Consider the following 144179-nt stretch of genomic DNA (forward strand, 5'->3'; position numbering starts at 1 on the left):
TTGTTTAAAACCATGATGATAAACTATTTCAATTACAATTATTATTTCAATTATTAAATTTAAATAAACTATTTAAATTAATTAAAATTAAAGCATGTGAGGGTGTGATTGAGTATTTTCAAGAGAGATTGTAAGTCCCCAGGACCAAAAGTGCCCATAGTTTAAGAAACACCTATGCAATCATTTGTATACTTCTCTGAATGGAGTTGATTCATTTTTTTCAATCTTAGAAGAAAAGATTTATGGAAACATTTTATGAATGTAGTTTTAATTAAATAATTTTTAAATTAATGTAAATTTAAATTAATGTAAAATGTAAATTTGATTACATTTTATGAATTAAACAGCTTGCAATACTTCATCACTCGAAATAATTTAAACAACCTATTGAAAGGTATATTGAAAAGTATTGAAAGTATGCAATCATTCAAGACATCTCTCCTTAGAACCTTTTTTTTCATAAAGGTTTCTTTAAAATTGAGTCATGAACCCCACAGGGCCCATTGAACCATTTGTTTCCTTCTAAGAGTGGTATGGCATTTGATTGAAGATATTTATCTCTTCATTCAAGCATCTGAAAAGGGGAAAGTCTTGATATGACATGCAACCATGATGAGATAAAGTGAAACTTCACCATGGTAATAATATTTTAGTATTGTTTACATGTTTTGAAGTTGAGAAAATTCGGCTGGTGGTGTATTGGGCTTTAGAGAGCTTTAAAATGTGAGTTCAAACTCCCCAAAGTTTGAGATATGGATGTTTGGTTGACCAATGGCGAAAAAAAAGTTACCATATAACTACAGTAATTCAATATCAGTGCACTGACTCTGCTGAATTTATTGTCCCCTTAAGAAGAAAATTGTAAAAGTGCTGGTAAACATTTTGGTTGAAAAAATGAAACCATTTCAGTGAGCAGAGGTAGTCACGCTGGTGTCACAGAGACAGCCACACCGTCACAGCCCCTCATCTCCCTCATCAACACAGTCTATATACTCACAGTTCACCATCCACTCATTGTCCAGTCTCGTCGCAGTATACACTGCTTTCTGTCAGACTCCTCACCAGATCGTGTATCAAGACCTGTATCAAGTCTTCTGTCTGTCATCCTGATCCAGATCACTTGTCTTCGTGTTCACTCTTCGCCAGCTAAGTCACCACCATCCTCTCACCATTGTCTGGTTCACCACAACTCTGCTTCAATAAACACTGTTTGCATTAACACCTGTCTGTCTCCTTCTGTGTTGCGACTGCTGGGTTATTGCAAGTAATCGAACAACGACATAGTAGAAGGAAAAACAGGCAAACGGGAACAGAGCAAACAGAGAAAATAAAAATAAAGCAGAATAGGCCTACGTTACAGGTAGGTCAGTTGTTTTGAAAAAAATAAAATAAAAATAACTATGATGTTGTTGTAAAAGTAATGCGTTACTTTTAGTTACTGGAAAAAGTATTCTGATAATGTAATTCACGTCACTTGTAATTTTGTCATTCCCCACCATCGCTTTTATTTCATTTTCTCTTTTTATCTTTGGAGCTGAGTAAGCTGTACAATAAAGAGCCTATTAACACAGTCATTTTGTTTTTTAGTGCTCAGTTAAATAGGGAAAACACCCAGTTTAGTCATCTTTTCAGTTATGTTTTTTTCCCCCCTTTCCTCTTTATGGTGTCTGTCATAACTCTTAACATATAATGACTTTTTAATCCTCTTTCTCATAGAGGATCACACAGACTTCTCTGTTTGACGACCGGAACAAGCTGAAGATAAAATCTACACTATGTCATGGTAAAGGGAAGCTCTGCACTCTATTCTGCAAAACGAAAGATGCTGTTTGTTGCCGTTTTTTTTCTCTTTACTTTGACTCATTTTCCAGTGTTTTTGATGTTGGTGTCGCCTTGTCAACTCCATTGTTTGTTAATGTTATAATTATTTTGTACTAAATGACACAGTTCATACATTTTTTCTAAACTGATGGTAAAAAGTAGAAAAGAACTCACTTATTCTCCACACATGTGTAACATAACCTTTCGTTTTTCCTATACAGCAGACCAGTAAACCAAGGAACCTCAATTACTCTGTGCTAAATGTGTCAGACCTTACCTGTTTTCAGTCATTCTAAAGAATATTTTTTTCCCATGCAAAACATCTCTGATTCATTAGAATAGAGAGTACCTTCACATATTGAGTGTTTCATTTCATTTGATTGCCTCATCAAGATCAATAAATAAATGTATACTAGACCTGATGTTTTCAAGAATCAAATGAAAACTAGAGATGCTAACATTTAGGAAATAACATTTAGAAAAAAACAACAACAGATAGTTATCCTGAAAACATAGAAATTACGTTTTGAAAACTTAAAAACTGAATTAATGCCATTAGATAAGTCTAGGTTATTACTCTGAATTTGGCATGTTAGAAATATTAAATGGCTGTCCAGAGAGATGATTCAAATTGACGAATTGTAATTTTCATTTTACACTATGTTTCCTATCTATTCTATCATGAGAACATTTATGTTACAACATTGAATATTTTATTAATGTGGCACACAGGACAGAGATTAGCAACCTGAATGATGAGAAAAATAGAGAAAAAACAAATTCCAGCTGAGAAAAATCCAGTTCCAGAGAATGTTCCTGTCACAGTTATGTATGTTCATCTGTCCTGTGGTTTTTTCTTGTTTTCATTAGTCACATGTCTTCCTTGTTCAGTTTTCCCGCTCCTCGTTAGTCTTCAGTTGTAGCACCTATGTCTAATCATCATCATTTGATTTGTTTTTGATTTGAAAACTTCCTGATTTTCTGGTCATTAAATCCTGTCTTTTGTTCCTTCTCGTAATTCCTTGCCACCATGTTACATAACAGTTGCAGAGATTTCAACTGCTTTTAAATTTTAGTTTTATTTAAAGCATTTTTATGTGTCAGATTTTACTTTATTTATTTTAATTCAACTGATGAATAATGGCTATTTTTAAATATATATTTTCATACAAAGGGTTGAAAATAACTTAAGGATTTTGACATTATTAACACAAGATACACGAAACATACTGTACTATAACAATCCTACATGTTTTTCCACCGTTAGAGAGTGGGGGAGTTGCCTGTTGAGAAATGTTAAATGTCACCTTGTCAGAGGTTTCAGTCTATATCTTGTTTGAGGGCTACACACAGTTCTGTGTTACTGCTGTTATGTTCTTCTACATGAAAGTCCTCTCAACTCTCCTGTGTTTGCTTTTACTTCACCAAAATGCAAGCGCTGAAGATTGCCCTGCAGGTATGTATGGTTATGGTTAAGTACTGTTGTGTCTAAATTTATATTTGTCACATGAAACGCCTCATAAATTATGTCTGTTAATTGTAGGTAAGAGGCGTGTTTACAAAAAAGAGTATTGTGTGGACTGTCAAGAAAATGAGTACAACCCCACAAGTGGATCTAATGTTCACTGTAAACACTGCAGTGAATGTGGAAAAGGTAAGTGCCAGGCACCTAGATTCAGTAACTGAGAATGTATATAATATAATGTATGTAATGCAATAAGATTCTGTGGCGTTTAATACTACTGAATGTATGCAAAGGAAGGCAAAGTCAGAGAAAAAGCCATCCTAATCCAATATTTCGATTTTCAAAATGTACTGTTTTTTCCCCTCAGGTAGTAAGGTAGTCGATAAATGCACACCTACAACAGACATTCGCTGCGAATGTAAGAAAGGTTTTACATCCAATGATCATCATAAACAGATTTGCGTATGTAAAAAAGGTTCTGGAGTGGATAAAGGAGGTAAACAAAAAATCCTACTTTTCTGAATCACATCAACTGACTAAAGTGAATCTTATGAAACTTGGACTTTATGTCTCTCTTCTAGGAGACACTTGCAGTGAATGTCACAATGGCTACTTTTCAGACAAAGATGACTCAACTTGTCAAAAATGGAGAGAGTAAGTTTTTATGATAAAAAAGGAAATTAATGTCAGAAGATATACGGTTTGATAACCTCATGCAAAAAACCCAGTGCTGTTGTCAAGGGGAGACAACCGAGAACGAGGTTCCCGAGCTTAGAGATGTGTAGAAGACCCTACTCCTTTGTGTGAGGGGGAGCTAACGCTTAAAAATTCCACAGTAAAAAAAAGTTGAATGAATTTCATTGATGACCCTAAAGCATACTAATCATCTCAGCAGCTTAATTTCAATGTATGATCAGCGCCCTCTTGTGCATTTTTGATGATTCAGCAGTAAAACTTCAAAAGGGAAATCTCAGCCATCATTTACTCACCCTCCATCATTCCAAACCTGTATGACTCTTTCTTTCTATGAAACATAAAAGAAGATATTCTGAAGAATGTTTATTCTTGTCCATAAAATTAAACTTTCATTGTATGGACAAGAAAAATACTATTCATCAAAATGACACCTTGTGTTTTGAAGAAGAAAGGAAGTCATAGCTACAGGTTTGTTATGATTTCAGCATGAGTATAAATGATGACACGATTTCATCAGAATGTTTTATTTTTTTCTGCCATATGAAGAGATTTGCAAACGTTTTTTCATCTGTAGATGCAAAAGTGGGATTGAGATCCCAGGCACCAAGACTTCTGATGCCGTCTGCAAAAATGCATCAGAAGAGGTGACAGAAACTCCCAAAGTGTCTACAACCTCACTGAAGATAACCTCACTGAAGACAAACTCACTGAAGACAACCACCATCTCTTATGCATTTCCTTCAAGAACTACAGCCTCTTCTCCCACCAAAGACCGCTTCTACAGCTTATGTACTCTTTCTTCATTACTTCCAGCCTAGATTTATTAATCAATTACAATTTGAACCTTTCTTGCTAAGCATGAATTCATATTTTATTCCAGGGCTGGTCATGCTATGCGCTGGCATTTTTCTTGTGTCTGGATTCCTGTACCACAACCGTAAAGTCACCAACTGCATTCATAACCACAAGAAAGTGGATTCTCGAAAAGGTGGAGTACCCCTAGATGACGATATGACTGTGTGTGTGTGTGTGTGTGTGTGTGTGTGTGTGTGTGTGTGTGTGTGTGTGTGTGTGTGTGTGTGTGTGTGTGTGTGTGTGGCTACTCTCTATTCATCCTTCTTCCATTTATTCTCTTTAGACAGTGTATGCAGAAAGCCTGTTGAAGAATCTGGGGACAAGTGCCTGTCCTTACTTGTCTAATGCATTTTTCAGTGGCCTGAATGTTTCTTTTTGTGGAATATTTTGAATGCAAGTAATAGTTGTTATATAACTAGTTTATTGCTAATTGTTGTTAATTACTGTTAACTGCAATTAAATACATTAAATTTCTACTTTAAGGTAGTACTTTATTTGGTTACACTTTATTTTAAGGTGACATGTAGCCTACTTTAGTCATAACAGTAAATTATGCATGATTACAAGTAACTAACCTAAACCTAACCGTAACTTTATTGTAAGTACATGTAGTTCATGACTATTACTCAGTACGTATTTGAGTGAGTATAATGTGTCACCTTAAAATTAAGTGTAACCCTTTATTTTAAGCCTCGTTTCCACCGAGGGATACATTACAGTAAGATTCGGGATGGTATAACCCTGATCCGGCTTGCATTTCCACCGCCAACAAACGCAAGCCGGATAAGGGTATACTGTCTTGAAAACTGTTCTGTACCGCTCGATGGAAACAAGCCTCTAAAGTACCGGACTACTGTGCTAGGTACCCTACGGAAGGCTCCCAAAAATGTGGTACGGTATTGTGGATTCACAACGTCTGACAATCGAAAGGGAGATAATTGCGTTGCGTATTGTACTGTGCTGTTCTGTACCACTCAGTGGAAACGAACCATTACAGTGTTACACATTTGTGTGTACAGTGTTACACACACCAGTACACTGTTACACATCTTAAATGTTCTTACTATAGTAATAACAGTAAATTATGCATAATTACAAATTCAATCATCTAACCCAAACCAAACCCGAACTCTAATTACATGTACATAGTAAGTACATGTTGTTGATTGGTATTACCCATTATAATTACAGGGTACCTTAGAACAAAGTGTACATTATAACACCACTTACAAACATAAAAATAATCAGTGCTTGGTTGTAATTGTCTTACATTTTAGAATTTTTTTTAAAATATTGTTAATGGCTTCAGTAGGTGTTGTGTGAATGATGTAAATACAGTCATTTAGAAAACTATCTTATGTTAGAGGTTGTTTTGGACCTTTTACACCTGTTTCAGGCAACATGTTTGAAATGGGACAATGTTAAATACGGATGTATTTGGGGTCCAAAATAAACGTGAGATTTACTTTCGTTCTCATTGCACTTGTAGTGTAAACGCTCATCCATTTGAATTTAGATGGCTAATTTAATTTAAGATGTGAATTGATTTAAATGTATTATCCATTAGTAGGTATCGTTGGATGCCGTTACCGTGGAGTCATTTCCATGTCGCTAAAGTTGTTTACCACAGACATGTCCTGTAGTGACTCATGCATTCCTGAGAGAAATATGATGAATTAGCTGAATTTACTATTATTTAAGTGGGCTAAGGATAACTTCTGAGAATATTTTCTTTGTTTATTTAATTTTGTGTGTGTAGCCTTATTATAAAGGTTTAATTTTGTTTCAGTGAAATGGAAATAAATGGGCTGCATAAACAAGTGTCAGTAATATTTTTATTGTATTGCAATTGTTTTGTTTTTATCTATTTCTTGTAGTTGTCATTCAGTGCAATGTGTCTGATTATGTATAGTGTATAATGTACAATTTTAAATAAAGGACTTAATCAAACTTGACAAGACTGTTTATATTCTATAATTTCTTTTTTAAATTCCTCTGGTCTCAAAACTCTTCCCAAAGTTGATATTTGATTGATTTAATAAGAACTAGGACTAACATTTAAAATAGATCATGTATTTTCATCATATGGATTTTTGTATTTCAAGTGCACTTAGCAACGTCAGAGATGGTATTGTCCCCTCCTACATGTATGCTTTTTTCCGATAGAAACACTCTAAGGTTCTGGGGAGGCAAAAGCTTTCGCTTGAAAATTTCCAACCACGCACAAACACTCACGTTCCTGCTATTGAAGCTAAATGGCGTTCTGCACCTTCCACTTATGAAACCACAAGCAGGTGCTTTACACTGAGGGCTGTTAACAGTTTAATTCTAAACCTTGCATCTGCTTATGTGGTTAAGAGTCTTTAACAACTTCTACAATAATATTCCTTGTACAAATAACAGTTAGGGTTGTGAAATAAGGGACTCCTATTCGTGGCACCCTTTTCAATAATGTTACATTATGATTAGAATCAACATTGTACAAGATGTTACAAAGAGAAAAGTTTATCATTTATTTCAAACATCTGTTTTTCATTTCATTCTTCAAATTTCTGTCTATGTGTGTTCTGTGTTGTTTCTGAATGAATTAATTTCGTCCATTTCCTAAGCGGTGTCTGACAAAAATGGACAACATTTATTTAATTCTAATCATAATGTAACATTTAAAAATATATATTTTTTCAGTACAAAAATGCTTAACTGTGACAAAAAGTATGTTTTATATTTATAATTGTGATTTCATAACATGTAGGTATGAATCCAACTAGAAAAACTTGTGTAAAGATGTCTTTTAGTTAGTCAAATAGAAAATAGTGGAGCTCTGAAGCCATCAACTGGTTAAAGCTGCAGTCCGTAGTTTTTCCTCTTTGTCGCCATCTCTGTTCGAAATCTGCAATTGCAGTTATTACCGGAATTATCAACTTTAAGTGGGTTGTGCCTCGGCACGGCACAGCGCGGATGAATCCAATGTTTTGAGGAGAATGTGCGGCTGTCAGACACCGCGCCGGTGTAGATACTGTCATTTGGAATCACAGATTCTACTTTTTGGAAGTATCACCAACAAAATAATTTTCACCGGAAAATGTCTTCTGAACAGGTAAACATCCACTTTTGTTCTGACAGGGGAAAAAAGCATTACTGTAAATCGCGCTGCTTAAATCAAACAATCGATTATCATATCACGTCAAACCGTGTAAATTTTACTTGTTCTTAAATTGTTAATGTTAACAACATCAGCATTGCGTGACTACATTTAATGCCCTTCAGATATTTATCCTTGTTTTCGCATGTGCCCGGTTGCACTCTTTTTTCTGTAGCCACTCCGAAGTCCGAATGAAGTCTTTTGCATTTTACTACGGGTGAATCTCCAGTTTTCACTGGTGATTGTCGTTTGAACCTTTCTGTATCCGCCATCAAATTAATAAGTTTAATTATATCAAGTGCTGTGAGAAAAGGCTATAAATCTCCACCTCCAACATCCTAACACGCAATATAGCCTACTAGCCGAGACACCATCTTTATGTGTACAGATGTGACGTAATGACGCAAAGACATGCTCGAATCTCCCGCAGACATCCACCAATACTACTGGAATTAAAAACATTATTACAAGCTTACCGTTTTGAATCGAGCTAAGGCAAGCAGATCGTTTTGAACACTGGCTGTTATGTACTTCCTCAAAAAATTATTTTGGATCATTTGTAAACCAAAAAAGTTACAGACTGGAGCTCTAAATTCAAATTTTTTACTTATAAAACTGCATTTTTATGGGAAATATGGGACAAAATATTGATTTGATACGGGACGCATCATTTTACAAATACGAGACGATTCCGTATTTTAAGGGACGGTTGGCAACCCTAGCTTGGTATTACCAAAGTCCTTATAGGCAAGTCATGCCACTCGGCCGCCATCTTGGCAACGCCTCCAGGCAGCTATTTCGGACTAACAAGACCAGACTATCTAAATGAAATGGGCAGAGAGTCAGAACTGCACTTTCACTGGTCCACGGGACATAAAAACTGCATGTAAAGAAACAGCAGTAAAATATGATAAAAATAGCTGAAACAGTTTGATGACTTTGCCCCAAAATAAGGTTTAAAACGCCTTTTCCCCCACAGGTTATACTTTTACTACGCATGCGCAAGGGTTCTCTCCCTCTCTGCGGTGCGTGCGCTACACGGTTTGAAGCACAGTATGTGCGAGTCGCTCTAGATTCCGGGAGATTTTAACTAATTTGTGGGCATCAGGGAGCTGCTATCAATATGGGGGAGACTCCCGGAAACTCCCGGGAGACTTGGGATGTCTGATATTTACACAATGCACACATACACACTGCAAATCAAATCATCAAATCTGCCGCCTTTTCAAACATGAATGTATTTTCCGCTGTCGCAAACCTCAACTGTGCGCATGCGTCAGTGCACCAGACAATAGGCTTAAATGTATCCTGGCTTGACTGTTAAAAGCAGACGATTGGCTTTCCAGCGGGAGGGGTGGGACATGTGCATACAACCGCCATCTTTGGCGTTACGGGTTTTCCCTATATAGTTGGATTGAGGAAGTGGCATGTCTCTATGTAAATAGTCTCTGGTATTACTCATATAGTTAAATGTGATGATGTCTCTTTTTGCATCAGAGTGCGACGTTTGTAAAACGTTTTGTAAAAGGATCTGAAACGAGAAGTCAGCTTTGTTAACCAACCATAAAATTCCAAGACAGGCCGTGCAGCTCAATCCAATATGAATCTCAGAAAGAATGGAGCCTTTTTGTGAGAGTAGAAAGCATGTGAAATACTAGAAAATATGTTGTCTTATATTGTTCATAGAAGAATGTTCATATGGTAGCTAAATTAGTCTGATATTAATCTTCTCTCTATCTGAAGTAGCAGCACCATCTGCAGGGCTGCACGTTTGTCGACCAAAAGCTCTGCAGACCAAAATATCACTACTTCCGGATACGCATGAGCTGTTTGTTTTAATTTTTATTTGATGTAATTTGCCCAGATAACTGCTGTGCCATGCTTTCGTGAAGAACAGTACATTTTTGATGTAATCTTGAAGCATAGTGGTCTGAGAGCTTGGTAATCTTGGAACTTGTTCATTTCCTTCACATCTGTTGTTCAAGAGAATGAACCACATCCCTTGCCTTCTTGTTAAAGAGCCTCATCGTCACGAGATCAGCATTTCCCCTTACGTTCTTGAGTTGAATTCTTGTAACAGTGAGTAGGACGTTGCAAACGTAATAACACACTAATCATTTGACTGCAGAGACTGCTGTCGAAAATGAGCTGAATGATGCGTTTAGAGAATCATTTTGAATTTGCACGGCCCCTTTAAATCTAAAGCTTAAAGCTGCAAACAATAACTAACACTCATTCTAAAAAATGGCCTTTGTCATTTCAGGAAAATCTGATTGTTAAAGGACATTTTTGCAGGATTTTAAACTTTTTTATCAGAATGCTTTTAAATGTTGACGTGGAAGGACATGGCAGGAACATTTCAAACAAAATACAGCAATATCAGCAGTATGACCTATTGCAAACATTTAAACAATATTTGAAATAGGTCATATTGCTGATATTGCTGTATTTTGTTTGAAATGTTCCTGCCATGTCCTTCCATGTCAACATTTAAAAGCATTCTGATAAAAAACGTTTATGATTTTTTATGATTGTTTATGAAAGTTTAAAATATACAAAATGATTATAGGCTACTAAAAATATTATTTATAAAAATGTATTTGTAATACATATTTTATATAAGTACAAATAAATTTTTATAAATAATATTTTTAGTAGGCTATAATCATTTTGTATATTTTAAACAAACAGCTCAACACACAAAAAAAACTAAATTATCACTCAGTACATTTTTCACGCTTTAATGAACTGCTTGCATTAGTTTTTTGTGTGTTGAGCAGCTTGTATAATTCATTAGTATTGCAATTTATGGTAACATGAACTCTGGGATGTACAGTGTGGTCACAATTATTTCGACGCACTTGTCATTCATCAATTTTAATAGCACACTCTAAAAAAAAAACCTATGAAAAAGCAGTTAATGTGTCATTGCTAGATGTATGCTTTCGTGACCTCATGCTGTGACATTTCACTTAGACCACTACAGTCAGCTGCACTGAAAAGCTGTACCCTTTGAGCAAGACAGGGGGAAGCTCGAAGTGAAACCACAAGACATGTGCAAATGACGCTGCAAGACGTCTGTAATACACGCAGTCAGACCACCTCTTCATTATGACATCATCACTTGTTTTTTTCTGCAATGACTTTTATAATAGTTGACGTTCAATACAGAAGGAAATATCACTTAAATATCAGTTTAATATATTTTCATTTCAACCCTCGTCCTCATTTGCTATCAGCTAGTAAATGCATGGGGGACACTTTATTTTGATGGTCCCCTTTAGACATCCTGTTGGATTAAATTAAAAAAACTTACTGCATAAAATGAGTGTCATTTTTTTTTACATCCCTTATGCACAACAGTGCACTCGTAAGGTCTCTCCACTTTTAAGGTCTTCAAATCTCAGGCTTTTCCCCTTGAAATCTTATTAAAACAATTACAATCACATAAGCTCAGATGCAGATGCAAAGCTTAGCTAAAGATGTTTGGATTTAGCGCTGTCAGTACAGGGGTGTCAGGTGTGAATACTTGATGTTTGTGCGGGTTCATGTGCGTCTTTTATTAAAGGTCATAGCTGACATGCAAATCTGCACGATTCATCCAATGCTCTCTCATACACACATACACAGAGGGATATTTAAGCATCCATTAGCTTTCAGTTAGCAAAGATTTTTGCTTCAATAGCCTTTTTTAAAAATACATTTACTTATTAATTTACTTTTAATTACAGGTCAAGCAAAGAATATAAAAGTAAAAAAGTAAAGAATATTCCACTGATGTGACAAAGAAAATGAAAATGGAAGAACAGTGGAAAAGGAAAGTTATTTCAGAGGAAATACAAGTCATTTTTATTGCGAAAGATAAACAATGTCCAACAATGGTCGACGCAGTGCAATGGCGTTGCAAGGTGCGCCCCAGCGTATAAGAAGGCCGTCTGAGAACACATCATCAGATTCGTATTGTCTGAAGGAAGATGTGCAGGCATGCCCGAATCATGGCAGCGTGACACTTCTCAGGGAGCTGGGAGTACATTTGTAACCCCAAAAACTTCTACGCCGCGTCAGCTGCTAACACTCTGGGGACACCATACCAACTACGCCATGCTGACTAAAATCCAATTTACGTCGTAGGTAACGTGTGTGTAGCACGCGTACCCTTCGGCGTACTCTGACGTGCACCTCTCCAAAAATGTAACAATGCGTCTATTCTACGCGGACACAAGCACTGTGATTGGTCTGCTAGAACCGCTCCCTACGGTTTCACATGCTCCCTCTACATGTGTAATTGCACGTCAACGCAGACAACGACGCAGAAGTATAAATGAAAACCAACGCGTTGCCTACAGCATAGAGGCTCCGGTGTAGGTCCGACGCAGAAGTATAAATCAGCCTTAATACCTTGTTGACCAATACCTGCATGCTGACCAATGCCTCAAACTAACAACCTAAGCACTACGCTCAGAGGGCTCAGCCCCGAGCCATTAAAGTGTCAGCTGGCGAGCACTACAGGGTATCCAAACAGACAAACAGCAGGCTTCTCGGGCTGTAGTAAAGCAAGCTCACCTGACTTTTCAGGGTAAGGAGTGGCCCCAACCTCAGTTTAGATAGCCCAAGTCCTAAAAAATAGTCACAAATGCCAGTCTCTACCTGATGCCAGTCATCCCCTACTTTTATTCTCATCTAAAAACAACCTCTTGTACCCCAACACCTTCCTCAGAGGGGGAGGGATGGAGGGGGAGACTGGAAGAAACGAAGAAGAAGAAAAAGGTGGCGAGGGCTCAGTGCATGTGTTTTTTTTAGCAAACAGATCTGTATCAGGTTTCTGTATTACGGTTTTGCTTAGCTCCCAGAAAGGGAACAGACGATTTAGGAGGAGCTAAAAGGAATGAAAAAAGGGGGTGAGAGCTTGGGCCGCAGCCTAGCTCAATCAATTTCCTCTTTCTTCGTTGGACCCACAGCTTCCCAATCTGTGTGCGGGTTTTTCCTATTACGATTGCTTTGTCCCCCATTCCCCGAAGGGGGAACTTGAGCAGCCACACTCGCCTTCTGCTTTTCTCTCCAGGAACTCGTTCCTGGAAAGGGCGTAGACAATTTAGGAGGGTCCTGAACCCACCAAGGGATATACTTCCCAAAGGCGTCCGACTGCGTTCTTGCCTATCTAAACCTGTCCACCACCATCTCAATGGCAGTGCCAAACAGCCCAGAGGGCAAGTCAGGGGCCACGGATACTTCTCCGTTGCTACCATAGCATTCATGGACCAGCCTTAAAGAGCTGGTTGCCTGCTTTGTGGCACAGATCTTTGATCCAGGTCTTTGAGCAGATCTGCCTGGTTAACTTGCAGTACAGCTATATCACCCTGTAGCCCAAGACTGGTTGCCCACTGAAGCTAAGCAGAGTTGAGCCTGGTTAGTACCTGGATGGGAGACCTCCTGGGAAAACTAGGTTGCTGCTGGAAGAGGTGTTAGAGAGGCCAGTACGGGGCGCTCACCCTGCGGTCTGTGTGGGTCCGAACACCCCAGTATAGTGACGGGGATACTATACTGTCAAAAAGCACCGTCCTTCGGATGAGATGTTAAACCAAGGTCCTGACTCTCTGTGGTCACAAAAAATCCCAGGGGTGTAACCCCGGCATCCTGGCCAAATTTGCCCAGTGGCCTCTGTCCATCATGGCCTCCTAATCATCCCTATATACTCATTGGCTTCATAAATCTGTCTCCTCTCCATCAATAAGCTGGTGTGTGGTGGGAGTTCTGGCGCAATATGGCTGCTGTTGCATCATCCAGGTGGATGCTGCACATTGGTGGTTGAGGAAATCAATTTCCTCAATGGAAAAGCATGGAGGAACACAATGTTTGAATTATCTGCTTGCCACATTCTGCTTACCTTCATATTCTTCACACAGCACACAAACAAGCAGCTTCCTGAAGACAAAAAAATTGATGATGTGTTCTTAGGCACCCTTCTTATATGCTGGGGTGCACCTCATGACACCATTGCACTGCGTCAGCCGTTGAATGGCTTGTTTGTACAAGTTGTTTCTGCAAGGGCATGTCCCCATTATGTCAGCAGCTTACGCAACGTGGTAGTTCCTTAAAAGGGAACACATTTTTCATGATCACATTGAATCCATGTGTGCATCTTTATGCATTAATATCTTTTTTCACATGGAAATACATCACATTACCATATTAAAATGGGCTGTGAATGGTATTTCACATCAAGTAATCTTACAAATGACAGTAAAAGAACTGTTTACGACTCTCAGGGTGGTACAGCGGTTGTCATGTCAACGAAGGGTTAAGAGATTCTTTCTGAAGAAGTGGTCCTTCCTGTTACACTAAGCAAGCTAGATCACCTCGATAAGATGTTTTTATTACCCATAGCACAGCATTTCTGTAGCCGGTGGAGAAGCGTATATCAGACAGTGATCAAATAGTTTCTGTGACATGCCTATCAAAAATGGCGATAGTGGTTTGCTTAGGTTTCCTAAATTCTTTGAAATATACACCAACCAATGGAGAACACTAACCACAAGGCCACTGCTTCAACAGCAATAAGGATGTGATGCTCAGCTGTATCGATCCCACTCTTCTTCTCTTTCTCCATCACTTATTCTCATCTCTGTTGAGGTCTCTGAATTAAAAAGTGCCAAAGTCCTCAAAAAATGTTTATTTCTTTGTATACTTATGAATTTTTGGTGGGGCACAATTAATCAGTTGCCAAACCCATCAGAGAGGCAATGTCCTTATCGTGACATTCTCCACTTGCTTTACAGTGCATTTTGCACAACAGAACCATCTGGTGGGTCCTGACCCAACTGAACCTCATCAGCCACTTACTGCTATACGTTAGTATTGTAGTGTGTACTTGTGACTTTTGCTGATATTAAAAGTAAAGTTATCCTTTCACCAGAACGATAGGTAACTCTTCCCTATTGGCTGCCTCGTGATAAGACCCGCATGATTTCATTTTTTTTTAAGAACACAAGAGAAGATATTCTGAATTTACTTTTATTTATTATAGTTAATAGTTTTTTTTTTTTTTTGCATAGAATAACCATTTCAGTGAACAGATCTTTAAAGAACTTTTTTTCAGTATGAAGAACTTTAATATAAATGATCTAACAAACCTTTTTCATTATAAAGAACCTTTTGTCCAATCGAAAGGTTTCATGGATGTTAAAGAATCTTAATTGAACCACAGATGCCAATAAATAACCTTTATGTGTACGTGTGTAATGAAAGTTGAATAAAAATATCTTACTTTAACATACATTATTCTATTGTATTCCTCAGAAGAAAGAAAACTCCAATGTTTGGAAACAACATGAGGATGAATAAATGTTGACAGAATTTTTATTTTTGAATTGACTATGACCCACAACCTCATGCTCTATGAAACTGTGAATTATAGTAAATATGTCTTTGAAATCCACATCCAGCCGTACTTTCCATCAACCAACAGCATCAAATACATTGGCCTTAAAAGGAAGGAATGAAAGACTTTCATGGGTATTTATTTCTTCCACCCCTATAAAGTGAATCTTTCCCAAAAAATTTCACAGATCCCATGCTTTCCAAAGAAATTATTTGGAAAGATTCCCAGTGAGTTGATTACAAGAATTTAAATTCACATCTTGTTGCATGTCTTTGCATGTTCTCACTCTCAGTTCTATAGGCTCTTTGGTTTTGACCTCTCTCTTCCTCATCATGCTCACGCCTCTGCTTTGTGGGTGTAACGTCAGACTATAAAATGTGAGAAATGAAAATAGAGAGCAATCCTCAATCTACTGCTGTGATACAATGGACACCGCTAAGCTCTGGTTTACACTGCTCTGTGTTTGTGGCAGCTGGATTTCGACTCTGGCTATAAACTGTGACTGGACCACTGAGTATGAAATTGAAAATAAATGTTGTAAAGCCTGCCCTTCAGGTAAGATTATCATGATATTCTCAAGACTATGATAAACGCTGTAATTTATTCTCTGTTCATGATTATTTGTTTTGACCTGAACTTATGTATCTATAATTTGAGTTACAGCTTTATTAGCATTATATTTAATAGCATTATTATTAAATAATAATAATAATAATAATTATTATTATATTTATTAACACTATTACAGTAGATAATTGATACCGGAGACATCATATGGAGTTCCCTGGTAGAACCCTATGGAGAAACTCATAATATCCTGATAATATTCATATTCATATACATCATAATACAATCATAATCAATACAATCAAGTAAGATGTCAAATGCTCAAACTCTTTTTAAACTTTTTTTGACAGGTGAGTATCCCAAAGGCTCATGTCAAGCGGAATGTGAGAAATGTCCAAAAAACCCTGCTTTGGAGGTCAAATGTTTCTGTAATAATCATTTATGCTTAAATGAAAAATGCAGCAGTTGTGAGAAAAGAACAAGCTGTAAACCTGGACAGCAACTGAATAGAACGGGTAAGGCATTTGTTTTTATTTAATCAAACAAAATGACACATGCCTCCACAATGATTGATATTTAGAGCTCCTCCTGTCTTTGTGTCTTTCCTGGGGGCTTTATTTCTAATGGTCATATTGTGTAGAGGGCATGAGGACAGAGAGACATTAAAGTGATTCATGATACTATTTCAAATCCTTCAATTGCCTTTTTTCCCCTGGTGTTTTGACAGGTGACTTTGATTACAATTACACTTGTGTGCCATGTCCAGACAACACTTACAATGATGCTGAGGACAGCAGGTGTAAATCCATTACAAAGTAAATTTTTGTATTTGCTGCATTTCATTAGAGTTCTTAAATGAATAGTAATGCCTTGAGATTGTTTAACAGATGATAACTGAGTTTCACAATCAGGTGTGTTGGTGGTGTGATCTTCCCTGGAAACAAGACCCACAATGCAAGATGTGTCTCTTCTGGTTTGTACATTTTACTACTGAAACACATACTGTCATTATGGGGTTCCATTTCCATTCATACAACACATTTGTAATTAAAATATATGATACACTACTGTTTAAAAGTTTGGGGTCAGTAGGATTTGTAATGTTTTTTGAAAGAAATCTCTTATCCTCATCAAGGCTGCATTTATTTGATCAAAAATACAGTAAAGACAGGAATATCGTGAAATTTTACTATAAGAATTTTAAATAACTGTTTTCTATTTTAATATTGTTTAAAATGTAATTTATTAATGTGATGGCAATGGTAATTTTCAGCATCATCATTACTCCAGTCTTCAGTGTAACATGATCCTTCTGAAATCATTCTAAAATGCTGATCTAATGTGCTCAAGAAATGTTCTTTATTATCAATGTTGAAAACAGTTGTGTTGAAATATCAGGATCCGTTGATGATAAGTTAATTAACAGCATTTATTTGAAATTCAAATCTTTTAACAGTACTGTCACTTTTGATTAATTTGATGCATTCTTCCCAAATAAAAGTGTTAAAAAGCTTTTTAACCCAAACTTTTGAAATGTAGTGTGCATATGTTGAAATCTGAAAGTATATATATATATATATATAGTATATACTACATATTTCAATATTACCATTGCATTTATTGACGAATCGTTGATGATCTATCTATATATATATATATATATATATATATATATATATATATATATATATATAGATCATCAACGATTTGTCAATAAATGCAATGGTAATATTTTGAAATATGTAGTATATACTATATATTTCAATGTATTACCATTGCATTTATTGAAAAATCGTTGATGATTTTGAGGAGGAATCTTAAATGACTATGCTCTATGCAAAATAGTTATTTTACAAGGCATTTCTCACACAACCCTGGTACTTCTTTTAAATTTTCCATAGGTGTAAGAAATGATACAGTTACACGCCACCCAACAGACAAACAAGAAAACGGGATCCAGTCTCATCCGTTCATGGTGGCCTGTTTAATAGTCACTGTGTTGACTTGCTTCGTTTTTATCATGTATACTGCTTTCCAAATTTTCAAATACAAGATGCTCCTAAAATGTAAGTAACATTTTCAAGTTTGTCAAATTTCTAGTTGTCTATATATGTGTTTCTACTGCTACTTAGTAAACCCTTTAGAAAAATAAATAAAAATATTCTATAAAGGCTACATTGTCCAATTCTCACTATTTACTATTAACTATTAACTATGACTTTTGCCTTAATGAACTCCTAATTACCGCTTATTAATAATAAAATAGTTATTAAGTTTCGGTATTGGGTAGGTATGGGTAATAATGGATGTAGAATATGGTCATGCAGAATAAGGCATTAATATCTACTTTATAAGTACTAATAAACAATCAATATCATAGTAATATGCATGTTAATAAGCAACTAATGAGAATTGGACCATAAGCTAAAGTGTTACCACATCCAAAATGTATTATTGTATGTAATATGAAATTATTTTGTAAATGAAATTCCTATTTCCTATAAAGTCTGATATAATCGCATCTTTCCGCAGTAAGAAAACCGTGCACAAGAGTATTGCCCTCAGATACATGCAGTTGCAAACTTTCCAAGGAGGAAATGGGTGATGCCAAAACAGAGGTATCAGAAGAATATAGCAAAAGTGTGATGTCAACAGCTTTCCTTGAAAGTCTTTGAAGAACACCCAATGAATTGGGAAGGATGTTAAGAACACCCAGTGAATTGGGTGCTTGAATGAATTGACATGCAATTAATTGCATTTGCAGTATAACATCTATAAACTATAGTTTGTTACTCTGTATTGATCCACACAAAGGTCTTATCAATTCAGTTTCAAAACAGATGCACGTGAGCTGAGATAATAGGAAAAGACGACATGTTTGTTTTTGCCTTGATGGAACATTTGCTCTCTGAAGCTGAGTCATGCAAGAGGATATTTACTGTTAACTTTATCTAGTAAGTATTAAACCCTTAAATGACAGCCTTTCAGATTTTCAGAAAGAGCAGAGGACAGTTAGTAAATGATATAAGCATATGTAGTCAAACATTACAAATGTATTTTTTCACAATAGATAAAACCTTTGGGATGTGAACAGAAATATGTCTTAAGTACAGTAGCACCAAAGATTAAAAGGCACAACGACCAGCATCTAAAGCTTCATGTTTGTCTTATTGTATTGATGTTCTTCTGATCACGTGTGATGTGTGTGAATATGACGGGTAGTTTACTCTCTGTCTGCTTGTACAGCTTTTTCTGCTTTAAGGACAGTTGTTTCACTTTCACATCTGTTTTGATTTGACTGTCATCACATCTATACATTATATTTATTGTATCAATATGCACCATTTTCTACAGATATAAAATCCATCACTTGGATACTTTTGCTAAACGAGTCATCTTGTTGCAGACATGTATTTTTGTGAAATAATTTCACTGCATTTTTTTATAGTTTTATTTGCAGTTATAAAATTGTATGGTCATTAGCCATTAGAGTTACAATGGGCAAATACTTTTTTTTAGAATGGAAATGTAACTGTAGGATTTTTTATTGTAAATGAAATGTTCTACTTAAGTGTTATGAGCTGTATAATGGGAACAATACATTGAATTGACATTAAAATAAAGTGGTAACACTTTACAATAAGGTTCCATTTACTAACATTTATTAATTATGTTAGTTAACATGAACTAACAATTAAGAATGCTTCTAATTTATTAATCTTAGTTAATGTTAACATTTTTTTAATTAAAAGTTAATATTATTTAACGGACCTGTCCTGAACTAACAAGCAATAGGCCTAGTTGTTTTTTCATTAACTAATGTTTGTGAATAAATATTGTAACAAATATATTGATCATTTTTAGTTTCATTAACGTTACCTAATTGGCAACTTGTAGTGTTATCATAAAACTGTTATCATAAACTTAACATAAAACCAATAAAATACTGCACCATGTGCCTAGTAGTGGTTTTGTTTTAACGTTGTTGATTTCGTAAAATGCCACACGGTGCTTCATGACACAACTTTTTGAAGGAACCGATTCGCTGAAAATTTCAGCGAATCGGTTCATGAGTCGGACTGCAGGCCTGCGCATAAGTGGCGCAGCTTCAACGCGAATGAACACACATTCAGTTCTCAAACGTATCACAGTCAGTCATATGACAGCGGTCAGTTCCTCCCAACCACTACATTACGTTTCTAGTGGTGAAAAACATTGCAAACAACCCAAACCAACACAGACCTGTAAAATCTTACATCGAAATGTTGGCACTCATTAACCGCCTCTTGGACTGGTTTAAGGCTCTGTTTTGGAAGGAAGAAATGGAATTAACCCTCGTCGGGCTGCAATATTCGGGCAAAACGACGTTTGTTAACGTAATCGCGGTGAGTATTTGCGGTTAGCATGAGCTAGTTTAACACATCTAAGAGACTGAATGTCAGTCTAGTGCACCAAACAATTAACATAATTGCTTTACTAATTTCTGCTAATTTCACTTAAATTCACAGTAGACGACTGGAAAAGACCAATTTAGATAACGTAGTCAACGTTTTTTTGGGAAAGCTAACCGGCTAACGTTAGCTCCCAGATGACCATCAATAATTTGATTGCGTAGGTAACGTTATGCGATGGTTTGTGTTGACAACAGTTTGACATTTTACCGTATAGATCCTGTGAAATGTGCTTCACGTCCACATATTTTCGACCTTATAAACTTGTTATAATGTCAGCTTAGTTTAACCCTGGAACATTTTTGTTTTCTAGAGAGAAAACAAGAGCTCTATAGAGAAATCAAAATCCAACTATTGGTGGCAGGCAGCTTTAACTAACTGGTTTTATTAGTAGTTGTTACGCATTCCTATCCCAAGCATGTGAATGTACAACCCAATGTGTTATTCTCAGCTTTAAGGGTGCACTCAGTCATTTTTATAATAAAATATGGTATACATAAAGAAATCAACAACACTTTTTAGAAATATGATGACGTAAAGATGTATTGATGTATCACCCCATCATGGGCGCCGCCATGTTGACGTGAAATGATCATCAATGCAATCTACTCACTTCTGCTACTATTAATAATAACAATTAAATATAACACAATCATCATAAACACACCAAGTATACTGCCGACCTGCAAACAGCCAGTGACAGTACATGGTAGCACTTGGCTGTGTAATAGCACGAAGAATGTCTGTTATATGGAAGTTCCTCATATGAGACTTGATGCACAAAAAATGGACAAATGTCAAGCAGTAGCCATAACTAGTAAACAAACTTTATGCATCCACACAGAAAGGCGTCAGTATAAAGTTTAAAACTTTATACAGGATATTATATTTGAGCAGGATTTCATGCACCCTTGGTGAGCTTGTTTTTGCTGATGGGAAACTGGATGTTTGGTTTAGGAAGCACACGTGACACGAGTAATCACACTTGTTTATTTTCTCCATAACATCAGTTTTTATCAATCCAGGTATCATCAATCAAAAGGGTCACTTATTAAAGTCTTTGCTCATATACAGGCAAGGCAGTGTAACTCGATACTTGAAGTATTAAAGGGATATTTCACCCAAAAATGAAAATTCTGTTATCATTTACTCACTCATGTTGTTCCAAACCTGTATGAGTTTCTTTCTTCTGTTGAACACAAAAGAAGATATTTTGAAAAATATTGGTAACCAGACAGTTGAAAGTAGCCTTTGACATCCATAGTATTTTTTTCCTACTATGGAAGTCAGTGGCTACTGTCTAGTTACCAACGTTCTTCAAAATATCTTCTTTTGTGTTAAACAGAACAAAGAAACTCATACAAGTTTGGAACGATCTGGGGTTGATTAAATTATGACAATTTTCATTTTTGGGTGAACTATCCCATTAATTGCGTATGCCTGTATGTGACTAATAATTAATTCCTAATACTGTTTTATCTGCACTGCATTGTGTTATGTTGTTGATTAGACACACGCCTCTGTCTTGAGGCAAAAAAAATAATATATAACCTCATACTCTGAATCAAGCATGTACTGTAGTACTTGTTCTGCAAGATCATTCCTAATCTAATAAGTAGTTCCACTATCTGTTCTTGAAAGCACTGTATGTATGTTTCTAGTTGCTGGCATTAGTCACAAGACTCACAAACGTTTTAATGCGGTTCTTCCTGGTCAAGTGACATCCTCCATCATGTGATTTGGTGCAAGAGTAAGCAAAATGTGCTGGCACAGTAGTTCATTGTTTTTTTATTTACCATGGTAGAAGACTAAACACTCTAAGGTTAAAATGTATGAATTTAATGTGGTATACCAGCTTTCAAATTCCATTTGTGTTGCTCAAAATGCTTAGGGCGCATTAGTTGTTGGCTGAAGTGTTTAGTGTAAGCATTGGCCTCATGTGTTGCCTATATTTGTAGTTCTCTTCTGTCTCTTCTGTAACCACTTCCCTCAAATTGTCAAAAGTGGATTTTTTTGAAAATGTTTTCTCAATGATCTTCTTTCTAAAAGGTCTAATTGACCTTTTGAGGGAGACTTCTTATGAATCACAAGCATGCCAGCCATGCAGAAGATCTTGAGCTTCAGAGTATGCTGAAGGAAGGGAATTTGTTAAACTTGGAGTCCCTCATAAGCTGTGGCGTAATACAAATCCTGTGACTGCATAAGTCAGATTCATCACCTAAACTTCACATGAATTGGTCATGTTAGCCCATTTTTGTGTTTTGCATCGTGTAATATAAATATTCATTGGTTGGAAATAGTTCTGTTGTATATTTGTTTTCATTCATTTCAACCGAAGAGGACTTTGATATATATATATATAGAGAGAGATACCTTTTATAGATTTGACATTAGTGTGAGTTGGGTCAATGCAGCATAATAGAGTTCAAGGAGTTCCTTTCGGAATATAGGATGGAAATTCAAAAACAAGCTGATAAGAACTGCTAGAAATGTTGTTACTAGACATAAGCAGACATATAGGACTTTCCCTCATCAAGGCAGACCAGCTTAACTTTAAATCATTGCATGAGGTGGTTATGTGGTTTAAACAAGCATCTTGCTCACGTGGTAACACTTTAGAATAATTGCACACTATTAATCATTAGGTAAGCATTAGTAAACAGGTAATTAATAATTTATAAAGCATCAATATATATTAATAAGCAGTTTATAAATACAGCTATAAATGCTTTATTATTGATTTAAAAGCATATCTATAATGTGTTTAATAATTGTATTTTCATACTTTATTAATGATCAATTTATCATTTCTAAATGAAGTATTGCATTATTTATAATCCAGTTATTTAAGAGTTATCAGTGGTTCATAAGATTACTTGGAAAGTATAAGTAAATGATTAATAAACTATTTAAATGTACATTCATACACTTATTATTCAGACATATAGTAATAGTTACTTAGTGTGTTAAAAAAAGCTTTATTAACATGTATTTTTAAAGGGTTATTTTGTGTAGTTATAAAGCATTTAATAGTGGTCAGTTAACTATTTTGTGAGCTCATCTAAAGTGAGGACTATTCATGCCTTGTAAAGCATTTATAAAGGAGATTTAAAGGCTGTTAAATATCTCTATGTTCTGTATCACTGTGTTGTGTTTGTTTCATTTTTATTTAGAAGATAACTGAGTCTTTAAATCTCCTTTATAAATGCTTTACAAGGCATGAATAGTCCTCACTTTAGATGAGCTCACAAAAATAGTAAACTGACCAATACTAAATGCTTTATAACTACCTGAATGTACTCCATTTACTTACACTTTCTAAGTGATATTATGAACCACTGACAACTCTTAAATAACTGGTTTGTAAATAATGCTATACTTCATTTAGAAATTATTAATTAATCATTAACAAAGTATGAAAATACAATTATTAAACACATTATAGATATGCTTATAAATCAATAAAAAAGCATTTATAGCTGCATTTATAAACTATATACGGGTACTGTGTAATCATTTCAGCGCTTCAGGTGGGAATCACATCTTCTGAGGTGACCATGTGTGTATCTCATTAATTATTTAAATGGAGTAACAAGTGCAATTAAGTTTTCATCAAGGCACAGAGATGCGAGGGATTGTGCACTCAGTGTCTCATTTGCACCTGCCTGCTTGTTTCCCAACCTCTGTGCACTGCGATTGGTTGACATGTGCACCGTGGAAAAATATCAAATGCCAAATAAATAAATGCTACGATATAAGAAAATATTGTTGCTGTCATCTTGTATCTATATTTGATAATTTTTTATTTATTTTTAGAAATCAATGCTATTGATCATATTTTGGTTTTACAAATATTTAACCAATGAAAGCATTAAAAAGAGCTCGTTACTAAACCTCGTAAGTAGGACTACACGATTAATCAATATTAAATCAAATGCGATTTGGCAAATCCTGCGATTTCCCCCCCCCCCCCATTTTTTATGTGCAGCTTGTCTGTGAAACACAGCTCTGTGATCAGTAGTAAATGCGGCTCCATCTGAAAGCCAGAGAGCGCTCATGCGCAAAAATTCCAAATATGCCCTGCCGCAGAAGCACAATAACGCACGTCATTCCAGGAAATCCCTATGGGCATCATACTATCGCTGTAGCTGAAAAAACAGACGATTGAATCGCTTAATTGATTAAACATGACTAATAAACATACGACTTGTGGTGTATCATTCTGAGTTCTTGAAGCCTTCTCGGGTATTTCCATGATGATAAAGTATATTTACAATGCAGTGCTGATCGACATAGCCTTTATCACTGTATAGAATACTGTGAAATAATAAACTGTCTGCCTGATTCTATGATTCAGTTATTTCAAGCGCTCGATTGATGTTATAAAGTGAGTTTGGAGTAAAAACATGTTATTAAATGTTCTCTTTTGTTGGACAACAGGTTTTTAAATGCTTCTCATTTTTGGAAAGATGTTTGACGCTTGTTGCTTTTTTAAAGGCACATTATAAGCGACTCAAACACGCAGTGCTTTTAGATGGAGCAGCATTTACTAATCATCACAGAGCCGTGCTTCACTGACAAGCTACGCATACTAAAATATTTGCACTAAGACTGATCGGTTTAAGCGCGATTTAGTGTTAATTCCAATTAATCGTGCAGCCCTACTCGAAACTCCACTGAATCTGTCGGTCAAACCCATAGGGTCAAATTTTCTAACTCCACCTAGCTCTATTGTGAATGAAGTGCCACACATGGTTTGGAGAGTCTCTGCTTGTTTGCAGTGCAAGGGTAAATAAAGAACTGATGTTTGATTAACTACAGCATTTTCTCTACTCAAGAAACATTGTCTATAAAGGCTAATGTTTTAAATATTCGAAGAGCAGAGAAGAGTCTTGTATTTGCCGTCTAGTAGGCTACTGTTTTAAATAGCCTTTGCAAATGTAATGAACAACACTAAAAACTAAGCGCCCACTAGAGCTGCACGATTCTGGCTAATTTTTGTTTGTTTGATACTGCAACTCATCTGAGCTTGATTTTCATAAAATGTTAATATTATATTGACTCGTGCACATGTCGGACCATTTATAAGCCACAATACCAACTTTGATGACGCAGTATTTAATTTAATTTAAAAAATAATTAAACAGCGACGATATGTAAATTTGTTCTAAAATCACAAACAACATCTTGTAACTACTTGAATGACTGTATTGTGTTCTCCTACCTGACTTAAGTTTAACATTAAATGTGAGTGCTACTTTAAATACATTATCCAGATTAATATGCCATTTAAAGCAATGCATGTTTGTGCATTAGTGTGCCGTGAGATTTGTTTTTTACTTTCCAAAATCTGCCTGGTTCTCTCTCTGAGTAATGATGGCTGATAGTGTGAAGGGGCTGGTTATCTTTCACCCTGTTGTCAGATATTCTGAGATAGTGTGCTGACTCAGTAACCCTTTGTTCACTATGAGCTGCAAGAGCCGTGCAGCCAGAGCTGTTGACACCGCAATCTTGAGCAGGACTACATGTATATATTCTTTTCCATTCTTTTCCTTAGTTAGCCTACTTAGCAAACATGCTGTCAAAGACTTAATTTAGTTTTTTAGTTTCCTTGATTGGGTTACAGAATTCCTGGTCCTAAAAATGAAGAACATTTGTCAAGGGCAGTTCGTTCTATTGCATGTGATTGCTTTGGTATGATACTTACTGTACACTTTGGGATGGTGCAACTTCAAACGACTCTTTTTAAATTAGCAGACTTTCTTTCATTTTTTGCCATTACTGCCTTAGCCTAACAGGCATTATCCTTTTGTCATGGTTGTCAGTTTGCCTCAGCACAAGATGAGCATCATTTGCTTTGTCAGGTGAAGGACAAAAACAACAACAACAAAAACAAACACAATAGGCTGTTTTGTGTACCTGTCCTAGAAAATGAGTTTACTGTTTGTTAGGTTGTGGGAGTTAACAAAATCCTATATCTCACTACGAGTAGTTTTATAGCACGATATCATTAAGCATTGTGACATTATCTTTGCTATTATCTTTGCCAATATTCAATATTGGAATAATTTTCATTATCAAGTTGACGTATATCATTGCTAATATTAGCCAATGGAAGAAATTACATCTGCAGATTTGACTATGCAGTCAAGAACTGAATGAGTGTGTTTGAATACTTTGTGGTGGTCCTAATGTTTAGAAGGAAAGTTTTACTGGCGACAGCGTGAAAAATCAGGGAAAGTGTTTTTTGCCTTATTAGGGCAGACCACATCAAAACTGAATCGTAACTGGAGAGGTGGTCTTGTGGTTTAGACCTGCCTTATAATTCAAGCAGGTCTAAACCAGGTCAGTAATATATTGTTTATTAATGATGTGACTAAATACTGTGATTGCTGACAACTAAATATGAATTCCTAAATGCTTGGTCAAATTTCTTATTGAGATTGAGTATATTGTTTGAATAAACATTAGTAATGCAAGAAGTTTTACTAAATCGCAAAATATTGTAATTGTATAATAATCATCATATTGGCACAAATGTTTTAGAGTTGTCTGTGGCAATGGCCTGAATTTGAGAATCTCTGTAGATTAGTACAGTAGATTTACCATGGAAATTTCCTAGAGCGGTCTTGTGGTGTTTTTTTGTTCGAACTTTCATTATGAATCATAGATCAAATAAATGTTTCTGATGGGAAGGCCTTAACTACCAATCACTGCAGGCCTACGCTTACAGCAATAGGAAAATAAACTGGGCGTCAAAAAAAAAAAAAGGAAACTAAGTAAAGAAATTGTTTTAGGTAGAATAATGGAAACATTTCACCACAAACAAGTCTAAGTCCATGAGTTGTTAATATTTGCTATATTATCCCCCCAGTCAGGCCAGTTCAGCGAAGACATGATTCCAACTGTTGGGTTCAACATGAGGAAGGTCACAAAAGGCAACGTCACCATCAAGGTTTGTTCCTTTTTAATGAATAATCTTGGTTTATTTGGATTCAGGAGAAAAAAAGGTGCAAGTTTAATTGTAAATAATAAACACTGAAACTAACGTGGGTCTGATACCTGTGCAGATCTGGGATATCGGAGGTCAGCCGAGGTTCAGGAGCATGTGGGAGCGATACTGTCGTGGGGTGAATGCAATAGTGTAAGTATCTACATCCATATTGTATAACGGGAAAGAGGAAAGTATTCACACTACCAAAATAATAAAAAAATGTGCATCATTTCAACCTTTGTCCATTTTCTGTCAAAGGTACATGGTGGATGCAGCGGACCGGGAGAAGGTTGAAGCTTCCAGAAATGAGCTGCACAATCTTTTAGACAAGCCACAGTTACAAGGAATCCCTGTAAGACATTTCCTTTTTTTTTTCACACATCATTGCTCAAACATATATTTATCTTCACTGCATAAGTTTCTATGGATGTCTTTTAGGTGTTGGTGCTCGGCAATAAGAGAGATCTACCCAATGTGCTGGATGAGAAACAGCTAATTGAAAAAATGTAAGGAGCTGTACACCACACATGTAGATGTTTTATCAATGCCAATTATTTAAAAAAAAAAAGTTGATTGAAAATGTATTTACTCCACCTCAAATTTATTTTATTTTCGCCTGATGTCACCTTGGTCAGATTGTGGGGAAAGTGAATTGTTAACCAGTATAGCTTTTTATATACTGTCTCTCTAGGTCAGTATTTCTCAACTGGTTTGGCCATGGGTCCCACATTCTCCCATGTGACCTAAATTTTTAGGAATATGAACCAAGCAAATTTAATTCTCAGAAATGTTGACACACACCAAAGTACCGTTCCATGTTACTTAAAATGCACGTATATTGTTAGAATATCACTAACACTGATGAATAAACAAGGTAAGGCTGTTAAATAGAAGTCCTAGTTTTTTGTAATACACTAAAGTTAGTAAATTGGTATGAGCACAGTCATCAAAAATACAGAATATAATACAGAGAGAAAATTAAATGGTATTTTGGGGTTATGATAATAGTTGCCTTGGTAAATACACAATACTAACATGAACTGTTAATATAACATATAGACACTGATCCTGATGAATAGAATGAACATCATACCTGTGTGAAAATCTTTACTTAACACACAATTTATTGGTAGTTTTTTGTAATTTCATGACCTTATTGACAGCATAAATACGACGTTGTATGCCCATAATTTCATTATATGAAGTAATATACAGCATGCGCCTCTGCATTTGCACTCGCACAGTGTGATAGGATACTGTCTGACAGGGCAGGAAAGTACATTTTTCTGAGGTGAGAGATTTTTTCATAACAGTTTACTTAAATATTAGAATAATCACATTGACATATAGCCTGGCAACACATCATCTGAAAGCAGATACTGAATCAGGACAAAGCATTTTTCTTAGGCACGCTTTACTTATACTGTGTCTGACAGAAGTGTCATCAGTATTAACACATGTCTTTCAAAATAAATGCTTGCATCAGAAAACATTTACAATTCAGTTGTTGTTGTTGTTTCTTTGACCACACTCTCCGCAACCCACTAAAACAACCTACTTTTTCTTGTGTGACCCACTTTTGGGTTGTGACCCACCAGTTGAGAAATACTGATACATAAATGTTTGTGAAAATTGTTTAAATAACTGATCCAGCTAATTCGCATGGACGTTCTTGGTGGGACATACATTCCTAAAGCTGCCATAATGAACGTTATGATTTCTCCCATTCATGTACGAGTGGACTATCTCGGCTTCATACAGCCTCTGATTATATTCGGACAAATCATATGATGCTAATAAGATTGCCTTGCCATAATAGAAAACTTAATATAATTATAATAATTAGGAAATTGCATTACTGGCTATGCTCATCCCAGTTTATTTTTTTTTATCTTCATTATAAAGGAATGCTCTATTTAAAAAAAACATCAACAACACACAATTTAAAATCTATCTCTAAAATTTTATCTTTAATTTTTTTTTTCAAGAAAATAAAAAACATTGGATCAGATTGAGAATTTCTGTGTATTCTAAGAATTGTGTGAGAATGAGATGAGTCACTATGTCTAGACCAGAGTTATACCATCTGTCTGCATGAAATGGAAAGGTCATGTGGTTTGGGGGTCTAGTGTTGTTGTAAGAATTACTGCCATCTATTGGCTAAGAGTTGTATCTGCTTCTATATTTTCCTGTTGCTGGACTACACTCTGTTTACAGCTTTTCCTGAAATAACTAGTAGGCCTGAAATGAAATACCATACCAGATAAATTATTTTACTGATCCTTTCTCTTGTTCTATTTCTTTAGGAACTTGGCTGCTATTCAAGACCGGGAAATCTGCTGCTACTCGATTTCCTGCAAAGAGAAAGATAACATTGGTAAGTAATGTTCCATGAGGATGAGTTGAGATTGCTGCATGATGTTTCTAGTCAGCTATACTTACATGGCACTATTATGTCCCCTGATTCTCACAGACATTACGCTTCAATGGCTAATCCAGCACTCAAAGTCAAGAAGAAGCTGAAAGTGTCTTCTGAGGGCCCGCTGTCAATCTGCTGCCATGTTCCTCTCACACCACACCCTGCTCGCTTTGTGAAACTGTACAGTTCTCCGTACCGCTCCCCTTACACTATCCTGCTCGTCTGATCCCATAATTCTTCACCAGCTCCTCTTCCCAACTGCATCAGTCATGTCAATGATACATCAGTCGCTAAAAGACGTTAGCCTGCAGAATGAGTTCCTCCACCTCTTACAGCCTGCTGTCGGATGAACATTATGGATTCATGTTTTTGCAAATCCCTGCAGCTCCAGTGGTCTCCACTTGGGGTTTCCTGGACAAATCTATTGAAAAACTGAGAAGAATCTAAACTTTAATATAGTGTTAAGCCTTTTGTTCTCTCCAGTCTGTCAGGTTATGCTCACGAGAGAGTATAATATAATTTGGACTGTTGCTTTTGTTTCTTTGCATCCACCCCAATCGTCTCTTGAGAAATCTGTAAAATCTAAATGGGGAGCAATCTAGTATATAAACAGCTCAGCAGAAATGTACAAATGATGATCCAGAAAGATTTGTACAAAAGTGAGTGTATGTATATTAGAGTGGATGAATGTTTTGCTGGTAAAGGTTTTCTTTTAGCTCAACGATGACTTGAATCCTGTTCATGAGCTGAGAGAAAGAGTAGGTGAAGTTAAAGTGCCTTGTGCAGTGTCTCTGTCCCTCAAGCTAAACAGTATACCAGGTGTGCCTGCCTGGAACTAGATTGGATCAAGATAGCTTACTTTGAACTGCAAGAACCGAAGAAGGCATGCTTTTTAAGGTAGATTATTGTACTGTTGTCATTATCAACTAAATATTTGTGAAAAGAGGCAAATGTTGGTAACCCCACTATTATAAATGCACTTTTGTAAATACGATGAACCAATAAATAGATTGTCAACATGTAGGAGGAATCTTGCATTGTTGTGATTGATTTCTTTTTCTTTTCTTTTTTTTTTAATGCTGTGGTCAGTCAAGTATTCATATCTAAAGTTGAGCATTAATGTTATAAATCCTAAATATGTGATCTCAAGTTTTCAAATTTCAAGTTATAAAGGTGCAGCAATTATGCTTGCTATTGCTATTTCCAAATTAAAGCAACATACAACCTATTCTCAAGATTTTGATTTAAAATGTATTTCAGTTATAATTATATTCATAATATAAATTTGATTACAATTATATTCATAATGTTATAAATTAATGTATTAATTTATATAATAATTATATAATATTTAATAATTATATTGAATAGTTATAATTATATAGTTATATTTGTCACAACATTTGGGGCCTGTACCATGATGGTAGTTGAACAAACTCAGGGTTACAGGATTAGTTTAGAGTTGACAAAACCAAACCAATCCAACCAGGCTTTGTTGGTACCATGATGCTGATCATCAACTTTCTCTGTCAACTCTGGCTTTGATCCTGAGTTTAGGTGTGACATCAGAAATGAAAAACCAATCACATGCTGAGAAAGAGTGAAACAGATTCATTTCTCGTGAGAGAAGCAATGCGATTTAATACAGAATATTACGAGACTGAAAAATAACAAGAATTTAAACAAATTTACACAGCAAGAAGAAAATAGCTGTCTATGAAAGAGGACAGCTAAAATAAAAAAGTCTTGCTATATCAGTGCAAGTAGAAGTTGTGAAGTTAGTTTATACATTTGATAAAGGTGGAGAAATTGTAACATTTAAGCTCACATGTAGTAATTTTATAGCTTTATCTATTGATTCTAAAGCGTATATTTATATTACCTTTATATATCTATTCAATTAAACTGAGCGTAATAATAATTGATGAACTAAAATTGTACATGTGTGATCGATTAAGGGTACCATAATTATATAAATAATATCTAAATCATACAAAATTTTATTCTATTGAAAATAAGAAAATTATTATTCTAAAAGCCGGACGATTTTGTCTTTAAAAATCAGTTGCTGTGTAGTGATCTTTAATTTGGAGTGAAAACAGGTGGAGTGACTTTATCGCATCAGACATGTGTCACTTTCCTCACAGCTGATTGGTCCCAGTTCGGTTTGCAACCTCTTTACAGGAACATAACCTGCCCCGGACTGGGGTAGCCGTGGAGCATAAGTTACTATGGCGATGAACACTGCTAAAAGCCAAACAACTTTCATGGTGCCTAAAACCCAGGGTTGGCACAAACTAAACTTAAACATATTGGGCTAGCCACCTAAACCGGCCTCATGGTATAGGCCCCTGATGTTAATGTTAACCAATGTTCTAACTGCTACTACTACTACTACTATATATATATATATATATATATATACTATATAGTATATATATATATATATATATATATATATATATATATTTTTTTTTTTTTTTTTTTTTTTAATGTATTTGAACATTTAAATGTAGAATCTTAAAAATGATTTAATTTTTCTAAATCTGTAATGTATTTTGTATAAAGTATTTAACTATTTATTGTAATACAATTTTTTATAAAACTTTAATTTAATTAAAACAATTTTTTTACTTGTAACATTTAGTATTATTATTAGGTTATAGAGTGGAGGGGGTAATGGTTAACTGTAGCTGTAGGTACAACTAAACATACAGATAAGACTTGTACTCCGTCACTTCACACATGTGATTTTCTGATTGGCTTAGAAATGCAGTTTAGTTAGTTTAGCTGCCACGACATCTCCGCTGTTCACAGCGTGTATGAGTAACGCCTACATTAACTATTCGCCCTCTCCGTCATGACGTTATCAGTGGCTGACCAATCAGCGTTGGGGACCAGGGAGGGGCTGGTTTGTTGACAGGAAGTGTGTGAGAACTGAAAGCGGGAGGAAAACTGTTGATTTTTGCGCTTCGGTAAGTCGCAACGTCGAAGTAAATTATGACTTTTAAGGACGACAGCAGGCAAAGATGCAATGGAGGTCAATAGTCGTGGGTCTTCTTGTTTTGAGAGTGCTGCTAAATTGCGCGGTGTGGCTAGTGTTTGGACTGGGACCCAGCTGGGGCTTTGACTTCCCCATTAAATTCTCGTTCAACTTGCATAAAATTGAACTTCTCAATGATGGCGAGAGAGCCACCGTCAAAACTAAAGAGTGGCCACAGCAAGTGTACGATCACAGAAACCTTCAAGCAAAAACCTGCTCCAAGATTAATGGGAATTCACCAAAGAAATCCTACCTCAGCTTCTTTCAGGAGGGCAGAGATGACTATGACAGAAAGTACAGCTCCTTCCCTGACGCGCTGAAAGTGAAAATGAGGGGAATGGCGCGAGACATGTTTTATTTCGGATATGATAACTACATGAAGTTTGCCTTTCCAGAGGATGAACTTAACCCTATAGCTTGTGAAGGTCGAGGGCCTGACGTGCTCAACCCGTAAGTTAGGCTACTGACGATGGCAAGCCGTTTTAACTTTTAATCCTTAAAACCTACTAGTCTCAATTGTTCATGCTACAAGTACTTATTTTTTAGATACTAGTATCTATTCCATTAACTACTAGTACTTATTTATTAGCTACTAGTGCTTATTCTTTAGGTACTAGTGCCTATTCTTTAGATACTAGTAAGTTACTTTTTAAAAAGATACTAGTAGTTATTCATTAGATTCTAGTGCCTATTAAATTGGTACTAGTACTTATAGATACTAGTGCTTATTCATTAGTTACTAGTGACTATAGTAACTATTCTTTTGTTACTAGAAACAAATTCATTTTTTTGCCATTGACTTCTATGGGGATCTGTCATTCAGGTATCAACTATTCAGTTCTGACTAGTATGTATTCCAATTGTGACTAGTACATATACGTATTAGATGCTAGTAGTTATTCATAAGGTACTAGTACTTATTTTTTTTAGAAACTAGTACCTATTACTATATACTTAAATACTAGTACTAAGTCATTAGATACTAGTACCAGTACCTATTAAATAGATACTATTCATTAGCTACTTGTACTTATTCATTGGATACTAGTAGCTATTAATTAGATACTAGTTTTTATTAATTAGCTACTAGTACTTATACAGATACTAGTACCTTTTTATTAGATACTAGTATTTATTAGATTTTTTATTTTACTAGTAAGTTTTTTTTATTGAACTCTACAGTGACATTTTGACTAGTCATTACATAAGACGAGTAAAAAAGCAGTTGTGACTAGTAAAATAAGAATAGTTAATAGTAACAATTACAAAAGATACTAGTGTCTAATAAATAGGTACCGGTATCTATTGAATAAATACTAGTAACTAATGAATAAGCACTAGTATCTAATAAATAAGTACTGGTACCAATTTAATAGGCACTAATATCTAATGAATAACTACTTGTATCTTTTAAAAAGGTACTAGTATCTAAAGAATAGGCACTAGTACCTAAAGAATAAGCTCTAGTACCTCATGAATAAGTACTAGTACTTATTGGAATAAGTATGTAATAATAAGAGACACTAGTATGTAAAAAAATAAGTACTAGTAGCATGAAAATAGAGACTTGTAGGTTTTAAGGATTAAATGTTATAACGGCTTGCCATATACTGACTAATCCATATCAACCTTCAAAACGACCATCTGTAATGTTTAATTTCATGTTAACTATATGCTTTAGTGAATTCTCAAGAAGATCTTGGCATGACCCGTGTATATGAATATATATTCATCTACACTTTACAGTCTTTCTTCTCTTTTCTTCCTTACATTGTTCTGGAAAAGAAGTGTCCTGTGAATCAAATGCCTGTTACAAAAATGTTGCTTATCAATCTTTTTCCTTTAGTCAGTTGATAACAGATGAGTAACAAGTAGAAACTTTTCAAGTCAGCCCCAAGGTCTGTGCATAGGAGACCTTTAAGGCATGGAAAAGGAGAAATATCTCTTTCATATCCAGCACCACAGATTTTTTTGGCTTTAATTTATACCAGTGTATTTGAATAATAGCAGCATATCTAAAACGAATAGACCTAAGGATACATTTGCTTGTGTATTTCTACTAGGTCAAATATCAACATCAACGATGTCCTTGGAAATTACTCCTTGACCCTCATCGATGCTCTCGATACGCTGTTGGTAAGTCGGCCTCTTAAACAGATAACTTAAGGTTAAAGGAACTGTATGTAAGACATTTATTTAAATGAATCATAAAATGGCCCTGATATGTCACTAGACATTAAGAAATCATGTTCATTTCAAATACTTATATCACTGACAACAGTAGTCCGGCCAGGATATTGTCATTTAAAAAGTGAAGTTGCAGCCCTCAACTGATGTTGATGTTGTCATGTTGTGTTTTGGTCTGATGCGTCACCCTCCAGCTATCTACCAATCACAAAGTCAGTAGTGTTGCGGCATCCGAGTTGCCAGCTCTGCTAGTTACCACAGCTGCAGCTACAAACGTGTCGGAATCGGATAAAAAAAAGTCTAACGTTGCGAATCAGATAAACTGATAAACTCATAAACTTGTTATGAATCCGAAATACTTCTTCACAAAGTCCGAAATAAAACAAGGATCTTGAATTTGGAATTTGTCGTGGGAATTTGAAGGTGATTGCAGTACCACTTTTGGCCACAATCCAACATACTGCTCCTTTAACTTAAAGGTAGGGTAGGCACATTTTTTATAAACACTTTTTGTAATACTTGCTAAAACTCTCTTCACGTCCTGAAAGCAATTAATAGAAGTAGGGGTGTGCGATATTACTATATTTGATCGTGGACGATTAAAATGTCTCCACGATCTGCTTTTGAAGAAATATCATAGTATCGTGCTACAATGCATTCTATCATTTGCTGTTCTGGTGCCTCAGTCTCAACATACTGTGTACACGCAACATACGTTCACATCACATATTAACGCAGAGGTAGACTTACACTCACGGGATACTGAAATTCACAAAAGTTCATTATTTGCATGTGCTTTAAAGCCTTGCCAGTTTCATTTCATTCGCGTGCTGTTCCACTGTTTTAACATGCTTTTCGAGGCACATACACGAAGCTTACGGGCACTAAAAGCCTGTTAAACACCGCCTGGATACTGGACTAAGTTAGTCTGTGCCGGTCCTAAAGTGACAGTAGCCTGATAGTAAACTTGCTTCCGCTTGTCCTTAAAGGGATAGTTCACCCAAAAATGAAAAAATTCTGTCATTATTTACTCACTCTAATGTTGTTCCAAACCTGTATTCATTTATTTCTTGTGCTGAACACAAAAGAAGATATTTGAAAGGAAAGTGGTTTTCCAAACAGTTGCTGGTCCCCATTAGTCTCAGCCTCAGACGTCTCACCCACGGACCGTTGGCTGAACGCATATGGCACACTTTTCTGGAAAGACTTCAGGAGTTTCTAAGTCGCAATCTGATTTGTTGAATTCTACAGGATGTCCGGGACACGTGTGTGTCACGTTCTTTATCAGTCCGCCTGAAAACAAATGCTACGACGCCAAAACCCCTCGTGAGAGAAGAAAGCTATTGTGTTTACAACTGTGACAATGAACGCTTAACAGGATCAACTAAACACTGTATTTTCAAAAGTATGTGAAGTTCGCGGCTTCATTGTTGCAGTAAACTTGCTTAACGTTGAGAATGAATAATTTATTAGATGCACACCGGTGTGTTATCGTAGGGACATTGACATTGTTGTCACGCCCCTAAACATGAAGCGAAACTTCCTCTTGGGCGGTCCCATGTGTTTCGCCACATGTCTGCCATTCTTTTTTATTTTATATTTTGTTTCCTTGTAAGGCTTGAAATGGGGACATTAGTTTGGCTGTAATGCTCGTCACTTGCAAAATAGTAAAACCAACATGAACATAATCGTGATAAAATTGTGAATCGTGATTTTCCCGACAAGAATTGTGATATGATATTTTTGCCATATCGCCCACCCCTAAATAGAAGTTGTCTAAATATATTTTTTTTTACATATATCTTCTATGGAAGTCTCAGAAAAAAAAAATGTTCGTCCATCCGCCATGCTGCCATTATCATGTGACCTACCAGCGTCAGTTATGTAGCTTCACTGCCATTCATAAATCCTCTCCCGTGGCCTCATGGGATAGTAAAGTGTCCATCATATGCACACTCCAAAATCTCGCTGGAAGAAGTTGGTCATCCTGGTGCCTTTTGCCTACTCTTTTATGAGTACTGTAAATTTAGAGATACTACTTTTGTCACTTACTGTTTTTCACCTAGTGTAGAGGGAAGTATGCGATTTCAGATTAACCATGCTGCATTCACGTCATGTAATAACCGTAATTTCGAGATGGCAACCTGAGACTTTCTATCCAGAGCTGATCACAGACTCAGATTTTTTGCTTTTCTGTGTCAAAACTATCAATGGCGAAATTAATCTGGAGCAGTCAGGTGGTACAACTCAGTGCTCTAAGTTGTTTATGTTCATTATTATTGTAATGTTATGTGCTTTGAGACATGAGGTTATTTAATGGCGACTCTCGTGACGCTTTGCAGACTCTGCTCTGTGCGTTCATGTGTTTGGAAGGAGGTGTGGCTTTGGAGATGCTCTGAATGGAGGGTGGGATCTCATGCTTTCAATTTCAAAGCTTGCTTGCTATTGCTAGCCTCTCCGAAATTGCCTACCCTACCTTTAAGGTTAAATCAGTTCTATTTAATTCTCAAGAGTTAATTGTACAAGCCTTCTAGTTTAAATATTTTTTTGTCTTTCATACTATTAGTAAATTATGTTTTGTGATTTTTACTAATTTTGCAACAAAAATAGAATGATCTTCTAAAAAATAAAATAATGTGAGCCGTTCTGTTTATAGCCCTAAAATCCAGCACAGATTTTGCATTTCTGGATTAAGATTTATAAGTAAAATAAGGTCTGCGGTTTTTATTACTTAAAAAGGCATTCACATTTTATTCTACAACATAAATTACACAATCGTATTTTTAAACTGTTGCTAAAATTTGTTCTGCCCATGTTTCATGAAAAGGCCCATTATTTATCTTTCACTACATGAGAAGTAAAAGAGGGAGTAGCTGTTTTATGTTTGTCCCAGGAAACAACCTTGAACTTATCTGCACTTACGATTAACTTTCAGTTATAAACAAGTAGTAAATAAAAAAAAATCCACATCAACAGATTTATGGCCTCATCTGAACAAACTGTGTGTCTTGTTCCAGGGCTCTTAATTACAGATAATCTCAGTAATTCCTCACTTACGTGTCACCTCAGCTTAATTCAGTAGTCATCATAAGTATGCACATGGATGCATAATGTACTCCAATGTTTGTTTTCCATTTCTGCAGGTGCTTGGAAATGTGAGCGAGTTCCATCGAGCTGTCAAGCTGGTGATTGAGACTGTGTCTTTTGACAAGGACTCCACTGTTCAAGTCTTTGAGGCCAACATTAGGTCCAGTACTTCACTCTTTTATTCAGTCTGTCACCACCCTCACAAGTCGATTAGTTAATAAAGGAATCCTATCCATTCCCATTCAATCATTGTATGGAAATAAGTGTGAACGTTCTCCTTTTGTTTTCTATGAATGGGAATTTTTTATAGAGCTTTGTCATTTGACAAAACAAAGCATTTGTAATAGAATAATTAGGCTGATCTGCTATAGTTCCATTCACACGTTAAAATAAAGTGAAAAGTGTGTTCAAAACCGCATCTTTGTTGTTAACCAGGAAGTAACTGAAATTAATTTTCCCTTTTCAGAATCCTTGGAAGTTTGATCTCATCCCATATTCTGCTGACTGACCCACTGCATCCTTTTGGGGACATAGGGTTAAAGGACTATGACAATGAGCTGCTGCACCTGGCACATGACCTGGCTGTTCGACTGCTACCTGCCTTTGAGAACACTAGCACAGGCATCCCCTATCCCAGGGTCAGGCCCACGTACATAGACATGGCCTAGTTTTTGCTGCATTTGACTTTTTTATCTTACCATGGTTTTGTGCAGGTGAATTTAAAGAAAGGTGTTCCTACTGACAGCATTAATGAGACGTGTACGGCAGGGGCGGGTTCTCTACTCGTGGAGTTTGGCATTCTTAGCCGTCTGATTGGCGACTCCACATTTGAGTGGGTCGCCCGGCGGGCTGTTAAATCTCTGTGGAACTTGAGAAGCAATGAAACTGGGCTGTTGGGTAAGTGGTTGCATTTTTTATCTGTTTTAGAGTACATTCAGACTGCCGGCAAAAGTGGCCCAAATTCGATTTTTGTTTTGTTTTTTGCTTATATGTGACACAGATCTTTTTTTTGTCACAGCAGTGTGAACAGCACAAACCAAATGGAATCTAACCTTTTTTGATTCTGATTTGGGCCACTACCATATGAGGTCCTAAATCAGATTCGGGTCTTATGTTTTGCAATGCGACCTCAATCTGAATAGTCATGCAACATTTATGTCACTAGATCAACATTCGTCACTCCTATGATTCTACATACCGGTATTTGCTTGGTCACTCAGTGAATACGGAGGACTCCAGCGAAGTCTATAACTATATGAGAAAAAATTTGCTCCAGTCTTTGTCCTCCTTTTCGCCTGCGTACAAATTCACTGGCTTCCTTAGCACAAAACGCCTTATAAAGAATGTGTAAATTATGACTTCAGTAACCTCTGTTTACTTCCGTATGACAGCGTGCCGTGTGCCATCTTTGTTATTTTTATTGGGTCAGTTCAAGACTGTGATATGTTCCCAGTCAAATCTGATATTGGCCACATTTTAAAAATAATGTGAACAGCCAAACGAAAAAAAAATCTGAATTGAACACTTGCAGTGTGAACAACCTTAGTCCATCCTTAAACAATAACTATAGATTTTTCTTTTGTTTTGTATCTTTAATTTGTGATCTCATGTCTTTGTCTGACCGGTGTGATCCTTTTGTCCCTTTTTTTCAGGGAATGTGGTGAACATTCAAACTGGTCAGTGGGTGGGCAAGCAGAGCGGTCTTGGTGCCGGCATGGACTCATTCTACGAGTACCTCCTCAAGTCTTACATTTTATTTGGAGAGAAGGAAGATTACATGATGTTCTCTGCAGCTTACGAGAGCATTCAGAGCCACCTGAGAAGAGGGTGATTATAAACATGTGCACGTGTGAGTGTGACCACAGCTGCTTTTAGCTGCAGTTTGAGCTTCCAAAGACCAAATGAGTGTGCGTGTGGGTGTCTAACCACCTGCAGATAAAGTGTATCACTAGGAATCTTTTGTTGTTTGGCATGGTTTGCAGCCAATGAGTGTATTGCTTGCAAGTTAATTTATTAGAACCATTTTTGGATGTGAAAGTGTCATTCAGATTCGTTTAGGTCTATACTGACATTTCAAGGTTTTTATTCATTTTTTAATAACTACACAGATATGCAGAAGTTTTAGCGTGACACCTCAGGGTGTGCATTAATGATTTCTTATTAAACTATTGTAATGCTTCTGTTGACACATCCTGGTTCTAATTGTACATTTTTCTTTTTTACTTTTACAGAAGAGAGGCATGTAATGAAGGAGAGGGTGACCCACCACTCTATGTGAATGTGAACATGTTTAATGGGCAGATCATGAACACATGGATTGACTCTCTGCAGGCATTCTTCCCTGGACTACAGGTCTAAAACGTGTTAATTGTCTCCTGCTTCTCTCATTCAATCTCTCTATTGTCTTTATATAATCTAATTACAGTACATTCTAAATACAGTCTAGCCTTAATTAAGTACTCAGAAAAAAAATGTGGTAACACTTTGAGAAGGTCTCATTTGTTAGCATTAGTTAATGTATTAACTAACATCAACTAACAATTAGCAATACATTTTGTTTATATATTATAAACATTGTTAATCTTTGTTAATAAAAATCTAGCTGTTCGTTATTTGTTCATGTTAGTTCACAGTGCATCTACTAACGTAAACAAATACAACATTTGATTTTAATAATGTATTAGCAAATGTTGAAATTAACATTAAATAAGATTAATTAATGCTGTAGAAGTATTGTTAATTCTTTGTTCGTTAACTAATGCAGTTAACTAATGAAACCTTATCGTAAAGTGTTACCAAAAATGTTCTAAAATCTAGTATTATGTCATTATTATAAGCAATAACTTACATTACAGTTCAAAAGTTCGGGGTCAGTATGATTTTTTTATTTATAATTTTTATCACCAAGGATGTATTAAATTGATCTAAAGGGACAGTAAACACTTTTACATTAATACAAAAGATTTTTATTCCAAATAAATGCAGTTGTTTTAAACTTTGTATTTATTAAAGTACCCTAAATTTTTTTTTATCAGTTTCAATAAAAATATTAAGCAGCACAGATGTTTTTTTACGGAGCTCCCCATGTCCCACTTTGTCAAAAAAATAATTATAACTATCTCGTGGCCTCAAGATAGTAACTTTCTTGAGGGGGGCTCCGTAGTTTTTAACATTGATAATAAAATATATAAATAGAAAACAGTTATTTTAAGTCGTAATAATATTTCACAATATTATTGTTTTCACTGTATTTTGATCAAATACATGCAGCCTTGGTGAGACTTCTTTCATAAACATAAAAACAAATCGTATTGACATCAAAATTTTTACAGGTAATAGTATATATATTTTATGTTTATTAAAATATTTTGTCGTTAGCTTAGCAACCTCTTTAGAGTGCTATAAAGGGGCACCGTGTGAGGTTTTGTTTCTATTTCATCTGAAGCAGTTGCCTATGATTAAGAGAGCAATTGTCTTTGTGATAAACATTTACTTTCTGATCTAATGTGAAATTCCAGTTGTTCAACTAGTTGAACAGTGTTTCAGTTATATCTGTGGAATCTACTTGACTCTTGTGCATACAGAAATGGACCAAACTAGACTTGCCTTTTTTCATTGTTCATTAACCAGGGTTTCTAACCAGGTGCACACATTTCTGTTGCTCAGGTTTTGAATGGAGATGTTGAAAATGCCATTTGCCTTCATGCCTTCTACTATGCAATCTGGAAGCGTTTCGGGGCTCTTCCTGAGAGATACAATTGGCAGCTTCAGGCCCCAGATGTCCTCTTCTACCCTTTAAGACCTGAACTAGTGGAATCCACATACCTGCTCTATCGGGTACAAACCTTTTCTAACTGCTCTTTTTGGATTATAACCAGATTTTTAGACTGCAGCATTACAGTATAATTAACGATGAACTTGACTTTCTACAGGCTACCAAGAATCCTTTTTATCTTCATGTTGGGATGGACATCCTTGAAAGCCTCGAAAAAAATACCAAAGTCAGGTATGTTAGTTAAACTACTTACTACTTATGGACAGCACGTTGGTCCATTTTAATGGTTTTGAAAGTGCTTTATAAATAAACTTTGAGTATAGTATGTGGATTAAAATGTCAGGAAGTGATTTGATTGGGATGCTGGTATGTTCTCAAGACAGATGTTATGTTTGACTGCTTCTCAGGTGTGGTTATGCCACTCTCCATCATGTGGTGGATAAGTCCAAAGAAGATCGCATGGAGAGTTTCTTCCTCAGTGAAACCTGCAAATACCTTTTTTTGGTTAGTTTTCTGTTTCTTTATGCTCTCTCTTTTAAAAATGTTCTATTCTTATATCTAGGAATTTTCTAAACTATAAACGGTCAGTCAAGTTTTACGCTGCTGCCTTGTCAATCACTAAATTATATTTTACAATCCTTTACAGCTCTTCGATGAAGACAACCCGCTGCACAAGTCTGAGAATAAGTACATCTTCACTACAGAAGGCCATGTAGTGCCGATAGATCAACGCTTCAGGGAGAAAAGTTGGGAAGAGCAATTCCCATGTGAAGAGCCCAACAAAAAGCCCCCAACCAACATAAGCAACGTAAGATATTGGTTTAAAAAACACTAGCAGTCATCCCATTTATGAATATGAATTATAGTGGCAATCTCAGTGATTCTTTGATCTCAATGAATCTTTTGAGTCATTCATGAATGCAACGTCTTTAATCAGGAAGACTTTTTTCCTTTTATTAAATTTGTTTAGGTGCAAGTTAATTCAGTCAGCTTGTCCAGTCAATTATATGCTCCTTCACAACTTGCCCTTTAAAGATATTCACTTAAATGCTGATTTTCTCTTGCTGCAGGCAAAAAACACCAAAAACAACAAATCAGTCACCTTATTTATAAAAGAGGGATTCAGTGTTTGGAAGTGAATGATGATTTATTTATAATGTCAATAACGTTTTTTTTACACGCACACAAAACAATACAAAAAAATATATATATGCATATGCAGAAAAATAAATATTTTCATCCTCATTCTGACCTTTTTAAGGGGCTGCTCCTTTAAGGCTTGCCAGTTAAGGGCAACCGTTATGATTGGCTTACATCAATGCATAGAAAACAATATCAACGCCCACTTACTATTGCACATTAAAATGTTTTAAAAATCATTTATATGAGGTTTGTGTGATGCAGCTGCTGTCAGATCCAATACAGTTGTTGGGTGCTTCATCTTTCAACAAAAAGTTTCTTTTTAAAATCTCCATTACACTGTGCCTCATTAACAAAACAAAATGCTCCGAACTAATATATACAGGTGCTGGTCATATAATTAGAATATCATCAAAAAGGTGATTTATTTCAGTAATTTCATTCAAAAAGTGAAATTTGGATATTATATTCATTCATTACACACAGACTGATATATTTCAAGTGTTCATTCCTTTTAATTTTGATGATTATAACTGACAACTAATGAAAACCCCAAAATCAGTATCTCAGAAAATTAGAATATTGTGAAAAGGTTCAATATTGAAGACAGCTGGTGCCACACTCTAATCAGCTAATTAACGCAAAACACCTGCAAAGGCCTTTTAAATGGTCTCTCAGTCTAGTTCTGTAGGCTACACAATCATGGGGAAGACTGCTGACTTGACAGCTGTCCAAAAGACGACCATTGACATCTTGCACAAGGAGGGCAATACACAAAAGGTAATTGCTAAAGAGGCTGGCTGTTCACAGAGCTCTGTGTCCAAGCACATTAATAGAGAGCCGAAGGGAAGGAAAAGATGTGGTTGAAAAAAGTGTACAAGCAATGAGGATAACCGCATCCTAAAGAGGATTGTGAAACAAAACCCATTCAAAAATGTGGGGGAGATTCAGAAAGAGTGGACTGCAACTGGAGTCAGTACTTCAAGAACCACCATGCACAGACGTATGCAAGACATGGGTTTCAGCTGTCGCATTCCTTGTGTCAAGCCACTCTTGAACAAGACACAGCGTCAGAAGCGTCTCGCCTGGGCTAAAGACAAAAAGGACTGGACCGCTGCTGTGTGGTCCAAAGTTATGTTCTCTGATGAAAGTAAATTTTGCATTTCCTTTGGAAATCAAGGTCCCAGAGTCTGGAGGAAGAGAGGAGAATCCACGTTGCTTGAAGTCCAGTGTAAAGTTTACACAGTCAGTGATGGTTTGGGGTGCCATGTCATCTGCTGGTGTTGGTCCACTGTGTTTTCTGAGGTCCAAGGTCAATGCAGCCATCTACCAGGAAGTTTTAGAGCACTTCATGCTTCCTGCTGCTGACCAACTTTATGGAAATGCAGATTTCATTTTCCAACAGGACTTTGCACCTGCACACAGTGCCAAAGCTACCAGTACCTGGTTTAAGGACCATGGTATCCCTGTTCTTAATTGGCCAGCAAACTCGCCTGACCTTAACCCTATAGAAAATCTATGGGGTATTGTGAAGAGGAAGATGCGATACGCCAGACCCAACAATGCAGAAGAGCTGAAGGCCATAACCTGAGCAGTGCCACAGACTGATCGACTCCATGCCACGCCGCATTGGCTGCAGTAATTCAGGCAAAAGTAGCCCCAACTAAGTATTGAGTGCGGTACATGCTCATACTTTTCAGTTGGCCAACATTTCTAAAAATCCTTTTTTTCGTATTGGTCTTAAGTAATATCCTACTTTTCGGAGGTACTGAATTTGGGATTTTCACTAGTTGTCCGTTTTAATCATCACAATTAAATGAAATAAACATTTGAAATATATCAGTCTGTGTGTAGTAAATTAATATAATATCCAAATTTCACTTTTTGAATGGAATTACTGAAATAAATCAACTTTTTGATATTTAATTATATGACCAGCATCTGTATATAATCCTCAGATGCTATACGGGACGCCATTTAAAAAACCATCCACTTGTTTCCGATGCTGTGATCCTTCTGAAAACTGTAGAGAGATGCAAACAAGCTGTTTAAACTAGACGTGTCAACGCAAACGGCAAATGTCAGCCGTTAAGACACTGAATGTCAGTGGGCGGGGCCTATCATGCGATGATGTATATCTATTTGTTGATGTATGTGTGATGTCACAAATCTTGCAATATCAACACGAGCTGTTTTTGGAGCTTGATAAATGCTTTGTTTGTACTGAGGTCATTTTAAGCTCTGAAAATGGCAGGTTGTTTTAATGGTACAAAGACCCTTATATGTCAAAAGATCAAGACAAATTTGATCATGTCATGACCCATTTAATTTATATTTTGTTTTCATTTACAAATTACAATTAGCTTTGGTTTTTTTTATTTTTTTTATTTTTTTTTGCTTCTTGGGACACATTTTCAAACGTTTAAATATAATTTCAATATTAAAGTTTTTTTAATCAGGTATTTTGTTAGTGACAGTATGAAATCTAAAAAGTGGTCATAGAAATAAGAATTGACACATTTTCATTTGTTCAATAGTGTGAAAGGATTTCCGAAGAGAGACGTTATGGCCTTCCTCTAAAGAGCATGTACATGAGGCAAATCGACCACATGGTGGGGCTGTCCTGACATCAGTCCTGTTTCCTGGAGGTCAACACTTACAAACCCCCTGGAGGGGTTCAATAACTCTCCCATCAGAGAACTTTGCAGTCTCTTTTTGCACATGGAGTGGCAAGGTATTTGGTTAACAAATCAACCAGTACATTTTGTTGTGGTGTTGTATTTTTGTTTAATTTTTTAGACATGAAAGTGTCATTCTTAAGCTGGACCAGGTGTTTGGTTTTGGTTACATATTGAGATCCAGCCAGCAAAGTCCACAGCATTAAAAAAAAGCACATTCAGGGAAGTTTGGCTCTTCAGAATCGTAAAATCAATCACAAAACTGTTTTTGATTCCTAAGGCTGATAGCCTTCTGCATTGTGTAACGAGTGCATTTACACACGGTGTGTTACACGTTTTCTTCAGTGCCATGTTTAATGAAACTTGACCTAGTATTATTAAGGGCTCTAATGGGTTGACAGATGGTATGCATGTTTCAATTTTCTTCTCAAGGAACAAGCATTCAAATAAGCTTTATACTAGAAAAAACAGTTGTCTATCCAGTATCATGTCTTTTAGGAACACGCACAACAGATGGGCTTCATTTATTACAAATCAAACTGCATTCTGATGACTTTTTCACTTTGCAATTTGACACATTCTTCATTGTTTAATTTTGTGCCTTAGTTTGCAAGGTGTAGAACACTGGCCTATTTTTTCTTTAGTCCATTTGCATTATTCCAAATTTCCAACTGTACCCATTCTGATGTTGCTGTCAGTGTATTGTGATAAAATTGGAAAGGTATTGTTATGTAGCATACATGAGTGGAGATTTCAAACTTTCCAAACATTCATGTATTTTGACAGAGCAAACCTCATATAATTTGGTACATTTTGCACAGCCGGTCGAGGAAGTGCCATAGATTCTTTCTCAATTAGGTCTAGTAATTAGTCTCCACTCTGTTTTCTTGTTTGTTTAAACACAAAATAGAAATTACATGTTAAAATTGTTCTTGGACCAAAAATTACTACATTTAACAAAAACATGTGCCTTTAACAAATTTCATTTTCATTTTTCTTCAGTCCTCAGGATCAGTAGTTTGCCAATATGCAGTCACTCAAGAGGTGATATGCATGTAATGTGTCAGTAACATTGTTACATTTTTCTCTTTTAATGCTTAGATGTCGGCGCATATGTTTTCTGAACTAAAGTCGAAAATAAAGGATTCTGAGAATGATCATTGTGCTGATGAGAGAAGAATTAATTTCTTTGGTATTCCAGATTATTTCCTTGGGGCACGTATTGAGGATACTCTCAGTAATTATGGGTTGATATTCCGATTTGTTTTTATCAAATACAAGTGTTCTAATTAAAGTTGATTCAATTAATGTTGATCTACTTGTTGATTTTATTGTGATTAAAGAGACAAAGGCGGATGTCTACACTGCATTTTATCAAATCGAAATTAAAACCATGAGTTAGCAAAACTGTTTGACAGTTTAACTTGATTGAGTTGAAACTGCAAAAGGCACGAAATGGAATCAGTGTGTGGTACTGTACAATCATGCTATTAAACATAATTGAAACTATAAAAATGCTTTGAATATTTATAACACTGTAATGCAAAGCTGTTGGAACAGGTCCATTAATAAACCTGGAATAACTGTTGTTAATGGGCTTTAATTTAGCAGGTTGTGCTCGCAAATTATCTGTGGGGGTATTTTTAGTTGACTTCACATACACACTCTGGGAACATCTTGTAAAAATGGGCATAACAGGTGCCCTTTAACAATAAATTCTTTATGAATAATTAAATTATATATTTTTATAAAATTAAAATAAAATGGATCTATATATATATATATATATATATATATATATTATACACTATACACAAAAAATCTATATTAATTAATTAATCAAATAATTCTTAAAAAAAGAATGTAAGGGAAGGTGTAGGCTATATAAGCTAGTAAATAATACTCTGTTTTCCCCCGGATTTAAGCTGTTAACAGGTTTGCATTCTGGCAGACACTTGAAAGACAAATACATCAGGTTCAGTCTTTTCTACAGAAGCTTTATTCGTTCTATTTACATTTACATGGTTGTTTCTGGTTTTGCAGTCAATTGTGCCCTTTTAATCCACTGTTGTAATTTAATCAGTGCACTCAAAAAACGTTCTTTGTCTCACAGCTAACTAACTGTGCTCCTGAGCTAAGCATCTTATTGAAATAGTATTACAAGCTATCTTTTCATCAAAGTTATCCATCTTACATAAAGATTCAGATCATGGGACATAACATGATATAACTCCTCTGTAAATAACACAGAACATTGCATCCCAGTAAAGTTTTCTCAATCAGCTTAAAAGTATGAACTTTAAACAGTTAGTAACTGCTATAACATACAACTGAAATACTCTCTGGACTTCATAATGTGCTCTTGCAAAAAATTATGCTGAAGTGCAAATGCAGGTGTTTCAGAAGTTTAGTTATTTGGTTTGCAGCTGCATGTAGTTGCAAATCTACAGGATAAATCACTGCGAAAAACTAATAGGGCCAAACACCCTCATAAGAGCCGGTTCTTCAAGCAGGATGATGCTGCATGTGTTGTTATATATGACTTGCTGCTATGAATGTGTATTAGACTCTACTATTTAATTAAATGCAGTGTTTAATGTATAACAATATAATTTCGTCTTCCAGATGCAATCAATTAAATTCCCTTGTGTGTGTGTGTTTTCATGTATGGTTACGTGTGTGCGCATTGGATAATTCCACATTACCCAGGGAGGAAAATGAGGGGCAATAGTTCAGTATTGGATTTTGTTGATTAAGCCACTCTGTAAAAGAAGAGACATTTTAATTATACACGTATAGAAATTGTACTGATATTTAATATGCTATATAACAATAATACATAACTTATTTACTATGCTGTTAATATATTAAAGTATATTGTATTATATTCACCTCTTCACACAAATGGCTTGTTTAGAAGAGGCCGCAGTCTTTGAGATTTTCTTTGATGATAATGTCCGTTACGGCATCGAACACAAACTTGACGTTCTCTGTGTCTGTGGCACAGGTCATGTGGGAGTAGATTTCTTTGATATCTCGTCGCAAGTTCAGATCTAAGAACTGCAGCTTGATGTAGTTACCAGCATCCTCAAAGGTGTTGGGACCTGACAGAGGCGTGCATTATATTTTTAGTGTAGTTTTGCATATCATATCACAGAAATAGAAGCCTAATTTAAAAATGTGGTTTTGTTCCATGATAAACCCTCGCTGAAAATGTATTGATATTCAGAGTTAAATTTTCTGTTTTAATGCCAATTTTAAGAACATTTATGTTAAAGAATCAAGCTTCTGATTTTGAGGTCTCACCATCATAATCAGGGAAGCACATGCTCAGATGAGCTTTCTTAATCTTCTCCAGAAAGACATCCTTTTTGTTGAGGAAGAGTACAATGGATGTGGTGGCGAAGTAACGGTGGTTACAGATGCTGTTGAACAGGTGGAGACTCTCGTGCATTCGGTTCTTTGATTGAAAGGACAAGATAAACAGGTTGCTAAAATGCACCAAAGTAATACTGTAGTTCATGTAGTTGGGGTTTCGTTCTTGGACCACAAATTGCAACCTACCACTTCATCATCCTCCACCAGCACCATGTCGTATGCGCTCAGTGCGGCGATGAAGATGATACAGGTCACACCCTCAAAGCAATGAATCCACTTCTTCCTCTCAGAGCGCTGACCGCCCACATCAAACATCCTGCAGACCAACATCAGTTAACATGGCATTGGTGTCCATTTAAACTTGTCTTATTCAATTGTTCTTGAAACTTTAACATCGTTAAACTTCTTTTTTCTTGCTTTGATTCTCTGGATGATGATGGTCATCGGGCAGTTGAACTTCATGCCATTGTTATCATTATGAAGGCTCTTTGTATTTTAGGTGACTTTGTTTAGAGTACCTGAAGTTGAGATCCTTTAAGCCGAACATGGTCTCGATGATACCGGTGGTCTTCACTCTTGATCGCAGGACGTCCTGTTCAGTAGGGACATAGCCAGGCTGGATCAACCTCTCCAGGTCACTCAGATAGCTTGGAGATAAAGTAAGATTCAATACAATATTTCCCTATACTTATTAACACAAAGATAATTTGATCATCGACATTAAAGCCTTGCTAACTGTTATTTAATGGTTTAAATATCCTTACTATCCGGCAGAGTCGTTGAGCTGGTATTCGGAGGCTCTATCAAAGCACGCCTGGATGCCCGAGTCCTTCCACAACCTCAGGATGAGGTCTGCCAGCTCCTTGGGCATGGTGCCTTCCTCGATGGTGTCCGCTAAGTGCATCAGCTTCCTTCCATCATCCTGCAACAAACAGATAAAAACAGTTGTATCTAAAAATATGTATAATCCTTCATGGTTTCATAGTCTCTTTCAGATGTCTATCATTTATGACCTCTCCTATTAATCTAGTTTTATAAATCCTTCAGTTATTATGTACAATTATCTTTTGTTGTATAATCTGACAAATATGCTATCAAATTGTTTTTATTATGGTTTTGATAAAAAACAATGGGCAGGAGATTAAAACAAAACAATGAAACTCTGTATATAGTACTATATATAGTGAATTTGGTTAATCTGAGGACACCTACATATTTTTAAATAGGTGCTACTCTTTATTTTACAGTCCTGTTTTGCATGTACATACAGGTCCTTCTCAAAAAATTAGCATATTGTGATAAAATTCATTATTTTCCATAATGTAATGATAAAAATTAAACTTTCATATATTTTAGATTCATTGTACACCTACTGAAATATTTCAGGTCTTTTATTGTTTTAATACTGATGATTTTGGCATACAGCTCATGAAAACCCAAAATTCCTATCTCAAAAAATTAGCATATTTCATCCGACCAATAAAATAAGTGTTTTTTTATTAAAAAAACCGTCAACCTTCAAATAATTATGTTCAGTTATGCACTCAATACTTGATTATGACTGCTTCAATGCGGCGTGGCATGGAGGCAATCAGCCTGTGGCACTGCTGAGGTGTTATGGAGGCCCAGGATGCTTCGATAGCGGCCTTAAGCTCATCCAGAGTGTTGGGTCTTGCGTCTCTCAACTTTCTCTTCACAATATCCCACAGATTCTCTATGGGGTTCAGGGCAGGAGAGTAGGCAGGCCAATTGAGCACAGTTATACCATGGTCAGTAAACCATTTACCAGTGGTTTTGGCACTGTGAGCAGGTGCCAGGTCGTGCTGAAAAATGAAATCTTCATCTCCATAAAGCTTTTCAGCAGATGGAAGCATGAAATGCTCCAAAATCTCCTGATAGCTAGCTGCATTGACCCTGCCCTTGATAAAACACAGTGGACCAACACCAGCAGCTGACATGGCACCCCAGACCATCACTGACTGTGGGTACTTGACACTGGACTTCAGGCATTTTGGCATTTCCTTCTCCCCAGTCTTACTCCAGACTCTGGCACCTTGATTTCCGAATGACATGCAAAATTTGCTTTCATCTGAAAAAAGTACTTTGGACCACTGAGCAACAGTCCAGTGCTGCTTCTCTGTAGCCCAGGTCCGGCGCTTCTGCCGCTGTTTCTGGTTCAAAAGTGGCTTGACCTGGGGAATGCGGCACCTGTACCCCATTTCCTGCACACGCCTGTGCACGGTGGCTCTGGATGTTTCTACTCCAGACTCAGTCCACTGCTTCCGTAGGTCCCCCAAGGTCTGGAATCGGTCCTTCTCCACAATCTTCCTCAGGGTCCGGTCATCTCTTCTCGTTGTGCAGCGTTTTTTGCCACACTTTTTCCTTCCCACAGACTTCCCACTGAGGTGCCTTGATACAGCACTCTGGGAACAGCCTATTTGTTCAGAAATTTCTTTCTGTGTCTTACCCTCTTGCTTGAGGGTGTCAATGATGGCCTTCTGGACAGCAGTCAGGTCGGCAGTCTTAGGGGGCTTTCACACTGGCAGTTTAGTTCGGAACGGGGCACGGTTCGCATGAAATATCTCAAATGTGAACGCTGTCATGGGACCCGGGTGCGCACTGGGGTACCGAACTCGAGACTGCCTGGAGGAGGTGGTCTGAGTTCGGTTGCTCCCGGACCGTGCTGCGATTCGAGTGTGTGTGAAAGCAAGACGGACTCGGGTGCGGACTTGTTCAGGAAGTAAAGTATCCTGCACATGCGTTTTAGTCGATTATGATGTATTTAGTTAAATAAAACACACGTAAGGGATGAAGATTTACCCTGGGTACGAGCAAGAGTGAGTCTGCAGTGTATTCGCACATAGTGCGTGCATGCAGGGCAACAAATTAATGGAAATCCACTGTTTCCTCAGAGTCCATTTGCAGGCAGCGGAAAGACAGCTTATGCGAAACACACACACAGTTAACCTGCGTTGTTTACTCGGCTATGAATAATAGCACCAAATTAATAAAAAACACAATATATTGACCCGCGTTGTGTTTTCTATCATGCGCCGTGCACGTTTGCAATGACGTAAGATGCACGCAAACGCACCAGAGTTCGATAGAATCAAGTTGAGTGTAAAACGAGACCAACGCTGCGGGGGGCGCCGGGAACAATCGCGCTCGGCTTCGGACCGCAGCAAACGAGCCCAGTGTAAAAGCCCCCTTACCCATGATTGCGGTTTTGAGTAATGAAACGGGCTGGGAGCTTTTAAAAGCCTCAGGAATCTTTTGCAGGTGTTTAGAGTTAATTAGTTGATTCAGATAATTAGGTTAATAGCTCGTTTAGAGACCCTTTTCATGACATGCTAATTTTTTGAGATAGGGATTTTGGGTTTTCATGAGCTGTATGCCAAAATCATCAGTATTAAAACAATAAAATACATGAAAAATTTCAGTTGGTGTGCAATGAATCTAAAATATATGAAAGTTAATTTTTTTTAATCATTACATTATGGAAAATAATGAACTATCACAATTTGCTAATTTTTTGAGAAGGACCTGTACTATGTTCTTATTGTAGTAATGACACTAACTGGGTAATAACTAGGTACTAACCCTGAAGCTACACCTAAACCTGACCTTAACCCAGTATTTTTCAACCCTGCTTCACACACCTGATTCAGCTCATCAGCTCATTACCACATATATACCCATGTGATAATGATCTGATGAGTTGAATCAGGTGTGTTTGATTATGGAGACCGAAAACGTGCAGTGTTGGGGGTCCAACTTAAATGTTTTGATGTAAAGTACACAGTAGTTAAACACAACTGATATTTTTGCACAAGGAGGATGAACAATACCATGGTGTTTTGGACATGCACTGTACATTGGTAATACAATACCTGAAACAACCTAGGCTAGGTGTACCGTAGGATATCATTTAGTACTTTGGCATTATCATCTGATATCATTATTGTGCCATGGTATCATCAACGGTATATTCCATACTTTAACCTATTTATTTATGTAAATTACTTGAATGCTGTAGAGTACCTGTGAAGAAGCATCTCCATAGGAAATGTTTAATGTTGTCATGGCCTTCACAACGGCCAGGATAGACTGCAGGGTGTTGCTGTAAATGATGACAATGAACTCCATAGACTCTTCAAGGGAGTAACCATCTTGGTGAATAATTCTGTGATGGAAAATAATTGACATTTCATTGAAGTTATTTATTGGTTATTATATAAAAGAGCACTGAACTTTTGTTTTCTCAGCACTTACTTCATCTGTTTGACAATTGTGCTTTTACCCGACTCGCCAGCACCTGAACGGAAAATCATCATGGATTAAGGATTATCAAGGTTATTTCATTCCTGTACATGTATTTACATTTAGTCATTTATGATTATGGAAGGAAGCTGATGCATTTAGCAGTATATACTAAATATACTATTTAAACTTTTGGGGTTGGTAAGATTTAAAAACTATTTTTAAATATCTCTTATGCTCACCACGGCTGCATTTATTTGATCAAAAATCACAGTAAAAACTGTAATATTGTTAAATATTTACAATTTAAACAAAACGTAAAATAACAAAATTTTAACAAAATATAAAACAATTTACAGTATGCTGTACAGTATACATCTGACTTCCAGGTCTGCGGACACCACAGATCTACATTAAGCCAGTGTTTGGAGGGGGAAAACCCTCGGTGAACTACTGAGATTTGTCAAACTGTAGACGTTTGTTTAGAACAGTCACACAGAAATATTTGATTTATTTTGGCATGCGTAAGAGAATTAATTCCGGAATACATCCTCCTCCTTTGTTTATCTTTTGGTGGATTACATTAAGAGGCTTGAGGCTTATTATTATTGTCTTAAGCCCCTTCAAGCTTAATGTCCCATAACCCTGACCCACATCACTTCACGGACAAAGACACAGGCAGTTATATGAATGTGCATGCATACTTGAAAAATTGTTTTGAAATATTAAATTATAATAGTGAGACTTTTATAACCCGTGCAGCCAATTTTGTGTCTTCAGTTTATTTAGCTCCACTTTGGTTTGAATTTCAGTAAGACATCCATTTTGATTAGCTTTTTTTCTTGTATTTAAGCCTAAGACATCTAATACTCCTTTCATATCGCAAAAAAATATATGAATAAAACATAAAATGTCGTTCATAATCTTTATGGTCACAACATGAAGTCATTGCCTGTTTATTATGAGGTTTTAAATGGGAAGGCTACACAACAAATCTGCAATATACCATTTTCCAAATCTAGCAAGTTAGCTGTTCTTCATGTTTTGACTTGAAAAATGATTTGAGTCCCCTCATGCGTTGTTACCTAGCAGCAGAAGTTTGACGGTCCTGGCATCTTTGTCGGCATCATCTTTCAGCTTCTTCTCTAGCTCCCTGGAGTGTTTCTCCTCGGCGCTCGCCCCGGCCCCCATACTGACTCTTGATCAGGGAAAAGAAGTCCAGAAAGGATGACCACTCGCTTGCCCAGAGGCCTCCAGCTGCTGTCGACGATACAGCTCACACCTCAACTGGATCTTGGTGATCTGATGAATTGTTCTCAGTCTTAGAGGGATTCTGGGGATATCTCGGACCACCTGGGTTGGCGGGGCCAATGAAGAACAAGGACAGAAGGTGTTCAAAGCGTGGAGAGGTCATCTAACCTCAGATTTAAGGAGAAGGTGCTGTGCTCAGCAAAAGGTGATAAGCTGTCGGTGTCTTCACGAGCACATTAAAAAGGACTGTGTGAGTGGTAAAATGTTACCACTACCGCTACGAATGTTACAAGTGTCGTTATGCTATTCAAGAACAGGCACAAGAAGACTGAAAAGTAAATGGGTCTCATAAATGATTGGATATGTTGTCTGCCATCTCAGTTTTCTATCTTATTTTCGGTTGAAAATATGCTTGACATTATGAAATCAAATTGCGTCTGTTTGGCTTTTTCTAAAAACTTTTTTGAAATTGCTTTTTATAAAACGACTGAATGTGAAGGTGTTCTGAAATCTCCATGAGTAATTCTAATCTCACCTTCCCACTGTAGTCATCAGAATCAGTTTCCACGTAGTGTACACTGTGTGCAGCGCAGCGTTTAAAGAGCTTTACTTCTTTTACCTGACAGCTCATTGACCCCAATCTGAAGATTGATACATTTTAATCCACAGGCATCACAGGTAACAGAGACAAAGAAACAGGAACGCTTTTTTTTAAGTACTTCATTATTAGCAGTTCATTATTAGATGTGTCAATGTTCTGAGAGTATGCGTGAAAGAACCATTTATGCACATAACGTTTAATTATATGATCACATTCATAGTAAACATTTAGCTTAAAGATCAAAAAAAAAAAAAAAAAAAGACTACCAAGAAAGCTTTTCATTGGCTACACTGGGTTAAAAATATGTTTGCATAAATCCGAGTATTATTTGGACATTCTTAAGAGCTGGTGCAATTTGTGCAACATTTTTACAGAACCGTCACATTATTTGATAGATTTATCTGGGTTTAGTTTGTAATGCAAAAATAATTTTGAAATAAATTTTTTTCAACTTTGAGAATTTGCATGTCACAATTACATTATGATTCATAAAGTTACAGTAAAAAAAATGCTTTTTTGAAAGAAATTTTTTTTTTCAACTCGGTGATCAGATTTGTTGGTTACGCTTTATTTTAAGGTGTCCTTGTTACAGTGCAATTATACATTTAAGTACTGAGTAATATTAATTAACAGCATGTACTTGCTGTATAATTAGGGTTAGGGTATAGTAAACTTGATTTAGGTTTAGTAGTTTAATTATGCATAATTTTCTGCTATTACAATAGTTGTAACATATCTAATTATAAGGACACTGTTACCATTTTCTTTTTACTTGGCAGAATGTTTACAAATATTGATAAAATTATATGGTATGGTGTGATGACATTTGCTAATTAAGACAGTTTTATCCATTGTTTGTCAACAGAAAGCATGTTTGGAAAGAGATATTTAATATTATTAGTAAAGAAAATAAAATTGTCAGGCACAAATCACACTTGTTATTGTGAATGACCCTGATGTGTAGTTCGGTTCATAAAATATGCAAATCAACAGCTTCCTTAATCCACTTTTGGTGTAAAGTGTAGAAGCTATTAATGATGGGGACGAGACCGCCTATGCGGAGTCCGAGTCAAGACCGAGTCTTTGAAGGGTCGAGTCTGAGTCGAGACCGAGTCTTTGGGGTCGAGTCTGAGTCGAGACCGAGTCTTTGAAGGGTCGAGTCCGAGTCGAGACCGAGTCTTTGAAGGGTCGAGTCCGAGTCGAGACCGAGTCTTTGAAGGGTCGATTCTGAGTCGAGACCGAGTCTTTGAAGGGTCGAGTCCGAGTCGAGACCGAGTCTTTGAAGGGTCGAGTCCGAGTCGAGACCGAGTCTTTGAAGGGTCGAGTCTGAGTCGAGACCGAGTCTTTGAAGGGTCGAGTCTGAGTCGAGACCGAGTCTTTGAAGGGTCGAGTCTGAGTCGAGACCGAGTCTTTGAAGGGTCGAGTCTGAGTCGAGACCGAGTCTTTGAAGGGTCGAGTCTGAGTCGAGACCGAGTCTTTGAAGGAACAAGTCCGAGACGAGTCCGAGAAAGCAGAAATCGGTCTCGATTCCGAGACCGGACTCGAGTACTACATCACTAGAAGCTATTGCTTTTTTTTATCAACCGTAAACTCTTCAGGGAAAATGAAAGGTTCACATACCCAGCAACATTTCTGAAGAATGGCCAACCTAAATTTGTTATAAAATATATAACTTTAATTAGTCAACGACAAAGATGTAAAATAAAACAAATAAAAAATACATTACGATAACATTAACTGTTTATAACATCTAATTCTGGATCTTTTTCACATTATAATATTCTAAAAAAGACAAAACAATAGGACAAACCACAGTGATGAATTATTTCTTACAAATAAAAGAAAAAAAAAACATTTACAACAACCATTTCACACAGCCTGTTTGCTGCGTGTTTTGAGAAAACACAACAGAGGCGAAACACACACATCAGGTAATTGTGCTTGATTCCATCACTAGTTCGGCAGAGTCCTCTGTCTTTAGAAAACTCTCTCTCTCTCTCTCTCTCTCTCTCTGTCACTCTCTCTCTCTCTCTCTCTCTCTCTCTCTCTCTCTCTCAGCAACACATCCAGAATTCGACTACATATCTGTACAGTATACAAATACAGTTCATGCAAACTCAAACAAGTTTAGTTCCAAATGATTTAACGCTTCCAAATGATCGCCTATTAAAGTTTTTTTGTTTTTCTTTTTACATAAAATGCCTGGAGAGTTACATAAGATTTGGTTAAAAAAAACAATTTTAAACAATGCTTTAAACAACTCTGCTCTGCAAAGAGATGGACAGGTTTTGAACCCCCAACTTTTTGAGATTCTTTGCGTGCAATAGTACATATTTCTATAAATGAAAAGAACAAAACAAAAAGGGATGTACATACAGTACTGTACAGGAGCCTATAATTAACAATAAACCAAATATATAACACACAGAAACGACTTTATATTTAACACACATTAGCATAGCAAAATATGGAAGATCAAGAAGATTAATAGATGAGTGATAAAGTGTTTCTCAAAGTCTTTTGGGAGGTCACAGAATACTCAAATAGACATGGAAATTCCTTTATCCGTACATCTGCAGAACGAGAACACGTGCTCAGCTAAAAGAGTCAACGGCTTCTGACGCAGTCCATCATAGCTCTGGTATCGAAACATCAAGCGCAGTCAAACTGTCCATCAAGAGTTTCAAATGTCCAACTATCCGGTTAGTGGTATGTATGTACACAAAGTTTTATAACAGTCGCACAGTGTTTTATGACGTGAATACCGTTGTAATAAATACATTGGAAGGTAAGTACAATGATAACAAAATATTTGCACAGATCTATACACAACTTTTTTTTTTTTTGCTCTATTTCCATACAAAGATATCCACAGAATCTAACTATGTACAGCCTACAATAAATACTATTCATTTTCAAAAACGTACTGTTTATTTTCTCCTCGGCCATAATGGTTGTGGGTATCCGTTGAATATTTTGTGTGTCAGAGGCGGTCAGAGACTTTGAGGTCAACCTCAAGTCTAGCAGGGAAATCTCTGTTTGGACGGAGCGGGATGTTTTTTCCCTTTCATGTCTCAGCCATGCTGCTCTGCTCCTGGTGGTGTCTCCTGTTCCTCGGCTTCTGTAGGTCCTTCTGTACTTCCTTGTGGTCCTTCTTCTTGTGTTGGTCGTCCCCCATCTGCCAGTAGTCTTGGCAGTACTGGTTGATGAGGCCCATCTCTGGTTGGCTGAGGATGGTCAGCAGGTCTTTGTACTGCTCTGCGCTGGGCGTCCAGGCGCTGGACTGGAGAGGCGGTGTGGCGGGAACGCTGGATTCCGTCTGGATGCTGTTGATGGTGCGGGCGGAAAGAACCACTAGCTGAAGCTTGACCAGCATGTGCTTGAAGTTCTTCTCGGTGGAGGTGCACTGGTACACCCCTCCGTCAGACAGCTGGACAGAGCGCAGGAGGAGACCCTGCTCCGTGCGAACGACGCGCCCGTCAGAGCGGATCTGAAATACATGGGTTGGTGAAAAATATAACTATAACTATAACTAAGATTTTAGGTTAAAATCTATATTAAAGTGAATTCTCTAGATTCGTTGTCAAAGACCATTCAGTAACATATCCAGAATTTGACAAATATAGTTCATGCAAACTCAAACAAGCCCCCTAAAGTTAGTTCCAACTGATTTTACGCTTCAAAAAAATCAGCTATTAAATTGCTTGCTTGGACAAAATGTGAAAATTATTTTTTAATGTAACTGGTCAAATTCTATCAATTAGTGTGAGGCCATAAATATTCAATAATACAATGCATATGTGAACTCATGCATATGTGCACATGTTATATATATATAAAATTTGCTCATTAGAATTAATTTTGTTTACATTTTTATATGCATTTTATAGGGAGCATAACACTTTACATAACAATATTGCTGTAACTGCATCAATTAGTACGAGGTCATAAAAATTCCATAATTAAAAAAAAATGATTTGAAATAATTTTGTTTAAATGTTGTTTTTAATATTTGTTTTATAGAGGGTATAACACTGCACATCACCACATGGCTGTAACTGCTTATATACACACAGAAACTAAATGATTATTGGCAAAATAATATAAATTGATTCTATTACTATAGTCAGAGAGGAACCATCAGGGCCTAAACTGTTGTAAAAATAATATTTAACTCGGTGACTATTATGCATATTTGCAAAAAATTCTGCATAATAGTTACATTTTTCAAATCATGAGATTAATAGGGTCTGTTACATACATTTAATCGGCTGCTGTGCCAGTCTAATGATATGATATATTATCAACATTGCTTGATTGGGCAGATGGATTCCAAAATGCCACAATCGCTGTTCACTATGAGGAAGTGTCTGTCGCTAACGTGCTTTGGTCTGAGCGCTGTCATGATCCGTCAGCTTACATTAAATGATGTTGGTTTTGTGGCCGGTTGTCACCATATTCCACTGAAATGCACACACCGATTGTGTGATGATGCAATTATGTGTAATGATGATTTGCATTTGATTATTGGCATTTTATGTCAAAGGTAGCATGCAGTATTATAGTAAGGACACAGTAAGCTAGGCTGATTTAAGGCTTAGTTGACTTTTTTCCTGACGAGGGAAGGGGGTGAGTCACGTTTCGCCGCTGACTTCAGTAAATAACATCTCAATAAATAAATGCATGATTAAAATGACACAAAATTCATTCAAACAATTATGGTATAACGAGACATTATGCCACACATACCTCTCTCCTTCTATCACTGTTCTCTTTCTGGAAATGCCACTTGATTGACACATGAGGAGATCTGGCCTGGCACTCCAGGAAGGCTGTGCTTCCCTCTACTCCATACTGTACTGTCTCCAACGTGTTCTTATTAGCTGGCAGGAATTAAAACAAAATATCTAAAACAATAACCAAAATCAAAAGATTTATTTTACTCCTTCCAAAGTAGTTCTACTCATCAATATTATTCCTCACCATTGGAATTGTAGCCCCTGCATTGTCTTATAGGGTTGCCATACTTCACATCTTGTCTCCGACTCCGCCTACAAGATTTAAACCACCAATAGCAAATGAGAAAATGAATTCAAACAAATCTCATGGTGAGTTCAAGTCCCCCTGGGAAGTTCGCGTTTACGATTTGGGAAGTCATGTTTAAAACGTCAGCAAGATGGTGGGGTACCTTCTCTTAATTAAGGTTTTTAAACTCTACGACTAAAAAACAAAGAATGTCCATCAGGTGTGCTATGCTTTTTTGTGTTTTTAATTCATTTATGAAGCCACTAAAAACTTTGTTGCATACAATATTGTTATATTACAATGCTATTATATTTTGTGCAGACAATTTGCTTATTTTGTCGTAAATAAAAAAGCCTGACAATGTGCTGCAAAATACCTATAAGTATTGTGGTATTCCGCTATGTTTCTCACAGACCCCCCAACTCGTAAACTTAAAGAAAATCTTAAAGAGCTTCCCACTCGTATTTTCGTCTCCTTTAAACTCGTAAATATGATCTTTCTGCCATGACTTGAACGCACCATTATATTGATTCATATTTTAAATGGAATGATGTGATGATAAAGACATTTACACATATGTAGCTCTCACCTTTTTTGGTTTGCAGAGTAGCGAGAGCAGGACTTTCCATCCCAGGCACAGTAAGGGTCTCTGGCCAAGCAGCAGTCAGCGCACGCCTCTCCGTACACATCACACCTGTGCAGAGCCAGATGAGTGACACCTGCCCCTGAACTTACATACAGCTGTTGCTACACACACACACAAAGACAGGAAAATAAAAGTTACTTTCATTCAAAATACATCTAGTGATTCCAAGAATCCCAGGATGACGAATGTGTAACTCCTCATTTGTAACTAACTTTAAATAAAGCATCTGCTAAATGACAATGCAATGTAAAAATTCCATTTTAAACTATATTTAATATTATTAACAAATTTAAAATTAATAGTTTTGAATTCTAAATGAATTTGTTGTTCAGCTTACCCGTTTTGGGGAAATCTTCATAGTAATGATTGGAGTTGGAACCTGAAATATGAAAATAATAATATTTTTATCAAATATAAAAGTACAAGATATAGAGGTGAATTTGTGTTGATTGGGACACAAAAAGTGTCACTATCATCCTGAATTCACTGTATAACACAATATTATATATTTTTCATTTTATAAAATATAAAAATGGAAGTGTAATGGAAAGAGGATCTTACTCTAAAGACCTCCACCTCCTCCAGAACCAGCTCTTCAGTCTGCAAATCATCTCTGGGCAGGACAATAACCTTCTGAATGGTTCCTCTATCTGTAAATGACCAAAAGAGAGGAGTCAGAAATATGTATAAAACATAATATTCTTTGGCACTGAATAAATAAATATTCTCAACGAGCCATCTGTATGTGTAGATGGGTAGTAAGTTCACCTGTTCCTAAGAAAAGAACTTCATAGTTGCCATCAGCTGCAGCCACTTGGTCCACTGTGATGGTGGTGAACTCATAATCCACATTGGTACGGACCACTAGGGGGCGCTTATGGACTGGATAAACAGAATTGAACATGGTGGGATGGTTGCGCATGAAGTTGATAACCTCATCTGGGTAATCTTTTGTGGACTTCATGTTGGGAGTGAACGTCCCTCCTGGACACTGTGATTAGAAAGATAACATCAAATGTATATTAGCTTCTAAGAATTTAAAACATGAATGATTATTATTCTAAATGTTATTTGTGACACTTACTGTTCCTGGTCTGGGGTAAGGGATTTTACCCTGGTAGGCAACCCACTGGTAGTTTGGCCCTTCCTTATGAGCGAAAGGGCCATTAAAGACCATGCGGACATCAGCCATCGAATACACACATACTGCTGAACCTTTGAATACAGACCTAGAGATGCAGAAAGAGAAAGATTGACGTGCTGAGAAGATCTAAACACAGTATTAGACCAAATCACACAGGCCTTGAAAATGCACAATTAGAAGCATTTTCACTCGTATTTTCCCTTTTGACAGCACTGTATGTCATAGTACAGATGTAAAATGAGTTGGGAATGCCGTTTCACAAATTAGCACAAATACAGACACAGATTGAGAGAGAGAGAGAGAGAGAGAGAGAGAGAGAGACAGATAGAGCTGTGAAATCACTAGCAGTTGATGGAGAGAGTCTTCACTATCATCACCAAGAATGGTACTTTTGGGTTTAAAGAGCTCAGACAGAGCCTGAGGGCTTCGCTGATTTAATCTACAGCTAGAATGTGAATTGTTATAACACACACAGTCTTGTATATTTACACTGGATGATTAGCATGTGAAACTCATCTAAAATGTTGACAGATTCCTCTGAGGCCATTGTATAATATTTTAGCGTGTACGAATTTCTTCTCATAACTGCATCTGATAGTGGTGGTATTATGTAGATAAGTCCTTATGAGAATATCACATCTCAGATTCACAGAAAAGCTTCTTCCTTTGTGCTGTTAGAGGACTTGTACTACCGTCTGCAAAGCCTGCCAAACACTTGTTATTCAGTATGTTAGAGACAGTCTTCAGCAGTGGAGAAATGGGGGTGTTGCCCCGTGGGCAACTGGAGTGTGAATATGAAAGCAAATCTATTCAAGCTCTCCTGCCAATCTGATAAGTGGCCTGATTAGTAAGAGGCATCGAGGAGAAGTGAGGATTGGATCTCATATTTTGGGAGAGAGCGTTGTGAACTTACGCACCCAGATACGGAGAAGACGCCGTAAATGACAGGATTCTTGATGTCTTGGGTTTTCTGGATGTACACGTCCCCTGAAAGGAAGATTGAATTACTTTAGTTCCTGGATTTAAAAAACAAATGAGCTGATTCACCTACTTCTGAAGTGGTTTGGTGGTGACATTAAAAAAGTAAATTCTTTTGAGTATGTAAGTGAGACAGTGAGCAGGTAATGGGACATATGATTGAATCTAGATACCACAGATTCCTTTGTTGCATAGCACCTCGAAACATTTAGCATCTAGCCTAATTCATTATTACTTAAGTGCTGGCAGCATTGTTTTTGGAATATAACATAAAACGTCCTTACTACCCGACTGATATAAATAGGTTTCCTTAGAAAATTCCATTAGTCTCTGTGACAGCTATAGCTTAACATCAAACGAGATAGGGAAGTGGCTCGCCCTTTTTCAGTCACTCATAAAATATAGAATGTTTTGATATTGCTGATATTCGGTTAGCTGACAAGTATTTGGGCAGAGTTTTGGTGTGTGGTACAGGGATGGGGGATGCAGTAGCTGAGGTCTAATGTAGTGGCTAACTGATAGCAGAAATTAGCAAAACAGCTAAAATTGCTATCAGCCCCTTTGAGTTTTTAAATTAAAAATTTGCTATGGCAGCTTCGTTATTGCCTTTCTCACTACTTTTTTACGGGAAAAAGTAAAAAAAAAAAAAAACAGTCACAAACTCATCTCTGGTTGCACAAGGGGTTGTTGGAAATATTAGCACACTGAAAACTCACTGGAAATCGAATGCCGTTTAGGCACCTCTGGAATGCTGTTTTCTATGGAGCCTCAAAAGGTGGTAGAAAAAATTAGACGTGAGAAAATGTTTTATTTTATTGCATTTGGCATTCTTATGCAAACCTGAGAAACTTTGCGCTTGCAAAACTTTTGTGATTGAAATAATGTGAGGTGAGAGAAAAATCTATATTTCTTATATTTAATCTCTGAGAGAATGCAAAGGTGTTGCAAACAAATGCAAAGTTTCTTGGGGAATCTTTTGCTAGACACACAAGTATTGAAATGTACTGTACTACCTTTTTTTTGTCCACTTAGGGGTTCTGTGGTTTTCAATGTACTATGATTTGGGACACACTAATTCCAATTTTGAGCTTTATTTACGGTCTGGTATACCAACAATGGCTAAACCAATGTCACAAGTTTGGGAACAGAACTTCTTGTTTTTCCTGAACAATGAAAGATTGGCAAATTGTCAGAGAAACCTGTTTGAAAACATTCATTATTTTTGTAGCTCAATTTAGCACAGCCAGTGACACTGAAATCACTGTAGCTTAATGTCAGAAGTCTGTGAGTGTATGCGGGGGAAGACAATCAAATCAAGTTCAATTACATCACACAAAATACTTTGCATTGAGAGGACAATCCTTCCCTCTTACTGTTCTCCTCTATCTTTGTCTCAGTCTCTGAAATTCTCCTGCTTGTTTCGACACAAATTAACTGGTCCACAAAGGACCAGTCATAGTATGCTAGCCAAAATGAGAAAGATGGAACAAGACCATTGGGAGAAACAGAGTGTAATGGGCAGAGTGGGTACGTTTTTTGGGGGGTTCACCATAAGAGCAGTTTCTTGAGGGACAGTTTAGGGGGGAGGAGAGATAGAGGTACGTAGAAAAAGGGTGAAAAAAGGGGAGCAGAGAAGGAAACAAAAGCACACCCAGATAGTTTAAAACGTAAGGAGGGCGAGTGGTAAAAGAATAGACAGATGTCCCATCAAAAACAGAAAGAAGATGACCTCAGATGGATAGTCACGGCTAAACGGACTAAGTAATCAAGCGCTGAGGGAAAATCCCACACTACAGCGAACAAATCTCGCTCTTGCCAAGCCACAAAAAACAACCCATAAAACCTCACTGCCCCTCTGAGGATAAGGGAAAACATCCATGCAGTCAAAAACTCCACTGACAAGTTCATTCCTCAAACACAGTGTCAGAGGGAGGGTGAATACCCAACCAGAGTGAGAAAGAGAGGGCAGAGATGGGGAAAGGAGTCCTCAGGGTACCTTGTGCACTGTTACAGGAGCTGGTAAATGAAGCGCATAGAACGGTCGCTTACTCAATTTATTCACGTTGCAAAAGCAATAAAATTCCAGCATTCATGCGCTTATATTCATTTGCCTCTTAAGAGTGGCTGAGGCTGTTACAGCTGGTTTATCAGCCAATCCTCTTCAGTCCTGTCAATCAAACTCTCCCACAACGGGAAAGACTCCATTTTGTGTAAGCCCGTTAAAGGGATACTCCACCAGTTTTTCTTATTAAACTATGTTATTCCCTTAACTAAGACGAGTTGATACATACCTCTCTCGTCTCAGTGCGTGCACTATATCGCTCTGTATTGCCGCAAAACTATGTTAGCACTTAGCTTAGCCCATGCACTAAATATGGGCCAAGCAGAGAAGCAACCAAACACTTCCACGTTTTCCCTATGTAAACACAGTTACTCGAGTAGTGTAACTTGACCTGGGCTGGTGACACAAAATAAACCGTTGCGCTTTTCTAAGCGTTTAAAATTGATGACTATATTGTATGGCGGAATACCATAACAAGTGCTCGTGAAAAGTCCTCTTACCGGCTCCCGCTTCCTCTCCCTCTGACATTTCCGTCAATACAACGAGAGGAAGCGGGAGCCGGTAAGAGGACTTTTCACGAGTGAAGATATTATTGCGCCAAGTCGAAGTGCTCAAAAGCACTTGTTATGGTATTCCGCCATACAATATAGTCATCAATTTTAAACGCTTAGAAAAGCGCAACGGTTTATTTTGTGTCACCAGCACAGGTCAAGTTACACTACTCGAGTAACTGTGTTTACATAGGGAAAACGTGGAAGTGTTTGGTCGCTTCTCTGCTTGGCCCATATTTAATGCATGGGCTAAGCTAAGTGCTAACATAGTTTTGCGGCAATACAGAGCGATATAGTGCACGAAATGAGACGAGAGAGGTATGTATCAACTCGTCTTAGTTAAGGGAATAACATAGTTTAATAAGAAAAACTGGTGGAGTATCCCTTTAAGATGCAGCTTACATGTATGCGTTACTTCACACATGTGCACATAAATGCACAATCATGTAAGCAGCATAATGTCAAACCACAAAAATAAGACATTTTTATATTAAGACGGTTTTAGGACAACTTTTTTAAAGCCTAATTTGTCATTTAAAGCTCTACAGAAACTACTCAGAACTGCTTGCCACTTTTACATTTCTCACAGGCCCTTGTGGCACCTCACACTAAAGCACAAGTGCTAGACGCTGCACATACAGGAAAGAGAGGAAATTACTTTTTCCAAGTTATACCCTCTGGAGAGAAATATCCATTGAACCATCAGACACATACGGTTTCCACAAATGAGCTATATCATGCCCTATCGTGAAATAAGAGGCCTCTTATTTCAGCAAGTATACCGTGAAAATGAACAGAACAGAACAGATTATAATGTGCCTTCGGTGAACACCTCATTGTATATATGGACTCAATCAAATGTTAAAGCTGTTTTATTCTATATTTTGTAATACAAGCCATGTCCATAAAAACCAAACAGCATAAAATGTCCTCTAGGTAAATGAATTAGACCGAAAGATTTATCAAATAATCAGTACACTAACAAAAAGTATCTGGATGGATGTTAGATGTTAGTTCCATGGTATTCTTGGAAGCGTCATGGGGTACCTTTTAAAAATAATGCATACATTTAAATTCCATTATATATTAAGTATTACCATCTGATCCATGTACCATGGTAACATCTCAGTACAGAATGTTTTGTAAGGGTCAGTATCATGGAATACATCAAGGTACCATGGTATTACACTAACTTAAAATATTTTAAAGTACCATGGTTTAGTCGGATCATATAGATTTCCAATTTTTTTTTTTTTTTTTTTTTTTACAAGGAAAGGAAATGTAAAGACAATTCAACTACTTTGAATTGTTCACTTGGACAGCTTGTATTTAATTTAAAATATCCTGTTAGAAATAATCAAATGCAAGCAGTCCGAGAAAACAAAAAAATTCTGATGTTACCACATTAAACCATATTTGCTTTTGTCAGCATCCTGATCTGAAGTCATGTAATAAAGATCAACTATGTAAAATATTCAATCCCAGTCTCAGGAAAAAATCCATAAACTACAACTTTGCAAAAAGAGAGACTTACGGAGCTCATCAAAATGTGTCTCAATTCCATCAGAGCCGGTCACAGAGCAGATGAGCCGAGCCTTCAGGAAAGTACTCCACTTATTCACCAGACAGCAGTGTCCACCATCATCATTCTGTAGAGGAAGTGAGGTCATGTTAGCCATAAAGAAACACTGTTAGACACCTAACAGATTCTAGTTGTAAAATATGATATGATGGACACCCGTATCTGTGAAATAGAGACATTTCTTAACATTAGTATCTGTCCCTCTATCAAGGCTATTTCTGTGGGTTTGCATTAACTGGCTGTGACTGGGTTGTAAACATTGGCTTTGAGCACTGCGCAGCCCCATCTGCTATGGACAGCAGCCAACTTCAATAATGAGACGCAGCGATGCCCGGTGACCAGCCGCCAGCAGCTACCCACTTATTACAAACATGCTTCTTTGATTCACATTAAAACAGCAAAAAATAATCAAGAAACAAGCGGTTGCTCATGTAGGAGGCATTGGACAATGATGGATCTGAGGACACTGAGAACCTGCCAATCAACAGTTCAGTCATGTAGGACATGATTTCTTTAGCATCATGTTCAGCATAGGAACACCCAATAATTGAAAAATGTATAGTAAATTATTAGAATATTGAATGGGAATACATCAAGATTTATTCATCCTCATGTTGTTCCAAACTCATGTGACTTACTTTCTTCTGTTGAACATTTTGAAAAATGTACTTTTCTGTGCAGTTACAAATGTGGAGTCTTCTGAAGCCATATGAAAGCTTTGTGCACGGAAGACCGAAACTTGAAAATAAAGAAATACGATATTGACAGAAGCCCCAGTTCTATATGACGTGTTAGAGATTTAGCAATTTCCAATGTGAATGAGTCATACTTGAGTCAGTTATTTACAATTAATCAGTTTACAAAAAACAATCTAACTGATTTGTTCTCGAAGAAGAGTAATCCTGTTATTGAGCTCAACTCACTGACTCAATGATTTGGATCCTCTTACTGGAGGGGATGATTAGCAAAGAAAAATGACTTAAATTTTAGTCTGTTATTCACACAACACTATTGCATATTGTGGCAATGTGACATGTTGTACGGACACTTTTATGATGCTTTTATAGTTCTTTTTGAAGACTTAAAAGCTCCAGTGCTCATTCTTCGTGGAAAAGTGCATGGAAAAGTGCAAGCACATTCTTTTAGATTTCTCAGTGTATAATTGAAGAAAGAAAGTCATGCAACTTGAAGGCAAATAAGTGAAATATTCCTTTAAGGATATGTAGATATGTTGTACTGGATTAAAAGACAAAGGTTAAGAAAATGTCACACCAAACAAATTCTGCCAATCCTGGACTGAGCCATGGGAGTCTGACCCATCTCAGAGGCCTTCTCACGGAAGAAGAAATACAGCTTGTCGTCATTCTTTTCTGCACTATCAGGGATGAGCTGTGCGTGGACGAATGTTGGATCTGAAGGAGAAAGAAAAAGAGGGAAAAACAGCAAAAGAGATAAATCATAGATGGAGCAAAAAGCAAAGAGGGAAAAAGGAGAGCAAAGGGATGATATTAAATAACATTCACTAGAAAAGTGCAACTAATGCAAAGTGTATGATGACCTCTCTCACTGTTAGTCTGTCCTCTTATTCACTATACTGAACAGTCTGAAAGAATCTGGGCCAAAGAGTCACACGTAATTCAAGAGAAACCCAATCGAAAACATTAGTGTACTATTAGTGAACCATTAATGAAAACTATTAGATGAAAGGTAGCAGTAAAAAACACATTTTTGTTAACTAAAATAAAAATAAGAGCATGAATTTGAAAAGGAATATTATCAGCAAGTCCTGCAGCATACTGTTGTTTTGAATTTGGCAAATAAAACTCAGAATTAATGATATTGTTTTTAGTATGGAGCTGTCATTTAGTGTGTTTAATCACACAAGTAGATGGAACAATCTGTGGTATTACGTATTGAAAATAAACTATATAGAGCATAAATAAATAAATAAATACTTTTTTTTTTTTTTAAACTACTGAAATTCTCGCAGCAATAATACAGTCAGGCATTTTAATAAAGGTCAAGGATTGAGCTTAACTAAGCAGTAATTGTAGCTTGAGGGAAATATTTTTTTTCTCTCCAAGTTTATTAAATATGAGGTTAGTGTGCAGGAGGTAGGATGAAGGGTCAGTGTTGAATATTCATATCTGGCACTTTCTACACTAAACAAAGAAAGGTTTTTCTTGGTGGTACGCCATGGTTCAAACATTTTGTGCATACCGTGGAGCCAGCGGGAGTTATACTGGTCGGTCCTCATGGCTGTGTGTTTGCCCAATGTGCGAAAGATGGCCGAGTCTGTTCCCATAAAATCAATGTAGACGCCGGCATACAGCTGGCCATCTGCCAAAATGGAGTGAGCATAAGGGAGATAAAGAGAGGTAGACAGATAAATTTGAGAAAAATGAGCTCATCCAAGTCTGAAACAAAGGAAATGATGCTTTGTATAAGTATGATGACAATAGAGGTACGTACTTATCAAAGCTGAGACGCTGTTTAGTTTGGGGTCATAGGGGCATTTGCCTTTCCCAGAATCTACTTTACCAGGCTCCAGTCGGAAAATGTATTCCTGGAATGGGGAGAGCATGAAGGTTTCATTAATGAGAGCACAATTGATCACATTAGATGAGCAGTATTGATTCTCTTTCCAATGTTTAAGAGTGTGTGAAGGTATAGCAAGGAAGTGAAATGCGGACAGGTTCTCTGGGATAAATGGAAAAAAGACTATTTGGGGCTGTAATAAAGCTGAAATATGTTTAGGTAACCTATTGCGTGTGTGTTTTTTTAATGTTGGCGTCTTACATATTGTCTAATGCCAACACCAATATATTGCCATTTGACAAAAGGGAGATGGTGAAAAACTGCCCAGAAGAAAGAAATTAATGCCATAATCGAAAGTTTCCAAGGTTCTTGGTAGTTGCCAAAGAAAATGAAAAGTTTCTCACAATCAGCTTCTCAACATTTGGATATAAAACTGTCTATATGGCTTCTTTGGGTTAGTGATAATTATTCAATTCTGGTATTTAAGAAAACAAGATCTTGCTTCATGCTAAATGCTTCACTCTACTCCATGCAGTTTGCATGCTAGCTACAGTGAAAAAGATGGAAACATTTTTTTTAAAGTATGGTGACTGCTGTGTTTGCACCAAATATGTAGCCTACAGCAAGTGGACATGTCTAACATGAATTAACACATTAATTAAAATCTAAGCAGAGGTGTAGAAGGACATCTAAAGAGTCTACAACATGCCGCTAAAAATATATCAGCAATTCAGCAGATTCAAGTCTCAACGAAAGACTTGTTTTGGATAATATACAAATATTTTTTTGGATCCTTTGTAAGATTTACACACACACACCGCAAATGTAATATAAGCCACCGATCAATTCTGTGCTGACTAACCACTTTTTAGCATGATGGAGTGTGGGTGTGGGAGTAATCTCTGCATGTTCTGCTAGATATCTGAGCCAAAGGCAGGCTTTGGACAAGTGTAGGCAAACTTGAGAAAGACAAGCTCTAAAGACAACAGTTCCTCTGCTGTTTCTCTAAACGCCTAAGAAAACCAGCTGTTGAAAAACCAAATACTGTGTAACAGAACCTTTCCTTAAGCTCCTAAGTAAAAAAAAAACACCCAATCATCTAGAAACCTAAATGCAACTTAAGAAAAAATTATTCCAAAATAAAGTTAAAAAAAGGAATTCAATCCCATTGTTCACAACAAAGGGAAGACTTCATTTCCCACCTTGGGTGCATATGGTTCTGGAGAGGCACTAGGGTCTGCAGCTCGACTGGTTCGGCCTCCTGCGCGAGGCGTCTGATCTTGTAGCAAGCCCTATAAAACAAGGGGTGTGCCTCAATAAAGTCCTGTTTCTACGAATTCAATTGGGACCCAAGAGAACATCCAAGACTGTGTCCAAACAAGGAAGATGCTGATATACTAGAAAGATGGCTGCAGTTTGGTGTATGCATAGAGGACAAAGAAGATGAGCAGATGTTAAGTTGTGTTTAAAACATGCACATGCTGGGAAACCTTGTGAGCACATGAACTGCCCCTTTGCATGCATATAAAAGAAACAGATATGCATATTGCAGAATCCCATTAAACATTAACGAATACAGCAGGATCCAAAAACCTGAAAACACAAGTGAAAAATGCTAATTTTTCATTTTTTTAATTTCATAAAATTTTGGGTTAATAGCAAATCAATATGTGACTGAAAAATAAAAAAATAACGGAAAGTGGTTCACATGATCAATGTCCCAAATTTGCTAATATTTGAATAGTAACCTAGAAAGTGCAAATGATTTTGAATAAGTTTTCATTATCCAGTTTAAATTTGAAAAAAATCCCAGATTTTCATTGTGATTTCAGACTTTTTTCTGAAATCACTTATGTATAAACACATTTAGACTTATGTATAAACACATTTCTGAATAATTTTCCTGCAGTCAGTGTTAATGATGGGATGTGTTCATGGGAAAGAAGGGTGGTGGAATTAGGATGCTATTAAATGCTATTACCCTCCTAAACACTAGGAAGAGTTTTTAAGTAACAGTGTCAAAAGACATGCAGGTGGTAAAGATTATCCTGTTTGTTCTAGGGTGGGGAAACATTCCTCTCTAATGACATAATACCTTTTGACTAAGGTAGCAAACAGTTTGAACCCTTGACCTGCAAATGGTAGCAGGTGACTTGCAAATGATAGTTTACCTGTGCCCTTTGACCTCTATCCACATAGGTACAGATGGGGTTATAAGCTCCCGTTCCACACACATACAGGTGAGTCCTGTTCCATGACTCGATTAGACGGATGAAATTACCACACTCGCCCTGACGACACAGAACAGAATGATATCAGTGATGCTGTCATCGTAAAACAATACTTCCAGAAGCTTACATGCTCATGTTGGAATAACAAGTTTAGGATTTACAAATACTGTGGTACATTTCTTACATTGATGTCTTTCCCTGAGAGGACACACTCAGTCCTCCTCTGAGGAGCCACAGGCCAGTGAATCTGAGAAGACAGACAGTGATAAATAATCCTAATCCAGGGAACAGATTCAAATTTACTACAGCCAAGCCTTGCTTGTAGTTTTGTTTGTTGCAGTTTGTCTGGTGTAACTGAGAAATCTTACAATGAGGGGCTCTTTGTTGATGTCATTCAGGTCAAGAGACAGGATGTAGTCCTTGCTGCCCACGTACATGCGATCATGGTCCTCATCCATACGAAGGATTCTATAGTCCGTGGAGTTGAGCAGGAAGGCAAAGTGATGGGCGGTTCCAGTAGACTTCAGCTCTAAAAAACAAAACAATTTCATTTATATATTTAGCAGAAGCTTTTATTGAAAGTGACACACATGAGGAAAAACAACAGTAACTTTTTCAACTTAGAAAATTATTATTTATTTTTTTGTAATAAAAATCTTTAATATGGTTATGGAAATGCTAAAGTGTCATTTATGCCTCTAGCAGCACTAAATGTAACTGCAAAAATAATAACCGTTTCAAACAAGTTTCCACATCTGCATGCGGCTTAACCGACTGCATGGGTTTGGGGTGGGACAACCCGAAGTAGCCAATGTAGCTGTGTTGCAAACTCTTGGTTATGGGAACAACTCTGCAGAAAAGCATCCCAGATCAGACTTAAACCCACAATTCTAGGCTAAGGAGGCCAGAGTCTTTTCATTAGCCCATAGAGACTGTTGGTCACAGTGTTTTATTGCCCATTTGTTTTATTTACAGTAGTTTCTGGAATTCTTATGGAACAGTAGAACTTGTCAGTACAATAAATGAAATGCAACTCTGTTGGATTATTACCATTATTGAAGATAATAAGGGAAACAAAATAACAGAAACAGCCTGAATACTTATCAACACCTCAGAAGATTTTTTAAATATAATAGGCTTTCTACTGGATGCATGTCCATGCTCCAAATCAGCAAACGCTAAAAGGGCTCACATACAATAAATCCAAACACAGTAAGTGTTGGCAAGTCACAGTAGTTCCTCAATAAAACAGCATCTGTACAGCTGTATGGATATAACCAGGCTGCAGTCTCTGCTGAGCTGGCTGGAGGGTTTCCCTGAGGTTCAATGCCCTGGATACATTCCTAGGTCCTTTGTTATTATTATTGTTTCAGCCCTGCTTTTACAGGGTGGATTTCTTATGAATTTTTGGCTCTCCGAGAGTTCTCGTGGGGCCTCTGAGTCTTATATTTAAATACTACTACTAAAACTGGGGTGTCACGCTTTATTTTCTTCCTCATACAAGCTTAGTTCCTTTTGTTGGAAATTGAGTACAGTATGTGGTCTGAAACCTCCATGCATTGCAGCGATATTGGATATTTAACTATGCATGCTCATTTTTGTATTTAAATTAGTTTTACTGTAATCTAACACTCATAAGTTAATCTTTAAAAACACTAATAATTTAATAAAGTAATAGGTTACATTTTATTTTAATGTGTCATTGTTACAGTGTAATTTCATATTTAAGTACAGTGTAATATTAATTAACAACATGTACTTACTATAGGGTTAGGGTAGGATTAGGATTTGGTTGAGGGTTAATTGCATGTAATTAGGCAAAATTTACTGTTATTACTATGGTAATAACATGTTACATATGTAACAAGGACACTGTAAAATAAAGTGTTACCATGTAATCTTTAGCAAATATCTAAATGATTTTTCATAATGATATGATGCCTAAATTCACTTGGCACGTGGCATCACGTGGCATTTAAAATGATAAATCGGCATCAACCAGAATTTTTAATATCAATGCATCCCTCCAGTTATCATGAACCAATATATGTTATGGTTCATGGAGTCCACCGCGCACTCTGTTTGGATGACCATGGAGGACTGTGTTGTAAGATCCACTATTGCAGAGGTAGAAGGAAACCTTTGGAAACCTTCACTATAGAAGAAAACCTTTGGAGAATGGAATGCAACGACTTAACACAACATATTGGCTTCTGTCTCTGATAAGGTCTGCCTGAGAATCAACTGCAGAATGTTGGATGGTGGAATAATACACTGCAGATACTTGGCAAAGCATACAAAACAAAGAATGGCCTAGCAAAATTTCAATTTCTAATCTTACTGTAACAGTTCCCCAACCATTCAATTGTGAAACAGATCTATGTTGAAAGTCTTGACAAAAAAAACAAAGGTCAAATTTTCCACTTCATAATAAAAAGAGTGACCAGACCACGTAACACCATCATCAGAGTTTAAAAAGACATAATTTCTGATTGCTTAATGCCTAATGGATGGAAAAGTGCCTTCAAAATGTCTTTCAAAATGTACAAAATAGTCTGTAATATAACCACAAGTACATGATGTCTACATAGATGTAACAAAACACTTTTAAAATAGTATAAATGTGGCCTCAGCTTACTTTCTTGACTTGGTAATTGTTTGTGGTTTGTATAGCAATGATGATTCATGAAATTTCGCTTTAAAAAGAATCACAAAGTCAAAATAAACAGACCAATTCCAATAGGGTCCTCACACATTCCGGTGCTCTGGCCCTAACAAGACAAAATGACTTTCCTAATTAACTTTTCTTGAAACATGTTATGTTTTGGATGAACTGTTTTATAAAAAGGAATCAGATTTAATTGTCACAGGAATTCGTTTTTTTTTACTTTATAACAACAACAAAAAAAGTTATTCTACAACAAGATTCAATAGTCAAGCTTGGCAAATGTTTCACTGGAAAGTTTGGGAATCTAGAGGAATGTACAGGCCACAGAGAAGAACTCATCTCTGCAAAGTACCAGTATATGAACGTTCTATCAGAAGGCACAATCTACTCTGCTCTTATACAAAGAGATTTAGCACGGGCCGCAGACAACATAAAATCTCATTTACCTGTGTGGGCATTCCTGGCACATAGCAAGAATTCCTCATCTCTTTCTCTTTTCAGGGTTCTAATTAAGCACAAGGGCACCATGTTCAAACAAGTTCTCAGCCATGTCTCTGTCTTTGTCAGCACTAATAATGCAGTTAACTAACAATCTAAACAGAATAGCAATAGAAAAAGTGACAATTTTTCCATAACATAAGTGTTAATATTTTTAATGAAGAGCGAGTTTTGTACTGACACACTATAACCCATCATCTTTAATATCTCAGACCTGAAGCTCGGGGGAATGTGTTGTATTAAGCCAGATTAGAACTGGCTTGTGTCAGAGCACGTGCTCTAACTGCATGTCATTTTCACTGTGTTCTGTATGTAAAATTAGCATTACCTTATCTTTATTTGAAAAAATATGATTACCAGTGCGCACGAAATTACTGAGTGCCGTTACAGTGTTTACTTCCTTTTTATTAATATATTTTTAAACAATTACTTTGTGAAAAATACTGGATTTCTATTAAGGATTTGTTTTCTAATTTATTTCTAATTTATTAAATAATGATTAAAATAAATATAAAGTATATATATATGAAAATATTAGCTTTATATCGGCCATCGGCCACCCTGCTCTCTAAGATATCGGCATCAGCTATCAAAATACCAATATCAGTCGACCACTATTATAAATACTGCAATATTCCATAAAAAAAAAAAAATAATTGTCCCGTTTGATTTCGTGGTGACTTTAAAAGAGTGTATAAGAGCAGCAAAGACATCTGGACACTGGAGAAACTACTTTTTAGTACTATGAGGACTCGATGTGAGATCTAAATTTAAACGTACACACACACACACACACACACACACACACACACACACACACACACACACACACACACACACACACACAACTTTATCTTTGGAGACTGATCTTTATTCTTTACCTTCAGCTATCCAGCCTAAATGATCACTTGAGGATTAGGTCTTATCTCTTGGCTTCAAAGGGCTGTCACTTGACAGCTCGCATGGATTTGAGTGACCAGTTGAAGGACAGTGGACCAAATGTAATCGAGAGAGAGACCTTACCTGCACTGCCTGTTATCATTGAGTTGTGTGTGTGATTCAATCTAACCGAATGAAAATTTTCCTGTCACGTTTGCCATGTGTATGAGGAATTGATTTTAACAGCCCTCATCCCTGACAGAGGATTACTGCATTACCCTTATCTTCTGGGAAGACAGGGCAGGGTGATTAAAGTAAAGGATTTAATCAAACCACACAGATAACATTTATTTTTTTCTTCTCTCTCATCTGTCCATCAAAATTTTATGACAAATAAGTGCAAAATAAACAGACAAACTTACAACTTGTAAGTTGTGCCACCTGTGGAAGAAGTTCCCAGCTCAGAAGTCATGGGGGACACATTCAAACTATTTAAATGAGAGGGCCACAATATATACTGTACATATACACAGTATCTTAGTATCTCGACAAATCCACACTTCAAATACATGTATTTCATTACATTAAATAACGAAATATCAAACCAAGTGGCAACCAACTTAGCTTTCATCTTTTAAGTGGACCTGTAAAAAAAAGTTAAATAAAGACTGACCTCCAAACCCATTTTCCCTTTCTTCCTCGCTACCATTAATTAAAATATAAAAGTATTATAATACTTTTACTGATGAGCTCTCATTGTAAATAGTTTCACTAGTTTTATTGAATGTTTTGCACACAAAACTAAAAATGCATTGCCTATTTTCCACAAGACTTTGGAGGATAATTTTACACTAAGAGCAAATAGCCTGCCTTGTTGGTACAAATGTCTGGTTGGGTCAAACAAAAGCACAAAAAACGCCTGTGACCTGTCAGCAGCAGTTGTGTAGGGAGTAAGGCGTGTTGTAGATACTTTTTGACGCGATCGACCAGAGTTCTAATCCCCCTTTCGCCCTTTTCCCATCGCATATCAGATTGGGAAGGCATTTATTTTCAATAAATATGAAGAAAATATGTGAAAAGTGGAATTAAAGTGCTTAACGGTTATTTAATAATAAAGGGTTTGGGGCTTTATTGTCCCCAATAAGGCGGCATTTATTTTTTGAATAATAATCTTTCACACTACGTTGTTATTATTGCATACTTTTTATAATGTACTAAAATACTGGAGTGCAAATAGTATCTGACCACTATTTACACTTTTTGTAAAGAAAATACTGCTATTTTCACTTAGTGTAAATAGAATCTATTGCTATTTTTACTTAGTGTAAATAGATATCGCTATTTGCACAGCGCAAATATATAGTGTCCCTAAAAAGTATTTGGACACTTTTGGACATTTAAGTCACACATCAAACCAAGTGGCATCTGCTAAGAAATAATTATATAGTTTTTATTGGAAGCAACTTCACTTACCTGAGCCACTTTTTAAAATTATATTTAACTAGCTTGTCTATGAAGTTTCTTGTATAGGATGAAGTTAGTTCCCCTCAAATTCACACAGCAGAATAACCACCGGTGTATAGTTCATTCGACAACTAAAAAAAGTGTCCAAGATTTTTTTTTTTTAACAAGTACACTTACACATATAGTTTCATAATTTGAACAGCCTTCAATCAAAATGATTTGATTTAAAAGCTCTATATTCCTTTAAAATAAAATGAACTCGTATATAATTCAAAAACATATATATATATATATATATATATATATATATATAATTGTGTATATAAAAAGTTTAATCATGGCTTAAGTGTCCAAATTCTTTTTGGAGCCACTGTACTCATAACCACGCAATCTGTTGAGTACCATGGAAAAAAATCCTCATCTGAGGAGAACGTATAAAGCATATGAAAAATAAGAAAAAGAAAGAGTGAATTGGGGAGAACAGTGATGCATTAAAAGAACATAATAGGAATAAGATAACCAAAATATCACAGATGGGGGCGAGGGGGGGTGTGAATCTCTTTGGTTGGGAGTCTTTGCCTCAGGGAGTGATGGGAGCCACTGTTTGCTTTGGCCCACAGTTTCAGTGAGAGTGAGGGTCATAGATCACGCTCACAGACACAGGCACACACTCAGCGACAAATCGAGCACCGTGTGTTACCCTGACCCATGTGATCCTACAGTGAATTGTTTCTGAAAATGGGAAAAACTTAATTCCTCCCTTCTCACAAACAGCAGCCTAACAGCAGAAACATGGTAATAATTAACAGGCCATGGCTCCATTTGGTGCGACGACCCAAAGTCCTTGCTCTAGTTTAAAGAGCTTATTAAAGATGTCAGAATGTGTTTGCACAAGATCACAGCTCATAATACACTATAGTTAGGCCTATTTATTTTACATCAGAATTTGATGTGACAGCCTATTATGGATGGTATGTCTGGAAAAGCCCTGACCTTTCTCATTTTGCCATGTGTATAGAACACAGCCAAAAACAACACCTCAGATTCTTGAGTCATATCGATTAATGTGCTTGAAGAATCATGTTTAGCCTTGGTGAACAGTTAAACAAATTTAGCAATCCTTCTTAGGTGTTAAACCCAAAGAAATGTGGGGAACGGTGAGCATAAAACAATCCTAGCATGATGTTTTCGATTGATTTAATTTCACATGCTACACGGCATGTCAAATATATGAGGCAAGTCCATTCAAAACACACTTTTCTGAGTTCTCGTGACCAAAAAAAAACTTTTTCTTATGCATGCATCCAACATTGCCCTGCCTGATGAACCTGATTAGCTTTCTCTCTACAGAAGACCTTGAGGTGTTTATCTCAACATCTTCTGATATCACAGGGATGGTTCTTCTTAAATGAGGTTGTCAACAAACAGACACTGATAAGCGCAGCTCCTCTTCCTGTTTAATGTTATCATATTGGTCAATCTGATGGTTGCAGCAAATCTTTTCAAATAAGCATTCCAACAAGAAATGCCATCAGAGATGTGATGTTTCCTTCTCTCCTTTAATCTTTTTCCTTTTTAACATGTTTCAACACCAGATCGGTCTTCCCTCCTATGTTTCACACCATCATGGTAGCGACAATGCGAAAGTCATAAAACTGTCAAAACTATCTTTGAAACAAGAATAATTTATTTGAAAAAACAAATAGATATAAAATATTAAGACCATGAGTTTGATTTTTATTGAAGTTTATTTTCTACATCACTAACACATTTGTGTACTTGTTTTAAGCATAATCTGAAATTTAGTGAGGTCTGTGAAAAACATTTCAAATTATTATTAAATTGAATTAAAGATAAAATTCAATTAACCTTGACGTATTATCTTGCACATTTTGCTTTTCAAAGATGTTTTGAAATTTTTACTGGAACAAAAAAAATAAAAAATCATCCTGATTGAATTTGTTTTTTAAAGTGCATTAAACAATTTCATTAGTTTGGTCTTGCCTTTTGCCTCATTAGTTTCTTTCACTTTCTTCATACCAGGAAAGAGATGACAGATAATTCTGATTCTTCTCACTCAATCTCTTTTTTTCACACTCTCACTTACATTTGACTATCTTTTGCTTCTTTTCCTGGGTCAGATGAGAGTGTTAGTCTTTTGTTGTGAACAGACTTTGCAATAATACATTTTTCTGAAAACCATGATATATATTTTTTTCAGGATTCTCAGATTAAAGCTCCAGTAGGTAACTTTTGTAAACAAATATTTGTTAAAACTGTCATTATGTCCTGACAGTAGAATATGAGACAGATAATCTGTGAAAAAATCAAGCTCCTCTGGCTCCTCCCTGTGGTCCTATTGCCATTTGCAGAAATACACCGCTCCCAGTCAGAAACAACCAATCAGCGCCAGGAGGAATGTCTTAGCAGTGTCAATCACGCTCGTGTACGCGCTGATCACCCCTCTCTTGCACAGCGCGAGCGCGTACCGTCGTTCAGGACTCTCCTGTTCGAACTCGTTCATCCAAATGAACGAATTTTTTTCCGAGTCATTTTGTTCATTCAACCAACGAAATGACTCGGAAAAAGATTTGTTCATTTTGAGCGAGTCTTTTTCTGAGTCATTTCATTCATTCAACGAACGAAATGACTCAAAAACAGATTTGTTCATTTTGATGAACGAGTTCGAACAGGATCACGAACGTGCATTACAGAACAGAGCAAGGCGAGCATTTGTGCTTATAAAACTTAAAGTTTTTTATTTATTTTTTAAATGACCGATCGTTTCGCTAGATAAGACCCTTATTCATCGTCTGGTATCGTTTAAAGCCCTTTGAAGCTGCACTGAAACTGTCATTTGGTCCTTGAAACGTTTGTGTCCTATTGAAGTCTATTATACGGAGAAAAAGCCTAGAATGTTTTCATCAAAAACCTTCATTTCTTTTCGACTGAAGAAAGAAAGACATGGACATCTTGGATGACATGGGGGTGAGTAAATTATCAGCAAAAGTTTTTTTAAAAGTGAACTAATCCTTTAACGTTATCTTACTAGCTATTTATAACTTATAGAAAGAGTGCAACGTTATAAAGTTACATGTATTACATAATGATTTGAGGACCAAGTTTGTAGTCAAAGTATGGGCAGGCCATAGTCAGTGTAAACCATATTGTTGATGTTTCGTCCCTATTAGTGAATGTTCCATAACTGTTTATAATCCGCCGTCATCGGTGGTCCTGCTTACTAGCCTGCGCGTTCACGGCAGGCTCCGCTGTGGGGGAGGAGCTGTGGAGGGAGGGCTGTAGCGCAGCAGAGAGCAAGGGGGTTGGACCTGTAAGTTTTGCTTGTTCAAAATTTCAGGCTAAGTCAACATTTTCTCAAAACTCCCTACTGCAACTTTAATAGAAAGTCCATTTATTGTAAACTGATTTTTCGTTGTAACAATAGAAACATCTTTACTGTCCCTTTGAGCAATTTAATGCATTGTAGCTTAACTCTTTCCCTGCCATTGACGGTATTTTCAGGCAATCTATGCTTTCACTGTTTTACAGTGTGTGTGTGTGGGGGGGGGGTTAACATAAGTATTAATTTATTTCAAAAAGACTTACTGTTATTGTTTTATATGTAAAAAAAAAAACTATATTCAATGCAGGAATATTTTGCATGAACAAATTTGAAATGAGCCTCATACTGTATGCCCATTGTAACATTTACTGCAACAACATCCCTCTCTTAAGAGAATGACCAATTCAGAAAGTATAATCTTTTAGACAGCCGTACACACTGACCTTACTTTTGTCTTGGTCTTCTCTTGACTTGTTTTTGAATTAGCAACACTTGAATTTAAGTAACATGTAAAAGGCTGTGACATTCAATCTTCTATCCTGCTTTCAACACACTCACGCAATATTGCGTATTTCTGTCACAAGACATGAGACCTCACTGAAGAAGAGATTGTCATCTGGATAAGTGAAATACTGATTACCAAATCTCAGGAATCTCAAGAAGCATGTTCAATAAAACTGGAAGAAAGAAAGCATTTTTTGTTTGTTCAATATCATCTCATTTTAAATTAACCCCCTTAGGGTGTGAAAATCTGTCTTTTCACAACTCCATTGTGCTTTAGTTTGGTGGCCATCTCTCTGACACCACAAAACCATTCAACCACACAATGGCTACGCTGGTTAGTAAGATCAGGGTCAAGGGGTCACAAAGGTTATCATACACACTGGCACTCCAGCCAGAGGCCTCTGGGTCATTAAAGGTGGGGTCAGTGGGTTGCCTACTGGATACTCAACACACATCCACTTGACCTCTGTTGCTTGGAAACAAGGAAGAGGTCATCCCAGGAGTGAATAGTCACAGCGACCCGTAACCAAGCAGAAGACCTTAACGGCATGTGACAGGCGAGAAACAAGCATCTGAAAGCGGCAGCCGCTCCTCGCCTGCTGATTAAGGGTGTGTGAGAGAGCCTGTAAGCTTTGATTTGGCCGTTGCGGTCCACTCATTTATTGAGTGCCTTTCGTCTCTGTCTTTGCCTTGATTGTGAAAGCTGTAAAAACATGTGACAGGCAACAGTCTTAAAAGGATAGTTCATGCACGAATGAAAAAGTCTTGGTCTGCATATTTTAATGTTGCTCTAAACTCATTTACCCTTTCACATATTCAAACAAAGTATGAGTTCATGAGAAGTTGGAGAGTAATTTCTAGTCCTCCTTAAATGGTGTCAAGTGTGCTTTGCTTCCTGTTACAATCTTTATCATGATTTAAATGATTACAAGGCAAAATATACAAAAAATAACTATCACTTTCATTCTATAGAATAACAGAAGCCTGGCTATTCTGCTAAATATCTCCTTTTGTGTTCCATGCAAGAAAATCAAACAGGTTTGGAATATCAATGAGTATAAGTGGATTATTCATTTTCATTTTTGTGTTAAGTAAACTATTCCTTTAAGAAAAGTCCATTATTCACTTAGAGAGCTTAGTTTTATAAGCAAAGCTTTTACAAAGCTGCCTCATTGACAAGCTTGAAAGGTTACACATTTTTAGTGTAATGAAGTATTATTTTTAGCTTAGAAGTTTCAAAATATGCATTTTAAGAACTCTTAATGCACTACCATTCAAAAGTTTGAGGTTGGTAAGATTTTTTAATGTTTTTGAAAAAAGTATCTTATGCTCACCATGGCTAAATTTACAAAAACTACAGTAAAATATAAAATTACTCTTTTCTATTTTAATATTTGTTAATGTAATTTATTCCTATGATGGCATAGCTGAATTTTCAGCATTCTATGTTACATGATCCTTCAGAAATCATTGTAATATGCTGACTTAATGCTCAAGAAACATTTTTTTATTATTATAATCAAATGTTAGGAACAGTTGTGCTGCTTAATGTTTTTGTGGAAATATACATTCTTTCAAGATGAACTGAAAGTTTAAAAATTTTTTGATAACTAGGCCAAAGTAAGGAATAATTTATAACTTTATAAATGCCTTTACTGTTACTTTTGATCAATTTACAGCACCCTTGCTGAATAGAATAGGCTATTAAATTCTTTCAAGAAAAAACAACAATCAAAAAACCTTTCTGAACCCAAACTTTGAACAGCAGTGTAGGTGGGTGTTAAGATGTGGGTTGAGTAAATGTACACCCTTACTAATTGTTAGTGCAGTGCAGCATCATTTAAAGAACATAACATTCTGAAAACTAATTTAGTTTAAAAGGCACTGATTCTCCGGTGCACCCTGCCATGCTTTTTCAAAAGCAGAAGCTTTCAAAGACACAGCATGAGATGGCAGTGCCACCATACAGTGTAATAAAACAAACAATATGCATCAATGTCTCTCATCGTTCCACCGTTTCTCATGCTCTCGCATGCACAAACACACAGTACGAACGCACACGCACACACACACACACACACACACACACACACACACACACACACACACACACACACACACACACACACACACACACACACACACACACGTGCAAATTGAAACACATTAACATATGTAGCTCAGTCTCATGGGAGAGAGACCATAAGAATTGGAAAGCGTAGCCCCACCCCCCATATAGGAGGTTGTCAGTCAAAATGCATATTAACCACTTAAGGCACTCAAATGCCTGTGAGAAAAAAACCTGCGAGGAATGACTCTATTTAATAAGGCCTGATGCCAGCGGCAGCAAGTCATCTTAAAGACAATGAATTAGAATAAATTCACAAGTGGAAATGCAGAATATATAAAGGTTTACTATACAGAAAATTGTATTGTGTTTTTGCGTTTTATAGATGTGTTATGTGTGTGCAACTGTTAAATTCTTCTGCATCTAAACATCATATTTATCTCCTATTTCCTTGACTTTGTAAATTCCATATATAAGTCAAACATGTTGACGCCAACTTCACAGAAATAGTTCCTATAATGAACTGTATTGCGTTTAAATTATTAATTTAGCTTTTTAACCAAAACGACTAACAAATGTGGAAAAACAATATTAGCAAAGCTGCAATGCCAGTCAACTACCAGTTTTTTAAACAAAAATAGTTAAATTGAGCTTTCAGCAGAAATATAATTTAAACACATGTTTGAATATTAAAGTGGATTTTCAATTCAAAGTTGTTTATATTTGAACCATTTAAAGTACTGTATGAAAAAGAAATGTAGTTCAAATCCCATTTGTCCACATTTTCCATAGAGAAGCTATCTGTCAACAGACAGCTATATTGTCACTCCCCTGAATGACACAAATCCAGTTAAATTTGTGTTAAGCAATGAAAGTATTCTTTGGCAGGTTGAACATGCTAGACTTAATTGCAATGCAAATGGCCATCACCTCTAGACACTGACAAGAAGTATATTGAGAAAACTAACCCACAACAACTCAATTTCAATAAAGAAAGAATTTCAATAAAAAAAGAAATGCAAAGTCATTGCATATTGAAAAACATTCTCTGATTAAGAGAGCCGTCTCTATTTCGCTTTTATCTTCTGCATAAATACATAATACCCCATGCTATGCTAAGCTGATTGACAGCTTGACAAGCCAATGGATTACTGCCTCTATGCAGTTCATGGTGACAGACAAGCTAACCCCGCCCACTAAAGGCAACCATGAGCTTTAGGGCTAAATCCCTCTTTTTTATTTGACAGACAAGTGGGCAGCTCTTTCCAGTGACCCTATGATCTCTGAGCCCTGACAACAAAGATCATGAGATTTGCACAGAGAGGTGGCATTGAACTTCTCTTTAGTTCTGCTCTTCCTTTGTTGCATTAAGCGCCCCCGTCCAACACCAGCTCTTCTAGAGGCACTTTAGCTGACAATATCCAGCAGAAACAGAAGGAGCAGATGAAAGAAACAGAATAGCGAGTGTCTCAAAGTGGCTAAATTCCTATTATTAGCATGATGGAGATAAACATGAAAAGGAAGAGAATAAAGTGCATTTAAAATCACAGCCAGTGAATAGAAAAAAGTTATCAAGCTTCAGTGCAGGAGAAAAAACATCCTATTTATCTTCTTTCATTTGCTGGTTTGACATCTGCAACAGATAGTCCCAGGGGTTAGATGTGCCCCCATAAAAATGGATCACCTTACATGTTTTAATAAGACCAATCATTTAATCCATGTTACAGCCAATTAACTCCAAACCAGCCATGAAATTATCTAATGCAATTGTCTCTTGTTCGGATAACTAATTGAAATCACAAGCCAAATGAAACAAGGTAGTGATAAACGACCTGTGAAGGAAAACAAGAAAAAGAAAAATGAAATGATAGGGATAAATAAGGTATGCTTAAGTCAACATGATCAGTCTTCAGGCGTTATGACGTGGGAAATCGTAAGGCAAAATCTCAACATGAGGACTTAATTGGGACATTTTGATAAGGAAGTTCAAATACGCAGGTCTTTCTTCCCGCGTTTGGTTTCTCAGAGCTGTTGAAAAAAGGAATACTTTCTTAGTCAAAATGCTTCTTTTGAGTATTGTCAGTATGCATTAAAAAGTTGAGAAACGTCTGTATTAAACAGCTAACTGCTGCAGCTAACAGCTATTCTGATAATCATTTAACTATGCTATTGTGTTAAACTGTCGATTAATCAATTAACTAAACAGATAAAGATGGAAAATAAATTTTGAACTGCCATTTTTCCAGCTATTTTGGATAGGAAATCTGTAGAAATGGGTTTAAATGTGAGGTCAAATGTGTTAAACAGAGCTAAGAGTACTACAATACACAAATTCATCCAAAGAATTTTAATAAACAAACACGCAAGTGGTAGGGAATGTGTATAACTAATAATGGATGTTCAAAATCTGAAGCAATCTGCAGAATTTTCTGTGTCTGTGCAGATTCTGTGTGGGCTTGAGTTTGTCCAACACTCTACTTCAAACAATGTGCAGATTGAATGCTAACAAACAACAAAAAAATTTAAATACACGCCATCCACTGAGTGCAGTGTATGTAGTTTTGTTATTTACTCATTCTCGACACTTTTATGACTTAACTTTCTTTTGTGTTCCACATGATAAATAATGTACAATGAAAGTGGGGTCTAATGTTGCTTTGGACCCCATTTACTTTCATTGTATGGATTTGTATGGTTGTTTTTTTTTGCATGTTCCGTGGCAGAAAGTAAGTCATACTGGTTTGGAATAACATAAGGGTGAGTAAATGATGACTGGTCATTTACGGGTGAATTATGCCTTTAAGTGCCTTGGACAACAATGGCATTTGTTGTCAACCGTTAAGTTACTTTAAGTTTATATATAAATGACTACACAAGGCACACTTGGGTAACCTCCCAACACACACACACACACACACACACACACACACACACACACACACACACACACACACACACACACACACACACACACACACACACACACACACACACACACACACACACACACACACACACACACACACACACACGTCAGAAAAGCAGCTTGGAGAGCAGTAATATGTTTTCACTTGATTCTCTCTGTAACAAAATCAGCAGGCAGAGCAGACATCACGTTCAAAAATCGCAGAAACAGATGTTAGCCGACTCTAGACAGACACCTAACACATTCCTCCTGGCGTCTCTCCAGCATGCACCTCTCTTATCCTATTACGCTCTTTTTCCCAATACATCCCATCTACATTTCCATCTTGTTATCGAGTCAATGCGTTCTCAGCTTACAGGAGACTCACAAAAAGACTGAATTGTGGGACGGTTTGAACATTTGGACATACGCACAAAATCTATCTTGCTCTCCTATTTTACATCTGTTTGTGACTTTTTCCAGCAAAAGGTATGGCTTAGTGTATCTATTTTGCAAAGTCTCCAATGGAACCAGTTTGGTAGTTTTTAAGATTCAAGCTGTAAATCACCGCTATAAAAAAAAATCATCTGGACCCTATGCTATTTTTCAAACTATATAGAGGGCTGATCATACTCAAGCTTGTGGTTTTAACCTAAATGTGTCTGTAAGAGGGATGATTTTGACTTTATAGCTTTACAGTTTCTATGATATGAGGCTCTAAAAGTTGAAAATATGATACAATATCCTGTCCAAGTACTGAACTGAATCAGACCGCAATTAATGAAATCTCATGTCAGGCTCCATCCCAAATGACTTTCTCTTCCAGACATATTTGACATGCTTCTGAAAAAAATAGTACTTTCATCTGATGCCTAATATGTACTGTATGTGGCAATGTTAAACTAATCTGAGAAGAACATTTTAAATCAGGGGTCTCATACTATGTGAGCCAGCTATGTACAGCACAGCCCCTCAAGTGTTAATAGCTTATAATTCAAAAACAATTATAAATGTATGCTTTGGCCCTTAAAATTATTTCAAAGTTTTCTTAAAAGGACTGTTAAACAGTAGCATAATATATTTTTTTTTCACACACACAAAGTTGAATTTACACGTGTCAAGTTGTACATTGTACATATATCTACCAAATAACTGTATACAGATAAAATTCATGATCATTAAACAGTTTTATTTGCTGAGTTTGAGACACTTGCTTTAAATTGTTAAATGACAAGTATCAGAATAGAATTATAAAAATCCTAATAGCTCCTTATCAATCTATTCATCTCTTGTTTACAAATACAAACCCCACTTGTCAACCTCAACTTATCCACATAAGATAAGAACTCATGTCTGGGACTGAAAGATAGTCAAGAGTATTCCCTTCTTGTGTAAGAAGCCAAGGGACAACCTTTTTTTCATTAAAAATGAATTTCCAGAGTAATTGTAGTCAGCAATATTTCATTTTTTTTGGCAAACGTACACCTGTGCATGGACAGGAACTGACCTCATCCCAAGACCTCACTATTAATTAATTGGATGGAATACATAATTATATCAAATTATGAAAAATTATAAAAAATATATATCAGTTAGATTTATAAGGTTACATAAAGAAATATGTAAATAAATAAAATACAATTAATTGATTTCCATATGGGCAACAGAGAAAAGAGAGGAATGAGAGAGACAGGAGGGGACAAAAAGAAGAAAGAGACCAGAAAACAGACAGAGACAGTGGCCAAGTCATGAAAAACCAGTGCAGCCTTAGGGCCGTCTACATTCACAGCCCTTTACTTCAAAAGTACAAAAATAGAGGAAGAATGGAAAATGGCATCATCTCTTTTACCTCCTTAACAAACTTTGCTTTTAATGAGCATGAGATCACTTCATCTTCATCACACAACAACATAAGCAGACAGCTCACTGCCACCACAGACGACACCAACAATTCCAGTCTCATCTCAGACACTCACAAACACACATACACAATCTACACACCATGTAAAGGCATTCGAGACTCCAGCTGAATTTGGCTCAGAACCACAAGCACATCTTTCCCACCCATCTAACTCTCCAGCCCACATGTGCCATTCCTCTGAAGTGACGAGGAACATCTGGAGGAAAAACTTACCTGAGAGATGCCGAGACACGCACAGATGCATACTCTCACTGAATTAAACATAAGAGTAGATTGCCAGTGTGCTTCCAATGATTTTTACCTCTTATCCGCACTATCATTAAATTGTCAGGTATGCAATTCATTCTAACTTGTAAATGCTTTAGAAAGCACTACATCCACATTTAACAAGCAAGCACAGTGAAATCAGGTTTCCTATTCGCTCTTATTATGTAAACGGTCAAAAGACCAATAAACAGCAATATGGTTCCAGCAGCCTTTTCCCAAAATATCCCGTACAAAACAAGTATTGTGGAGGTAACAGAGCTGGTATCAGATGACAATACTATGGTCCTTTGACATACTGATAAACATATTCATCTACCACATTGATTTGTACATGGTACTTCAAGGTATATCAAAGAATTTCCAAGGTATTTCATGGTAATGCTGTTTCTCCTAAAATCCCTTCCACTGAAATAAAAATTTAAAGCGAATGAGACAACTGGTGACAGAGTACTAGTCAATTAATTTGCATAGATTATTTGTTCTTGAGAGAATCTGATGGGGAAATCATACATATCGCTTTTATGAGTGAGTCATTGAGTCATTTATTCAAATGGATTCATTCAGAAGGAAACAAGTGACTGGCTTTATGAGTGAGTCAATGAATCATTTACTCAACCAATTTCAACCACCACTGTGTGTTGCTTGGTCTTGGAGACACAGAGCAGTTCTACTGGTGTTTTGTTTAAAGCTTTTTGTGATAACAGCAATGTTAAGTTACTCAATATTAACTTCTTGTATCTCAAATTGTTCAGAACAGCGTTTCTACTTGTGATATTGCATTTCTAATCAAATTCAATATGCAGCGTCTCTCTACTAATAGTGAAGCTGTGGGTTTTATTTACTAAGAAATATATGCTAGAACTTCTCAGTTTCTAGGCTATTTTATTGATAAATAACAGAACAGTGTTGACAATACATTTCTGCACTACTGAATGACTCTGTGTGCAGCGATCTTTGCGTGGTGTACGAGCAATGTGTGTATGAACAGTGATTAACTTATGTGTACAATAAGCTGTTTAAAAAGTGCATTCACCCGATATGTTTTGAGCATCCGGATGGAATAATCAAGCATATATTGTGAAGAGCTCACGGATTATGCATTTACTTTTCATTTTAACGGTTGGAAACAGAGCCTAAAAGTGGACTTCAAAGATTTCAACTTGTTGCGCCCTGTATAGGCCATGATCAGCAACTAGTCGACATCAAGCTTAAAGCACCATGGCAGATCATTACAGTCAACTAGTCTGTGCAATCCATAGTATGTGGAAACTGTGAAGACATTTTTCAGGATTCTTTGATGAAAAAAAAGTTCAAAAACAGTATTTATATGATGTAGAAATCTTCTGAACTCTGCATATGTCTTTACTATCACTTTTGACCAATTTAATGCTTAACTTCTTTTTTCTCCTTTTTTTCTTACCCCAAATTTTTAAATGGTAGTGTACAGTATTACGATGTCCACATATTAAGCAGCAAAAACTTTTTTCAACATTGATAATAACAATGATGATTTAAATTGTAATACAATTTCACAATGTTACAGTTTGACTTGTTTTTAATCAAATAAATGCAGCCTAGGTAACCAAAAACACAACTTTTTCAAAAACAATTTAAAATCTTTATAAACTTGGTCTGCGTGTATATATGTATGTATATTACATAAACAATTAAAAATACATTTTATTAATAGATTTCTGTTTTAAGGGAAAACATATGCTGTTTTTTTTGTCTCATTCTCTTTTCTGTCCTTCTCTGTCCTCTAGCATGATGGAGAAATGCCAGACAGTCAATGATTGGCACATTTTTCCTTTTAGCACCCCATAACCCCTGTTGTGAATTCACATTATGTTCCCTCCATCCAGTGGCGTCCCTGCTCTGTGATTGGCTAACTTTCGCTCTGTCATAATGCTTTGGTGTGTCAGCACAGGTCATTGTCTGAGTCTAAGTACTGCCATGGTATTAAAGTCTGTGCCTGACTGACAGATGGTAATAAATGATGGCAGTCTAAAACAACATGAAGGGAGAGGCGCCCTTGACCTCACACCCCTCTAAGGTCGAGCATGTCTGGTAACCTCAAGGATGTAACTCCCACACCCGAACCACATCTGGAGGGAGAATATCTCTCGTTCTCTGTTGGTTTGTGTGTGTGTTAGGGAATGTAACAACTCATCTTCTCACTGTTGTCTGCCAAGAATGAACATTTATATCTGTTGTCACTCCCATGGCAATACTTAAAAATCAGACCTTGCCTATTCGGTGAGATCAATGGGTGAATTTTGTAATTTCAAAGAACTTGATGTACAAAAACATAGCTATCAAATAACAGGTGAAATGTGCCATAACGCAGTGACAGGTAACAAAATAAATGCTGCCATGGCAACCAAACCAGTAGACACACAAGGGAAAGGCATTGTCTTTGCTGATAGAAAGGGTGTATGCAGTGCACACAAACACACACGCATACATCATAATAAGCGCACACACTTTTTTGTGGGGGGAAATTATTAATCCACCTTTCTGCTCTCCTCTTTGTGCCCATTTTGGAACAATCTGACTTTAAATGGACAGTTGACCCAAAACTGAAAAAAAAAAATTATTCACCCTCATAACATTATGAATCTGTGGCCACGTTTACACAGCAGTGGAATATGGTTGTCAGTCCTGACAACCGCATTCTATAACCGAACTTACAACCAGAGATTTCAGGACAATCAAATTCTGGACAAACCCAGGCTGTGTGAACGCAACCGGACTGGAAAACTAGTTGTCTGCCATGTCATGCAGTGCGAAAGAGTCGCTCTGCCCTGCACAAATACTTGTCTACCATGCGTGCTGCAGGGGTTTTCATGTGTGTTTTCGCTAACTTACAGAGACACCAGCTTTTTCAGCATCTGAAGGTTTTAGATCAGAGCACTGTTCTCCACCAAAGCTGCGTCCATCAGTTTTTTGTTCAACGCACGACTCAAATGCTCCGCCCAGATATAAAAGCTGCTGTCAGTTAATAAAGATTTGAAGGATAAACTAGTGGCTCTATTGGACCCTTGTCTTGTCAAAGGTGATACGACTTTTCATTTTTATGGACCTTCGCAATCTTTGATATTACTTTGGTCACAATCACTATGGTTATGTGTAAGAGAATAAAGGCTTGACTCCTGTTGCACACGCTCATACAGACAGTTTGAGACGCTGTTCGTAAGCTGCTGTGTAAAAGGGACATTTTGAAACTCACACCTGTAAGTAAATGCAGTTGTCAGTCCCAAAAACTGACAATGTGAATGTAGCCTGTATGTTCATATTTTCCCATACAACACACACACACAAAATCATCATAAAAGTGGTCCTTATGACTGTTTTTTTTGTCCTTTTTAGAGCTATAAAGTCACACACACTAAATTCTTCAAATCTTCAAAAAAAATTATTTCATGCTCCACTGAAAAAAATAAAATATACAGGTTTGCAACAACAAAACAGTGAGTAAAAGATAATTAATGTTTTTATCATTTTATCATATACACTAATGTTTGGGGTCAGTAAGTTGTTGTTTTTTTTAAAGAAAAACAATCGTATTCACCAAGGATCCATTAAATTAGCAAAGACATGTACAATGTTACCATAGATTTCTGTGTCAAATTCTATTATCAAAGAATATCTGAAATTAGGCAGCACAACTTTTTTTTTTCAACATTAATATTAACAAGAAATGTTTCTTGAGCAGCAAATCAGTATATTAGAATGCTTTCTGAAGGATCATGTGACACTGAAGATTGGTGTAATGATGCTGAAAATACAGCTTTGCCATCACATGAATAAATTACATTTTAAAATGTATTAAAATAGAAGACATTTATTTTAAATAGTAATAATATTTCACAATATAACTATTCTATACTGCATTTTTGATCAAATAAATTTAGCCTTGTTAAGCATAAGAGATTTTCAAAAACATTACAAAAAAATCTTACAGACCCCAAAATTTTGAATGATAATATATAATTACATTTTTTGGGGGTGAACTATTCCTATAAGATTTAATTTGACTGTTGCTGTTGACCGCACTTGTCTTGTGTCTCCAATGTCTACATTTCTCACATTGTTAAACAGCTGCCCTAACTGCACAGAAGGTGTCATGGGGGTCCAGGTCTGGGGTTCAGCAAAGCTGCCTGCTGACAAAACCTATTGTAACCTCTCATTATAAACAGACCTGAATGATGGTGTGTCTGAATCAACTCACAGTGGACCACACAGTCTTTCTCTTTCTTTATTTTGGGCGAAAGACCACAATAGGACGAGACAACATGGATACTCTCTGAGCAATTAAGGTCTGGGAGAAAACGGTTGTCACTACATTTTACTGTAACTAAACAAGTTTAGTTTAGTGCTGTGACAGCAACGCAATATATATTCAGTAAAATCCACTCAAAATAAGTAATAAATGTTAAAAATTAGTTGGGTATTTGCACTGTGCAAAGAAAATTCCTGTTGGTGTGTCCTCTTAGGAAATAATGCAAGATGCATTGCTATAAAAAAAAAAAAAAAAAAAAAAATATATATATATATATATATATATATATATATATATATATATATATATATATATTTACTACTTGCACTAATGTTCACATGTTTGGTGTCAGTAAGATTTTTTTAAAGGAATTAACACTTTTATTCGGCATTCAGAAATGACAATGAAGACATTTAAAATGTTACAAAAAACACTGGTCTTTTAAACTTTCTGTTTAGTGTTTCCCATACATTGATTTATTTGTGACGGCCTGTCACAATATCCACATTGACCGCCACAAATACATTTCAGTGTTTCCCATTCATTAACTAGACTGTGTTGGCCAAAATTTATTTAAACTTCTCATAATAACATAAAATTAATGTCTTTAATGTTGTGTTTTGCACCATTGCTGTCAAACAAACTGAAATCGAAAGCTTGATTAGGCTTCGTGTCTTTATCAAATCGCAAAAGACTGCCTCTTTGTGCTGCGCAAAGATAAGTGCGTGCTTCGCTCACACGATCAGCTCCGTGTCTCAGTTCACAGTGAATGAATGCAGTGAACTCCAGCTGTGCATGTGCTGTGTTTAGTGTGCATTTGCCAACGTAGCGGGCACCAGTTTTGCATCATTTCACACCAATATTACTGTTTTTCCTGCATCTTTTACTAAATAAATGCAGTTTTGCATAAAAAAAACTTATTTAAACTGTTAAACTGCTTTTATACTTTTTATTAAATCACATTATGTTGTAACCTATATTTTTGCAACATTTATCAATTACAAATATAGTTGCAGCACAGTTGAACTTTCCTATCTTCAGTCTAAAGAGTGATGGGACATTTTAAAGGAGCGAAGTCAGGAAACATTTATCAGGTTATTAGCATTCTGTCAGACACATTTCCATCTGTCCTCACAAAACACAATCAGCATGGGAGAGCAATAAGAGACACTATCACAAACACACATAAACTTACAAACAAAGCATCTTTGTCTTGTATCATTGCAGAACACTAACCCTGTCTGTTTCTCAAAGTGACAAGTGAGAAGATTTTCCTCTTTTTCCACAAAGCTGCTCTCCAGCAGCAATAGAAAAATGTTTTGATACTCTGCATGAGTTTTTGCATTAGGTTACAGAAACCCCTGTGTTACACTCAGAAAGAAACACATCAAACTGGCTGACAGTGCAACCATGTATCCAAGACGAATAACCTTTGGTTTTAAGGTGGTTTTATAACAGCCATCTACACTCCTGACGCTTTTAAATGCCTTTGAAAAGAAACAGTGTATTAGAGATGAGGAGCTGCAGACAGATAGAAAATAGAACATGAGGGGAGTGATAGTGTCAGAAACAAATGAATGTGAATGCCGATTAGCGATGAGAAAGGTTATGATAAAACACAGGCTGAAGATGAGTGTTACAAGACAAGCATGAGTGTGTGAGTGCTGTAATTATGGCTGTTTTACAAGAAGAGATAAGAAAAAAACATTATGGCAGACAAAAATCTCTGTGCCTCCAGAGAAAGAATGTCTTTTACAGACAAAAACAGAAAACACTGTGTATTTTGTAGCCACATGGAAAGAAAATTGAAATGAAAAATTTATTGTTGTTGATGTTCCCTTTACATAATCAACTACATTTCATGTTTTTCCCAAAATTCCTAATAGTCACTTTGAAATCAAACAGACAATTCAATTCAAGAGATCACAGAAGTAGCAGATCACAGCAATATATCAAGTCCCACCCAACATTTTTCTTGATCGAGAAATCATTGGATATATGTCACAATATATATATTTTTTTAAAATCACAACTTTCATTTCATAAGAGAAATTAAAATAAATGCAAATTAAAGAATAATTGAAATGCAATAACAGTAGAGCTCTAAAATATGTGGAAAAGCATAATTCAGATAACTTAGTCAAGACATTTGATAATAACTGAGAAATGTAATATTCTCTTTTGACTACAGACTTTGATATCATAGCAAATCTGAGCAGTTTGAAACAATTAAGACATCTTCTGAAACCCTACATGATGTGAGATTACGTCTGTTTCTAGAAACATCCAAGTAAAAGTCACTTCCCTTACGAAGGGAACTCAACGATGCGTCCATCGACGCCATGGGAACGCCCCCAGCGTGACTGCGTCTGAAGCATCTATGTCAACTAGTCCAATGGAAAGAATGAGCGTCACGGGCGGGTGACGTCATGACCAGGATATGATAAAAGCACATCCGGTGCAAACCGGCATTAGCTTCTGTTGCCTCAGCAAGCGATCTGTGTTATACTGTCTCTGTCTATTTATTGTTGTCTGTTGCAATTTATTCTGAAACGTTATGGCGAAACAAGTGTACAAGCAGTGTGTTCCTCCCTGCCCGCGTTATTTAACGGGTGGGGACACACACGAGCTTTGTGTCATTTGTTTGGGAGTGGAGCATGCGGTCTCAGCCTTCGAGGGGGCTGAGTGTCAACACTGTGAAATGCTTTTCGCCTGGTCCCGCATCGTCCCTGAAAGCCTCGGCTTTGCCCACTAGACCGCTTAAAGCCACCTCGGTTTTAGTGGGCAAAGCTTATACGGCAGCAGGTCAAGCTGGAGCATGTCTGCACACAATGGCAGTGCTTCAGGCTTATCAAGCTGACCTGCTGGGGGATCTGGATAGTAGTGAGGGAATTTCTCATGACGATATTCGAGAACTTCGTCGGGCTACCGATCTTTCTCTCAGGGCTACTAAGGAGACCGCCAGAGCAATTGGGCGGTCTATGGCAGCCTTGGTAGCTACTGAGAGACATTTATGGTTAAATCTGTCAGAGATTAAAGAAAAAGATCGAGCTTTTTTATTAGATGCTCCGCTTGAACCTTCTGGTCTCTTCGGCGACGCAGTCCACACGGTCGTCGAGAGATTTCAGGAGTCTAAAAAACAAGCTGACGCTTTTAAAAAGTTTATCCCTCGCCGTGTCCAGCCCCCTGGGGCTGCTGGGCGTGAGCAGCCCCAGCCGTCGAGCTCATCATATCGTGTGCATCAGAAAGAGAGTGTTGCATCTCGTGCACCTCCACGTAGAGACTGGAGACAGACGCAACCCTCTCAACCGAAGTCTTCTAAGTCGAAGCCGGATCTGAGGACCGTTCTTCAGGCGAAGAAGACTTCGGTTCAAAAAAAAAAAAAAAGGTCCTGATGTTCACGCATCAGGCCTGTGAGGACAGCCCCGACCGAAGTGGAGCGGTGTACACCTCATTTTACGGTGCCCGTTCCATTTCGGGGTCCTCACGAGACCGTTCTGCCAACCCTGCCACCCTCGGTGCTTCAGGGCGCAGCGGTCTCCAGCGAGTCGCTGATGCTATGCTGCGGCACAGCATCGGTTTCGCGCCCTCTGAGGGGGGCCTTAGAACGGCCAGTTCAGGTAGTTCCTGCCATTATGTTTCAGGCTCCGGAATTGGCTGTCTCGATAACACCAGAGACCAGCCTTGAGAGGCTGGTTCCCTTAGTAAATTTTCTGGCAGCGTGGAAGCTTCTGCCGAATATTTCTCATTGGGTCCTGCAGATTGTAGAGAAAGGATACAGAATCCAGTTTGGTTCTCGTCCTCCTCGTTACAACGGGGTGCTGCCCACAGTGGTGCATCCCGAGCAGGCTCTGGTAATGGAGCAAGAGGTAAAGGCCCTGTTAGCAAAGGAAGCTATAGAACAGGTGTACTCACCCGACAGAGAGTCGGGTTTTTACAGCCGTTATTTCATTGTTCCAAAAAAGGATGGGGGGTTGCGTCCCATTTTAGATCTTCGTCTGTTGAATCGTTCAGTACAGAAACTCAAGTTCAAGATGCTCACACTCAAACAGATCGCGACTCAAATCAGATCCGAGGACTGGTTTGTCACGATAGATCTGAAGGACGCCTACTTCCATATCTCCATCCTCCCTCAGCACAGGAAGTTCCTAAGGTTTTCTTTCGGGGGCAAAGAATACCAATATCGGGTTCTTCCTTTCGGTCTAGCTTTATCACCCCGCACGTTCACGAAATGCGTGGATGCAGCTCTAGCCCCTCTCAGGCTTCAGGGCATACGTATTCTGAACTACATCGACGACTGGCTGGTTCTGGGGGAATCAGAGCAGTCGGCGGTTCGGCACCGAGGTGTCGTTCTCGCTCATATGCAGATGTTGGGGTTGAGGCTCAACGCCAAGAAGAGTGTTCTTTCTCCAGTACAGAGAACCACTTTCCTTGGTGTGGTATGGGATTCAGTGACGATGCGGGCCACTCTATCGCCCGTTCGTGTAGCTGCTATCCTGACAGCCACCAAAGAGCTAAAGCTAGGCCAGTCACGCACTGTGAAACAGTTCGAGAGACTGTTGGGTCTCTTGGCGGCAGCGTCCAACGTGATTCCTTTTGGCCTGCTGTACATGAGACCTTTACAGTGGTGGCTAAGGACCAGAGGGTTCTCCCCAAGGGGAAACCCACTTCGTATGATCAAGGTCACGCGGCGGTGCCTTCGTGCCTTAATTATATGGAGGAAACATTGGTTCTTAACCCAGGGTCCGGTATTGGGAGCTCTTTGCCATCGTGTTACGATCTCGACAGATGCTTCCCTCACCGGCTGGGGAGCGGTAATGGAAGGCCGCTCGGTTCAGGGTCTGTGGAAAAGTCATCATCTTTCGTGGCACATCAATTGCCTGGAGATGATGGCTGTCTTCAATGCGTTGAGACAGTTTCTCCCAGACCTGAGGGGCCATCATGTGCTTGTACCAACAGACAACACATCAGTGGTCTCTTATCTGAACCGTCAGGGGGGTCTGCGGTCGCGTCCGCTCTGCAAACTGGCGCACCAGATCCTCCTGTGGTCTCTGGGGAAGGTACTCTCCCTGAGGGCAGTGTATATTCCTGGGGACCAGAATGTGGGGGCAGACATCCTGTCGAGGCAGGAGCTGAGGCCAGGGGATTGGAGACTCCACCCCGAGGCGGTGGAGAAAATTTGGGAGTTTTACGGCCAAGCAGAGGTGGATCTGTTTGCGTCTCAGCACACGACGCACTGTCCACTTTGGTTCTCCCTTACTCACCCAGCCCCCCTGGGGCTGGATGCTATGGTGCAGACGTGGCCGAGGCTACGTCTGTACGCATTTCCCCCTGTTGCTCTGCTCCCAGGAGTTCTGGAACGAGTCCGCCAGTACGGAATAAGCCTACTACTTGTAGCACCACGCTGGCCGAGTCGGATCTGGTTTGCGGACCTGATCCATCTCTTAGACGGTCCTCCCTTGGAGATCCCGATCAGGAGAGACCTTCTGTCTCAGGCCGGGGGCACAATATTTCACCCTCGGCCAGAGATTTGGAACCTGTGGGTTTGGCCTCTGAGGGGGCCCAACTCATAGAGAGTGGTCTCTCAGCTGAGGCTGCTGAAACCATCCTAAGCTCCAGAGCTCCAGCTACTAGGAAACTATATGCGCTGAAATGGAAAGTTTTTTTCTGTATGGTGTCACCGACATCAGTGGGATCCGGTTAACTGTTCTGTGAACACAGTACTCGAGTTCTTGCAGGAGCGCTTTACGTCAGGTTTATGTCCTTCCACACTTAAGGTTTACGTGGCGGCCATTGCGGCTTACCACGCCCTGGTTGGGGGTACATCGTTGGGTCGAGACCCCCTGATTACACGTTTCCTTCGTGGCACACTGAGGCTGAGGCCTGCAACTCGCACTAGGGTGCCAGCTTGGGATTTGGCATTAGTACTAGAAGGCCTGTCTAGGGCTCCATTCGAGCCCTTAGATTCGGTTTCAGAGAAATTTCTTACCCTTAAGACTATCTTTCTGCTAGCTATTTCGTCCCTTAAGAGAGTTGGAGACCTTCAGGCCCTTTCGGTTTCCCCCACTTGCCTTGAGTTTGCACCGGGGATGGTCAAGGCATTCTTATATCCAAAACAGGGATACGTCCCTAAGGTACCGACCTTGATTCCGAGGCCTATCGTGCTGCAGGCTTTCTGTCCTCCTCCTTTTACATCTGCGGACCAGGAAAGGCTGAACCTCTTGTGTCCAGTGTGAGCACTGGATACTTATGTTCATCGGACATCTTCTATGAGGAAGTCCGACCAGTTATTTATTTGCTTTGGATCACCTAAGAAGGGTCTTCCTGCTTCTAAACAGACGGTTAGCAAGTGGATAGTCGAGGCTATTTCACTTGCATACGAGTACTCTGACCATCCGTGTCCCTTGGTGGTCAGAGCTCACTCAACGAGGGGTATGGCGGCCTCTAAAGCCTTGTTATTTGGGGTTTCCCTCCAAGACGTTTGTGATGCGGCAGGCTGGTCCTCACCGCTCACATTCGTCAGGTTTTACAGTTTGGACCTGGATGCTGCCCCAGGTTCTCAGGTGCTTAGTGCTTAGTTACAACAGACTGACACTCAGGTACTTGGAATTCTGGCGCTTTGGGTATTCTCGTTCCCATGGCGTCGATGGACGCATCGTTGAGTTCCCTTCGTAAGGGAACGTCTCAGGTTACTATTGTAACCATAGTTCCCTGAGAACAGGGAACGAGACGATGCGTCACCCTGCCATACTTCCTGCATCCCTGTGATCGGCTTGCTTCGGCAATTTTCGAAGCTAATGCCGGTTTGCACCGGATGTGCTTTTATCATATCCTGGTCATGACGTCACCCGCCCGTGACGCTCATTCTTTCCATTGGACTAGTTGACATAGATGCTTCAGACGCAGTCACGCTGGGGGCGTTCCCATGGCGTCGATGGACGCATCGTCTCGTTCCCTGTTCTCAGGGAACTATGGTTACAATAGTAACCTGAGACGTTTCCTTTAATCTTGTTGCTGTCTACAAGAATTCTTTTTTGTGTTTTTTTTTTTAGGAAAGCAACCAGCAGCTAATTCTAAAGTGAATCACAAAAGGAATCACTTGTAAAGCACAAACACATACGAGCAGCGCTCTGATGGGCACAGATTAAGATGATAATTGAAATACTAAATTAAGCCGTACAACTGATTTGTCATTAAACCACAAAAAGGGCAAACACTGCATCCGTAGCAGGCATCTTTCTCTCTAGACTGGTCCTGACATCCAACACAACGTGACATATTTTAAAAATGAGAAGTATGACCCAGAGTCTCCTTGCATAGAAGATGGTTTTCTCAAAATGAGAAATTCTTTCTGCAACATACACACTCACAACTAACCCAATGAGTGACTCATCTGAGGAGCCGTGACCCAGACCTCACTCAAAATGAATTTCTACACTCTTTCAGGGGGAGACATGTTAGAAACCTCCCCTAGGAGTGAAGAGAATGAAAATACAGCACAGAAAAAAGAAGCTAAAGGAAGAGAAACAATAGATGATGAAATAGAGAAATGGGAATTGATGGAGAACAGCACAAAATACAAGAAAAAATAAACTAAAAGGACTAATTAATAAACTAATAAAAAAATAACTAAAAGGATGGACATATAGACAAGCAGAGAGATTTAAAGTGACAGTACCATGGAAGATTGAGGGTAGATCTCACATTCCATGGTACTACCAATATACTGTATGGTTTGACAATATATTAAATATTTTTAATATGTTGAATGTAATTTCTTGGTGATATATAATTGAGTAAAATCATAGCGGTATTGAATGGTTGTACGGTATTGTTCTTGCTAACTAAAACTATTTCTAAAACTACATAAAATAAAATAAAACTCAGTAATTGAAATAAAGCTGAACCAAAATAAAAATAAATAAAAAATATACAGTATATATACTGCACAAAATTATAAACGCAACACTTTTGTTTTTGCCCCCATTTTTCATGAGCTGAACTCAAAGATCTAATGGCGCTTTTCCACTGCATGGTACGGTACGGTTCGGTACGGCTCACTTTGGCGCTTTTCCACTGCATGGTACGGTACGGCTCGGCTCGGTACGGCTCACTTGTGGTGCTTTTCCACTGCATGGTACGGTACGGTACGGCTCGCTTTAAATGGTACCACCTCTGTTGAGGTTCCAAGCGTACGTGGAAGCACTGTAGATCACTGATTGGTCAGACAGACAGAATCGTCACTACCAGCGTCATTTGTATTTGCGAGACATCAAACCCGCTAGATTTAAATAGCCAGTAACAGCCACCGCTGTAGCACCTGTTTTAAAACTACTTGCTTGACTTGCTTGAAGAAAAAAAACTTCCTAAAAAGAAATCGCTGAATCGTGGTCAGTGGACGAGAAGCGCAGACGTTCCTCTTGTTGGTTGCCGAGGAGCGGATAAACTATAACGATCAGTCATAATCCCACCCACTTTGAAGCGGTACTAACTGCAGTGGAAAAGCAACCGTGCTAAAGCGAACCGAGCCGTGCCGCGCCGAGCCATGTCGTACCACGCAGTGGAAAAGCCAAGCGAGCCGAACCATGCCGCGCCGAGCCGAACCATACTGAGCCGTACCGAGCCGTACCATGCAGTGGAAAAGCGCCATAAGACTTTTTCTATGTACAAAAAAGGGTTAGGGTTATTTCTCTCAAATATTGTTCACAAATCTGTCTATATCTGTGTCAGGGAGCACTTCTCTTTTGCCGAGATAATCCATTCACCTCACAGGTGTGGTATATCAAGATGCTGATTAGACAGTATGATTATTGCACTGGTGTGCCTTAGGCTGGCCACAATAAAAGGCCATCTAAATTGTGCAGTTTTACTGTATTGGGGGGGCCCAAAAACCAGTCAGTATCTGGTGTGACTACCATTTGCCTCACGCATTTCTTCTTCGCATAGAGTTGATCAGGTTGTTGATTGTGGCCTGTGGAATGGTGGTCCACTCCTCTTCAATGGCTGTGCGAAATTGCTGGATATTGGCAGGTCAATGGGTGACAGGTCCGGTGAGTTTGCTGACCATGCAAGAACTGGGATGTTTTCAGCTTTCAGTAATTGTGTACAGATCCGAGGAACATGGGGCCGTGCATTATCATGCTGCAACATGAGGTGATGGTCGTGGAGGAATGGCACAACAATGGGCCGCAGGATCTCGTCACAGTATCTCTGTGCATTCAAAATGCCATCAATAAAATGCACCTGTGTTCGTTGTCCATAACATACGCCTGCCCATATCATAACCCCACCGCCACCATGGGCCACTCGATCCACAAGGTTGACATCAGCAAACCGCTCACCCACACGACACCATGCACACTGTCTGCCATCTGCCCTGTACAGTGAAAACCTGGATTCATCCGTGAAGAGAACACCTCTCCAAAGTGCCAGGCGCCACCAAATGTGAGCATTTGCCCACTCAAGTCGGTTACAGCGACGAACTGCAGTCAGGTCGAGACCCCGATGAGGATGACGAGCATGCAGATGAGCTTCCCTGATACGGTTTCTGACAGTTTGTGCAGAAATTCTTTGGTTATGCAAACCGATTGTTGCAGCAGCTGTCCGGGTGGCTGGTCTCAGACGATCTTGGAGGTGAAGATGCTGGATGTGGAGGTCCTGGGCTGGTGTGGTTACACGTGGTCTGCGGTTGTGAGGCCGGTTGGATGTACTGCCAAATTCTCTGAAACTCCTTTGGAGACGGCTCATGGTAGAGAAATGAACATTCAATTCACAGGCAACAGCTCTGGTGGACATTCCTGCACTCAGCATGCCAATTGCACGCTCCCTCAAAACTTGTGACATCTGTGGCATTGTCCTGTGTGACAAAACTACACATTTTAGAGTGGCCTTTTATTGTGGCCAGCCTAAGGCACACCTGTTCAATAATCATGCTGCGACGAGCTTGATTTAAAAAAACAACACATTTTAGCGCTAGATTGTCTCTTATTTAATAACAAATTAAATAAATGTTCTGCTAGTTACCTGGAGATGTTTTATTTATTTGAATAAATCTGAAGAGTGCCTGCCCGAAGGACTACCAGCGATTTTGAAATTTTGGATTATCGGATTGAGTTGGATTATCTCGGCAAAAGAGAAGTGCTCACTAACACAGATTTAGACAGATTTGTGAACAATATTTGAGAGAAATAACCCTAACCCTTTTGTGTACATAGAAAAATCTTAGATCTTTGAGTTCAGCTCATGAAAAATGGGGCCAAAAACAAGTGTTGCGTTTATAATTTTGTTCAGTTTATATTTATATACATACCCACACATACATCTTATTTACTGTATACGAAGAAAATCTTCCATGGCCTTACCAACTAAATAAATTAAAAGTATTTTTTTAAAACAAATAAAATGACAATTACTAAAACTAAAAAGAATTTATGAAAATAAAAGTAAAAATAGTATTAATAAATGCTTTAACAGAGCATAAATAATGTTAAATTAACACTGTTCATGTACTATGTCCAATACCATGTCCAAAAGTCCACAGTATTGGTTTAGTACTGTACATGTCCAAAAGACATACTAAAGTTAATGTGACAGATACATAAATGGTACTTTGATACATAACATGGTTCTGAATGATTTCCATGCCCATGGTACTTCAAATAATACCAAGGTACAAAAATCCATGATAGTAACAAGGTACTTTGTAGTATTTTTGTCATTGACAGACAGAGAAGAGAAAGTAAGAGAGGAGAGGGGGTGTAGGAGTGCAGGGTCTCTATATTTAGCCCTGCTGCTGTCACCTCCACTCTCCTCTCACTGTGACAGTTTAGATCCAGCGCCGCAGCACAAGATTCTGGGATGCACCGCCACCTTGACAAAAACCACACTGAGACAGCGTCTGCTGCACCCTGGCATCACAAACAAATGTGTTTGGTCTAAAATAAGACACCAAAATGTAGCATAATCAGGATATTCAGAAGAAGAAAATTATCCACAAGATTTAGACACCATAATTCAGTTAATACAGTACACCCCCGGCAATAACAAAAACAACAAAGAACAGAGAACAAAGAACAGGCCTCCCTTTCTGAGCCCACGCCTGTCTGAGTCCCATGCACCCTTTTCTAAGTGATTCTTATGAAACTGAAACTCAATGTAGGGTCAAGAGGTTAAGTTTATTACTCTGCCAAGATCTCCATTAGAGAAAGCCTCATGGGAACAGCTCAGAATAATGCATTTTTGATGAATCCCATCGCTTTTGGTTTTTAATACCGTTCTGATACATCACTACGGTTTTGCTTATAGTGAGAGCTTGACTGAGCCTGCACGTTTCAGCTAAAAATGGAAACCTCAGTGTTACCTGAAGACAAATTTCTTAGGCTGATCGGGAGAAAACTGATACAAAACACAGATGAGAAATACTGAGGGTCGCGCCAAAAGTAAAGATGGATGAACACAGCTCACACAATCTTTTCCAAATACTTTCCCATCAACGCCACAGGTGAGCTGGATGCAGAAGTAATGATAGTAACTGAATGGCACTACAGTCTCAATGCAGCTGTTAGTTAGTGTCTCTCTAGTGCGGGTTTGAGAGAGACAGTGTCTCACCTTCTGTCTGAGCAGTTCTCCTAGGCATATCTTGGCAGGTTGAAGGAGGTTCATCTTTCAGAGAGACAGTGATTGCTACAGGGCTCTCTCTCTCACACACACGCACACATATATATGCTTTCTCATTCTCTCTGTATCTGTGTGCATTGTCAGAGGGAAGCACTTACTGAAGTCTCTAGTGTCGCAATTGACCTAGTTAGAACCCAGGTAAAGACAACATGATGGATAAACCTAATCATGTCATGAGAGGAAAGTATTGAATGTAGAATACATTTTATAGTATTAAGGTTATATTTATTAGAAAGATCTTTCTTTCTTTCTTTCTTTCTTTATCTGGTGTTTTCTTCTGTCTCTTTTGTCCACTTTCAACCACTTCTGTCCTGATTTCTTCGAGGAGATGTTTTTTTTTCTCCAGATATTTCGATCTAATGGACAAAATAAGCTCACGCAATTTACATGTGAACAGTAAGACAAACAGAGATGACGGAAAAACATAAATCAGCTTTCGTTTCTGCTCTGATAGCTTTAAGACCAAGTCGAATGCAGTGAGTGTGTGTTAGAGTTCAGGAATGGTGAGAGAACATTGTGCTTGGTATGTTTTTCGTCTTCAAACCAAACTTGGGTCTCCAGCCAACAAAGATTAAATCCCGTCTGGCAACTGTGCTTCCCCTAATGTTAACGCATTAGGTCAGTAGGCGGAGGGTTCACATGAGCATTTACACAACGAAAGAAATCCGGTCAAATGCGTTTTCTACTACCTCTAGAAGTGGTCGAAAGTGGACAAGCTCAAAAAGCTTTGGACCCAGTTAACAACTGTATTAGGCTAAAGGCTGATTTATACTTCTGCGTCGGACATACGCCGGAGCCTCTACGCCGTAGACTACGCATTGGTTTTAATTTATACTTCTGCGTCGTTGTCCGCGTTGACGCACGCAGAGGGAGCATGTGAAACTCGAGGGAGCCGTTTGAGCAGAGCAATCATAGCGCTTGCGTCCGCGTAGAATTGACGCGTTGTTACATTTTTGGAGAGTTGCACGTCAGGGTACGCACGCTACGCACAGCCTACGGCGTAGCTACGGCGTAAGTTCGACGCAGAAGTATAAATTGGGCTTAAGCGTTGTCCACTTGTGATCCGATTGACCAAATCATATCTTAATACCAGGTGCAAACAGGGCCTTTCTTGGGCCTAATGCTCAGTTAAAGTTCATCTTGAAAAATTATCTTTTTAATGTAATATTAAATAAATTCCAAAATGAATATTTAGTTTTCATATTGTACATTATAAATGTTGTGATGACCAATTTCTGAGTTTCTGCATTTAAAATCCTGAATTTAAAAAGACTGATTTTAGTGTTTAGTGTTATTTTTTTATTTAGTCAGAATTAAGTAGATTTAAGTAGGTTTATCCAATATATTTGGAAGCTTGTTTCCCCCAAAGAATAAAAAAAATATTGTGACTTGTTATCTCACAATTATGACTTGAATTGTGAGATTATATACTGGAAAGATATAAATGTCACAATTCTGAAAAAAAAAAATTCTGATATATAAAGAAAAAAAGTCAGAATCTTGAGATAAAAGTCGCAATTATATTATTTATTCCTATATTCAATGGCGGAAACAAGCTTTCATAATTATCGAATCAGCCATAACATGAAAAAAATCTGTGCACCACAATTTGTACTTTTCTTTCTTGTTCCCTATGTGCTGCAATTGAAGAAAGATCATTCCTTGTCCTTTTCTCTGATTGTCTTCATTCCACTTTTTTTCTTGAATATATTTTGGCAACACTTAAGGCCATACTCATTTACATAAAAAAAATACTAAATGAGAATTGTTAAAAGGGAAATGAGAACATGTTCTACACCATTTAAAGATAAGCCACTAAACATCACCATCAGCCGCACAATACAATATGTTCTGAACTAGAGATGAGAAAGCCAGTGAATTCAAAAATGTGATGAGATGTTAATTGAAACACATTCCAAAAAAGCAAAATAATCTTGGAAGGTGTAGCGGACAATTTTTCCAGTAGCCGTTTTTGAGATAATGCTCTCACTGCGTTATTGTAATGGTCTAATTGGGTGTTTGGATATATTTGTACAGCATTTTTTTCCAGGCACGGCCAATTATGCATTCAGGTGTTTTTCAGATACAATGAAATGAACAGCAAGAACTGAGTTAAATGCTTTTAAATAGAGCTGCAGATTAGCATTAAGCATTTATAGCCAGAGTGTGTTCACTTTTCCCACACAGCGAGGACGGATCACCCTGACAATGACCTGCTTCTGTTTTTCTGGGGTCACAACCTCACCCTCTGGCACCCTCAAATAGGCTGTTATTAGGGCTTGTTTGAAGATAAAAAAAGCCTGCAGAACAGACAAACGCACACACACATATATTGTTCCCAGGTCAAAGTATATATTTAAACCTCTAGATAATTTTCAACATGCTCAACAAGCTGCTGGAAGCAGGTGCAGGAGCTTGAACATACAACTTTTGGGGTATTTGCAATAACTGGTAAGTCTATCAACAAATATAGTATACGAAGAAAGCATAATTGGCCATGTTTGATTTACTACATTTCATCACCAACTGCATGACCGAACCATCATATTTTATGACACTTCAAAACATAAAGCAACTAAGCGAGCTCACAGGAAGGTACGTCAGAGATAAATATATCTTTGATGTTATTCTGCCAGTACATTCAGTGACATAGCTGAAACTCACACACACATATACAGTACAGACATCCAAACATGCATGGCTTTAATATTTACCTATAAATACAAATAAAACATCAATTTTTCATTTTCAATCTTTTTTTAAATTTCTTTATTAAAAGTACAGCCACACATGTAAGCAAGCCTTACAAAGCATAAATCTGCATTTAGATTTCAGAAGAAACATTGTGACATTTTTTAAATATAAAAATGCTGAGAGGTCTCGTCTGTCAGCTGATAATATTCGCTACTGTAACGAAGATGAACGTAACTTAATAAGTAGGGGAAATTCCCATCTTTAAACAAATAATCATTCAAATGTTTAGGACATTTGCCTTGTAAGAATGTACAGGGAGACCTCAGTTATAAAAACACAAACTCATTAGGTAATGTTTTCTCATTAAAATCAGAGGATTTCCTATTAATTCAATAGAAGGGAATACCAATATGGCGGCATGGTGGCTTCACTTTTGATGATGTCATGAGCAATCCAGTCATTTATATAGATCAAAAATATAAAACTACACAGATTGACCTCTCTGATGAGTCAACATGAACATGAACATGAACGTAACCCACAGTTTGTGCTGATATCGCTATATATTTTAACTTGGGAAAAAAATCTATTTTTTTAATATTACTACTTACTTACTAGACCAGAAGCCCTGGAGTGTGACATCATATCCACATCATAAAAAAGCACATTTCTGGGTCATGGATCTATGTGTGGTGGATAGGGTTTATTAGCACTTTGCATTAAATGATAACTCCTAAAGCTCTCAAACAAGGAGCTTTTCCAGTCTCCCATTAGAAAACCGCACAGACTATCATCTACTGCAGATGGACTGTTTAAGTGTTTTTAAAGAACGCTACCCAGGTGTTAACTTGAACAGCAAAGGAAAATGAAGCTCACTACTTTAAATGCCTTGTATAATTGTGATAATTTATGCACTGCCATCACCCCACATTGTAGTTGATGCACCTTGAGATACTTACTTTAAATGTTTTCTGTCTGAGAACATTTGTCTAAATTGAGCAATAAGCACTCTGCCCCTTGGAGAATCTACTAATGGAATTTAAATTAAAACAATGTGCACAAACAACACCCGTGGCACCATTTTCAAACACGCATACAAAATACCAATTCACACACAGCATTCCTTCTTGAATCATCCCTGGGCTCTCCTAACCACTGTAAAGTGATATAAGATGCATAAACATGCCCATAAATCCACTGTCATGTCCAAAAACTAGGAGTTATGTGAGGGCGCTTATACAAAGAAATGAACTTAGGCTGTCATGTGACTCTTCGTAAGTCCTCCGGGATACCTTTTAGCATGTAAATCCCAAGCTTGCAGAGATACATGGGAAAGAGGGGATTTAAAAGAAGTGTGTGCATGTGAAAGAGAACGGCAAGCGTAATATATCATAGTTACTCCCATAAAACAGGGAAAAGATGAGAAGAGCCATAGAAAAGAGTCTGAACTTGTAATAAGTCATGTCTGCAGAGCCCGAGACCTCGGACTTCACAGATGATTGGGCTTCCAGGGACGTTTCTGTGGTCTGGACTGTCTGTAATGCGTAAGGGCACAAGAAGTCAGTATCTGCTCTCTGAACTCACCGACATTGCTAACAGCAGCCAAGTCCTCCCTCAGAGCCGAAAACTGACTCTGTCTGGCAGAGTTCCCTGCCCTCCCTCCCTACATGCTCATACTGGAGGATAAGAATAAGAAAGTGAATATTGGTGAACCGCAGTAAATCTGTGTGCTCAAGCTTGCGTTTATGTATGAGGGACGGACTTGTGAATTATACCTGAATCCCCCAAGGGAGGATAGCATAAAAGGTATTAATTTCTTTCTTTATGCCGTTTTCCTTAAACCGGACTTCTAGCTAAATTCAATCATCATGCTCTATGCATGGAATTAAATATTCTCTAAATATTCAATGATACTGTATATCAAACACTTTAGTGTTCATTCAACATATTACAACACAGGGTTGTGCAAAATTCAGAACTGAAGAATTTATTCTCTTTTAATTCATGAGTTCACATTTAAACTCAATTTTAAACAAACCACAAGTAGAAGATTTGGAATCTGAATTAGAATGACAGGAAAATCAACCATTCAATCAATATATCAATCTAACTATTGTATAGTATCTATATCTTTCCATCCATCCATCTCACCTTAAGACCTACAGCCCCTCAAACTCCAAGGCTTTTTCTAAACATTCAAACCAACCATATTCAAAGCCAACATTCAAATTTGTCTTTAAACACTTTGCTTTTATAGATAAAATTAATTGTATTAATTTCCTTGAACTTTAATCCATTTTATTTCTACTTCCTTGCATTCAAATTGCAGTTGCACCGTTTAGTTTGTTTCAAGAATTAAATGGAATTTAAAAGCCATTTTCAATGCAATCATGAATGGCGCAGAAACCTGTTACAACAGCGAACAGATGATGACCTCATTTCTCAAATAGTCAAATTTAAGCAACTGAGAGGGATATAAAACAGGATGTTTTGTGTGTGTCTCAAAGAATCCAGGCACAGAGGCAGGCAATTACAACGAAAGCCTGGATTTCGGTTAGCCATCATAATGATTTTCTAATGACACATCCACAAAACCAAAACAAGATCCCACTAAGCTTGAAGCTGTTTGTGGGAGAGAACAGAATGTTTAGTGAGTATAAGTCCTAAACAAATGTAGCTGTCCTCACAAGACGTTCAGGGGAGGAACATGATCCACTTGTGTTTGGTCAAAGCTTTTGGACAGGGGAGCAGAAGTAGCCAGAAATAAAAACTATAATCCATCCAAAGGTCCTCCACAACGTCTTACATAAAGCAGACTAGATTTTTAATTTCATCTTTAGTTGCACTAAAGTTTGATAATCTCCAGAACACTCATAGATCTTATTTTTCTCATATTGTAAGTTGGAATATCCTATCCTGTGCATGCATGTAGTATGTCTCCAGTGTATATTTTGGCAGTCTAGAGTGGTCAGTGTCAATGTTGACTGACAGAAGTACACTAAGATTAGGCATAAAGGTCCAGGGAAACTAACCACACCATTTTGGAGAAAAGACATATAGTTTAAGCTTAAAAGCAAATATTGCTTTTCAATTGCGATTCCTGAGCATAAAATTACAATAAAACTGAACTATTATAAGAAATCATTGATGCGTGGTCCTGGAAAATGGGCTCCTACCAAGAACATGGATATTCAGAAAAGAAAAAAGAAAAAAAAACAGTTCAAGGAATCCCATGGGAAATACTGTTTCAGAACTAAAAACTAATTGCATTGCTTAGCCAAGCAAGAGCCGTGCACAAACCCAACATGAAATCCAATTCCCCCAGCAAGGGTTAAATACAGTTGTGCAAATTCTGAATTTAGGCCCTTTCTGGTAGACATGCTCAATCCCAAAGAGTGTTCGAAAAACCAATTAAAGAAACACAATAACGGGCAACAGAAAGTAAAATTAGTTCAGGCAGCAGACTGTGAAAACTCCATGAATTAGAAAGGTGAAACAGACATGTAACCAAGAAGGGAAGTAGCTTGCTCAGCACAAGACTGAAGAGATTCCCACAAAGCACATTTAAAAAACCTTATTGCCTAATACGGCAATAGAATAGAAGCACATTAAAAATGCACTGAAAGTTAACATTATGAGACTCTGGTTTCCTGGAAACACTGAGGACAAAAATAATAACGCATATTTCCCATGCAATCTATATCATATCAATTGCAGTTGTTTGTTTATTTATTTATTTCTATAATAATTTGAACAGGAAGGCAGTGGATGCCATCTCCAGCAGGGGCTGTAAGCATCCACAGAGCAACAGTGTGAGACAGTCAGAGCAAAGACAACAGAAATGCATCTTACCTTTGAAGGACAGGAAGACTCGTGGAACGGAGGCGGGTGGCAGGGAAGACAAAGGGCTGCTGTGGACCGAGACAGCTGAAAACACAGAGACCAGAAGGGTCCCCAGCACCAAAGTCCCCACTCCCTGCATGATCACTTTATCCAAAGACCCACAAGAGATTTTTTCGGTCCTGCATGAGAGAGGAGGGAGGAATGGGGTGAGGATCAACATTAGACAGATATAAATGAGCTGAAAGAGTTCCTCATATATTCATGATTTCAATTGTACATGTCTTCTTATTCAATGGTAGCAAATGGAAATTGTTAATAGAGATAAGTTTGAGTCATTTTTATTCCCAGATATTTACACGTTTCTACTCAATTGGTTATCGGGTTCCTTAACATTCAGTCTACTGATAATTGGTAAGATATTTTTCAAATTCTTTGTGGAAACCTTTCACTTTGTAATAATTGACTTATTAAAATATGAATAATGCACGTTATGGTTTTTATTGTTGTAGTAACGGTATAATGACCATTTAGTAAACTGTGTCAAAAAGCAGTAAAAGATTAATAATAATAATAATAATTTATTTATTTTTTTAATTTCTTTAAATAAATAATCAGTGAAGTATCAGTCTTACAGCGGCTGATCTCTGTCACAACAAAAGCTTTTTTTAATTCCTTCCAAACAAATCAAATAGATCCATCAGCATATGACTTGCAAATTAACTTCAACGATCAATAGCATTGTCATTTCCATTTTCAGAAAAACATCTCAATAAACCTTTCAAAATATTTTCCATCAGATTTCAGTAGCGTGTAATGGCCTGATCCTCTTAAAAATAATGTAGCCTATATAAAAAATAAACATTTGGATAACAACTGTGCTGCTGATCTTTTGTAAAAACAAGTAGCCTACTTATGATGTATGTGACGTGAAGCATAAAATACATGTTTATCTTAAAATAAACTGAAATGAACGCAGAACTCACCTACAAAACGTCCGTCAAAAACGACCCTGTGTGTCCAACTGTAAAAACCATTTACAATCCAGCGCAAAGAAAACGTACAGAAACAAAAAACAATGCGTCCAGTCAAAAGTAACTGCATACACGTGTCCACAAAGTAGTTGCTCCTTTAAACTAATTTATGATACTGATTCCGTGTCAGTTCAAATGAAGTGCAAGTATCCCCACCCGACCGGAGTTTTTAAACCCGTCTCGTGTATGTTTGTCCACGCAGCACCAGCAGCAGCGCGCGCTTCAGGTCCACAGACTGTCTGCTGCTGAAGTAGCCGGGCAGGTGGATGGAGCGCTGCTACTCCCCCTGGGCGGAGACTTACCTTAAAAGTAACACCCATTTATGTTTTGAACGCAATTAGGCAATGCAAATACATGCGGCGAAACCAAAACAAAATCATGAGACATGTTAGGAATGGGGGTGCTACGCTTATCTTCACTAAATCACACGTAAACATGCAAACGACTCTGGCGTGCGCTCGCGTCGCGCTTTCTCTATCACCCTGGGCAACGCCCACGCGCTACAAGCGTTTAAAACAGTAGTACAGTTATTTGGAGATAAAAGACAACAATTTCATTCCATTTTTCTGAAAAGAAAGGAAGCAATGTGTAGGCTATATAATTAGTCTAATAATATCTATATTTATTAAAAACTTAAGAACGCACCTCTTATAGAAAACCCACCTTTTCTGCTATTGTATGATGATAAAAAAAATATATATTTTTAGTCAATCCTGATGGAGAAACAAACTAAATTACAAAAGAAGATTGTTTCACATCCAGCATGGAGCATATGGGCCCTGTATATGCCTGTACTATATAGCATGCAAAAAGCAAAAGGCCTAAGTCAAATGAGAATTCATGAAAGATCTTGAAGTCTGCAACCAGTGGATACTTTGCTATCCCATCAGGCCACACAAGCTGAGAAGCCGTCAGCCATTCACAAAACTGAAAACTAAAACAAATGAAAGAAAACTCTGAGCCAGATAAGTATTTTAAAATGTAAGTGCTACAGAGAAAAATGTTCCTCGTGGTTGAATTGCAGTTTTTGAATTGTACAACTGGTCAATTGGTGGATGCACTATGCTGCCATGTTAATGTACATTACACGGTTCCTTTGATTGAAAGAAACATTGATGTTCATACCTTTTACTAAAATATAAATCATAAGTCTTCTGTTGCAGAATATAAAATATAACATTTTAAGCGTTTTGTTTATAACCTCATGGATCAAGAACATTTTACAGTGCATGACAACAAACAGATGTGTTTGTTGCTATTCAGTACTGTGAAAGAGTCGAGGGCTCAATCCACGATAGCTTTCTCGGTTTTGCTGAGAATCAGTAAATGCAATGTTTCACAATTTGATTTCATATCATTATAGAATAAATTCCACAAAGTATGAAATCTGCCCTAGGAGACAGAAGTAGAGTGAAAATGGCATGTTATTGCAGAACACGTAAGGATTATTAGATTTATTGAGACTTATGTAAAAATGGCAGTGCAGAATGATGATTGTTGTAAATTTGTTAATCTGTGCAGTTTCACAGGCACGGTATAACCATGGGGTCATAGTGCAATGTGGACTTGCATGCTTGTGTCCCAGTATTTGTGCAAAAAAAGCGCAACCTGATGTTGCACCAAGTTTGCGCAAAACAGCCATTGACCACAGAAAGGGCTTGTATTGCCAGTAAGGGCTATTCATCAAATAAATGGCTGAATTGCAAAACATACATCCAAACCACAATACACAAACCTTTAATTAAGAATGCTCACTGACGGATTTGTGAATTACATTTATTTAATTTCTTTTATGGTTTTGCTGTGTTTTGTGTGTGTGTGTGTGTGTGTGTGTGTGTGTGTGTGTGTGTGTGTGTGTGTGTGTGTGTGTGTGTGTGTGTGTGTGTGTGTGTGTGTGTGTGTGTGTGTGTGTGTGTGTGTGTGTGTGTGTGTGTGTGTGTGTGTGTGTGTGTGTGTGTGTGTGTGTGTAAATTCTTCACATTTAGAAATGCAGAAAGTTTTCTGTGAGGGTTGTGTTTAAGGACAGGAAAATGACTTGCGAAGTGTGAAAATCATTAAGTGGAAAGCCTCTGTCTGTCTGTCTGTCTGTCTGTCTGTCTGTCTGTCTGTCTGTCTGTCTGTCTGTGTGATTTATAGTGAAAGGACAGTCAGTGTTGCAATGATCTAACCCAATATACCAATTTTTATGCAGTCTGTCTGTATAGGTGTTTTGAGTGGCATAGTTTTTTAAAATCAACATTTGTCTCTATAACTATGCTATTTACAGCACTTATTCTGGTTACACTTGATCCGGTCTCCAAAAAAATTGTCATTACCTTTATTAGATTAAATGCAATATTCCATGCAATGTTTTGATATGCAAAATAAGAAGAAGGAAAAAGCCAAAAATTTCATATCAGTCATATAGTTTTCTTTTTGTGATAACTGGTGAATCTCTGCAAGATTTCTTTTTGAAACTGGAATGTGTGGGCAAGCTCTCTCTCTGTCTGTCTGTTGAGGCTAGGGAAGAAGCACAGCCTTTCAACACCTGACTGTCTTCTAGCGAAGCATGTCATTCTGTGCAAGCGTGTGTTTGTGCACTAAAGGAAACAGACAGAAAGTCTGAAGTCTCGATAGCCAAAATGACTGGATTTTAAAAGCCTCAGCAGTGATGACCAAATGTAGCACACAACAATATCCTTGAATATGACAGAATTAAACAGAAATGATTAAGCAGAGTACTGAAGTGAGAGTGTGTGAAGTATAAGTGTCTGGTTGCAGTCGGCTCAAGCAGACAGATAACAGGTGTGATCCAGGACGACAATGACACAGAGACACGGAATGGCCTTGAGTTTCACACACCAAGCCAAGGCAATTACCCGTAGCTCAGTAAAGCATCTCATTATCTCTGCATGAGCAGTCAGTCAAAGCACAGGCTCATGTGTGTGGGTATATTCCAATCTATTTTGTAAGTTAGAAAGGACATGGCGATACACACCGGATGAGTGGATTAAGTGTGATTTATGTGTGGTCTGTTCTGTAAAGTTTTAATTTAATCAACCCAAACCCAAAATATTTGCTCAGTATTCAAAACTGACCACTCAAGTTCATATAATATTCCATTATCTATATGCAAATATTTCCATGTAATTTATAGCTGCAGGTCTGTATCCTTAACATACTGTATGGTTATCACTACCTTTTAATTATCTGAATGATTTTTGCAGTTCTTTTTACGCCTCATAATTTCATTTATGATTATCGTCAACTAACATGATTGTACAACCAGATGCTGGGTAATTTAGATCAAATCAAAATTACATTCAAAACGAGGCAGATGTCTTGGGATTTGAATGGAGTGCGTTAGGAACCGTATGGAATATTATTAGTGGGATCCATGGCCTCTTCCGACATTATCTTTAATAATAGTTAAAAACGTCTGGGGAAATGGATGGATCCTGGGAAGTGCATTATAGTAGAATGGAAAAACACTTATCACTTAAAATCAAGGAGAAGAGATATTGGAGGAAATGGCATAATTCCTTTGTAGTGACTTCAAAGATGGAGGTCAAGGGAAAGTAGTCTACAGAGTTGGGAATGTATTTCCCCTATGACAAAAATAGTCCCTGTATCCAAATATGCATACTTCCATATAATATAGTCCGTTTTTGCTGTAGTTCTATGTATTTCTATGGCATCGCTGTCGAAAAGTAATTAGCTGAAGTGGATTTACTTATTGTAGAGTTAACGAAAGTTATCATGAGCATTGTAATATTTGCAAATGTCAAAATAAATATCAGTATACCGGGAAAATATTAAAATGAGTGGCTCATTCATATGCAAGATCTTACTTTCATGCTGTGGAAATACAAACTGGAAGACACAAAACAACGAGCTAAGCGCTGAAAATGGGCTGGGCTACATAAGGCCTATAGTAGGTGAAAAACAGTTTGTGAGCTTAGCAGTATGTCAGAATTCACAGTATTCATAAAACAGTATGACCTACTATTTACGGCGAGATTCTGAAGTGCGCATCCACACCTTACTATCCCATGAGGCTAAGGGAGAGGATTTGTGAATAGAAGTGAAACGGGAAAACCGACAGTTTAGATCACATGCTACACACATTCATAGTATATAGAACATATTTTTTAACAATCCTGAAGTTTAAAACCAAATGTAGGACCTACTATACAGTATGTCATTTCGAACGCAGCTAATGACTGATGAAAAAAAAATCCAAAATAATTTTTTTAACAAGTACATAATCAGCCAGTGTTCAAAACGATCTGCTTGCCTTAGCTCGATTCAAAACGGTAAGCTTGTAATAATGTTTTTAATTCCAGTAGTATTGGTGGATGTCTGCGGGAGATTCGAGCATGTCTTTGCGTCATTACGTCACATCTGTACACATAAAGAAGGTGTCTCGGCTAGTAGGCTATATTGCGTGTGAGGATGTTAGAGGTGGAGATTTATAGCCTTTTCTCACAGCACTTGATATAATTAAACTTATCAATTTGATGGCGGATACAGAAAGGTTCAAACGACAAATCACCAGTGACAACTGGAGATTCACCCGTAGTAAAATGCAAAAGACTTCATTCGGACTTCGGAGTGGCTACAGAAAAAAAGAGTGCAACCGGGCACATGCGAAAACAAGGATAAATGTCTGAAGGGCATTAAATGTAGTCACGCAATGCTGATGTTGTTAACATTAACAATTTGAGAACAAAGTATAATTTGCACGGTTTGACGTGATATGATAAGCGATCGTTAGATTTAATCAGCGTGGTCTACTGCAATGCTTTTTTTCCCCTTAGTTAGTCAGAACAAAAATGGATGTTATTTACTTATTCAGAAGACATTTTTTCCAGGGACAATTCTTTTGTTGGTCATACTTCCAAAAAGTAGAATCTGTGATTCGTAATGCCAGTATCCTCACCGATGCGGTGTCTGACAGCCGCACATTCTCATTAAAAATTGGATTCATCCGCGCTGTGCCGTGCCGAGGCACAACCCACGTATAGTTGATAATTCTGCAAATAGCTGCAATTGCAGATTTCGAACAGAGATGGCAACAAAGAGGAAAAGCTACGGACTGCAGCTTTAAAGAGGCCTTATGTCAAAAAAAGACAATATTTTTCACATATTTTACATTGTTGCAGTACTTCTCTACCCAAATGGAGGGGCTTCAAAGAGACCGAAACTAAGCATCGTTAGCCAACTATGGTCGCACATTCCGTTGCTACCAACACAATTCTATGGAACTTGCGACCATAGTTGGCTAACGATGCTTAGTTTCGGTCTCTTTGAAGCCCCTCCTTCCAAAAAATCAAATGTGCGCTGATTGTTCTACTGCACCAGTGTGTTGTGATTGGTCAACCGTTTCAAGCGTTTCGGAAATGTCACTCCCCTTACCATAATAACCCATTTGTTTGCAAATTGGCCAAGAATTATTCAAATGAGAAATATTGTGACATGTACGTTCCCTGGAAAAAGTCTATAGGACTAACATTGAGGCGTTTCAGGGCAGGGGTGCCGCTAAGGGGGGAAAAGTTAGGACGATTCTAAGGGCCCACACACTTTTGGGGCCCCCAGAGATCGATTTTATTAATGGAATGGGTGGGGTAGGGGGCCCAACCTCATATTCTTTCATAGGGCCCAACATTTCTAGCCGCGCCCCTGTTTCAGGGAGTTCAGAAACAGTGCTTACTGATATAGAGAATAATAGTTTCTTTCAAAACATGCCTGCAGGAATAAGCATGTTTGCTCTCTCTCTCTCTCTCTCTCTCTCTCTCTCTCTTCCTATTCTCCTTCAAACACACACTCTCTCTCTCTCTCTCTCTCTCTCTCTCTCTCACACACACACACACACACGTAGTGTTTCCATATTTTATGGGGACTTTCCATAGACATAATGATTTTTATACTGTACAAACTGTATATTCCATTCCCTTACACTAACCCTACCCCTAAACCTACCCATCACAGAACACTTTCTGCATTTTTACATTTTCAAAAAACATCACTTAGTATGATTTATAAGCTGTTTTCCTCATGGGGACCAAAAAATTTCCCCACACGAACAAGGATTTCAGATATTGCCATCCTTATGGGGACATTTTGTCCCCATAATGTAGGGTTTACCAGGCCACACACACACACACACACACACACACACACACACACACACACACACACACACACACACACACACACACACACACACACACACACACACACACACACACACACACACACACACACACACACACACACACACACACACAGGTCAGATCAGCTCTGGTGCATGTAATGACTGATCATACTCACCTCTCAGTCTCGGCACAGGAGCTGCTACCTTTAACCTTTGAGATAAGACATTAAAAATGCACAGCCTCCGCCACCTCTCTCAGGAGTCCAGCCTACTGTTCATTAGCATTTAAATGAGAAAGAGATAGTCGTGTTTGCCTGCAAGTCATATACCTACAGCAAAGAGCAGAGAGACTTCAGTAAACTTCCTATAAATTTCTACACCTCTTCTGAATCTATCCCTCCAAACAACTATAGAACTTGCTGATTTTATCACCTTGTGTTGACAAAAGACTGCTTGATTCCAAACATATTAGCCGTTGTGTTTTGAGGACAATTTAGATTACCGGTATAGTTCAGCAACCTGTTTCCAAAGAAGTTCAGTGAATCAATGCTGGATATTTAATTTACATTTGCATATTCATGAGAACATGATTTGTTACCTTATCAGTGTTTGTACTAGGAATTTACATTTTAACCAGTTAGTTTTGAATGCTTGTTCAATTGTACAGCAAATTGTTAACCGATTTAATTTAATGAACACAAAAATGTTTTGTTGTATTTACAAATGGCTAAAAAATGACTAAACATTATCTTAAAAATCAAAATTATTTTATTGGTAATCAACAGAATTGCCACCGAAAAATTCAGTTCTTATAAAAAGACCATGCTTGTTGACCAGCATTTTTGTTGGTTGACAGCACCAAACCAGCAATAACCATCATAAATCTGGTCTTTTTAGCAGGCTAGCATTACCAAATCTGCTGTGAGTTATGGAAAGACAGGCTGCTTTGCCTGAAAGATCAACCTGTCAATCTTTGGAACAAGTAGCTTAAAAGATGATAGCCTGCTTGTGCTTGATCTTTTCCAGATCCTGAACTGATGCAACCAATATAATGTGGTTTCAAGGGAAAGAGAGAGAAAGTTTAACTAAAGGCTTACGCATGTTTCCGATTTGTCACCTCAGAAAAGCAGTCATATTTTAATAATGTTTTGTCTGTGGCTTTCATACTGGCTTTTGATCTTTTTTAAAGTGACCAACTATCTCTTTTACAGTAAATACAGTAACAACAGACTGAGTGTCACTGGATTTTCCTTGTTCCCAGGGCTGAAACTAAGCTTCACTGCACTGGTCACATATGGATCTAATCATGGCTGTTACAAACTGAGGTGTCCCACGAATAACAACAATGGTTTCATTTTCAAATGGCCCCCCGTCTGAAAGAGCCTCTTTCCTCACAACCCGTGGCCAGCAGGGTTGTGTAACCATCATCCTGTCAGAGTTGGCTGAATAAAACCCACCTCAAACTCCTACTTGCCGCCCCAGAAAACCACAGACAGCCCTATTTGGACGACTAGCCCAGTGAACGCTGCGGAGACATGCTCCAAATCTGAACTATGTACTGAATATACAAAATCCAATGCTCTAGTGACCAAGGAAATGGGCTGAAGACATGAAGGATTCTACTGAAATGGAGGTGATGGTTTCAGAACAAGAAAAACATGGTTGTGTGAGTCTTTTTAGGGGATAGAAAAGAATGATCCAAGAACTGGACTTACAAGATCTAATTCACTTGGGATTAGATGAATATGATGAGAAATGCAGGAGGAAAAAGCAGGAACTACTGATGTGGGTCACCGCAGACTTGAGATCCATTATTGAAGTCTGCTGGATACAAAAGAGTACAATTTTGTCTTCGTATGAACTGTCTATGTATACAACAACCTTCCCATTTAAAGGAATGGATCCCACAGAAATTATAATTATGTCATCTTTTTATTTGCTTTCATGTCATTCCAAACCTATATGAATTTGTTTTTCTCATGTAACACAAAATGAGCAATTTCAAGAAATATTTCTGATTATTATCAATGATTAGAACCTAATATTTTTGTGGCAATCAGGATAAATTTCCTAATTTTTCAAAATTAATTTATGAATAGGCTGTTTAATGACTCATCAGTGCAGTAGTCTATGGTCAGAGATGCTGACATTTGCACAGTTGCCCTGATTTAGGGCAGCGAGAGCGACTAAAGCCCTGAATCACAGAGCTACATCTGAACATGTTTAAATCCCCCTGAATTAATGACAGTTAATCCTTCATGTTGTGGACATAAGGATAAGTATGTCATAAATGCCATAAAAGCTCAGAATAACGTAGGTTTTCATGCAATTTTCTTTGCACTCTTTTGACCAATTGATCCAATGGGGGGGGGGGGGGGGGGCATTTTTCTCTTTTCTTTTCTTCAACAATTGTACTTCATATCTCTATTTGTGAACTATTCTGGTACTGTGGTATAACTCATACTGTTTGCTCATCGGAAATTTTTTGTGCTTTTCCCATTTGCACCTCACTTTGGATTAAAGCATATGCTAAATGAATCAATGTTTTCAGGGGTCACATAAAAAAAACACAATATTTAAAGACAAAAAGCACAAAATGTGTTCTCATGCCCTTCTTGGTTATTCATTGCATGTTCGGGTATAATCAAAGAAGCATGAAGTTGTTTAAATATATCAACAGCATGTCATTCAGTACAAGGGTAACATTCAAAAGTAAAAGTCATACGTCACAGCTTTTAAAGTGACTAAAGAAGCATCCCTGAAAGATTACATAACTCGATAATATAAGATGCTGTATAGCTCAACAAATGTGAGTAGATAAGAATAGAAGTAGTGTTATATGGCAGTGTCATTTAATAATGATAACCAGCACAACCTTAACACATCTGCTCCAGGAATTTCCAATAGGATGTATGCTTTCAAGAGACATGCTATATCTTACCCAGATGTCAGTTCGCAGTATGAGGTATCTGGTGCATGTGCAAGCTCACTGTGGTTCGGATTAAACGCCAAAAACACAACATGTGGCTCTGATCTTACGGTGATGTCACAGCTGCCCTTTTATTAATCCTTGAGGAATGTTTGTGATTGGTTGCAGTGTGCTCTACATCATTACCCTCCTTAAGTAACAAAACCCAAGCCTGGATTTCCACAGCTATATAAACCTCACTGCAGGGCCTGACAAAGAAACATATAATGATAGCAGCCATTATTCTTGTTTAAAAGCCAAATAACACTTGGTTGTTTCCCTTAAAGATTAAATCTGCTGAACTGCAGTGATCCGGCTTACTTTGAATAAGCTTGAAAAAGCTGCTTTACCATTTCCCCTCAAATGTTACATTTAAAAGAAAAAAACTTTTATATATAATGATATTTATTACTATTATTATTAGTCCTTTGAGTGAGAGCTCAATTTTTAAGCACCACTTACAAATATTCAATTCGACATTGATTCAAAAGTTACCAAATATTACCATAATTTATAGCCTCTGAAACAATTTATAGTAGAATTGACATCATTAGAAACTGTATGTACGCTCTTAAAAATGGTTCCAAAGAGGTGTTTTCGCAGCAATCCCATTGAAGAACAATTTTTTGTACCCCAAAGAACCTTTCGGTGAGCTGTTCTTAAAAGAACCATCTTTTTTCTTAATGTAAAGAACCGTTTCTCACTATAAAGGACCTTTTGTGCAATGGAAAGGTTGCATTAATGTTAACGGTTCTGTGTGGAACAATCAATGCAAATAAAGAACTTTATTTTTAAGAGTGTATTGTAAAAGTATTCTTGAATTATTTTAAAAAGTACTGAAAAGTAAGTTTGCAGGTTTACCTCAATTTAAACAATCAAACACCTTTTTGAGAAAACAAAAACAGCAATCAGAACGTTTTTTTTCTTCTTTTTTTTATAAATGCCTTTAACAAAATGATACAATTATCAAAACATAATATGATACTAAAACAATATAATAAAATATGAAGCATGTTTATCTTTCCCCAAACATATAGAAAATATACCCTCCAATTAAATGTGTAACCTCTGCACTAGCATGCATATTGTAGCCTATGTGTCCTTTTCACAAGGCATATAATATGATCTTCAAAAAAGCTAATTCAGCAGGAACAAAATTATTCGAATGGTTAACCTGGAGACCTTTTTCCAAAATGAGTCAATTAAAACCTCCATACCTGAGCAACATTTCTGCTGCATGAGCTGAAAAGTTCAAGCACTGTAACCTCATGTGACCTCTTGCTCATTACTCTCACCGGTATAGGCAGGGGAAGCTTGGTAGCAATGCCACTCTGCATCATAAATATTTAGTTATAATGATCAGTTCTAATTTTATCTGAGTTTGCATCTGAAATTAAATTCCTCCTCTAGCACAGAGTCATAAGACAGTGTTTGCATAAAGCACAGGTAAGACGCTTCTGGGGGGAGAGAAAGCACTCAACTTGACATGCTAATTTTCAATCAGACAAATGAGGTACTAATGAGACATGGCATTTTACACTGATGAGCATTTGACTGATGAGGTGACATTATAAACACACACAACTAATCATTGTTCATAAATCCTGCCCACTAATATAACAATTCATAGTCAATGTTTAAAACATACATACATAAAATACCGTTCAAAAGTTTGGGGTCAGAAATAATTTTTTAAAGTACAAAAAAAATCATCAAATGTGACAGTTATGCTGTTGCTAAAAATTCTATTTAAAATTAAAGCTGTTTTTTTTACATCAAAGAATGCTGAAAAAAGTTATGGTTTTCACAAAAAATATTAAGCAACCTTTTTCAATATTGATATCAATATTGAGCACCAATCTGCTTATTAGAATGATTTCTGAAGGATCATGTGACACTGAGACTGGAGTAATGATGCTGAAAATTCAGCCTTGCGTCACAGGAATTAATTGAAATATATTAAAATAGAAAAATAAATGAATCTGTAATAATATTTCATAATATTACTGTTTTTATTGTATTTTTGATCAAATAAATGCTGCCTTGGTGAACGTAAGAGATGCAAAAACATTTTCAGAATTGAACAATCCCAAAATTTTGAATTGTAGAGTGTATAATAAATATATAAAAAAGAAAAAAAGAAAATAAAAATATATATATATACACACACACACAATATCCTTTTGTGCTCAATGGATAAAATTCAGTCAAACAGGTATAAAATGACATGGGTAAAGTATCTCTTCAAAGACGACTGTGTATGACTGAATAAACGCATATGGTCTTTATTTGTGATAACCATCATGGTATGGAGCTCATTAAAATAGGTGTGCAGGTCAGGCTTTGATAGACAGCGAGATGTCAATCACAAATTCAAATCTTGAGAAACTGGGCAACCCATTCGCCTCCCACAAGTCAAACCATATAAGATGGATTTGTTTTTCTTTGATCAAAAATGGCTTTCTTATAACACCAAAACCTCAACCAAGAGTTCAGTTCAAGCCCTGTGCTGTAACACTGCAAAGTTCTCTCAAAGTAGCAAGTGCTCTTCAGTATTTTACAGCTAGAACTTTAATTTACACCTTTAATTTGGCATTAGCTGATACGTGAGGTGCATTTCTCACTTCACACGTTCTCAATGTTCATGCTTGTCTTACCTTCTTACTCACTTCAGACACTCACTTCTCTCTCTCTGAATTGGAATGTTAGCATGATACTGTAGCAACAAAACTAAAATTTAAAGGGATAGTTCAGCCAAAAATGAAAACTCTGTCATCATTTATTCACCCTCACGAGATTTCAAAGCAGTATGTCCTTCCTTCTACTGTGGAACATTAAAGAGTATTTTGAGAAACGTCTTTTTTTCCCCATACAATGGAAGTCAATGGGCTAAAAATGTTGTCTGGCATACCCAACATTCTTCAAAATAACTGTTTTGTGTTCTGCAGAGGAAATAAAGTCATACAGATTTAAATGATGTGAGGGTGAGTAAATGATGGCAGAATTTTCATTTTTGGCTAAACTATCCATTTAAATTTTAGTTTTGTTGCTACAATATCAAGCTAACATTCCAATTCAGAGAGAGAGAGAGAGAGAGAGAGAGAGAGAGAGAGGTGAGTGTTTGAAGGAGAATAGGAAGGTAAGACAAGCATGAACACTGAAAACGTCTAAAGCGAGAAAAGCACCTCACGCATCAGTTGAAGTTCTGAAAGTAGAACCCTGCCAAATTTATTCTAATTTTAGCGTTTAGTCTATTGTGTTTGGTAAAAACAAACAAACAAACAACATTAAAATATATAAAATTATATAATAGTGCAATGCCTGTGTTTTTGTGTGTTGGTTTGGTATGTTTGAGTTGCTGAATAGCCTAGGCTACTATTACACAGGAGCCTAAACTCTGAGAAAACGATAACGTTAAGTGCACCAGAATAAAATATAATATTCAGAATTAAACAGTGTAGCTGACTTACAGATTCAGGTAACATCCACAAATGAATAAGCGCGACGATTCAGGGGAGGTTCAGACCTTGGCTGGAGCAGCTACACAATGAACTCAGAGAAAACGCTACGCTTGAGCAAACAGTTTGTGAATAGGCTACTACAAATGATCGTCTTGAATAAAATATAATATTCAGATATTTTTAAACCACAACCCTCTAATGTCAGAATGTTTATTTTGGGGAGTGGCCACTCAGTGTGCAGTGCGAGCCAGAGTGGCCAGCGGCTAGAGCGGCAAAAGCCAATGTTTGCTTCTTTTACCGATATATTTGACGATATCTTTGCATTTCTAATCCAAACAACGTCGAACTCGGCACAGCACTTACTCGTGCCCGTGGCAAAACACCTGTCAAGTGTGAAATCCATTGGGAACGGTCCGAGAGATATGCGAATTACAGATAGCCTGTTCAAAATCAGTTTTTGTGTGTGTTTTTAGTAATTGTTGGTTTGGTGTGTTTGAGTGCTCATTGTTACAATTACACAGAAAAAGTTCAGTGACATTTTTATTTGTGCACGGTAGAAAGCAAATACTGATACTGATATAATGACATGCAATAAATATGGAAAATTGAACTACATGGTTGCAAAACAATCTATAATGCTGATATTAGGTGACATGTAGGCTATTTGGGTATCTGTACAGGTAGCAGGAGTTTAGATTAGATTTACATTAGTGTAAACTTTTATTATATTAGCGAAATATAATATTCAGAAGTAAACAGTGTAGCTAACTTACAGATTCAGTTACATCCACAAATGAATAAGCGTGATGATTCAGAGAGCAGCGACACAGTGAACTTCGAGAAAACACTACACTTGAGCAACCAGTTTGTCGCTGCTCCCTGAATCGTCACGCTTATTCATTTGTGGATGTTAACTGAATCTGTAAGTCAGCTACACTGTTAACTTCTGAATATTATATTTTATTCGGGTACGCCGAACATTATCTCTCTATAATATAACCCCAACCCTCTAATGTCAGAATGTTTATTTTTAAATCACAACCTTCTCAACACAATCTAAACATCTTCAATGTGTGCTTCTTTTACAGAGATATGCGAATAACAGACACACAGACAGACGTTTCTGTAATTTATAGATAGATGTATGTGTGCCTGTGTAGGCTATATTATATTTATATATACTGTATATTATATGTGTGTGTGTACTTTATATTTTTTAATTGTGATTAATCGATTTGACAGTATGTATGTGCAAAATCAGTTCCCTTTCGTTGTCACTCCGAGTTACGTCGGATGACGACGAATGGGGTTTCGCTTAGAAAGCCTATCAACTTCGAGTATTACAAAACGAGCCAATGGCAAAGAAATGCCATGGGTCTGCGGAATTTGCATGGCGTAACTCCGCCCCACCTCGTGGGTATAAAAGGAGGAAGCCGGCAGCAAGCAGATATGTTTTCGCTTCGGAGCCAAGTGTATTCTTCTCTCCACAAGCCATCTCTGAATTGTCAGCTTTACAAACGAGTACCTCGAGTGTTGGTGTGACGGCGATCTACGGCGAGAGCGTGCTTCCTGCTGATCTGTTGCAGTGGTCTGCCAGTCGGTGCGTTTCTCCCCGGGTGCTTCAACACTTGAGTTTTCTCTCACTAAAAGAGCTTACACGTGGCACGTCTTTTTAAAGACGGCTCGCCCGTGCATTTCTGGTTGCAGCGGACTGGTATCGGACTCTGATGGGCACGAGCGCTGTCTAGTGTGTTTGGGCTTTGATCATGCTTGAACAGCGCTCGTGGGTGACTCATGTTCTCGCTGGGAACGTGATCATCGCGTCATATATAGGTCGAGACTCGGTGAACTCGCAAGAGTGAGAGTCCCCTCATCCACCCCCCGATCTTCGGCTGGTGGCCAGGGTGACCTGAGGGTTACGGTCTGGATCTAGGCGCCGACTATGTGTCCGTGTCCCCAGCCCCCCTCTTCAATGACGGTGCCCGCTAGTGAACTGCTGATTCCCGCGAGTCTACCCTCTGGTGGCCCGCGTGTTTCAGTTGAAGCTACAGAGGAAGATGCCATGTCTGTTGCAGCATCACTAGGTGGGTTTGAGTCTTCTGGAAGTGAGGGCTCGTCACAGCTGCCACCCTCCGGTGTGCATACGGCTGTGCCTGAGTCTGATCCGGAGATGACGACCATGCTTTCCTGGGACGATGGGTTTTGGGTAAGGCCGCCGACCCTCGTCCACGGCAAACCCCAATACCTCTCTTCCCGGACGTGCATGATGAGATCTCGAAGTCCAAGAAGACCCCCTTGTCTTCTCGGGACCGCTCGCTGATCTCATCCGCCTTTCCTCCCCTCGATGGGGCCGCTGCCCATGGGTACACTGGGGTTCCCCCGGCTGAACGCTCTGTTGCGATGCTATGTGTCCTCAGAGTGCTTCTTCTCGGCGCAATCCTAGGCACCCGCCCGTGGCCTGTAGTTTTTCGTCTACGCTTGTGGCGAGATCCTATAGCGCCACGGGACTGGCAGCCGCCTCACTGCATGCCATGGTCATTCTGCTGGTCCACCTGACCCAGATGCTCATGGACCTGCACGAGGGCGGGACTGACCCAGGGCTCTTCACTGAGCTGCGCGCCGCCACTGACCTTGCTCTCTGAGCGACGAAAGTGGCCGTACGCTCCCTGGGTCAGGTGATGCTCACCAGTCTGTGGCTGAACCTGTCTGATGTGCTGGATGTCGCGCGGACCCGTCTGTCCGACATTCCCATATCCCAGGTCGGCCTCTTCGGCGGTGCGGTTGAGGGCTTGCCCAACAGCTCTCAGCCGCCTATGAGCAGAGTGAGGTTGATTCTGTCCCGACGGCCCCGCCGTCCGCTCAGATCCCTCGTCTGCCCACCGCCGAAGGCGCCCTCCCGCGGCTCCCACCCCGCCCGTTCACGGGCCGGCTCTGGGGGCCGCGGGCGGACGCCACAGCCCTCTCCAGCCCCGCCCCCCGCTACACGCCGGGTTAAGCGGCGCTCGTGAGACGGGCACCTCGGCGATGGAGCAGACTGAGGTTGATTCTGTCCCGACGGCCCCGCCGTCCGCTCAGATCCCTCGGTCTGCCCACTGCCGAGGGCGCCCCCCCGCGGCTCCCACCCCGCCCGTTCACCCGGGTCGGCTCTGGAGGCCGCGGTCGGACGCCACAGTCCTCTCCAGCCCCGCACCCCGCTACACGCCGGGTTAAGCGGCGCTCTTGAGTTGGGCTCCTCAGAGATGGGACTCATTTCTTTCCAGGAGTTGGTAGCAGGACCACTCCTTTCCCCGGGGAGGGCCGGGGAAGAATCCTTATTCTCCAAAGAGCTGATTCTCCCGTCTCTGAGCACAGAGTTCTCGGACGTCACAGAGCGCCGCCCACAAGCCGTGCTCTCCTCGTCCCCCTCTGTCCCAGAGGTGGTTGACATGGCGTGCCGTCCACGGACCGCTTCGCCGCTGTCCCCCTCTGTCGCCAGACCCCTGGCAGAGCAGGCCCCCGCGGGACGACCAGCCTGGTCCTCCCCTGGCCCCCTCTGCCAGGGCGCGGTTGCTAACTGTGCCCCCTCTCCGGGCCGCTATGCCGTCCACATCTGGGCCAGTTACTCCGCTTCGCTGCCCCTCCGGGGGGACGCCTGTGGCTCGCATGATCCCGTTGGTTCAGTTCCTGGGAGCCTGGCTAGAGCTTCCCCGTCTGTCCCACTGGATCGTGCGTACCGTCAGGCTCGGCTATGCGATTCAGTTCGCACGGTCTCCTCCCCGCTTCAGGGGAGTCCGCTCCACTTTGGTTGGTGGCAATGCCCCTATCATGAGAGCAGAGATTGCCACCCTGCTGGCAAAGGGTGCAATCGAGACTGTCCCTCCAGCCGAGATGAGGTCCGGCTTCTACAGCCCCTACTTCATTGTCCCCAAGAAAACCGGTGGGTTACGGCCAATCCTGGACTTGCGCGTGCTGAACCGCTCCCTTCACCGGATGCCGTTCAAGATGCTCACCGCCAAACGCGTTTTCGAATGCATACGGCCCCAGGATTGGTTTGCAGCGATCGACCTGAAGGACGCCTACTTTCATGTCTCCATTTTTCCTCGACAGAGACCGTTCCTCCGGTTTGCTTTCGAGGGGCAGGCATACCAGTACGCGGTTCTCCCTTTCGGGCTAGCCCTGTCTCCTCGCATCTTCACGAAGGTCGTCGAGGCGGCCCTTGTTCCCCTTCGAGAGCAAGGGGTTCGCATCCTGAGTTATATCGACGACTGGCTGATCCTAGCTCACTCTCGAGATCAGGTTTGCGAACACAGGGACCTAGTGCTCCGGCACCTAGCCCGTCTGGGCCTTCGGGTCAACTGGGAGAAGAGCAAACTTTGCCCCGTGCAGAGGATCTCTTTTCTCGGTATGGACATCGACTCGGTCGCCATGTCCGCGCAGCTTACGAGCGAGCGCGCGCAGTCACTGCTGACTTGCCTAAGACAATTCGAGGGCAAGAGTGCGGTTCCACTGAAACTTTTTCAGAGGCTCCTGGGGCATATGGCATCTGCAGCCGCGGTCACGCCGCTCGGATTGCTTCATATGAGACCGCTTCAGCTTTGGCTTCGCGACCGAGTCCCGAGGTGGGCATGGCAACACGGCACGTTCCGAGTACCAGTTACTCCGACCTGCCGTCAGGTCTTCACCCCGTGGTCGAACCTCGATTTTCTCAGGGCCGGTGTCCCCCTGGCACGAGCTTCCCGGCATGTTGTTGTCTCAACAGATGCCTCCACCACGGGCTGGGGCGCCATGTGCAATGGACATGCTGCTGCGGGCTCCTGGACAGGACCCCAGCGGCTGTGGCATGTCAATTGCCTCGAGTTGTTGGCAGTACGCCTTGCCCTGCACCGCTTCCGGGCGTTGCTCAGGGGTCAACACGTACTAGTCCGCTCAGACAATACCGCCACTGTAGCGTACATCAACCATCAAGGTGGTCTACGCTCCCGCCGTATGTCACAACTCGCTCGCCACCTCCTCCTATGGAGTCAGAAGCATCTGAGGTCGCTTCGAGCCATCTTCATTCCCGGAGCGCTGAACTGTGCAGCCGATGAGCTCTCACGGCTTCAGCCCCTCCCTGGAGAATGGCGACTCCATCCCCAGTCGGTTCAGCTGATTGGGACCAGTTCGGGGACGCGCAGATAGATCTGTTTGCCTCTCACGACTCGACCCATTGCGCCCAGTTCTATTCCCTGACCGAGGGCACGCTCGGCACGGATGCTCTGGCGCACAGCTGGCCGCAGGGCCGCAAGTATGCGTTTCCCCCAGTGAGCCTTCTAAATGCGCACACTTTGCGCAAGGTCAGGGAGGACGAGGAGCAGGTCATTCTGGTTGCCCCTTACTGGCCCAACCGGACCTGGTTCCCCGAACTAGTACTCCTCGCGACAGCACCTCCCTGGCCGATCCCTCTGAGGAAGAACCTTCTTTCTCAGGGACGGGGCACCCTATGGCACCCTCGTCCCGATCTTTGGAACCTCCACGTGTGGCTCCTGGATGGGACGAGGCAGGTTTGAGTACCCTACCACCAGCGGTGGTGGCTACCATCACTTCCGCTAGAGCGTCGTCCACGAGACACGTCTATGCGTTGAAGTGGAACCTCTTCGTCAACTGGTGCTCTTCTCTCCGAGAAGACCCCCGGAGATGCTCGATCAGTGTTTTGCTTTCCTTCCTTCAACAGGGGCTGGAGCGAAGGCTGTCTCCCTCCACCCTGAAGGTCTATGTTGCCGCCATTGCCGCACATCATGACCTCATCGAAGGTAAGTCGGTGGGGAAGCACGACCTGATCATCAGGTTCCTGAGAGGAGCGAGGAGACTGAATCCTCCTCGTCCTCCTCTCGTTCCCTCTTGGGACCTCTCAGTGGTTCTAACTGCCCTGAAGAGTGCTCCCTTTGAGCCCCTGCAATCAGTTGAGCTTAAGTTCCTGTCTATGAAGACAGCGCTCCTGGTTGCACTGGCCTCCATCAAGAGGGTTGGGGACCTGCACGCATTCTCCGTTGACGAAGCGTGCCTGGAATTTGGGCCGGCTTACTCTCACGTGATCCTGAGACCCCGGCCTGGATATGTGCCCAAGGTTCCTACCACTCCCTTCCGGGACCAGGTGGTGAACCTGCAAGCGCTGCCCTCGGAGGAGGCAGACCCAGCCTTGGCACTGCTCTGTCCAGTACGCGCTCTCCGCGCCTATGTAGACAGAACGCAGTGTTTCAGGACCTCAGACCAGCTCTTTGTCTGTTATGGTGGGAAGCTGAAGGGAAGGCTCTCTCCAAGCAAAGGTTGTCTCACTGGATAGTGGACACCATTGCCTTGGCTTACCAGCAGCAAGGTCGACCGTGCCCCCTTGGTGTGACTGCCCACTCCACCCGGAGTGTGGCGTCCTCTTGGGCTCTAGCGCATGGCGCCTCGCTAACAGACATCTGCAGAGCTGCAGGCTGGGCGACACCTAACACATTCGCCAGATTCTATAATCTCCGAGTGGAGCCTGTGTCCTCTCGTGTACTCGCTTCAACCAGCTAGTACCGGACCCGCTCAGGTGTCTTCGCTTGCTCGCCATTCCACTCCACGGACTGGATACGTGCGATATTTTTCTCAGGTGAGCTTCTCCGAAAGCCCTGAGCTCCTCCAGCACTCCTGACGTCGGCGCCAGTGTCTATTGCCTGTGCGTCGGCTAGGTGCCTCCCGTGTGCATGGTCCCTCCTCTGAGCGACCCCCACATGTGTTTTTCCACTGTAAGCCTCTCTGAGCGTGTGTCTTTCCCTTGGCAAGCCACCTTGCCACCCCTGGGGTTGAAATATTCCACCTGCGGCTGGACACCCCAGTGTTTCCCATATGCTTCCTTCGGGTCATATGTGTATTCTCTAAGTCCCCCCCCTCCGGGCTGGCATTAATTGCATACTTCCCCTAGCTTGGGATATGCTTCCCAGTGTACCTTGGTATTCCTGTGTTATATGGAGTCCTTTGTCCAGGCTGACAGGGATCTCGATTTACGCAGGGCACTGGAAGACAGCTGAGAAGGTGGCGTGATTAGACTGGTAACCCCATTCGTCGTCATCCGACGTAACTCGGAGTGACAACGAAAGGGAACGTCTACGGTTACGTATGTAACCCTCGTTCCCTGAGTAGGGAACGGAGACGTTACGTCTGCCTGCCACTTTCCGCTGTACCGCGGGGATCGCCTGAGCTCAGTCTTGGCTCCTCAGCGAAGAAACATATCTGCTTGCTGCCGGCTTCCTCCTTTTATACCCACGAGGTGGGGCGGAGTTACGCCATGCAAATTCCGCAGACCCATGGCATTTCTTTGCCATTGGCTCGTTTTGTAATACTCGAAGTTGATAGGCTTTCTAAGCGAAACCCCATTCGTCGTCATCCGACGTAACGTCTCCGTTCCCTACTCAGGGAACGAGGGTTACATACGTAACCGTAGACGTTTTTGTGTGTGTTTTTAGTAATTGTTGGTTTGTGTTTGAGTGCTCATTGTTTTAATTACACAGCAAAAGTTCAGTGACATTTTTATTTGTGCATGGTAGAAAGCAAATACTGATACTGACATAATGACATACAATAAATATGGAAAATTGAACTACATATATAACTAACTATTGACAACTAACTACTTCTGAATAACTACAATATTCAGAAGTAAACAGTGTAGCTGACTCAATGTTTAGCTGATTGAACTGTTTATTTTTAAACCACAATTTTTAAACCACAACCCTCTCTAATGTCAGAATGTTTATTTTTAAACCACAACTTCAATGTGTGCTTCTTTTACCGATATCTTTTGCATTTCTAATCCAAACAACGTCAAACTCGGCACTGCACTTACTCGTGCCCGTAGCAAGACACCTGTCAAGTTTAAAATCCATCGGACTAATGGTTCGAGAGATATGCGATTAACAGACAGACAGACAGACAGACAGACGTTCCTGTAATTTATAGATAGATATTAGTCCTTGAGTGCATGAGATGGATGCAATTGGAGTATAGTTTTAAAAACTATGTTTATCTTTTTTTTTTACCTGGTTTCAAAAAGATTCTTGAGGATGTGCTACCTATAGGATCACATATCTCCTTGTTGTGTCTTTAATAAAAAAATTATTTCACATTATTGTTGTCAGTTGTATTTATTCAAAATAAACAAAAATCTGAAAATATTTAAGAAATATTACTATGAAGTTTCAAAATGAATCTTGAGGAGGCGCCACCTATGATCACATGATCATAAATGCCAAAATTACGTACTTTGAGTAGCACTGCCTTCTCATAGTGCCTGACACAGGTTTCACAGTGACTGTATCACCCATGAAGATGGGCTATAGCCTAAACCAAAACTGGGAACACCACAGACATTAAGGGTGACGTATAATAATAATTTTGCACAAATTATATGATAAATTATTGCATATGTTCCCCCCTATCCTGAATGCGTTTTTTTAGCTTTAGTTCAGACTCTCTTGAGAGCTTAGATGAACATGTACTGAAACAAAAAACACAAGACTATCTTAAGTACTCTCTACCACATTCTTCTTAAAACTTAATTATCTTTCTTTATAGTCGTTCTCTTTGATCGTGGAGCTGAGATAAATTGCTAGTCTGTGCAGTGCCAAGCCTTCACATACCTCTTTAACTATTGTGTGTATGTGTATATTTGTGTGTGCATGTCTGATACCTCTGCTCATGGGCCTGGGGGATTTTATTCTGTCAGGTCTCAAACAGCACAATGGGAAATATGAAACACTGATAGGACCTGCCTATGAACTGAAGCTGATAACAGAAGTTTAGAAGTGTGTGTGTGTGTGTGTCTGTGTCTGTGTCTGTGTCTGTGTCTGTGTGTGTGTGTGTGTGTGTGTGTGTGTGTGTGTGTGTGTGTGTGTGTGTGTGTGTGTGTGTGTGTGTGTGTGTGAGAGAGAGAGAGAGAGAGAGAGAGAGAGAGAGAAAGAGAGAGAGATTTTAATGGATTTCAAGTAAATTAAGGTGTGTTTTATCCACATCAAACCATCTTTTATCTGTAAAAGACACCATAATTACAATTCAGTGCAATAACTGCAATGATTAGGATTAATTCATTCACAGCCTTAAGTAATTACATGCAAAAACTGAGTTAGAGCTTAAAGACCATGATAAAAAAGAGAGATGAATAAAAATATTTGTGCTCATTCCACATGCACTATGTAGCTTGCGGGTATTTTTCACCGGCTTCAAACTGCAGAGAGGAACATGCAGCGCCGCAGTGTTGATTAAAACTGATGCTCCAACATGAAAATGAATCACTCATGAAGAAATCAAAGAACTATCGATGTCTCTCTCCCTCTTACTCTGTGTTTCTCTGTCAGTCAGAGGTTGGTGCTCCTCTAATCAGCTGTCATCAGTGTAAATGTGAGCCGACTGCTCTTGGCCACTGAGGACATCAGGCAGCTCTCTGCTGTCAACTCCCATTAGCCCTCACTAGCGTCATAGCAGACTTCTGCCCCATTAGCAGCGTGGCAATATACATTATACATACCACAGCCTAAAAAAGGTGTTATGAAACATTTGTCTAGCCAGAAATACAGCCACCTGCCCATCTGCGGTATGGATGTTTAAGAAACAAAGCACAGATGTGGGATCTTAAAAGCAAGAACATCCTCCCAACATTTCAATGAGCATGTTTACATGCACAATCTTATACCGATTATGCTTAATAACCCAACATGTAAGGTCATGTAAACACCTTCAACTGTGTTCTTTTCTCAAGTAAAATCCATAAATAGTTTAAATCCATTTCTGGATAAAAACTGTTGTCCACTACCCCAAATATCACTCTACTTTACAGGCATTCTGGTGAGTTTTTTTCCCCCAGCAAAAGCACGTCTTGTGTGCATATGTGCTTGTTTTTATGTCAAAACCAGAGAAAAACCTGTCAATTTCTAAATTAATTTTGACTTAAGTTGACCGTTTTTTATACTGAGCTGATTCTTGATACATGTAAACGCAATCAATGTTATAATTAAATACTTCATTTCATACATTGTTTACAGGGAATAGGCATATTTTTCTCTCTTGCCTTAATTAAACAAATCTGGAAACAATTGGATATAAAGAAATGTGTGGATCAAAAGTTAAATGGAGCTGAGACAAATACAAGCTTGTAGATCAGCCAATTTAGCAAAGATACATAGGAAAAACAGAAGTGGCAGAGTGTGTGGAAAAAAAAGTAAACGGTTGTTCAAATTCTGCAAAAAAAACTTTCTAAAAGTTGTCTAGCGTTATCGATAATATAAGGGAAAATAAATTAAAAATGATCAATCACTATAGCTCACTGACCTTGCAAAACAGCTACATTGCAATGAACCTAAAATCTATTCCAGTTCCATTCAAACGTGAATTAATAGTGTGCATTTCCACTTTGGCATTCAGGTTGTTATGAGTTTGGGTACTTAGATAATAAATGTTATACCACAGTTCAGAAGTTGCAGGTTATGCTTTAGTACAGTAAATCATGCAAAATCTTATTATATGATTTTTTTTGTGATTGTAATGGACAATTATAATTTATTTGTTTTTATTTTTGCTCAGATTATTTCATTGAGACGTTCAAACTTGAAAATTTGAGCCCAGATGACTAGAGGAAGACAAGTGATTGCTCCTACAACCCCAGCTGTCGTGATGGAGCCACAGGCACCTCATCAGCCTTGGTGCCCTAATCTGCACTATACGGGATAGTGCGAGGGGATTGGTTGAGGAGTGGGGCATGTCACCCTTTGGCTTTATATCTGGGGGGTTTAGCATGTGACCAAATGCAGAGGGGGGTCCTTTCAATATTAATGCAGCACCAGGAGGTTTAAACCTCAGCCTGAGAGAGAGTTGACAGGTCTGTGCCGATGGCTGGTATTGAACATATGTGCACCTGCATGTGTTAATGCCCTTGACCCAACTGGGACCAGTTAACACGATTTTATCCACAGCGGCAAAGCACATTCTGAACATAAAGCAGCATTACAACAGCATGTGGAAAGTTACTTTGGAAAGTTTGACAATGTAAAATGGGGAAATTTCGAAATTTTTATCCATGGGGAGAAAAAATATCCGACCTGGTGAATTCACTAACCATATATATCTACAGTAGTTGGAATATGATCAGCAGCCTAAATGTTGATTAAAATTGATTAATAATAATAATAATAATAATAATAATAATATTATTTACTATTAACACTGTAATTATCCATATATTGTTATATTTTAATTATAAATATTTAATAATTAAAAGTATTTTATTTAAAAATATAATACAATAACCTAATTATATATATATATTTTGATAGTATAAATGTATAAAATTATCTATCATATATCATACCCTAAAATGTCATACTTATTTCAGATTGGCAAACATGATGCGTGTTATTCAGTAACTGAATCTGGGACAGGATCTGCATAAAACAAAGCTGACTAATGACTGAAATACAATCCCATACATTCTAGCCCTATATTAAAAGGTGTTTATTGTGTTTCAGTTGAGGATTGCCCAGTTGATGATGGTAAGTGACGTTGCTACTTCGGATTGGTCATTTGTCTGTTTCCTGGCTATCAGTTTCTCTGTAGCTGTCTATTTGAGTGACGTAAACCAAGTTAATAATAAAATTAAAATAAATATAATTTCATATCATAACATTATTCTCCATTACGCAGTTGCTATTTACATCTTATATGTCTGTAAAGGCAACGATTGTTGCATTGGTTTTACATACCAAAGAGCTCTTGGAACGGTTAAGCAACGAGAACGGTTTGGCCCAACGGTGGAATAACTGCTAAAGAGCACATCTTTGAATAGTGTAAGGATATGTTTGCAGCGATGAATTGCAGGAGAGGTTGTGCGGAAAGCCCTCATATGGAGATGGTTTGGGTGTGCATTATGCGCTATGCTCCCTTGTTTAGAATAATCTGGCCAAATCATAGAACAATTTTATACGCATACACACCTGTTGTGAATTCCCCGTAAAGTTTACATAAGAACTTTTTATGTGCACATAAAAACCAAATAACAGACCAAATAACTGATAAACAATATGAAGAAATATTATTTCGATTTTGCCTATTTTTGTTTGTTTTCAACAGCTTTTCATGATCCTTTCAGATGTGAATGTTGACCTCTAGAACACGTTTATGAGATTGTTGTGTCCATCAGGCCTGCCATGCTTGTTAAGACTGGTCACACTGAACTAAACAAGCTTTGTCACACTACAGACCACACACACACACACACACACACACAAAAGCTGTTAATGCTTAGCACAGTTTGCAGACTTTCAATTATTCCCATTACCAAGTGATTTTAAGGCTTTAATGTGCTGACTACCCGCTGATATGACCAATGAACATTAAGGATACACACTAGCTTATTCATAGCTGAATTTTTAAATGTGGGCATGATTTCTGGCAAAGTACCTTTCACTTTACCTTGTAAAGACACCATTGATCATCTGTTCATACATAACTGCCTCATAGAGGGTATCATCACTAAATGTAAGGACCTGAGGTTTCTTTGAATAGATGAAACCCCAATGAGAAGAAAAGAAGAAGGGCTGAAGAGATGAAGAGATGGAGAGAAGGCGAGTCTCACCTGTCTGTGATGAATTATTCAGTGAAACAGCCAAGATTGACTGTTATGTAAAGGAAATGCTTCAGGCTTGCTTAAGGTGACGTCCAACATGTTCCATCTGTGATAATCTGTCACAGACATTCAGAAAATGAGTGCAAGTACAATTAACACACACACAAAGAAATACACATATACAAACACACTCCATCTCACACTCTCTAAGCAGCATCTCAGAGAATTGTGTTACCATAGAGACAGAGGGATGAGTATTTTAATGAATAGTGCATGATGGGTGAAGAGTACATACTGGTTAACGGGACCCATTCAAGACCTCAATTCAAAACCAAAAGTCTCCTGCTTTGCATTATTAAAAGCGGGGTTGATGATTTGTTCCAGAAACATTTTTTGTTATGCTGGTTTAAAGTCTCTTCACATCCTGATAGCAATCACTAAGTTAAGTGGTCTAAATGTATTTATATATTTATGTATTTGTATATATATCGTCTGTGGAAGGCGTAGGACCATAAAATGTTCGTCAAATAATTGAATTCGGTCTGAATGTAATGATACGATGTCCACCTGCCTGTCAACGTATGCGTTTCCATACATCCGCACACACAGACATCATACGTCATCAATGCGTTTCATGCTGTGCAGAGTTAGACAGACGCCAGTTACCGAGCACTGCAAACAAACAGCTGCCACCTTTTACAATTCCTCCTGATCCAAAACAATGAGCTTATGCTGCGTTCATGCCATAACTACCACAATTTGGAAGAGATGGAAACCTGTGACTCGAATTTATGCATTTGAAATGCCAACACTATCAACGCCGAAATGAACCTGCAGCAGTCAGGTGATACCTGCTCTTTTTTGTTTATGTTATATGCTTTGAGACATGAGGTAATTTAACGCCGTCTCTCGTGACTCTTTTGTTTGCTCCCTGCTGTACACATTCATGCGTTTTTATGGAGGTGTGGCTTTGGAGACGCTCTGAAGGAAGGGCGGGATCTTATGCTTTCAAACCTAGCTTGCTATAGCTAGCCTCTCCGAAAATTGCCTATCCTATCCTACATTTAATGCTTTAGAATTATTATTAACATAGTTCCAGCACATTTTTGAATTAATGAGCGCAAATAGCAATATAGAAACATTAAGGATTCAACTATTAATTTTTGAATAGCTAATAGTTTAATAGCTAATCGTGTGATTTAAAATCCATTTGCAAATTATTAATAACTTACCCAACATTTTGTCATCATTTACTCACCGTCATGTCATTCAAACCCTGTATGACTTGTATGTCCAAGCTGCTGTTTTCTATACATTAAAAGGGAAATTGTGAACAACAGTAAAAAACAAACAACATTTTTGTGAATAACATCTTCAATTTCATGTATACCTCACACAATCATAAAATGGCTTCAAAAGGCCAATATATAATTATTACTTTTTTGTTTATATAGAAAACAGCACTGTGAACATTTTTCCAATAAAACAAACATTTTTCCTCCTTTTTTGTTCCACAGACAAAAGAAAGGTTGAGTAAATAATGACAGAGCTTGCATTTTGGGGGTAAACTGTCCCTTTAAGAGATTTTTTTGTTTTAATTTATTAAAATTTCTGCAAGAAATTGCATCAGAGTTTGGCCTGTTTTAAATAAGAAGCTGAAAATCGCTATAAATTTGAAGAGTCTTTTCTGGAAGTCATGGGGAAGACAGTCAGGTATTGAATGTCCTCTAAATTAGGATCTGTGTAGCCATGAAATGTCTCCAACCATAAGTACAGCAGCCTTGGCCCGTTATGATGCCAGAACACCCCTAAAAATAAAGATAATCACAGTCATGACTCACAGAAAACTTTCACACACAGGTCGTGGTCCAATCACTGTCACCTAGCAGTGGCCTTGCAGATCATATTGCAAAAATTGCTTGGACAGTAAATGATTGTTCTGTATTTGCAACTAATATTATGATAAATAAAAAAATAAAAAGTCTCACATGGGCAAAAATTTGTTGCTACGACCAACTTCTTAGACAGAAATGTCTCCTGTCTTAATGCCTATCCATCAAAATCATAGGATAGCAAGGGAGAAATTAATGATTGAAATAGAACTAAAGCTAAATGCTTGACAGTCAGAACATAGCAATCTGTCTGCTATATTTATATCTATTTCACACCACCTCTGAAACAACATGGATAACAATGTTTGCAATAAATGTCCTCTGAGGCCAATTTACACAGTACATCTCTATAACATTATTTTGAGCTCGATCTGACTCAATCTGGACCAAAAAATGTGAGCTTGCATAATGGGCTCAATCTTGCTGAATAAACTTCCGAATGTTTGGCACAAGAGGATTCATGGTCCATCAACTCTCACATGTCCAGATGACCCTAAGAACATCCATCTGGTCAGAAACTATTCAAAACGTCTCCTCACCTTCCTCCAAGGATCATGTGTGCTCAATAGGCCACATGTTTTTCTTCTAACACATACACGCACACACAGAGTTCTACGCAGCTCAACTGAATTAACTTGAAGCTTCAAGAAGATTCAAGGTGATTTAGAATTCTGCAAGTAAAAAAAGTGTTTAACAAGATGGACCTGATTTTGTACAGGCAGAGAGTTCATGTAAACTTTAAATGTTGTTGGCAAACTGTCAAGCTATTCCAACCCTCAGTCATCCAAGTTCCTGGATTCATCAATACTCCAGAGTACATTCTTGTTGAAGGTGAAGGTATTTACAGCCTGGGAAACAACGGGAATGACAGTCAGTCTTAAATAGTCCTGTTGCACTCAAATTCTCAAATTTCAGTATTGTGTCATCACAAAATTCTCGCCTGCCATCCTCATAGTATTGTTATTTTGATGGGTTTCCTATTGCACTCAAACCCTTTATCACCTTCTCTTTCTCACTGGGCTCGATTTCCTTTGGATATTTGCCTGTGCGAGCCACAGAGAACCCTGCCTCGATGTCCATATCTAGAAAAATAGATTATGAGAGGTTAAAAAGGAATGCTAATTCTAACTGCAGTTTAAAGAATAGAGTTCACCTAAAAATATAAATTCTTAAATACTCACCCTCATGTTGTTTAAAACCTGTATGACTTTGTTTTTTCTTTTAAACACAAAAGGGGAAATGATAAAGACTGAACAAGCAACTCTTTTCCATGATGAAAGTGAATGGGGATTCAGGCTGTCAAGTACCATAATAACCTTAAAAGGTTTCATAAAATACATGTAGGTATATTTCAAGTCAGCTTTATGTGATGAACAGACTCGTGATGAAAACTCCTCAGCTGTTTTCATATGTCATTTTCCCTTCCAAAAGTTACCCATGTTACAATCAGTCACATAACAAACAATTGGTCACATCAAATTTACAAAGCTATTGACCACAAAGATGTATTGTTGTAGTCTAGGGCTGTCAAAAGACTTGGGATATATTATAATTTTAATACTTTTATAATGCATTTTGTTTAAATATTGAGCTCAGCCTGGATTCCTATTCACTTTCATTGTAAGGTGAACTATTTCTTTAAATTGATCATTCAAACATTTCAGATCATCAGACAAAGACCCAAATAAAGTATTGTGATACTGTAGTAGTGAAATAAGAATTCAAAAAGCAGAAACACTTTAGATTTCTCAGTTTTATAGCATATCTATAATAGTTGGGTTTTTTTCGTATAGGAGTTCTTTCCAAAATATAGCATTATACCACATCTGCCAAAATGTTTGAGGCTGATGCTCATTCTTCTAAATGCTGGATGTTATTCTATATACAGACTAAACACACCATATGATTTGAAAGCGAGCAGCAAACGAGCTTCCTTTTCATAGTTACTTGGTTGTCCACTCATTTCCTCCACCATATGGAGAACTTCCTTTCACCAAACTACATCGGCTAGCAAATATTAGTGAAGCGAAGGTCAGTCAATGGCTTCCACTGACCACAAAGGATGTGCCCCCTGATCTTTGCCCCTGCACTGTCAATCATAGTGTCTGGTTTGTGTTTCCATGGTTGCTCAAGTTAATGCGTGACCCCGGAAGGATTAATGAGAAAACAGGGCTTGGTTTCAACCTTAAGGGAATCGGTTTCTTCTTAAAAGTGCATCTTTTGTTGGTGGAGTTTGTTCCCCATTGGCAAAGTAAGGTTGAAGAGTACAAAGTGAGACTGATTAGATGAGACGGGAGAGATGAGACAGAAATATGATCATTGCCTTACAGTTGGAGGGAAACATGGGTTTAAGTGCTTTTAAATCCCAAGCACATGTGTGGTAGAAGACATCATGTCACAACGGGACCTCGGTCAGAATCAATCAACTTCACTGACTTTTCTCATGACATGCACACACACCCAGAAACATAGATCATATATCTGTGATTCCCAAAGAACCTCGTCTTGACTTTAGTTATGCCATCTCGACATAAGCTAGGCTGTGTAACTTAATTCAAGATGATCAACGATACATAATCAAGTGTTATTTATTTGTTTTCTTTATTTGCATGTTAACACATGGAAACCGTACACTTCCATGGCGGAAAAAGCGGCCACATCTTTCATGCTAGACAGCTAGACATGCTGTTTCGATTCTCTTTGATGTCCCTTTAGTGACTCTCACTCATGAAGATTTGATTTCATTGACCTCTGCAGTCTTACAGTTCATGTCCACCAGTCTTCAAAAGTGCGACAACTTCACAGCACTTGACCGCAACCTCTATCTTGTTATGCTGTTTGAGGCACATCCAGAGCAGAGGAGTCAAAAGTCAAGTACAGCCAAAAATAATCCTGTTTATGGGAATCTCAAAGATGTGCTCAATGTTTATGCCCATAGCTAAACTCTTTGAAATTCCTAAGAGCTATAACGCAGTACAACTTTATAAAGGAAGGCAGTAGATGTTGCAACACTGAATGGTGTTTTTCATTGTTATCAAATGGCTTTACTACCTCATGTATTTGACATTGTCAGAAAAAAAAGCATTTTTGCATCATAACTGTGTAACAATATATAGTGTCCCAATATATCGCAATACAAAAATGCAACAATATGTATCGTGGATAGTGACTATGTATTATGTATAGTGAGAAAAAATTCAAGTTTACAGAGTTTAGTGTCAATACTGCGTTAAACTACTATATATAATGTTGAATAATGTGTAATAATGTAATTGGGGAATATTTGTGGGTCCTGATAATGCCAAATGTCTAATGTTACCAGTAAAAAGTGGCCAAAATTTAAATATATCTAGTAAGTGACAGTGCAAACATGTTCGTCAAAATAATTCTGTATTCAGCTTCAGAATCATGAATATTTTTATTCTGGTGTTACCACTGTCCTGTTTATTGGGTTAGCACCAAGTCCAAAACTATTCATTTCCACCCCAATGTAATACCAAATTTAGCAATTTAATCAATCGTTTTTATCAATATCGCACTGATGTCATATTGTGAGTTCAGTATTGTGATATGTATCGAATCGTAACATTTTGATTATCTATTATTTGAATTTTCATTACTTCTTTAATTAGTTTGTTTCTGTATTACAGAAATGAGAATGCGATTTTCACATTATTTTTTTAAGAATGGGGGCAATGCAAAAAATAAATGATAATATTTCTAAAATTAGGCTTACATTTTCTTTACGTAAAAAATAGCATTCATAATTATATTATTAGTATTATTATTAGTATTTTTTTATTTCATTTTTAATACAAGTTTTTTTCTTTTGATTTTGTGGTGAAATTTGACCCGAACATGCATTCGTCCTAAAATATTGCATGTTCTTAAAATGCAGACTGTGATGCGCAAGACGTACATTCAAGCATTTACTCCACCACATACCTCACACAAACCTTAAAGTCAGCTCAGTCCCTTTGTGCTGATAATCAGTACAATCTTCACGCCTTCCCATCTAAAATCTTATTTTCCACCAAATGGGTCTCACATGTTTCTGCTGATCTTTGACACTGCACTGCCTTCGGTTGTGATTGCATTGGCCTCTGACGCTTGTTTGTGTAAGGTCTCAAGTTTGGATTCTTGCTGTACCTACCAGGAAGGGATAGAGAAACAATGAGAGAAGTTTGCGGATAGAATGGATTTGTTGCTCTCTGGAGAGGACAAGGTAGACATCCACTGATCACAACTGACATCACCTTTCACAGAGGAACAACATTGTTTGCTGCAGGGTTAAATGGAATTCTTAAACAAATGTCCAGACCAATCTGAAACCCCAGAGGGCAATGTGAGGGTCATGAGTTAGACCCCTTAGACACATTCACAGTACTGATGGATCATGTAAACAAACTAGATCTAAATCGACTGAATTTGATGAGCTTTAGTTGTAGTGAAAAATGCAGTGCCGGTTTCCATATCCTGATTTTCTGAAATGGACTGACACCACTTTCATAAAAGCTGAAGAGCTATAATGGCACATTCTACATTTAGACTTTGCTTTTTGTTCATCTAAATACCAAAACCGCCCTCTGGTGCCACTTTCTTAGTACATTTTTACTAGCCACATAAACCTGAGGGGCCAAAAGCAACAGCTCAAAGTTTGTCCTTCCTCCCCAGTGGGCTTTAAACTGGCTCCTCACACTGATTTTTAGGGGCAGAGGAAATGGGTTTCAGCAAAACAGCACATCCAAAGGGAAGTGATTAATCGCAAGAGTCTCTTCCACAGCACGTCCTGCTGAGCTGACATCCTTCGAGAGGCTCCGTCACTCCTGAGAGGTAAGCAGCACACCATTAAATCACTACAGGAATCTCGCCTGCATCTAATGACCTATGGTTAAAAGTTCCTCCTAAATAAAAGATAATGTAAGTCACAAGATGTTTTTGCCCCATTATTGATGTTTTTGACCACATCAGTTTCAAATTTTTGCTTTCAAGTATGCAGCAGATGGTTAAATCTCACAAAACCTGTGGACATGATTATGCCTTGGTCATACCACATAATAAAATAAAATGAAATTAAATGAAATAGGGTTGCAATTAATATTGTTTGAATTGTGACATACAGTTTAAAAAACACTA

The 144179-nt window shown here is 38.3% G+C and overlaps 6 protein-coding genes and 1 long non-coding RNA gene across 9 annotated transcripts in view; 4 read left to right on the plus strand and 3 right to left on the minus strand.

Moving 5' to 3' along the window:
• Nucleotides 1-3002: 3002 nt before the first annotated feature.
• Nucleotides 3003-5835, plus strand: LOC143706325 (uncharacterized). Its single transcript, XM_077198133.1, has 7 exons — nucleotides 3003-3277; nucleotides 3365-3475; nucleotides 3654-3782; nucleotides 3868-3940; nucleotides 4557-4771; nucleotides 4863-4970; nucleotides 5121-5835. The coding sequence occupies exons 1-7, from the start codon at nucleotides 3115-3117 to the stop codon at nucleotides 5180-5182; spliced, it is 861 nt and encodes a 286-aa protein (XP_077054248.1). The 5' UTR covers nucleotides 3003-3114; the 3' UTR covers nucleotides 5183-5835.
• A 9913-nt stretch (nucleotides 5836-15748) lies between these two features.
• Nucleotides 15749-19564, plus strand: tnfrsf18 (tumor necrosis factor receptor superfamily, member 18). Of its 2 annotated transcripts, none has more exons than XM_077199939.1 (6): nucleotides 15749-15912; nucleotides 16275-16439; nucleotides 16652-16739; nucleotides 16836-16897; nucleotides 17826-17990; nucleotides 18457-19564. In XM_077199939.1, exons 1-6 carry the CDS (start codon nucleotides 15783-15785, stop codon nucleotides 18597-18599), a joined length of 753 nt encoding a protein of 250 aa, XP_077056054.1. In that variant the 5' UTR covers nucleotides 15749-15782; the 3' UTR covers nucleotides 18600-19564. The 2 variants fall into 2 exon arrangements, with proteins under 2 accessions (XP_077056054.1, XP_077056055.1); XM_077199940.1 differs by having other exon boundaries at nucleotides 17844-17990.
• Nucleotides 19565-20028: 464 nt separating this feature from the next.
• arl8ba (ADP-ribosylation factor-like 8Ba) lies at nucleotides 20029-30818 on the plus strand. The gene is made up of 7 exons (XM_077198139.1): nucleotides 20029-20309; nucleotides 27250-27330; nucleotides 27446-27519; nucleotides 27628-27721; nucleotides 27808-27875; nucleotides 29676-29746; nucleotides 29843-30818. Exons 1-7 carry the CDS (start codon nucleotides 20187-20189, stop codon nucleotides 29890-29892), a joined length of 561 nt encoding a protein of 186 aa, XP_077054254.1. The 5' UTR covers nucleotides 20029-20186; the 3' UTR covers nucleotides 29893-30818.
• Nucleotides 30819-32666: 1848 nt separating this feature from the next.
• edem1 (ER degradation enhancer, mannosidase alpha-like 1) lies at nucleotides 32667-47286 on the plus strand. The gene is made up of 12 exons (XM_077198134.1): nucleotides 32667-33281; nucleotides 34895-34967; nucleotides 38162-38265; nucleotides 38572-38743; nucleotides 38819-39002; nucleotides 39758-39932; nucleotides 40337-40457; nucleotides 41772-41942; nucleotides 42038-42111; nucleotides 42288-42384; nucleotides 42527-42688; nucleotides 45558-47286. The coding sequence occupies exons 1-12, from the start codon at nucleotides 32818-32820 to the stop codon at nucleotides 45645-45647; spliced, it is 1887 nt and encodes a 628-aa protein (XP_077054249.1). The 5' UTR covers nucleotides 32667-32817; the 3' UTR covers nucleotides 45648-47286.
• Nucleotides 47287-47674: 388 nt separating this feature from the next.
• gnat1 (guanine nucleotide binding protein (G protein), alpha transducing activity polypeptide 1) lies at nucleotides 47675-54653 on the minus strand. The gene is made up of 9 exons (XM_077198135.1): nucleotides 54422-54653; nucleotides 53349-53391; nucleotides 53118-53259; nucleotides 49841-49998; nucleotides 49595-49723; nucleotides 49263-49392; nucleotides 49005-49158; nucleotides 48591-48802; nucleotides 47675-48460 (listed from the first exon to the last, which is right to left on the minus strand). The coding sequence occupies exons 1-8, from the start codon at nucleotides 54525-54527 to the stop codon at nucleotides 48612-48614; spliced, it is 1053 nt and encodes a 350-aa protein (XP_077054250.1). The 5' UTR covers nucleotides 54528-54653; the 3' UTR covers nucleotides 47675-48460; nucleotides 48591-48611.
• Nucleotides 54654-56841: 2188 nt separating this feature from the next.
• Nucleotides 56842-112472, minus strand: sema3fa (sema domain, immunoglobulin domain (Ig), short basic domain, secreted, (semaphorin) 3Fa). 2 transcript variants are annotated; one of them, XM_077198136.1, is made up of 19 exons: nucleotides 111941-112472; nucleotides 110967-111136; nucleotides 72314-72474; nucleotides 72130-72192; nucleotides 71886-72005; nucleotides 70917-71006; nucleotides 69649-69742; nucleotides 69397-69516; nucleotides 68449-68588; nucleotides 67129-67243; nucleotides 62921-62990; nucleotides 61944-62088; nucleotides 61628-61850; nucleotides 61421-61509; nucleotides 61197-61238; nucleotides 60803-60960; nucleotides 60172-60239; nucleotides 59938-60071; nucleotides 56842-58678 (listed from the first exon to the last, which is right to left on the minus strand). In XM_077198136.1, the coding sequence occupies exons 2-19, from the start codon at nucleotides 111094-111096 to the stop codon at nucleotides 58256-58258; spliced, it is 2385 nt and encodes a 794-aa protein (XP_077054251.1). In that variant the 5' UTR covers nucleotides 111097-111136; nucleotides 111941-112472; the 3' UTR covers nucleotides 56842-58255. The 2 variants fall into 2 exon arrangements, with proteins under 2 accessions (XP_077054251.1, XP_077054253.1); XM_077198138.1 differs by lacking the exon at nucleotides 70917-71006.
• Nucleotides 112473-141660: 29188 nt separating this feature from the next.
• The window catches only part of LOC143706331 (uncharacterized), a 4731-nt gene continuing 2212 nt past the window's right edge, over nucleotides 141661-144179 (minus strand). The window contains exons 2-3 of the long non-coding RNA XR_013192966.1: nucleotides 142989-143192; nucleotides 141661-141999 (exon numbers count right to left, since the gene is read on the minus strand). This is a non-coding gene — a long non-coding RNA (uncharacterized LOC143706331). The remainder of the gene's footprint in view (nucleotides 142000-142988; nucleotides 143193-144179) is intronic.

Source organism: Siphateles boraxobius, unplaced genomic scaffold (assembly GCF_051911475.1).
Source record: "Siphateles boraxobius isolate OS27281-9 unplaced genomic scaffold, OSU_SipBor_1 41, whole genome shotgun sequence".
NCBI classification, from domain to species: domain Eukaryota; kingdom Metazoa; phylum Chordata; class Actinopteri; order Cypriniformes; family Leuciscidae; genus Siphateles; species Siphateles boraxobius.

Excerpts from the sequence above, each read along its gene's own strand:
- gnat1 (XM_077198135.1), bottom strand. The coding sequence starts at position 54,527 with ATGGGGGCCGGGGCGAGCGCCGAGGAGAAACACTCCAGGGAGCTAGAG. Across the intron at positions 49,999-53,117 it reads ATGGAGATGCTTCTTCACAG|GATGATGGAAGGAAGCTGAT; the intron begins GTACTCTACAGC and ends TGTTTGTTGCAG. Across the intron at positions 49,159-49,262 it reads TGGTGGAGGATGATGAAGTG|AACCGAATGCACGAGAGTCT; the intron begins GTAGGTTGCAAT and ends TTTCAATCAAAG.
- tnfrsf18 (XM_077199939.1), top strand. The coding sequence starts at position 15,783 with ATGGACACCGCTAAGCTCTGGTTTACACTGCTCTGTGTTTGTGGCAGC. Across the intron at positions 16,440-16,651 it reads ACAGCAACTGAATAGAACGG|GTGACTTTGATTACAATTAC; the intron begins GTAAGGCATTTG and ends GTGTTTTGACAG. Across the intron at positions 16,898-17,825 it reads TGCAAGATGTGTCTCTTCTG|GTGTAAGAAATGATACAGTT; the intron begins GTTTGTACATTT and ends AATTTTCCATAG.
- LOC143706325 (XM_077198133.1), top strand. The coding sequence starts at position 3,115 with ATGTTAAATGTCACCTTGTCAGAGGTTTCAGTCTATATCTTGTTTGAG. Across the intron at positions 3,278-3,364 it reads CGCTGAAGATTGCCCTGCAG|GTAAGAGGCGTGTTTACAAA; the intron begins GTATGTATGGTT and ends TGTTAATTGTAG. Across the intron at positions 4,971-5,120 it reads GAAAGTGGATTCTCGAAAAG|ACAGTGTATGCAGAAAGCCT; the intron begins GTGGAGTACCCC and ends TATTCTCTTTAG.
- arl8ba (XM_077198139.1), top strand. The coding sequence starts at position 20,187 with ATGTTGGCACTCATTAACCGCCTCTTGGACTGGTTTAAGGCTCTGTTT. Across the intron at positions 20,310-27,249 it reads CGTTTGTTAACGTAATCGCG|TCAGGCCAGTTCAGCGAAGA; the intron begins GTGAGTATTTGC and ends TTATCCCCCCAG. Across the intron at positions 27,722-27,807 it reads CACAGTTACAAGGAATCCCT|GTGTTGGTGCTCGGCAATAA; the intron begins GTAAGACATTTC and ends GATGTCTTTTAG.
- sema3fa (XM_077198136.1), bottom strand. The coding sequence starts at position 111,096 with ATGCAGGGAGTGGGGACTTTGGTGCTGGGGACCCTTCTGGTCTCTGTG. Across the intron at positions 72,193-72,313 it reads TCAACAAAGAGCCCCTCATT|ATTCACTGGCCTGTGGCTCC; the intron begins GTAAGATTTCTC and ends CTGTCTTCTCAG. Across the intron at positions 62,991-67,128 it reads GACACATTTTGATGAGCTCC|GGGACGTGTACATCCAGAAA; the intron begins GTAAGTCTCTCT and ends TCTTCCTTTCAG.
- edem1 (XM_077198134.1), top strand. The coding sequence starts at position 32,818 with ATGCAATGGAGGTCAATAGTCGTGGGTCTTCTTGTTTTGAGAGTGCTG. Across the intron at positions 33,282-34,894 it reads GGGCCTGACGTGCTCAACCC|GTCAAATATCAACATCAACG; the intron begins GTAAGTTAGGCT and ends TATTTCTACTAG. Across the intron at positions 40,458-41,771 it reads CATTCTTCCCTGGACTACAG|GTTTTGAATGGAGATGTTGA; the intron begins GTCTAAAACGTG and ends TCTGTTGCTCAG.